The 121,896-nt window shown below is 37.8% G+C and overlaps 1 protein-coding gene across 3 annotated transcripts; it reads left to right on the top strand.

Moving 5' to 3' along the window:
* The first annotated feature begins 9,667 nt into the window (after window positions 1–9,667).
* On the top strand, window positions 9,668–121,658 carry pdzrn3b (PDZ domain containing RING finger 3b). 3 transcript variants are annotated; one of them, XM_065279786.2, is made up of 10 exons: window positions 9,668–10,493; window positions 13,532–13,618; window positions 16,005–16,112; window positions 113,768–114,015; window positions 116,793–116,880; window positions 117,899–117,997; window positions 118,377–118,439; window positions 118,543–118,644; window positions 118,742–118,858; window positions 119,703–121,658. In XM_065279786.2, exons 1-10 carry the CDS (start codon window positions 9,780–9,782, stop codon window positions 121,206–121,208), a joined length of 3,132 nt encoding a protein of 1,043 aa, XP_065135858.2. In that variant the 5' UTR covers window positions 9,668–9,779; the 3' UTR covers window positions 121,209–121,658. The 3 variants fall into 3 exon arrangements, with proteins under 3 accessions (XP_065135858.2, XP_065135860.2, XP_065135859.2); XM_065279788.2 differs by lacking the exons at window positions 9,668–10,493; window positions 13,532–13,618; window positions 16,005–16,112 and adding an exon at window positions 58,292–58,311; XM_065279787.2 differs by lacking the exons at window positions 9,668–10,493; window positions 13,532–13,618; window positions 16,005–16,112 and adding an exon at window positions 94,258–94,503.
* The last annotated feature ends 238 nt before the right edge of the window (window positions 121,659–121,896 follow it).

Raw genomic sequence — 121,896 nt, forward strand, 5'->3', positions numbered from 1 at the left:
TGCTTGACATCTGTGTGGCATGGAGTCAACCAACTTGTGGCACCTCTCAGCTGTTATTCCACTCCATGATTCTTTAACAATTCATTCACATTTCTTGGGTTTGCTTCAGAAACAGCATTTTTGATATCACCCCACAAGTTCTCAATTGGATTAAGGTCTGGAGATTGGGCTGGCCACCCTATAACATTAATTTTGTTGGTTTGGAACTAAGACTTTGCCCGTTTACTAGTGTGTTTTGGGTCTTTGTTTTGTTGAAACAACCATTTCAAGGGCATGTCCTCTTCAGCATAGGGCAACATGACCTCTTCAAGTATTTTAACATATGCAAACTGATCCATGATCCTTGGTATGCGATAAATAGGCCCAACACCATAGTAGGAGAAACATGCCCATATCATGATGCTTGCACCTCCATGCTTCACTGTTTTCACTGTGTACTGTGGCTTGAATTCAGAGTTTGGGGGTCGTCTCACAAACTGCCTGTGGCCCTTGGACCCAAAAAGAACAATTTTACTCTCATCAGTCCACAAAATGTTCCTCCATTTCTCTTTAGGCCAGTTGATGTGTTCTTTGGCAAATTGTAACTTCTTCTGCACATGTCTTTTTTTTAACAGAGGGACTTTGCGGGGGATTCTTGAAAATAGATTAGCTTCACACAGACGTCTTCTAACTGTCACAGTACTTACAGGTAACTCCAGACTGTCTTTGATCATCCTGGAGGTGATCATTGGCTGAGCCTTTGCCATTCTGGTTATTCTTCTATCCATTTTGATGGTTGTCTTCCGTTTTCTTCCACATCTCTCTGGTTTTGCTCTCCATTTTAAGGCATTGGAGATCATTTTAGCTGAACAGCCTATCATTTTTTGCACCTCTTTATAGGTTTTCCCCTCTCCAATCAACTTTTTAATCAAAGTACGCTGTTCTTCTGAACAATGTCTTGAACGACCCATTTTCCTCAGCTTTCAAATGCATGTTCAACAAGTGTTGGCTTCATCCTTAAATAGGGGCCACCTGATTCACACCTGTTTCTTCACAAAATTGAGGACCTCAGTGATTGAATGCCACACTGCTATTTTTTTGAACACACCCCTTTCAACTAATTCAACTAATTGCCCAATTGCACAGCCTTAAGAGCGTGCATATCATGAATGCTGGGTCTCATTTGTTTTCTGAGAATCTACTGAACCTACTGGTAACTTGTTTGCCACGTAGCAATAAAAAATATACTAAAAACCTTGATTATTCTGGTCAGTCACATTGTACTGCTATTATTTTGAACAAGACTGTAGGTATGTATTCATTCGTCTAAGTTGAGGTAAGAACATATTAAATATTGAAAACAGTGGTGTTTTCCTTTAAGTGAATATTTTAAGGTGGAAAAAATAAAAAAATAAAAAAATGAAAAACAGTAAAAGTTTTATCAAAAAATACTTCAATTGGTGACACCTTAAATATTTTAAAAATTTTCAACTTAAATGGTTTACTTAAATTGAAAAAATGTAAGTTGAAAAAACACTTCAGTTACCAACTGAGATATTTTATTTTAAGTTGATACAACTTTTACTATTTATAGTACATTGCCAATGTATCAGCTCTGCTCCAAAACCTACCACAATAGCTACATAGGCAGCTTTCCAATATGGCAGGATGATAACTGCAATGCGATTTTTACTTTGGCATAACATCTACGCTATTGTTTCACCATAGGATGTGCATAACTCTGTGAAGCCTGCCGTGAAAAAAGCAGTCTGTGTCATATGCAAATAGTGCATGGGAGACTTGATTCACAAAAGATCATGCAAGAGAGGAACAATGCAAAAATGTAATCATAAAATGCAATCAGCGTAGCACCAAAAGCATTGCGTTAGCAAAGCAAAGGTCATTGGTTCAATCCGCAGGGTACACACTGATATCTATAGTTGAAAACACGGTAAGTCACTTTAGATAAAAACATCTATGTCTAGATGTAAATAAAATTAGCACACACACATTTTAAATTAATAAAAAACTTTTTGTACATTTAATTTCTATTTTTTATTCAATTTTCAATTTGAATATCTAAATAAAATGTAATTGAAAATTGTTTACTAATGTATGTCTATGTATATTTTAAAAAAAAAAACATTTTTGCACTGAAAGTTTTGCACTTTTTTTACAGTTTTCTAATATTAGAACAGAGAGATATTCACTAAAAAGACCCATTTGTCTATGAAGATTTTAAGATGGTCTTCCAGTGCTGGTTCCTTTAAACTGGATTTTACTCAGCATTCCGTGATGACTCGCATGACTGAAAACCTTCACAGACAATTGCCAGACTTGAAACTGGTATGAGAATATGAGGGAACGTCAAGGAAAGGAGCATATTATAGAAACCATCTGTTTTAACCATAGTTGGAGACTACATGCGCTCACCGCTAACAGTCTTCGATTGGGGTCAACGGCAGAGGGCCACAGACCTAATAAAATTAAACGAATGGATAACTAAGTCCAGTTGCTTTCAAATGAATTTCACGTGATGACTCATTTACATGTGGGCATGTGGAACCCATACATAAATGCACACATGAGCACTTGAGCTGAAATATATGCACATGCACGATTTCAAAGACATTTTAGGGTGTGAACTTTCATGGATTTTAAATGTATGGTGAAAGAGTCACAATAACCTTGGTCAAAGTGGGTTTGTAGGTTAATGGTTCTTAGACCGGCTTTAAATATGGTAGATTTTTATGTAAGCATTTCTCATGTAAAAAAATAAATGTTTTATGATTTTGATTAAATATGATATATGAATTAGATTTTAATTAAAATATTATATATTAAATGAGGGGAAAAATTCTAGGTCGCTAAGCAAATGTAAGCAATTTTTTTTACATTTGTCTCGTTAACATCATTCATTTCATTAATGCTTATATATTCATGAATAATGTGATATAGGTTTTGGACAAACTTGTGAGATCCAATTTGTGTGCCAAACTAGTAGACTAGTGATCCCAAACTTTTAAAGATGATTAGCATCACATGCAACCTCTTTGTTTACAAAAAAATTAAAATATCTTTAAATTATTTCTCATGCGACACAGTGACTTAGTGGGTACTGTTGCCTTACAGCAAAAAGGTTCCCATTTTGAGCCCCAGTTGGGTCAGGAGGTCTTAGTGTGTTTACCATTACATGTTCTTGTTTCACTCATTGCCTCTTACAAAACCACAATACAGGATGAAAGCATATATCCAAAAAAGCAATTAGTCTGTACAAGATCCCACAATCCCACATTGCCCTCATGGACTTGTCATATTGTCAGTATATCAGAGCGGTGTTGACTACAGTATGGCTTTACTCCAAAGCTCTAAATGAAGCCCTCATGTAATGAAAATGTAGATCTTTCTGTGTCCCTCTAGTGTCAGACAAAAGCTTCAGCGATTATAACCGTATAACTTTATACACAAGGAATTCGCTATATGGGACCTTTTTAAGATGCTTTCATTCAACTGATGGCATCTTGAAAGGTTTTTTTGGCCTGGATTTAAATGAAAGTGGGCGCTTTGTGTTTAAAAGACTTCCGCAGGTATTCATCATCTCAACTAAGTGCAAGAAAATGAGTACAAAAATAACATAAACATTTTCCTATAAGCACCAGGCAAGTCTGAACAGTTTTGCACAAGTTGATCTAAAATATGGGGTTTAATTTAAGACTAGAATTAAGAAAATGGGGTTTAAAAGCTTTCAAGAGCTGTTTTAAGGATACCTCACCTGAAATTGATAATGGTGTCAACATTTACTCACCTTTATGTCATGCAAAACCATGATGAAGATGTTAAGGAAAGTGTATATAATGTGTAACTGATGACAGTTTTTATTTTAGGATAATATATCCCATTTATGTCCATATAAAAACTCATAAATGCACTCCAAACTGCAACTTGGTTTTGCAAGTCAATTCAATGTACTATTTTAAGTTTTGGCTTCTGAACAGTTAACATAACTTATAAAATAAAGTTTGAAATGTTTTAAGGTAAAGTGACAAAAATATATGAAAAAATCTTGTTCAAAAACTGCAGTTGGTTCATTTTAAGCCTTCAAAAAAAAAAAATTTTTGGAACCAAAACTCTTGATATGTTCATTTGACAAAAATGCTGAATATTTTTTACAGTGAATATGTTACTTAAAAACAATAAAAAGCATTTTCTGGTTTCGATAAAAGCACTGTAAAAAGTGAAAGTTGGATCTACTTAAACAGATTACATCTGGTAATTGGTCATACTTAAATGTTTCAGTTAAAGTGACAAAAGTTTATTTGAAAAAAACTTTTTAAAATTACATCAATTTGTAAAATCGAAAAAAGCTTTTTCAACTTAAATTTTCACTTAAATAAAAAAATCACATTTGTAGGTGTTACCAATTGAAGTAATATTTTAAGTTAATCCAACTTTCACTTTTTACAGTGAGAAGGGGTCATCCAAAATGTATTTATATTGTATTTCCAGTAGCCTATAAAAAATACAATAAATTGACTGTATTTTGAAAAAAGCATGAAAAAATCCCTAGTCCATTTTTACATTTCTGCGGCGGCTGCCCGAACAGGGTTTAGATTAAACCAGGGCTAGGCCTTATATTGTGACATTTAAGTCGTTTTTACAAAATTTTCAAAAAACAATACTGGTGTGCATCTTTAGACAAACCAATGGCACTGATATATTTTAAGATATATAAGTGCATTTGTTTTCAATTAAGGCAGCTCAAACAAGCATTTTAGTTTTGGACTAAACTTAAGCCCCGTCCGGGAAACCGCCTCATCATGAATTATATTAACTGTGCACACATAAGTTTTGACATAATCACTAATAAGTTTTCAATTAAATGAGAAGTGCATTAAGACCTTAAAGGGTGGGGTGACATCTGAGCTAAGATGGAACAAATGTGGAGCATGTGAAATGGTTCAGTAACGCCTAATTCAGCCTGAAGTCTAAACGCCGGATCAAGTCTTATCACAAATGGCCCACAGTTGATCTTTATTTTTAACATTGCATAGCTTGCCATTTATGTTCTGTACCACAGCCAAGAAATAAACACTTTCCTAATTTACAAGAAGTGTGTGAGGTAAAGGCATGATTGTTTATTTTGTGTGTTTCACATTACCAAGATCTGTTTCTTGTAATGATGGGTATTCAAACTCTGCTTTCGTAATGTAATTATCTGGTTGCATTACGCATTGGTAGACTCTTTCTGCGTCCAAAACCGCATACTTTGACAGTACATGCTGAATTAGATGAAGTACCTAATCATCAACCGTTGAGTATGCATGAATATGGGTAGTTTGAATAACATTCGGACATACTAAATCCCATATACGCCATGTTGATACATCATGTGACATACAGTACGACGGCATAACATCAGGTGAGACGTTAATTTGGATGCTGTTAAACAAGCGGTAATACTGTAATTTCTACAGAATTTTTTTACAGTATGTATTTAAGGAAATAAAGGTGCATTACCAATTTTTGAATATTTTGAATATCCATTGAATGCACACTTCAAAATCTTGGTGAAAGAAGTAGGTTATTCGGGTACTTTTAGTCTACTGTTTTTCAAATACTATGAATTTTGACATATTATTCACTTCACCTACTGCTGTTTGCCTACTATACAGTAGGCAGTTCAGATGCAGCGTCTGACTCCCTGACAGGTGGTTAAATCAAGATCCAGTTTTACTGGCTTACTGTACACTTTTTTATCAAAGGTGCTTTTGTTTCTTTACAACCTGTCAGATACTTGACAGTTTACCGATGCAAATGTGGAGCAGACACAACAATGAAAATGAATGAAAGTGGGGTATACTTTCAGTTCAGCCCAAAAAAATGAAAATTTTGTCATTATTTACTCACCCTTATGTCATTGCAAACACGCAAAACTTTCTTTTTTCTTGGAAATTTGTCAAAGCACTTAAAGGAAAACACCACCATGTTTTTTTTTTATATTTTACCAGGTTCTTACCTCAACTTAGACAAATGAATACGTATCTTTATTCAATGCATGCAATTTTAATCTTTGTACAGCACCTTGTGAATGTGTTAGCATTTAGCCTAGCCCCATGTCTCCGAAAAGGGATGAATTTAGAAGCCACCAAACACTTCCATGTTTCCCCTATTTAAAGACTGTTACATAAGTAGTTACACGAGTAAGTGTGGTGGCACAAAATAAAACTTTTGTTTGGAGCCATAGGAAAGAATGGGGCTAGGCTAAATGCTAACACATTCAAGAAGCACTGTACAAAGATTAAAAGTGCACGCATTAAAAAAAAGATAGGTATTAATTCATCTAAGTTGATGTAAGAACATAGTAAAATATTCAAAAACGGTGTTGTTTTCCTTTAAGCAATTCATTCCTTCATACAATAAAAGTGGATGGGGACCAAAGGTTGTCAAGCTCCAAAACAGACAAAAAGCAACAAAAGTAATCCATAACTTGTGATATTTAAAAACTGAAATATGACAGCTTTGCGTGAGGAAAAGGCAAAGCTGTTATTCAGTAAAGTTATTGCTTGACAGCCGGTCACCATTCACTTTGTAGAAATATGGAAATTCTGCTATAAACATTTATTATGATCCACAGTAGAATATAAGTTGAGCAATTCCAGCATTATGGATGTTATATTTTCAGTCGAAATATAATTTATCAGAGAATGTTAGTATTACCAATATTGAACATCTGTTTTAATAGTTTTGATGATTATGAGTGATAGATTTTAGACATCAGAAAAATACATCTGTTTTAGATGAGGGAAATATACATGTTATTTATGTAATAAAATATGACAGCATAATTTGTGTAGGAATCCTGTAAATAAAAATGCACAAACCAGAAGCAAAAGTACTCAACAAATGCAGAAGGAGTGTCTCTAAAAAACAGCAATTGTGACATTTCTCTGTAATGGATGTGACAATTTTGAAATCTGTGCTTACCTGACTGAAAGATATGTTTTAAATTAAAAAAGAGGCTTTGTGTGGGTATTTAAGCCACCAAATATTGACATCTGAGATATCAGTATGGGGCTTAAACATTTTAAACTTAAAAAATATATATATTTAATAATTTATGGTTGACATTTGCATGGAATTGCTCAGTCATGACTCACAAGACAAATGATTTTTAAATAGAGAAATACTTTGTTATGATTACTACATGATGATTCAATATCTTTGACCTCTACAGGTTTCATTTTCTCTTAAAGATCGGAAGGTGACCCTTATTTACCATATATACCCTCGCATTGGGCCCCCAATTTGCTAAATCCTAAACTGTAGATAATATAATTATGCCGCAATAGTTAGTCTGTCTGGAACGAAGCTGAGTTAAACCACATCACTGTGTGACACTTCAATACATATGAACGGCCGCTACGCTAATACGATTTTGTTTTTCTCTCCCTGTCTCGTCCTCGACCCGAGGACAACGAGACAAACAGACCCAGTCCCGGTAGATGTGAAAGTCGGCACACCTCTGATCTACTGGCCGTCCTTCAACGTGATGCCCAGCTGATGCATGACCAACGATCACCGGCAGAACCGCTTAATCTCCGCTGAATCTCCTTATCCGTTCTCCCAAGGGTTTTTCCCTCCTAGGACTTATTTTTCCTCGGATAAAAGCCCGGGTTTTTTTTTCTCCTAGGGGGTTTTTCACCCCGGGGAGGCAGCCTTTTTGGGCTTTACCTAGCTTCCTCTTCTAGACGTTGCTTTAGTAATACGTGCACTTATAATATTGAGTCATAGCCGCAGCAAATTTAACTGCTCATGCTATCATGTATTTTGTTGTGCTATCTGTCGTTTTTCTGTGCTTTTTACTGCTTCAATTTATGTAAAGCTGCTTTGAAACAATTGACTTTTGTGAAAAGCGCTATATAAATAAAATTGAATTGAATTGAATTGATAATAATTACTTACATTATTTTATCAGTATTAATAAATTACAGGCCAGCTCATCTGTGATATTTATTTCTGCCAGATGACCAGAGAAAAGTCACGACTTACGCCTGATTACAAATTGCATGTTCCTTTTTCCCAGGTTCTTTTGTTTTGCCGTTTACCCTGGAGTCTGTGATGGATTTGGGGTTTTGTTATTTAATATAATTTAATATCCACATGTGGATCATATTACTACATCACAGCCTAACAATGAAGTTCAATCTTCCAGAATATTGATGAGGAAAAGACAATGATTTCCTACTTTGAGATCTGTGAATAAAAGAAGAGATGGACATTGATCACAAAGAAGAGTTAAGCTCCAAAAACAAAGACCTTTGCTTCGTTGCTGCCAGTGACCCTGTCTTTGGATCTCATCATTTACAATTCAAATGCTTTTATGACTGCGTTTCTTCCTACCGTGATGGAAAATGTTTTTATTTAAATAAGCTCCAGGTGTCTTTACACACAAATACACTGAACAAATACACATTTTTGGCAAATCATATGCTCACAAGTTTCTATTTACTTAACAGAAAACTACTCAGACAGATGATTATTTAGCCCCTAAACAGCATCATTTGCCACTCATGCAGACTGAAACTATGCGAGGGATCACCCAAAAGCTTCAGGGCTTTTAAGGTTTGAAATTTAAGCTTGTCTGAGTTTCTCAGCTGTTCTGCATAAGCACACACACACAGATAGGTCTTTATTTACATATAAGCATTTAGCAAATGCCTTTATCAGTGAGGAGAACAATAAAACAATTCATTTCAAAGGCAATTACATGAAAAGTGCAACAGATAAAAAGATGAACGTTTCAATAATTGCTAGAGTAACACACGCTAAAGAGGGAGAAAGCTTAGAACAATTATTTATATACTGTATATTTGTATAATGCATTAAAGGTACAAATTTGTGTCTTGCTTTAGTGATATTTTAAACTGTCTGTAAAGGTCTTGACTTACAGTAATTGATATTACCCAAAAGTATTTGGACAATTTAACAAGTTTTTGAATGTATGAACCCAAGTGGAATTTGCAGACGAATTATGCTATCGACCTTTTCTCAAATCCAGCTTGACTTTTCTTGGCCATTTATCATTAATATTATTTAAACCAGCTGTTCCATATATAATTCATACAAATGAATTTGGATGACCTTAAGTTCACAGCTGTCCTTACAGAGTAATGCAATTATGTAGTTCACTACCCTATGGGCATCTTACAATTTTGACAACCCAGAGGTGTCCAACTTTCACTTTTTTACTTAATTCTAACTGTAACTTGCTATAGGCTATTGCTTTATTATGAAATAAATGAATGTTTAGCTTGTTTTAATGTTTTGTTTTATTTTAAAGAATTTTATTTTAAATACATCTTGGGCCCCCCAGCCCCCAGTTGAGAAAACTCAACCCCAGTTGGCTTTAAACCTAAGCAAACTTTATTGTATTGTTTGCATGCATGCATGCATGCATGTATAAGAAACATTGTCATTTACACGGATGGATTTGACAGATGACTTGCAGTGCATTCAATCTATACATTCTTTTATTGGTACACTTTGTCCTTGCACACCTGACACACTTTTTACACACTTTTGCATTTTTAAGTGCGCGTTACGCGTTCTAGTGCGCAGCTTCTAAAATCGTTACGGTATCCAAATCTACAACATTTCTCTCCCCCATAGGAAGTCTCAAGCCATCCGATCAGTCAGTAGAAGTGCTCGTACTCTACGCAGTTGCTTCGAGCTCTTCTAATGACTTAACCCTCTGTATTACTCCGTGGGCGCCTGGTTCTTTGGATTTTACTTTCACGACAATGGGATTCGAGTTGGATCGTTTCAAGGGTGCCGTGGACCCGGACTTCAAATGCAACTTGTGCAATAAAGTTTTGGAGGATCCGCTCACTACTCCGTGCGGTCACGTCTTCTGCGCCGGCTGCGTGCTGCCCTGGGTCGTGCAGCAGAGCAGCTGCCCCGTCAAATGCCAAAGGATCTCCACCAAAGAGCTCAACCACGTCCTCCCTCTCAAAAACTTAATATTAAAGTTAGACATCAAATGTGACAATCACGCGCGTGGCTGCGAGAAGATCGTGAAACTGCAGCATCTGGCGGAGCATGCGGAGATGTGCGATTATTCCCCTGCCAAATGTAGGAATAAAGGATGCAACGAGGTGCTGAATCTTAAAGATATGGATGCTCACATGCGCGAGTCGTGCGATTACAGGGCGGTCGGTATATGCGAGAATGGATGCGGATTGATGCTCACGCACAAGGAGCAAAAGTTGAACGACCACTGCTGTTTGAAAGCGTTAAAGGTGCACAACGGTGCGTTGCACGGGAAAGTGGTGAGTTTGGATAAGGAGTTGAAAAAACAAGCTCTCAAGTCGGGTAAAAGAGAGAAATCGCTTTTGGCTCAGCTGTCGGCGGTTCATAACGAGCTTCAGATGACCGCGCTAAAGTATCAGAAGAAATTCACTGAATACAGCGCCAGGATTGACTCGCTGTCCAAGAGTCTTGCTCCACCGTGTAAGGTAAGAAGACTTTTAAAGATGGCAACAGTTCATGTCTATTACAAATTTGCAATGGATTTTTTTTTCTAAATAAACAAATATTTTCTTACAAAAATAGAACAAAAAAAGGAAAAAAATATAATAGCCTAATTTAGTATTTACTATAGTAAACTGTAACAAAAATACTTCGAGCCTTGCCTAACTATTAAAGTAAACTATACTTGAAGTAAACTACTATACTTGTTTACTTTTGTAAATTATAGTAAACATTCCTGGGTAGGCTATGTTGTTTTTGATACATGCTACAGGATCTATTTCAGTTTATCATTTCATTAGCTATGGTCTATAATACAAAATACTATGGTATACTTTAACTAAGTGTAGTAATTACAATAACATACTACAGTATACTTACTACAGTTTACTATAGTAAACGTAAACTAGCACACTATTTTTCATGTGGACTGTTAGATTAATGTGTTCTTCAGTATTGCTCACTTTGTCAAGATTAGTCGCAGTCTAATTATTTACTTAGATTTAGTAAGAATTTTAGTTACAATTTAAAAGTTTAAATCTGTGGGAATTGAATGTCATTACTAAACGCGGCACGCTCATCTTGGTCAAGTCGCGTCCATAGGTCGCGTCAAGCGCGAGGCATAAATACTTTTTCTGATTGGTCGACTGCCCATGACGTAGGATTACGCCGACAACCGTGCATGCGAAGCTTTAGCATACTTTATATTTTTATATTCATAGTTTAATTGAGTAAAATATAATACATATGCTAAATCAAAACATGTTAACTTCACTTTTTCTATAATAAAACTGTGGTTAATTTTCCTAAGGGCCGTTTGCCGCTGTTTCTGTGAGGGCTTCGCAAATGTTAATTCAAGGTAAAATGATTAACATCAAGCATAGTAAGTAAAACCTGTCAAAATGCTTAAGCTTCCGTTCTTTTAGTTCAGAGAATAACCATGATACCTTCGGAAAAATATAATAGAAACCATCACACAAATTCTAATGGATGTAATGATTATAATGGGAATTGTATTGGTTTTAATGAAGACTATAATGGCTGCTGTGGGTCCCTGATGTGTAATGTTCTATTGTGGGGATGTTATCTGGCGGATGGAAACCAATATAACACCATTAAATCCTACTGGGATAAGGCCTAATACACTACATAAAGGAATTTTGTAATGGGTTTAACGGTAAACAGCTGAAGGCTTATTATTATAATGGTATTTGTATTGTTTTTCAGCAGGAGCATGTCCTGCCATCATGGTACCGCCGTTGCAATTGTTCAAAAACATAGCATTGTCATAGTACCGCAAAACCAAGGGCTGTCAGATTATTTCCAATGTGTCATGTCCTTCAAATTTACAGTGACTTAAAATTCTCACCTCAGGACCTGAACATGGAAAAATGTCAGGGTGTACAGGATAAGACGGATAACTTTCATGGACCGCTCTGTGAGGGAGTACACAATCTTAAATCTCCCAGTGAACATGTTTATGGGCCCTGAATGATGTCTTAGTACCAGTGACTGCTGTCCTGTTGGGGAATGTAGTCTCTCTTGTTATTCTCATCACATGGTTCATCGGTCAAGTGAGTTGAAGCGGTACAGAGCCAGAGAAAGGAGGGTGATGATGGGGAGCTGACATCTGCAGGATTGGGCCTGTCTGCTGAAGGCTGGGCTGTTGATCCAGCTGCTCTTAAGGAAAAAGTGATACCACTTAGTTTGGTATCATGTCAGCATCAAGCATTTCTTTTTTTTATTTTTATACAGCAGTTTGTTCCGGTCCTTGAATCTGATTGGATGAGAGACCACTGAGATTGTTGACGTGTCGTTTTGTATTATTACGCCAATATGCCACAGTAAAAGGCTGAAATGATACAATAACATAGTTATCGATGGATTTGTCATGGTTGACTCAAAGACGAGATCAGGACATCTGGTTAAGGCAAAACTCATACTTAAGAATACTAGTTTTTATAGAATGGTGCCCCCTATTTGTTTTTCACAATTTAAGTCATCATCACCTAACATATTATTGATTAAATGCAGAGCTATTCTTCAAACCCTGAGGTGTTAGCATGACATGGCAGTACCAAACAACAGTCATATTTATTTTAAGTGTTGTTGCTGCCTTCTATAGACATTGTTTCCCATGGAATTATGGGATTTGTTCCCATGACCTGGTGCATTCCTCAGTAAGAGACATAGGTTGCGTACATGCAGCAAAGATAGTAAAGGGGACACTGTACATGCCATTGATGTTTGTAATATATTTAGACGCTGTATTCTGTGGCTCACAGAAATGACAGCTGTTTTAGTCGCAGTGCCACTCTTTTTCAGCAAGGGATAAAATGCTGACACCATTCGGTTCTTCATGTACCGAGGTTGTTCATCTGTTGAGTGAGCTGTTTGGTGCGAATGTATTATTACACTGCACCAAATAAGCAGGGAACAAGGCCTTAACCCTTAAAGCCCTGTTCAATTAACAGCTCTTGTGTTTAGATCGCAGAACATTTAATGACTGTAACAGGTGCACCTCCCTACTTGTGGTCACACACCACTTTTGGCCACATTAAGATGTAAACTTTGATACTTAATTTAAGAGAAATACAGACACATCCTAAAGGTTTAGATATGAAATGTCTACAGCAGCCTTGGACATTTAAAATGTTCACTTCCCAGATAGTAATCCAGTGTTTAGTTTGGACTTCCAGTGCATATGTTTTAAATTCAAGATAGTTATGTGTGAAATAATGGGTTTAATAAAAGGCTTTATTCCCAAAGGGAATTAAAACGTAATATTTTTCCCTGATCAGTTTCGTTTTTTGTCTAAACGGCAAAACCCACATAAAATCAGATGTTTTGAAACGCAGTCCAAACCACATTCATATGTGGTTTGAAATCTGATTAAAAATCTGATTTTTTGGGATCTCTGTCAGGTTTGATTGCAAGTAGTTTTTATCATTGTATGTGGTTATATTGTGAACTGTATGTGTGCACAGTAGTGTGTCCAAAACTTATATATTGTTTTTTTTTACAGGGTGGAGAGACAAAAAGTTATACTGCAATACTCCATCGGGAGTCTGGATCTTTAGGCTTCAATATTGTTGGAGGAAGACCATGTGTGGTAAGTCTAGAAAGATTTACATCTTTGACCTCACTTTGACTATTTTGGTTGCAACGCAAGGATTTACAAGGCAGCGGAGATTGTTTATTTACATCATGCATGGGAAAGGAAATGCTCCCCTTGTTAAATACATACAGTAACATTTTAAGATAAACAAGAGCTCAAAAAAGTGCATTAAAAGTATATTTTAGTACAATATCCATGTAGCATTTGATCAAATTAATGTTAAATGCTGTGGATATGTCACAATTGAAAATGGGAAATATATACTAGGGATGCACCGATACCACTTTTTTGGAATACGAGTACTTGCCGATACCGAGTACTTAATGAAAAACATGATTTAAATTTACAGGTAACAGCTTTAGTCATATAATTTAACAAAAAAACAAGGGACTAGTTTTCCAGTTTGTTGTAAACTCTGCCTCTTTGGACAACACAAGAGGCATTAACCCCTTAACGCCGTTCAAACAGAGACATTTCTCAGACCGTGGTATCGATCCCTGGTATCTGGGGACTTTTAACGAGTACGAGTACTTTAGAAAATGTGGTATCGAGGCCTATACCCGATACCAGTATCGGTATCGGTGCATCCCTAATATATACACTGTCAGAATTAATGGTCCCTAGCTGTCACTGGGGTGGTACCTTTTCAAAAAGTATGCCTTTTCAACTAAAGATTCACTTTAGATGCACATATAGGTACCAAAGAGTTCATATTAGTACCTCAAAGGTACATATATTGCCACCAAATGTATACATATCTGTACCTAAATGGATTAGACCTTTTTAAAGGGTACTTTAGGGTACCGTTGTATACTGGGCCACTTTGGTACTTTGGTCCACCCATGTAGTTGTGGAGTCCATATCAGTGTGAAAGAGGACCAAACTCTTTAATGTGTACTTGCATGTGGTTTGTTTAAATAGAAACGTGACGCAGTTTAAAACACTAAAACTTCATGAAGAAAACCATTAAAAAGGCCAAGTTTCCACGACGTGTCCTGTCACATTAAAAAAAAACACACAGCACAGTTATGGCATACAGCACAAATTGCTGTGGTTGAGTTTCTGCTAACAGGAGTGGAAGAAGTCAGTCGCTATTATGTGTAACACAAATGGCTCTCCAGGCAACTGTACAACTACTTCAACCTGGCCATGACCCCTATCTAGCAAATGGTTGACATGGCACCTGACCTGTCTGCTCGTGAGACCATAGCTCTGTTTCAAAGCCTATTAAGCTGTCTACCTAGTCACTGTTTCAAAAGTATTAGGGGGCGTGCACACCATAGCTTTTACGCCGGCGGCCGGCGTATTTTTTCAATTGTTTCCAATGGAAGCGCAGCATTTAAAAAAAAAAGCCACAGCTGCCGTTTTTTTCGTGCTTAAAGCCGATTCTTTGTGGTTTTTCAGCACTTAGCGCTGAATAAAATATTTAACTTTGGATGATAAGCTTAGCTCATCAATCTCAGTTCTCACACGGCCGTCCAATCATTGTGGAGGAGGGACAGGACAAATATCACAATAACCAACTGGCGCATCGTTCAACGACTGATAAACAAAGCAGAAGTATCACAGCAATCAAAGCGCTCGGCTCGGTTTAATTAAAGCGTAAAAAAGCTTTGGTGTGCACGCCCAAATAGAGTTCACTTGAACTCATTCGCAACAAAGTTGTTACAGCATTGTTAATCGGCATTGCATGTAAACTGGTTATGGTTCTGCCATGGATGGTCGCTGTACCTACTGTATAGGTTTTAGTACATAGGTTTTATTTCTTTCTATAGCATAACCAAACAATACTTGGGGATGTAATACTGGGGATGTTGTTTTTGTTGTAATTTAAGGGGAAAGAGGAAAAAGCTTTCCAGTAATTAACTGCAGAGTTCACGGTTTGACTTCCTGTGGTTTCTCAAGTATGCCATTAAAAATTACGGCACAGTGTCACAACACGGCGCATGGGTTAATGCGGTTTGATGTGGTTGAGGGGTGTCTTGAACAATATTTTGCTGTGGGCTTCGTTGTAACCCCCCGTCCAGGTTATATTTTCATTATAATGAACTCCCGAATAGTTTTCCCACATGTTACATCTGTTAGCAGCTAGCAACCTTCTTTAAACTCAATGTCTTATTATTTACAGCGTATTTACAGAGAGATACACACATTGCAAACTTTTTACACACCTGCAAACAATTGTTTTTTGGATGCTGTGTTTTAAAGGGAGTGCCTGCTTTAAATTGATAATCTTGCGTAATCAGTTTGTTCCTTTATTATGCAACAGGCATCTGTACATCTGTCTTTACTAAAATATCCCATTTTTTTTCCATTTGGTATGAATTATTTGTTTTTTTACTGGTTTATTTAACTGTTCTGACTTGCTATTGGATTACAGGATAATAAAGATGGCACTTCGAATGAAGGAATCTTTGTGTCGAAGATTGTGGAGAATGGGCCGGCAGACAAGGAAGGGGGATTGCAGATCCATGACAGGATAATGGAGGTAAAACCCTGCGTTTTAAGCCTAATGCCGTGTCCTAAGGCGTGAAGTGCAACGTATTCTTATTTTCTCTGTACAATTATTGTGCAGTGCCTTAAGAGAATGGTATTTTGTACAGTATTTGTAATTGCTTTTACAAGATCCCTCTTAAAAACCAATGAGACTTTCTTCCAGGTTTGTAAGTATAATGGTAAATGGTGTTTACTGACTTGTGAAGAGATCCTTCCTGGCTGGCGTTGGGTCAATATGTTCTCTCTTACTTCTGAACAAAATCTGACTGTTTAAAAAGGCCTGGTGGTCACTGTTGAGGGTGCATAAAAAGTCAGTCCTACAAAGGTTGCTTTTATAGCCGAGGGAGTGTGCGACAACGGATGCATTGAAGCGTGTTATAAGTATGGTCTGGGTCTCTACGATTGATTGGCTAAGTTTATGTAAATATTTTCACTTCACGTAGTCAATGGTCGATTCCACGTCAACGTTTCGTAACTTCTCTGCATTTTTTTAATCCTCAAGATTAATTGGCGGCACTACTTTTCATTATTCATTCTTTTAAATGAATACAGTATGTGCTGTATTTAGTTTACTAAGGTGAAGAAAAAGTATACCTCTGCGTCCCAAACCGCCTACTTCCATACTATATAGTAGGCAAAGAGTAGGAGAAGTAGTGCTTTTGGCCTACTATATAGTATGGAAGTATGTGGTTTGGGACGCAGCGTACCACTTTTTTAGAGCAGACACATGTGGTGCACTATAAACATAAGTGTCTTAAATCCCACTGGTGGCACTGTTAGTTTTAAGCCTTTGAGACAACGGGTAGATTCAACCTCCGAAGTCGACTGTAATGCAGTAGGCGCCTAGCGACTTAAGACCAGTAAACTGGCCCGTTGGAGGACGTATGAGAACCAGATAAGTTAATGCTTGTGCCGGAAACGTGCCAGTATGATTTACTCGGAGGCAGTGAGCGAGTGAAGCTTTTCAGCGTATTTAGCGTGCCAGCTGCAATCTATAGCATGATATTTGAGTGTTCCTTGTGGTTTTTGTAGATGTCACCTACATTTCTGCAACAAATCAGTATAACAATGCCAAGATATTCGAGAAGGGTTATCAATGGCAGGTTTGGCTTTTCGTTTTGTTCAATAAAGGAAGATATGTTGCTCTAGGATGGCACAAGACCTAGAATGTCACTTTTGGTCTTTGTCTTGTTAATATTTAGAGTGAGTCAGCGTGCATGCCAGATGATGCAAATACGTAGAGGTACTAAGCCCAAGGTCACTTTATTGAATAACCATCATAATTTACAGTCAGAAACTCTCTCCCACAATGCTAAGCTGTTCCCACCCAGTGCTATCTGTTTGGATCATGTGTACATGCGAATAACGTTTTCTGTTTCCTTTAGGAGATTTACTGCCACTTTGTAAAATGTTTGAAAAGCCTGGAATAATGCTTTGTTATCAATGGTTGACACCTGAGGTCATATTGTGCTCTTTAAGACAGAAACATGGATTCTAGCTTTACGTTAGGGCCTTAGGTGGTATCGCATATTTAATTGTCAACTTGAGAAATGACTTTCTGTAGAAATATAATCATAGGGGAAGACTTAACGCACAATGGCTCACAGCAGTTTTGTTGCTTTTGTAGTCTCCATTGTGCATAGCTAAACCAACACCCCGTAGTCCCATCCTTTACAGTCGTGATGGACCGGAGAGCCCTTTAAATCCCTGCGCTCTTTTGTCTCTTCTTCATCCATCATTTGGATTATCCACTCATCTCCTCTCTCACTAGACTATATCCATCGAGTTTCATATGCATTCTTTGGCAGTTGTGCTTGGATGTTGGGATGTAAACATCGTGTTGAGGTTTAGCACCTTTCAACATATTAAAGCCTCATAAGGGATGTTATGATCTTCACCCCAACCCAGCATACTTGAGGATTAAAACAAACCCCAAAAACTTAATGATTACCCTTTTTGCATGTAACTTAGTTTGAAAGGTTTATAATATGGACGAAAACGTTGTCTCAAATTGTGTGGCATGTCAAGGTATATTTTAGTTTTTTTACATGTATGCAAATGTCCATGCAAATACGCCACGGTCAAAAACACAGCTATGTTAAGCATAGTTTAATACCTTCGCATATTCGTAAAAACTGCACAATACTTCTAACTCAAGCTATCACACTGTGCGACTGTGAATACAAATGTACACGCAAATACAAGCACAGTCGAAAACACAGCAATGTTAAGCATAGTTTGTTTGACTTGTACGTGTACACAGACGTTCGACGCATGTGCAATGCGACAAAATGGCTACATTTTCATGCTCCACCTTTACATCCAAAGTCTGAAAAAAATTGGCGGTGTGCATACAGTGCACGCATACTATTCTGATGACGAAATTTGTTTCGAGCGCACTGTACGTGGACCTTCGCGTATTCGTAAAAACTGAACTAATTCGAATACTATTTTACATGCAGATATGTGCACGGTCGAACAAACAGCTATGTTAAGCATAGTTTATTTGACTCGTACGTGTACACAAAGTTCGAAGCATGTGCAATGCGATAAAATGAAATGCATCTCCTGGGCTACATACTACATTTTACTGTAAGCCGCATGTTTTACCTTTACGTACAAAGTCTGAAAAAAATCTGGTACTATTCTGATGACGAAATTTGCGTCACGTGCACTGTACGTGGACCTTCCCGTATTCGTAAAAAACAGAACTATACTTTTAGCTTAAGCTATCGGACTGTGCGAATACGAAGGTACACACAAATATGCACAGTCGAACATACAGCTATGTTAAGCATAGTTTATTTGACTCGTACGTGTACACAAAGTTCGAAGCATGAGCAAAACGAAATGCATCTCCCGGGCTACATGCTCGACCTTTGCGTAAAAAGTATGCAAGTGTAAAAAAAACTGCCGGTGCACATACAGTGCATGCGTCACTCATACTGTTCGTGAACCTTCGCGTATTCGTACAAACGGAACTATACTTCTAGCTCAAGCTATTGGACTAACGGTTTTGCCTTGCATTGATGTGTTTCCAAGGATCAAAATATCATAGACCGGCAATTATTCAATTATTTGCAATGCTCAACAGGCTTTCTGCACATGTTTTTGACAGCAGCAAGGCTGAGTGATTCACTGATAGAACACGAAGTTCTGGCCAGGAACACTGCATGGATCATCTGGTCTTTATATGAGAGCGTGAATATACTTTATTGCCTTACTTAACAGGAAGAAAAGGAATATTTAATTGCTCATAAGTGAATCTGGAAAATCAAAAGGGGTTTCATTACCCGTGTTCACTCGGCCGTGTAAGCCTTAAAGAGGTTACATGCGCGTACGTCGAATGTCCATAAAGATCTAGAATCTCCCATAGACGTCTGAGGAGAATTGTAATGGCAGATGTTCCTGTTAAGCTATGGAGAGGCAAGTTTGAATAATTCTTGGAATGAATAGTGGCCTTGTTCAGCAGAGACATTTATTTTCTCATAAAGAAAGATGTAAAAACGGTACTGTGTTTGCTCTGCGGACTCTTCGAACATTTTCACACATAGCTAGCAGTTGTGATTGTCTGCGACGGTTTGATTTATTGCAGATTCAGATTGAACATAGGGATGGTGGTGGAGAAACATCTTTATACCAGACTATAGCCTTAAAAAGTGATTGATTAAAAGCATTAAGTACAAAATTGCTATCATTTATTTGGATTTCACATAGAAAATGGGAAACACTTTACAATAAGGTTCTTGGACTCTGGACCACAACCCAGTCATATGTCAGATGGGTATATTTGTGACAATATCCAAAAATGCACTGTATAGGTCAAAATTATAAATTATTATTTTTATGCCAAAAGATCATGTTTTCTGAAGATATTTTTTTACATTTCCTACCGTAAATATAAAAAATATTTATCATTAGTATTGTGTTGCTAAGGACTTCATTTGGACAACTTTAAATGCAATTTTCTCAATATTTAGATTTTTGCACCCTCCAATTCCAAATTTTCAAATAGTTGGATATCGGCCAAATTATACCAGACGACAGTCTTAAATGTGATTATGTTTAAAAGCATTAAGTACAAAATTGCTATAATTTATTTGGATTTCACATAGAAAATAGGAAACACTTTACAAGGTTCTTGGACCCTGGAGCACAAACCAGTCATAAGTCAGATGGGTCCAAAAAATGCACTGTATGAGTCAAAATTAGGGATGCTAAACAATTAATCGTGATTAATCGTTAGCAGAATAAAAGTTTTTGTTTACATCACATATGTGTGTAAACTGTGTATAATAAATATGTATATATATAAATATGAACACATTCATGTATAATTTTAAGGAAAAAAAATGTATATATTAAGTATTTATATTTATTTATAATATAAATTATACATAAATATACAAATGTATATACACATGTAAACATTTCTAAAACATATACATGCATGTGTGTACATTTATTTATACAAATTTATTATACACAGTTCACACACATATATGATGTAAACAAAAACTTTTATTCTGCTAACAATTAATCGCGATTAATTGTTTAGCATCCCTAGTCAAAATAAATTCAATTTTTTTTAAATAGTTTTTAATGCCAAAATATATTGTTTCATAAAGATATTTTGTACACTTCCTACCGTAAATATAAAAAAAATCATTAGTAATATTCCAAATTTTCCAATTCCAAATTTTCAAATAGTTGGATATCGGCCAAATATTGTCCTATGTCCTAACAAACCATATGTCAATGGAAAGCTTGTTTTTCAGATTTCAGATTATATATACATCTCAATTTCAAACATTTTGTGGTCCAGGGTAATTTTTTTAACATGGGTACATTTACGCATTTGGTAAATGTTAGTTAATTCATTTCTTGATATAAACTAACAATTAGCAAAATATTCTTTTTGTACAGCATTTATTCATCTTCAGTTATCAATCTGAACTACTCTACCTTTACTTACCTCTATTTTAGTGTCTTTGTATTTTTCCTTGATGTCCAAGAGCTGTTTTGAGGAGCACTGAAGGTGTTTGGTAGGAAAAGGTCATGGAGATAGACCGGGGTTGTAAATGTCACCTTGTAAAAGCCTGCAAACAGACAAAGGTCAGAGGTTGAACAACAACCAGGCTTTAAAAACAGCACCGCTGCGTTTGCCATCTGAAAGAAAAGATCTGTGAAGGAAGAGCCTCGACATTAACAAAAGAAACATGTGGGCTGAATAGATCTGGGTGATGTTTTGAAGATGTATGATAATGTAAAAATAAGTAACGTGTTAATATCTTAATGCACTTTTATCTGCTCTTTCAAGTACAGAGTTTTGATTTCCCCACGCTGTTTTAATGTACTGTACTCTTATCTCACCAGAGTTTTAGTATACTTTTGCTTTCTTATCTCCTTCTGCTCTCATATAGCTGTGAGGTTACCCACACAGGGAGCTACACTGCGACCAAAATGGTCGCATATGCGACCTTTTGAACTGCCGTTGCGACTCTAATTTTTAATGGGTCGCAAATGTGCTACCTAATGTTTTAGACAATATGCTATGATTTACTATGAGCATTTATTAAAACAGAAATGTGGATCTTAAGAATACGTTTTATAACGTGCTCTGAGCCATCAACACGTTGGCTTCATTTTGCGTGAAAGCACGTCGTGTCTCTCCCTATCAGTGTGCGTTTGCGTGCTCAGCTGTTTCTCAATGAATTGGGTGGGACGCGACGCAAGCGCAGTGTCTTCCTTGTTTCTGAACTTGAGCAGAGGTCTTTTTTTACTGAGGACGCGGGACTCGTATGGTTCCGGGTTTATATTTTAAATGGTCTGTCGGGTCTGGTTAGGTCCTAGTTTAATTACTTTGGGTACCAAGTCTGATTAATGTTGTGTTTATAACCCGAGTCGATCGGAAAACGTCCATGAGCGCTACCGCGCTAAAGCTCGAGTGCAGTTTCAGCGTGCCTCCGGTTTCTATGGCGATGGTTCTTGTTACGACCACGCGCTGAATTTTCTTTCTCACATTTTTTTAATAATCTTATTATTAATTAACCATATATTTTCTAAAACCATATCCATATTAAGTTTGGACAGAGATTGTAGCAAAAAGCAATGCTAATGTCAAGCCAATTGCACTGAACGAGCAAAGCAATGTAAAGTCTGTCACCGGGACAGCAAGTAGACTTTTAAATCTGAAATAACGAGTGGATTAAGCTTTTTAAATCGGCAAGAGAGAAATAGAAAGATAGAGCAAAAGCAGTAAAAGTAAAAATTATTACCATTATAACATCAGTCATAACATCAGTCACATTTATAATCTATAGACCTGCACTGTCTATTAATATACTATACATAGTATTGTATTATATTGAGTTTGATAAAAGGGTCTAATTGCTTCATATATCAGTGCAAAAACAGTAAGTCTTTTTGTGGTGCTTTGACAAACAGTGTCAGCTTTGTTAATGGCAAAGAAAGTTTGGGGTGGTTAGATTGATGAAATATAATGTGAAATTAATATTAATTTCCAATAAATCAAAGTATTGTGTTGTGTCACACATTATTAGTTCTTCGTCACATGTATAGTAGACCATAATTTGTCAGTGGGTAATAATTGCCCTTTTCACCGGCTACCACCACCAAGTAAATTTCAGATCTGTGGGAAACACTGCAACGTTTAAGAAAACAAGAAGGCATGTGGTTTAAAAGATGGCAAGTAAAATAAAAAGCATATCTGTATGCAATACAGTTTCATTATTGTTCATTATTATCCAGAGCGCCTTAATATAACTTGAAAAAAATATGTGCGACCAAATCATATTTTGCGCCAGTAACTGAAAAAGTTGGTAGCGCAAGTGCCACCAGTGGAAAAGGTTAGTGTAGTTCCCTGCCACAGTGCACCACTTAACACCCAACGGTGCCTTCAGTTATTTTAGTGTGCTCTTGCCGTCAGATTTGGCGTTAAATGGCGTGAGGGGTGAGTGGCAACATCAATAGACTGGCAGCTTGAACAGATACGTGAAGAGTCGTGAGAAGATGAGGCCCATACAGATGAAACCTTAGTCCTTTTGAACTAAGGTTGTTAGCATTCTTGTCTTTTCATTATTAAGACGAGCCTAGTGGATCAGACAGCTGTAATGAAGGACAGAGGTGCAAAAAATGCATAAAATGTGCCATTGGTTTTATAAGCTTATGTCTTAAACTTTGGCTTTAGGGAAATACGTTTTGAGTTAAATGGTGTAGGTTTGATTGTTGTGAAAAGGTTTTTTTTGCATTTGCAAATTGGATCGTGAAAAGTTATTCACATGCCATCTATCTTCATTTGTTTATCCTAGATGGGTAGAGTCTTTTTAATTACTTCAATAAAAGTTTAATGTAGCCATTCTACTGAAAAGACATTAACCTTAATTTGTCCACCTCTGGACTTTATTACCAGCTTGTACATTTTTGTACCAACGTCGGGTCAAAGCAGCATGGGGCTGCAGAGTTTAGTCTCCACCCTCTTTTTTTTACAACTAAGATATCACACCACATGTCATCCTTAGTGAGGAATCTGTGAGTGAAGAATCTGTCACAAGCTTCTTGTGTTATTTCTGACTGAGGGCCTTGAGAGGTGTCACATGTTATTCGGCATCTTATTGCAAGAAGCAGGCCTTTGTCAGCGACTTTATTGGATTTGTGCCTCTGTCTCTCTTCGAGACGCAGCTGAACAGGCCAACAGAGTGGAGGCGTGCGAGACGGCATCACAAGGGACTGTTAGTCCCAGCAGAGAGCCACATTTCAGGGTTAGCTGTTACAGAACATAAAGTCCAATGGAAGTCTTAAAATGGTTGTACTGCACTTCTGGTCTTGGGTTTTCTTGTATCAAAAAACAATGTTGGTGGATATGTGAAGTACGTATATTTGTGTGCATGTGTTGGGGAAAGAAATGCATTGCTGGACAGGATTTCTTGCTTTTTGGATTATTATGACTTCTAACATTTATCCAAAGGCTAATACCAAAACAGGGTCGCCAATGTACATCTATTTTGCAGTATCATGGGTTCTAAGTTGGTGACGTATCCTTGTGAAAACCCACATTGTAAAAAAAAATGCAGCATTTTTGTCGAATAAACATAGATTTTTATGCTACTTTAACTTAAAAATTAAATGTTTGCTGTTGCTGTAGTATAATACTTTATATTTCTAAATTTGCATGATAAGATTATAATAGCATTGCTAAATTTAACTAACTTTTACACAGATCAACTTAGTTTAATTGGGCTAAGGTAACTTAAAACAATTGAGTAAGTTCAACTAAATGCATATATCTAAATTAAGATAATTTATTTGCGTGCAACCGCTTAACTTAAAAAATTGAGCAAATTCAATGAATATTTTTTTCCAGTGAACCTTGATATTTTACAACCTTGATATCTTGACTGAGAAAGGCCATATCAAAGATTTAAATCATGGCGAAATGAATGGTTGAAATTAAACTTTGATGTTCTTAATCTAAGAATTACTCTAAGTCAGATTTTACATTGTAAAAAAAGATTTGTTGGTTCAATCTATAAAAGTAAGTTACCTGCTTGTCTTTAAATTTTAAATTAATACAACTATTTATAAATATTATATATTAAATATTAGTTAAAGGAACAGTATGTAGGATTGTAGCCAAAACTGATATTGCGATCACAAAACTTGTGGCTAAAACTGGTACTGCAATCACACAACTGGTGGCCAGTACACAAAATGACAACATAAACATCATTTGAGGGCTGCAACACCACTTTTTAAATGACAATATCCTGGCCAGACCACTGTTGTCAGTGAAATAAGTATTTGAAATGTAAATGATTTCTTAATGTCTAGTGACATATCAGGGCCATTTTATGATTAATTGATAAAAATTTCCTACATACTGTTCCTTTAACTCAAAACAGTTTTTAAAAAATATATATTTTAAGTTGAACCAACCTTTTTTTTAACAGTGTATCTCAGTGCATTTTATTCCACCTACTTTTTTCATGTCAGTAGTATAATTTATAGCTTTTAAAGGGTTTAGGGAGAGGGAAAGGGCAGGTGTAATTAAAGCTAATTGTCTTTCCAATCAATCACCAGGCTTGTGTAAACACATCAGTAACAATAGTCTCGGGTTGCCCTGCCAGCTGCTTTCACAGTCAGACCCAGTTAACCATGCGAGCCGCCCACCCCAAAGCCTCTCTAATTAACTACCCTCAATTAAACGCTAATAGGCTGATTAACAGACCTACGGTCGTGAAGTAATAACCAGTCGTTTCCTTCTAGTTTCCCTCTGTAATGCAGGCCAGACCCTGGCTCTGTTAATCACGGCCCCATCAGGACCCTGCAAAACGTAGCTTCGTGTTCAGGTCATAAATGTTGAGAAAGAGCATGTCTACATTATGGCTCTGAAATTTTTCCGCCTTCTGTAATGCGAAATGCGATCCAAGTGGGTAGTCTGTTTTTAGTTTAGTTTTTTTTTTTAAAGTTTAACAAAACGTGGACTTACGGGACGTTTAACTTTGTAACCGTAAATCGATAGAAACAGGAGAATCACTACTTAATTTTAATTTATATTTTGCAATTTGTTGCTAGCCTCGGACTGTCTCGGTTTAGACATTAACCGATGCTTGTTTGACTGTGATTTTTGCCAAATACAGTATAACGGAGTCAAGATCGTTTATGAATCCATCTATTTTTATGATTACACATAAACACTGTCTTCCTGTTTTAACTCGATTGTAAATGTCTTAATCCTCTCCAGCGTTTTTATGGATGCACGGCTGCAGTGATCTTGTAAATGCATTTAATGAACGTCTGTACTATAATTTGTACTATAATTTAAGGTTTTAACTGTATGCCAGCTGCTAATTTATGATTCAAGTTCTTTTCGTAAAAACCAAGACGTTCCTCACAGACCAAGACGTGTACTAAAGTCCTTATTTCTGATAAAAATCATTGGTTTACAATTCTATGCTTTTTTCTCATCTCTTCGCCACAACAGGTAAAAAATTGTGCTAAACGTACTCTTCTAGGCCTGAAATATGGCAGCAGTTGACCTAAAAGAGTTTTTACAATTTGTTTATACTATACCGAGGGGCAACCTTCCGATCTCTCTGATGAAGCCAATACGGAAGTGTTTTAAACAGCAATTCATCGACTCCAATAGGGTGTAAATTCCCATAGACCTTCATGTTAAAACGCCCAACTTTACAGCAGAAAAAAATGTGTTTACAACCTGGTACAACAATTGTTTTTGGTCTGTATAGCAAATTTTGCCCTTCATGACAACTATAGGGGGTTGAATTTTTTTGTAACTCATCTGTTTAAATGGTATTAAGCCTTAAAGTTCTGCATAATTAAGGGCGTGGCCACTTGAGTGACAGTTGAACAGCCACTGCTGTCTCTAGAGTCGAGCTAGGGGGGCGTGGTTTCAGCAACCAGCCATCTCGGGTTCACCCATGTCCCGCCTCTTTACCCATTTTCGGATATCCGCGAGTGATGCGCGATGATGAGCGGCCAAGATGGCGATGGCAGGCATCGCCTACTTTAAGCTTCAAAAACGATCTTCAGAAACCTATGGGTGACGTCACAGACACTACGTCCATCTTTTTTACAGTCTATGGTTTATACCAATGTTCTATTGTGCTCTTTACGGCAAAATTGACAATTGAACATTTTTATGCAACACCAGATTATTTCACCATAATTATGTGTATGTCACAAGAGCAAGAGAGGTCAATATTAGGCCAGTGCAGTCTTCATAACACAACTGACACTTAGTTGGTCTAAGTTTGATGGTCCTAGTCTTTGTGTTGGCAAGCCTTGATATGAAACCCTTATTTTCAATCCAGACAGCGTGGGTCAGCATAGAATTCCTTCGCTTCTAGATTGACAAGCTTTCCTTTAAGAGGAGAAAACGGTCTTTCACACGGCAAACAAAGTGTAACCAGCAACCGCTGTGTGCCCTTCTTATGCAAATGAGATTGAGCAAAAAACGCTAATCCTAAGTCACGCTATCGTCCAGGCGGACCCGGTGCTTTCTTGTTTCACTGAAAGAGATGTTTGTCTTGAACATGTACCATCTCAATTCAATTGTAGACTTCTTACATCTTTCAGTTTAATCTGATGCGAAAAGATCAAACCGAAATCCAATATGTCGTACCAAAATATAATGCAAATATCCCGTTCTTCACCATCAATTGCTGAACTAATTTTCACTTGCAGACAAGCTCGCATGTGGTCAAGACTTAATTTATTCGTTTTCCGACAAAACCGCGGTCGGATCGTTTTACTTTTTGTTCGTTTTTTCCCATATGTCATCAACCTCGTCTGTTGCTCCTACTGTGTAAAAACAACTATTACGATGTTTGATTTGGCATCACCGTAGAGGGACGTGGAAGTGAACTTAGGAACTTCTGGACTTGGGGTTTGAGGGTTCGGTCAAAGTCTTGTTCTCTTGGGGCAAAACTGTCTGGATTCACATGGAGACGGCAGACAGGCCCTCGTGGTAAAGTTTGGCCCTGTGCAACTGCAGCATAACAGGGTTATATTTAGGCCCGAACCTTGGAGAGGTTGAGGAAAGGAAGCGTCACACATGGAACAGATGGATAGAGAGCGTGCCTGTCGCTTGCCGTGGTGGGAGGTGGGTTTAGGGCTGAAGGAGGGCGGTTCGGGGTGGAGCAGCACACAAATGGATATAGTGGATTCTGTTAGGCTGGGTAGGTGGTGTTAAATAAACCTGGCCACATCTGCAGTGAGGCATCGGGTTTCTCACACGGCAGGCAGCCTGACAAACACTCTTTGTAGACTCTCTTTCTCCCTCTGTCCCAAGCACCACTGTCTTTTATTACTTTCTCTTGAACTTTCTTTTAAATTAAAGCACATACAGTAACTGTGTTTGTTACCTCAAATCATTTGGCTTAATGAGCAGAGGTTTGTTTTTTTTATTTAGTAAGCCACCAATTTTGATATTTTTATGGTGGACGATATTATGGTTAAAATGGTTCAGCACTAAAGGAGGGACTCAAGACACAACACAACTATTTTACAACCAATTGCAACACCATAGCAAGCACTAAGCAATGCCCTGACAAGCACCTACCTGGGCGGCGCAGTGGCTCAGTGGGTAGCACTGTTGCCTCACAGCAAGAAGGTCTCCGGTTTGAGCTTTGGCTGGGTCAGGGGGCCTTTCTGTGTTGCGTTTCCATGTTACTTTGTGTACTCCGGTTTCTTCCCACAGTCCAAAGACATGCAGGTTTGCTGAATTGGAGATGCCATATTGTCCATCTTGAACTTGTGTAGATTAACTGCTTCTTGCCGTGAATATAGCCATACTGGAATGGCATTAAGAAATAAACAAACAAGCACCAACATACCCTTTTAAATATGTAAATCTCAAGTTAATAATTTTACTTTTTATTTATTGATTTTGGTCTTTTTGGTTATGCTTTAGACTATGGAAGGTATTTTTGGACTTTTTTAATTAATTAATACAGCTCCATGCACAGAGGGTAGACGCACATTTCACCGTGACAGCGCCACCCGGCACTCGTGGGCCAGTACAATCGACACAGTAGCCTATCTGTACAGATGTAAAGAAGCTAAGATTCATCCAAACAGTCGCTAAGTTTGGCTAAATGGGTCTAAAAGTCGCTAGATGTAGCAATAAGGTCGCTAAGTTGGCAAGCAACACAGTCACTGAATTTGGCAACACTGCTTCAGCCAATCCCCCTTTTTTAAGCACGTAAGCCCCACCCACTGATTAACATTGAATTTGCATACAAGTTGAAAAAAAAATGAACATGAAAATTAAAACGAAAATGAAAAACAGAATATAAAATTAAAACTGAACTTTACATTTTAATTTTGTCCCTATTATTGCTTGGGCATGAATAAAAAGCCTTTTAAAAAATGTATTTACAGATTCCTTTTCAAACTTGCCTTTTTATTTTAACATTGTCAGTCTTGACTCAAGATTATATTGAAAATGAAATGTCAAATCATCAATTTAATTACATTTTTCAATTTGGCCGGAATGATGCTTCATCATGTTAAAAATGAAAATGAAATAATTTAATATAATGTTTTAATTTTTATTTTAGCATTTCATTTTCAAATTTGGGACATATTTTGCTATTTTATTTGATATTTTATAATTTAATTAATTATTTTATAATTTAATTCATTAATTTAAAAAAGTCCAAAAATACCTTCCATAATAGACTGCTTCATAGTATATTATTATTATTATCAGAAGAATGATTTTGATGTCAAATGTATAGTTACACAACAACGGAGTGGAACTAAAACACAAAGATGACAAAGGTCATAGACTGAAATGCAAAATCCCTTTTTATGAAACGGTGAGAGGAGAGACGTGCCAACATCTTGGCAAAGTGAAAGTCTGCTGCTGTGGTGTTGATGTGTACTTTTAATACTAATACTAAACAGTGCTGTCAAGAAGTATTGAATGAACTCTGGTTGCTTATTAATCTGTTGTTTCTATGTTAATACTGTGAGGTCATTACTATGGTATTCTTTAAATTACTCTGTATGTAAACAGTATGGTACCATATACGACTCTGATAAATAGGGCTGCATAACAATTATTTACAACTATTCGTTTGAAAGTTTTTGTTTACATCATATATGTTAGGGACGTGCATCTCCATAACTGAATCCGATATGATAATTTAAAGATACGTATGAGCAGCAACCGATGGAATAAGATGCAATTCACCCCTTTACGATGCAGTTTGGTACGATGCAATGAAAAAATATAATGCTATTAAATGCAATTTAATATGGTACAATCTCTGTGTTATTATTGGAACAACACATTTTTTGTTGTTTAAACACATCTCACGTCAAATTATTTATTTTAACTAGAGCTGCAACTATCGACTATTTTTTCAACCGATTAATCTATCGATTATTTTTCCGATTAATCGAATAGTCTAATGATTTTTTTATACATATAATTCCCCAACAAATAATAAATGTAACATCTGCCATTAACGCTAACATTTTATTTAAGCATTTTCTTAATTAAACAAACACACAAACCAAAATTTTCAACATGAAAAATAAAGTGGCAGTGCCACTTTAAAAGAGGCATTATTCACCTTAAACAATAAAATAGGCATATATTAATATTTTAAACATTAGTTTATGATTATTACATGCATTAACTCAGCATTAGTTCAGACTGAAGTAAAAATAAGTTCATTGTGATTCATGAACCCTTATATAAGATGTAATGGTTATATTATTACTGTTAATATTATTACTATTAGTAGCACTGCATTCTCATTTAACTTTAACATTTAACTTTTCTTAAGTTCCGGGTAAAAACAAGTTCAGTTAGTATGATCTTCTAATATTTTATAAACAGCGTTTACGCCGCTGTTACTTTAAATAAACGCATGTCAGGAATACCTTACAAGACGAGCTTCTGTAATATCTGCGCACATATTCGCAAAAAAGACGTTCATTGGGAACTCCGCACTGCCAGCTGGCTTTCAGTGCATGCGGGCACATGCCTATCAGTTCTCAATGTGACAGTAACTTATTATTTCATAACTTCTTAATATAAAAACATGTCCTGCTCTTTATTTACTGTTTCAACATACTGCCCAGAAGCGATGCAATGTCGCGTCTGTCAGGCGTCTCGCAGCTCGTATTAAACGAAGATGTAAACGCAGCTGTATTAAGCACAATATGTATTGATTCTATTGTTTATAGAGTAAGTATAAAAACTTACTGTAATAGTTCAAATTCTTACGCTGACGTCTCGTCATTTTGAGGTCGGAGAGCCCCAGGTTTTCTTCTTTTAAGATGATCATACACAGGTGTTGCGCTGCTGTGGTATGCCATTTCAGTTTTACACAGTATGTGTTTTATTTGGTCTCTGCTTAAAGTATTCCCACACTTTTGATCGCGTTCTGTCTGTTTGGTATAACACTTGTATCACCCGGTCGGAGCTGAAGCCGCCTTCATTTCAAAATGTAAACAGTGCGACGCATCGACGCATTTCCGGCAAATCGACGTAATTACGTAATCGACGTAATCGACTACGTCGACGCGTCATTCCAGCCCTAATTTTAACACAAAATAAACACACAATGACACAATGACAATGTGTTAAATAGTATAACACAAAACAATGTGTAAATATGAACACTTTTTTTTGTGTACAGAGAGTTTCCACACATTGGATTTGTACATGGGTGTCTGAATTATTAAAGACCACTTTTTAAGACCCTTTAAGAAAGGATATTGGACCCACTCACTTTTTCTCTTATTTAGCGCATACGTCTGTTTACTTGTCAGAGCGGCGTCAGTCAAATCCCAGTCCTTCCAGAAACACACTGAGTTTTTTGTGATTGTTGCGGGCAAAAATTTGATGGAATATGCAGGATATTTATGCAATTTTATTCGATAAAATTACGGGAACTTTCAAAAATTGCGGGAACTTGCAAAAACTGTTTGCAGGTTTTGCAGCTTTTCAATAACGTTCCTATGGCAACAGGGGACATGGCTGTGCTTGTGTGAAGTTAATGCAAAATTTTTCAACTTTCTGCTAAGACAAATTTGATTTTTGCTACGAAAATGCGGGGATTATGAAATCATGCAAGCACCGCATATTTTGCGAATAAAATATTGGTCAGTTTCATAATAAAAAGTATAGCTCACCTATTAATAATTATACGTAAATAAATCAGTGTTTTACCAATGCTGCTAGAAACAAAGTTTTTAAACCGATGCATAGCATCGTTAACTTTTTATGCTGATGCACCGAGCGAATCGGGTAATGTTCCTATCCCTTAGTGTGTGTAGGGGAGAGCGGGGTAAGTTGTCACACTTTTCACACTGTCTAATATTTACTGAGCACCATACATCACAATTGTATAAATCTCATAAAGAATGAAGCCTTGTACACATATGTTGTATTTATTACATTTTCATATCTTATCTCTTTACTGAGTTGTAGACTGAATGAATAGAGAATGTTCACTTGTGACAATTTATATATACATAATTATTATACACTGTACACACATATATACATGATGTAAACAAAAACTTTGATTTTGCAAATTATTATTTGTATGCATCCCAATGATAACCATATTATACAACATGACATAATAAATAAAATCCAGTCTGACTTCATGTGGTTTTCTGTGGTTAGTCATTTGATTTGTTAATGGTTGATGTAATTGACATTACTTAAGTTAATGGCTTCCACTGAAAATGTTAAGTTATCATTGGTTAATACCTATACAGCATTTTATGAAATAAATTAGGATCCGTCCTCAGCTTGCCCTCCCATTTAATTTCACTTAAGTTTCCTGTTTTATTTAAATGTGGTCGGAATTCATCACTTTAAACATTTTTTAACATTATCGCTTACGCTGGACTCAATGTGATCCACATGTTTAGCCACATTTTGAAGGTAAAAGGTATTCACGTAAAAAAAAAAAACACGAGAGCAAGACCCTTGTTCCCTGCCTCAGCAGATGTGCCTAACCGCAGTGTCCACATTCTTCTCTGAAGGCCCTTTGCTTGCTTTCTGGTGGGACATTTTTAATGCGGCCATCCAGGGAGCAACTGATAATCTGTTTTTCATCTGCGCTTTGACTTTTACATCCTAACGTGGAAATCAAATAAGTTTAAGCCACAAGCGCTGGCCTCCGATGAACATGAGGGATGTGATTATTTTGGTCTGCGGGGTTCAAATAAACCTTGTGTAGGTTGTGGCCTTTTCAATCAAAGCCAAATGTGTGGTACTTTAGTTTGTGTTGAAGGTTTTACGGCATTGTTGAGGTTACCATTGCGTATCTTCTATATTTATCTCCAGAATATTTATCGGATAAATCTTGCATAGTCAGCCTATATGCAGCTCTGTGTTAGCAGATTGGTAATTGTCCGTGACTTTGTATTTTCACAACATTTTTAAATGCCTTATGATTTTTAGCATGTTTTGCTAAGTAGCTGTAAATCCACTGCAACTTGCTGTATGTTTCAACTCTCAATTTGCTCTTTATACTTAGTTTGTGTAAAGTCATTTCAGAGAATTGTTTCATTATTTACTCACGCTTATGTCATTTGAACCCCCAATGTCAATTCAGTGTTCTTCAGAACCCAAACACACATCCAGGGTGGTCACCTTCCACTCCCATGGTAATCCAGGGTCCAGGTTTTGTGGATGTTGGAGGTTATTTATACAACTAATACAGAATGAACATTTTAGGAGGCTTTATTTTCAGGAGTGTATCGTTTAGGCTTTTTTCAGGATCGATTCCATTCAGACACGTGACATCAGTCCATTAAAGTGTCATTTCTATTTAAAATGTGTCTGTTTCTTGATACATAAAGTCAAAATGTACGTGCCAAGTGGTTTTTGAAAGTGATCACGCCTCCAGCTATTCCCATTTTTAAACCAGACAGGGTGATACGGGTGCTTAAAAATCGCCAAAATGATAAGGCCTATAAAAACTTAAGGGATTAGTCAATTTTCTTTAAAAAAAAAATCCAGGTAATTTACTCACCACCATGTCATCCAAAAATGTTGATGTCTTTCTTTGTTCAGTCGAAAAGAAATTATGTTTTTTGACAAAAACATTCCAGGATTTTTCTCATTTTAATGGACTTTAATGGACCCCAACACTTAAAAGTTTTAATGCAGTTTAAAATTGCAGTTTCAACGGAGTTTCAAAGGACTCTAAACGATCTCAAACGAGGCATAAGGGTCTTATCTAGCGAAATGATTGTCATTTTTGACAAGAAAAATAAAAAATATTCACTTTTAAACCACAACTTCTCGTCTTTCTCCGGTCCAGTGCGACCTCACGCAATACGTCATCACGTCAAGAGGTCACAGAGGACGAACGCGAAACTACGCCCCAGTGTTTACAAGTGTGGAGAAAGAGGACCGTTCCGACGTTGTTTTCTTTGTGTCAGTTTATTGTTTAAAATGGCCGCAAATGTGCGTTTCATATATGTAACATATGACCTCTCTACGTCACTACGCATTTACGTGAGGTCGCGCTGGCGCTTTTCTGGACAGGAGATAGACGAGAAGTTGACCCTAATGCCTCGTTTGGGATCGTTTGAAACTCTGTTGAAAAAAACTGTTAAGTGTTGAATTAAGTATTAAGTGTTGGGTTCTATTAAAGTCCATTAAAATGAGAAAAATCCTGTAATGTTTTCCTCAAAAAACATAATTTCTTCTGGACTGAACAAAGAAAGACATCAACATTTTTGATGACCTGGTGGTGAGTAAATCATCTGGATTTTTTTTTTAAGAAAATTGACTAATCCTTTAATGTCTTCGTGTCAGTTTATTGTTTAAAATGGTCCGCAAATGTGCGTTTCATATTTGTAACACCTGACCTTTCCACGGCATTACCAATTACGTGAGGTCACACAGCCAAAGCAAGACAAGAAGTTGTGGTTTAAAAGTGCATATTTTTATTTTTCTTGCCAAAAATGACAATCATTTCACTAGATAAGACCCTTATGCCTCGTTTGGGATCGTTTAGAGTCCTTTGAAACTCAGTTAAAACTGCAATTTTAAACTGTTACGTGTTGGGGTCCATTAAAGTCCATTAAAATTAGAAAAATCCTGGAATGTTTTCCTTAAAAAACATAATTTCTTCTCGACTGAACAAAGAAAGACATCAACATTCTGGATGACATGGTGGTGAGTAAATTATCTGGATTTTTTGTTTGAGAAAATGGACTAATCCTTTAAGAAACGTTTCTTTAATGAATAGTGTTGACAATAATGATATCACTTTTTGAGAGAGTCCTCAGTAAACTGCAGTTTTGTAATAGACGAATACTTCTTGGAAGAATCCATGATGATTTTTTGGAAGCGTTCCAGATAATTGTCAACGCTTTCATAGAGCATGAATAACATCTAACGTGTTCTGACTATCAACCTCGATTTTGTTTTTGGAACAATTTGTATGCTCCTTGGAACGTCGTGCGATATTTTGGTAAGTGTTTGTAGTAGGAACGTGCAGCAGATGGTTTGCGTGATCAAACATTTCTTTCATGTGCGACCTTTGGGCGACTGAGGAACCCAAATGAAGATGAGGGTAATCAGTTGACAAGATGGGCGGCTGTCATCTCAATCACCAGCTTTTAAATGAAACTCTGGTTGAATGACACAATTTTCCCTACATTCAAACATATCCTAGTTATTATCTGATTTATAATGTATGGTGAAGTTTGAGAAAGACTGTGTAAACAGCTTTTTGATTTATGTCAACCAATGACGTGCTATAAATGTGCAGTTTTCCAAATTTAAACTTGACAGGCCCACTATATCTTCAGTCAGCACAGGGATTTGCATCCCACGGCTATATCAGATTTGGATCGATGTATCTTCAAAGCCACAAGTTGGATAGTGAATCATGTGGCATCTCTGCAAGTTTTGCTTATTCCATCGTGGCAAAATCTCTCTTCGAACGTCTAATCCACCAAGCGTATATTTTCACTGAGTGGCTTAGGAGGACCACTGAAGCCTTTTAGAAATGTTTGGCAACCGTACGGTTGGTGAAACATGCTCTTGCAACTCCTGGAAATGTTTTGCTTGTGGTTCAATGGTCTCGTTTATCATGAAGTCAATTAGATAGGAGGCCACAGACCGGCTTGGTAAGTAGAAGAGACCGTTATTTAGGAATATGAGAAGTGCTTCTTTGTCAGATGGTTGGGTTTAGGTAATGCTAGGCTAACTCTCTGGCCGCACAGTAGTATGTGGGTGCTAGCTGTGACGTGCGGTCGATGAATGAGATGACGTGATTCGCGAGCCTTGGGGATCCAGACTCCCGACTCGAGTTCGGACCCGGCTCAGTCTGTTGGTGCGACGGTGAGGGGGCCTGGGCAGACTTGAGCATTTTTAGCAGTGCTGCAAAATCATTTTGTTTTGTGTCACTGGGTTTCAACCTGTGTAATGGCCAAAAAATTCACTGACTAACACTGACTTCTTTTCTCACATTTTCCTTCTTTTTCTCAACGGAAAGTGTTTTTCTGATTAATGAGCTTTGAGATGCGTCATGCAAACTTTGGAATCGAGAATGACATAAAATCTGCAGATACTGACACCAGGAATTGTAAAATGGTTTGGATTAGATATTCTGTGTTGAAATGTTTCCTATTGAAATATTTCTGGGGTTAGACAAATTGATGGGTTTATACTTCTCTTTTTTTTTTAAATAGCCCAATACTCTTTAGTGGAACTGATAAAAGATTTGTGAAGTCATTTTTTTTCATGATTTATTGTTTTCTACATAAATCACCCTACATTATGTAAAGTACATTCTGTGAAATATAAACTTCATATATTTTAAATTGACTAATGTCATGTCAAAGATTGACATCATTTAAGCAAATCAAACTTGGTTGCTCCTAATCTCATAATTAGATTGAGACTTTAGTCAGAATTTCACATAAATGGACACATTTTTTACTATTTAACTGATGTTCTTTGAGGCTTTGGGGCTCATATTAGAAAGCCTTATATGTGTGTTCTCCATGCTAGATGACTCCTTAATATCTAGGGCCTGAGTACCGAGATGCAAGGACCCTATTGTTCTTCAAGGAGTTATTATTTAGACTTTTTTTCTGAAAGACAATGGCCTGGTTTCACAGACAAGGACTAGGCACTTTTCAAGCAAAAAAATTGTTACTTGTTGTGTATCTTGAGAGAAATCAATGGCACTGGCATATTTAAAAATTTGTTTAAAAAAAGTTTTTTTTAATTTAGACAGCTCAAGCCTTAGGACTAACCTTAAGCCTTGTCTGTGAGGCCGGGGGAAAGACTTTCAAAATGTATAAAGACTGCATTTATATTTGCATTTTTAAAGTGACTCAATTCCGTTCATTTTTTCCCCTCATGTAGCGTAGACTGAATATGACCCACAAACCTGTAACCTTTATAACTTAAAAATTTAAGTTGACTTTTCTCCACTATATTTTATAAGTTGTGACAACTAATTTCTGTTGAGATGACTTGTAAATCTGAGTTGATTTAACAAAAAATTTTAAGGCAGCAAAGTTTTTTTTACAGTGTATGTGGAAATAAATCGGATATGAATCAGATGCATACATTTGCGTCCATTAAAAATGCGATGATGGCAAATGACGTCAACTCACCCGTGATCACATGACTCTTCTTAACAGTGCAATATAGAATGACGGCTCCACTTTTTGTAGTAATGTTGAAGTCTTATGTCTTTTTACAGTTCTGTAATCTTGTACATCACGACATTTTACTTCCTCTGTGGTTTAAGCTGTTCCAGGTCTATATGTCTACCATGAATTGTTTTGCCAAGTGTTTAGTGTAAATGCTGATATCGGATACGAGTCGTAGATTTGTAATAAATACTGTGCCCTTACACCCCGATACTATTTTGTATTGGGGGGAGAGCTCACAGGCTGGCGATAGGACAATCTCACTATGGGGCATATCGCCCAACACTAAAGAATCTTTTTAAAATATTTATGGAAAAGATGATGTAAGCAGGTCGTCAAAAAAATCAACTTAGATTATCATTATCAAAAATTATCATTACTGCAACATATTATTACATTAAATATATGCATTTAAAAACTCATGTTTCGGTAATGAGAACTAAAAAGTTGTCTAGGTACTATGACAAACCAAATTTCAACTTTTATCTGGAGAGAAAAAAATAAGAACTGTTTACAATTTTTTTTATGTTAGTTTATTTAGGGCTTAAACAATGATTGACATTTGTTGTGGAGGATGAGAAAATTGGTCTTGGACACATTTATATTCCTTTCTATTGTCTCTACTTTTACCAGTGATCATCAAATACCACATGTTTCTTTACTGTAAATGTTTATAGTATAACATGCACTGAAGCTTTTATTTTTTAGATTTTGTAGTTATAAATATTTCCATGTCAAAGAACCCAAATCCAGTCATGGACACGTTGCGGTAATGAAAATGTCCCCCTTAAATGTGGAAAAAACAACAAAATTGGTTTGTATTTCGTCATTTGAAATCGGGTGCAAAATAGTAACTGAGTGACAATCACACAGTGTGAATTATCAAAGACGTGATCTGAGTGAATCACTGGGGAGTCGATTCAGGTACATAACATTCAGAAAATAACATCGGCGATGACCTACAGCCAATGAGAGAGCAACATACAGGACAGCTGGAAGTTCGGGGATGAGTCTTCCCAACCATTTCCTCTTTCATAATCTTTTTTTTTTTCACTGCAAATGAGCGCACATGCAATTTGTATGGCAAGCTTCTTGCGGGCTATCATTTTTAATAATAATCCCAGTCTCACGTGAGAACTCCGTTCTTGCACGTGTGACCTCGCGTGGTTTCCTTGTCACTTCTCGCATGTATTTGGTTGTAAGACGTAATTTGCGAACCGGGACAAAGTTGTCAGCGATTCTTCCTATGGTAAAGTTATGCAGTGTGAAACCCCCTGTCACTGATCCATCGTGCAGCGTGAAAGCAGCAGCGACTGAACAGATAGTCATGCAATGTGAAAAGATCTGTGAACCGACTACTTTGAAAATCGTGCAGTCTGAGCTCGGCATAAAAGCCACAAAACATATTTTTATTTTATTTTATGGGTTCTTTAAAGAACATATATTGGACATTTCCATCATAACTGTATTTTTGTTTGAGCTGTGCATGTATGTTGGTGTTTTTGTAGAGTGTGTAAAGTCCATAAAGGTTTGTTGGTGTTGGCACATGCTGTTGTGTAACTTTAGAAGTCTGCATGATTATCTGCATCTGACTGCAATGACTTTGACTCTGTACCTCTCTTTCCGTTATACTCTCTCGCACACACACAGACCGACCCATTTATGCATAGTCGCATATTCGTACCTTAATTTTTTTTCTTTTTTTCTCTATTTCTCTCTTTTGTAGCAATTTGTTTCATTTTCCATTTTAGAAATAATCCAGCTAGGGTTTCTGTTGCATTCCATTTCGAATCATAAAGTCTGAATTTCCAACTATCTTCTTAAAGAAGTGCAGTATTATACTACCAGAATGTTCGATTTCTGGATTGGAGATTTATTTGGAAAACTGTGGATCATATCTAAAAAAAAAGAAGCATATAATGTCACACAAATATGGCGGCATCCAGGGTGAGATGTACTTCAAGCAAATTAAATGCACCAATAAGGCAAAGTTTTCTATAATAGATGTTTAAAAACCTATTTAGGTGTGTAATCGTCCTGAGAGGGGTGTGTAATCCTCTGTGCGGTGTGCAGTTAAATAGCTTTATTCTCAAAGGTTGGAGGTCAAAGGCGTCAGTTGAAACATCCCATATCCGACTTCCTGGGAATGCGGCATTAGCAAGCAGCAGCAGCCGGTCCTAAACACATGACACGTTTACTTGATTAAATCTTCGCCTGTGCTGCTTTTTATATCCCTTCTAACAATGCTATCCCTTTACTCATTCCACAGAGATGCTAATAGGTGGATCTCTGATTAACACACAGCTCCCAAAGCTACTGGTCTCTGTTAGCATGCAATAGCGGTTGAGTAACTCCATTGAGCTAAGATTGAGCAAGCAAACTTATTGAGTAGAAGCCCAATGAACCAGCTACAGTATTGCAAATGTGCGATCATTGCAAAGGAGTTTATTAATTAAACACATTTGTGTGGTTGATTGCATTAGCGTTAGCTTCATTGCACATTCTACTCTTTTCGAAAATGTTGTCTTTGCCTTTTAACTGGTTCGTATTAAAATAATTGCTAGTCTAATTGCTGACAGATGTCTGTCTCTGAAGGCAGCATCACACGCAAAAACACACATCAAAATATAGGAGCTTCAAGTGGAACACTATGGGTGTGCTTGAGTCACATTGGGGGTTAAAGTTGCTCAGAGCTGGATAAATCATCAGAATCACACCAGATGTCCTGATCCAGCCTTCCCTGAACTCCATCCCAGCATTCTCCTCGGCTGTTCCAGTCGGCCCTGCCAAACGCCCCATGCTTTGCTTATCTTCTCATATCGGATTGAGCTTTGAATCACCGCTCACTTAAAGCCAAGCTCAGCTGCTATTTATTCGGCTGTGTGGCCCACTGTTACCACATTGACACGCAGCACAATGGTGGCTAGGAAAGATGCCCAACTAGTTGTTCCAACAAACAGCAGATGTAGTGTCTGTAGGATTATTAGCTAATGGTAGGATTAACTGTGTTTTCATTTGATAGGATAAAGAGCTGTAGTAAACATAGACATGTTTTGAAGGTAGACATGTTTTAAAGCACTCTTTCCCCGCCAGCCAGCACCAGCATTTTTTATGATTTTCACAAAAGTTGAATAAATATATAAACATAGAATATATCAAATGAAAGAACTCTCTGCTTTTAAGCAAAAGCAAACTTTTATCATATTCTTATTTGTTCTCTTTTATCACCTCTCAAATATGGGTAGGTTTCTTCAAAAATACCACATTTTGAAAAAAAGCTAAAAATGAAGATATACTGAGATAAATGCATTTCTCTAAAATACTTTTGTTACTGTGGGTTCACACCAGACGCGGTAGAGGCGGCAAAAACGCGCTATTTGTTGGTAATTGGACGCTTGAACATTGAACATGAGTTTATTGCTTCATTTGCGCGTGAATTCTAGTCATTCGAGACATTCATGTGAAAATTTGCATCATGGGAGGGGCTTCTGCGACTCCGCTCGCTTCCTGTATTCACGTCACTACTAGAGCAAGCTCCTGATTGGTTAATGCGCCGCGTTTTTCCGCCAAAGTTCAGATTTTTCAACTCACAAGTTTCCCGCGGCAACTAGAGGTGCGAATGAGGCAGAATTGCGTCTACCGTGCCATGCTAAATGCCTCATTTATGCCGCGAGCTGGTGTGAACGCAGCATAGATCAGATTCAGAGCAATGATTTGAGGTTTTATTGTCATTGGATCAGTGGATGCTTCAGTGTTTCATAAGTTGGGTAAGAGCGCCACCTAGTGGATAATATTGAACAGAAATATTGATTGCCGTAAAAACTCGTCATTGGCAGGAAAGCCTTTTTTTTATTGACAGTATAACTCTTCAATGGTGGGGAAAGAGTTAAAATGACATTCAGACATGAATTCAGATCAAAAGACTTTTGAGATCATAAAATAAAGGTGACTCTAAATTTTAAACAGTAGGTGTACATCTTAACTACTGCAATATGCTGGACTGGTTTGGCATAAAAACAGCTGGCACAGTGCTAACATTTCCACACACAGCTGTACTTCTCATATAACTTGGATTTGTTTTTGAGTTATTATTGTAAGGTAAAATCCATCGGAGAGCTCAGTTACTGTGTCATCCGAGCGTTGTTTGGTGATGTCTTGTATTTAGTTGGATCATGGGACGCATTTGGAAGCGATTGCCCTGCTCTCATTTGTCTTTTTCACTAAATATGTTTTTCTTATGGCTGTCTTGAGCACTGTAACTTATATCTGCTGGATTATTATTAATATGTGTTTTGACATGACTGCAGTATAAATCTAAGTGAAACATTTGCCAATTCCTCTCTTGTCGGATTGCAAGACATACAGTACAGTTAAATTAGTTTAGTCTAACTAAATTGCATGTGTGGTTCTTTTACATGGGGCAAAATCTGTAATTCGCTTTCTTAAACCTTTACGAAGAGCTGCAAAAGTCAATCAGCAGCATAGAGATCCATAGAGGACAATGCTTTTCTAAACCTCCAACCCTATGTATTAGTATAGTTGAACTCATTCACCTTTCGTAGACATGAATGTTTTCTAAATTATGTGTTTTAAAAAAAAAAAGCTGTACAGTTTTTTTTCTTCACTTTTTTACCTTTTTAAGCCCTATTCGTACCAGATTCGTTTTATAGGGGTAGATGAAGTAATGCACAAGACGTCTGTAATATTGATGGCCAATTTGCATAGAATTAGAAATCTCTTTAAACATGCAAAAGTAGGAGGGGCAACTCGATTACGCAGCGCGTCACCTTCCTCATCGTCACGTGTACATAATGTTGCTTTCCTGATAGCACATGTGCAAACACACGACATGATGCAAAGGAAATAAACTCGAAATTGGACCAGGGAGGAAACACTGTGTTTAATTTTGGTTTGGGGAAAATGTCAGTTTGAGAAGTGCTTTTGACCTTTTTCTTAAAGGACTGTCGTTGTATGCAGGAACTGACCTGCCACTGACTTGTTCCACCGCTAGAATGCAAGTGAATGCTTCTTCACGTGCTTCCATATTGGAAAAATTGAAAATTGACAGGAAATATTTTTTGTATATTATATATGTATATTATATTGTATATGTATATTATTTACAGCTAGTCTATTCGCACAGGATTAGTATAACCTGAGGTAATTTCTCTGGACTTCTTTTTTTACAGAAGGTAAAAGTCGCCGTAATCTTTACTGACATTGTCCATAACGATTACTGACATGGAGCATTTGTGCGGGACTAAAATCACTGAGAAGCTCTGATAAGAATTGCTTTACCTCACCCCTATTTAAAACTAATCCCGTCCGAATAGTAATTAAGGGGGTGGTTTCCCGGACAGGGATAAGCTTAAACCAGGACTAGGCCTTAGTTTAATAAGGAAATATAACTTGTTTTAACAAACATAAACTTTTAACTCACTATAAACATTACTGGTGTGCATTTTGAGGCAAAACAAAGGGCACTGATGTATTTTAAGATATGTCAGGGCAAGTTGTTGTCAGTTTGGACAGCTCTTATATTTATTTTAGACTAGTCTAATCCCTGTCCGGGAAACCGCCCCAAGAAGTAGCCACCACTTTAGCAACACCCCGACAACCACCCATCTAGCATTGTACCGTGAGTTTTGTATTTGGTCATAATAGTTGTTTGGTCGTAACCTTTGTAGAACAGTACACAAATCACCCCGTGAAAGTCTCGGTTCTTTGTACAAACTTTCTGTATGGTTTTATTATAATTCCAGTTATAATTCAAAACCAGTGAGTCGATTTTGTTTGCTCTTTCTTTGATGTCTTAGTATTGTTGTTTGTTGCCTTTGTTAGGATTAAATGTTGCAAAACCTTGCTTACATAAATGGCTCAGATGAAATTGTGGAAAATAAGGCACACGTCCTTCAATGCAACAAATTAATTCATACAGTATGTTATTGTTTGTTTACTTTGAATGGCTTTCCATTATAAATATTTGAAGCAAGATACATTTTCTTAAGAAGCAGCAAAGAAAATACTTGTATTTACTGTAAAGTTGTTTTTAGGCAATTAGGTTAATTTAGGTTAGGATAAAGAGCACCAATTATTCCATTCACGTTTTAAAATTTCCTTTGTTGTGTAAGTGTGTCTTAGTACATGTTAACGATATGGGTTGCAAACCCCAAAGTAAACGCGAGTTATCGTCTCCAACGTAAATCTTTTTTCTTGGACTACAACAAACACACGGATTGGTGGCAGTTTACTTCCTGGGATTGGTGATGTGGTAAAGTCCGACGTTATCATAATTCCTCCCACTTCAGACTCACAACCTGTAACTTAACTCCTGTTAGCATTGCATTGTGTCCGAATCTTTCAAACATGGTAATGAGCGTCACATTTCTGGCTGACATCAGAGATATTCAGGTCAATCACAACATACAAATTAGCTGGCCAATCAGGGACACAGAGCTTTTCAAATCAATGAGTTTTGTACATGAATCCGTGCATTTCAGGAAGAGAGGGATATCTGGAGCTACACAAATGTTCGGTATTTGGAAAATAATGTGTTTTTTGAATCATAAACCACACGGACACATTGTATTATACCAAATACACAAAATAATGTTGTTTTTAACAATGAAATATGTGCGCTTTAAAAAGCTTTTTATGAGTTTGCCACCTTTTTAACTATAGACTGTTTATTTTACTCTCCATTTTATGAAAACAAGTCTTTATATTAACAGTGGTTGGTTATTTAATCTTCTTTTAAGATATTTACTGAAAAAGATGAAATTTTGTGGAAGATTGCATTAGACAATGAACAATTATGGAAAAGTAGGACACAGGTCAGACAGTTGGATCTTTACCCCATACCCCAGTTGTATGCTGATTCACAGATAGCCTTTCTGTCTGACAGCTTAGACGGGGTCATGCTTTGCATTCTTGTCTGGAGACTCTGTTCTCTGAGGATGACCTTCATGCTATCTGTCTATCAGAAGAAGCTTGAGTGTCAGTGATGGAAGAGGAGCTTGAGGCCTGTGATTCTTCCAGATATCCAGAAACAACAAAGAATAAAGATACCGTTGTGTTATTGGACAACTTCCGTGATATGCATTCAGACCTTAAGTGTGTGTTATACATTGTATGTTGTGTACATTAGGAAAATAGTTGGGGGTAGACATGGAGATGTCATTCAGTCTAGTCCCTATGGACTGGGCAGAGGTTCTCCAAGCACAGTCCAAAGAGGAAGTGGTTTGGGGGGAAAGGGGAAGCCTAGTGGGGCTGGGTCCACTTCAGAGCCAAGCCTGGCCCCAGTGGGACGCTGCAAGCCCGTTTGATGTTCTTCCACCGAAACAGGTTCTCATGATCCCGCGTGCACACGCGAACAGCTGGATGAAAAATAAAGCACACGGAAACGTTTCGAGCCATCAAGCGTAAAGCTTCCACATTAGCACTCCGAATGTCAAGTCCTGTTTATTAAATCATCGCAAGCTGTTATTGTCCAAATAGAGCAAGAAACTGGATGCGTCACCTCGCAGAGCCAGAGGGGCTCAGTTCCTCGCAGTTCCTAATGACTTCAAGTGACGTTATCTCATCTAAACAGTGCTGATGGGGACTGCGCTTTCATGTGACCGTGTATCTCTGCTAGGAATCAAACTTCATTCGCTTTCAAGGGGGGTTTAAACCAGGAGGAATGAGAAAAACATGAGGTTCACATGGGAGGAAGACATTAGTTGCAATTTCAGCTTTATGATTATTGTGGATATTTTTGAAAATCTGCAGTGGGTTGTTGTTTTTTTCAATTATGAATCAACACCTCTTTTCAAATATTTGTATTATATTTAATTATAATATTTAATTTATTACATTTTTCTTATTGGTCTCCAACATGCAAGTTTATTGAAGCCCCCCTATCCCCACCTCTCTTGACATAGCTTTAGGTGTTACTGGTGGTCTTGTAAAGCTTGATTTGCTAACACGCTGTAGCTAATTGAAAGGGGCTTCTCTCCTTGTACACAATAACAGCTGAGGTCCAGAGATGTCATGCCTGCACTAATCAACATCAACTGCCTGCAAATTACCAACACATGCTGCCCACTTAGTGCTGGTGTTGGGACAGAGGAAGTGACTGTAAGTCCCATGAATGGCAAGTAAGGCACAATAAGGTCTCTGAACTGGAAAAGAGTGATTTCCATGGTGGCTTAGGCTTGAATTTGGCCTAGAATCTCCTATGGTTCATTATTTTGGGTTTACTTCTTAAAGCAATGTTGTATGCCTGTTATGTAAACATAAATGCTACTGTTTAAAATTGCCTTTTATTTATCCTAATTTTATTAACATTATTTTATTTCACTGGTTACAAATGCTTTAAAACATGCTGTTTGATGGGAGTTGTTGAATGCAGACTTTATTTTGTCTGGATGTACCTTAAAGGGGACATTTCACAAGACTTTTTTAAAATGTAAAATAAATCTTTGGTGTCCCCAGAGTACATATTTGAAGTTTGAGTTTTACCTCATAGATAATTTATTATAGCATGTTAAAATTGCCACTTTTTAGGTGTGAGCAAAAATTTGCCATTTTGGGTGTGTCCTTTTAAATGCAAATGAGTTGATCTCTGCACGAAATGGCAGTGCAGTGGTTGGATAGTGCAGATTAAGGGGCTGTATTATTATCCCCTTATGACATCACAAGGGGAGCCAAATTTCAATGACCTATTTTTTCACATGCTTGCAGAGAACGGTTTACCAAAACTGGTTTGATCTTTTTCACATTTTATAGGTTGATGGAAGCACTGTGGAACCAATTATAGCACTTAAACATGGAAAAAGTCAAATTTGTATGAAATCTCCCCTTTAAAGTAAAATAAATTCCATGGTAAATAAATATGCCAATCATCTGGGCAAAAGTCACCAACTTCGTTGTATTAATGGCCATTCATCTTTATTAAGATGCAAACTGGAAGTATGTACACAAAATTTAATAAAAACAACATTTTCAGAAAAAAAGGGCAAATTTTTGTCACTAAGCACATCTTGAAATTTTTGATGGGAGACCGAAGTCCTGAAGTCATTTGATTAGAATGAGAAATTAGGTTTCATTTGCAGGTTCCTGCTGTTGTTGAAGTGTAAAGGAGGTCACATACTTGACACTTGAGCTAATAAAATTGCATATACATTTTGTTTTTTGTTTTCTGGTTGTATTCTTATAAAGAGACTGAGCAGTTATTATATACGGTGACTATACCATTGCATAAAACAACAAATCTAATGGTGACATGGTGGCCTAGGACATGTGCACAAAAATTCACTTTGGATAAAAAATGTCTGGGAAATGCATAAAGGTAATATATTTCAAATGTAAATAATCAAAAGTCTTTATTCTTGGTGCTGTTTTTTGTCTCTGATATAGGCCCAGATATATGGAGGATATTATCAGATTGTCCAGTTATTCTTTAACATGTGCATGCATGTTCAGTATGTTTTTGCAAGGCAGAGCATAGATGCCAAAAAATACAAAACAAAAACATCAATTCCTGTTCTCCCAATAAGCAACTTGCTTCTACAGCCCTGATTTAAAATCACGCAAAAATTCACCCGTTCCCCCTTAGGAACCCGTAAATCTCACCAAGCCGCACTGTGAAGAACAGATCACGCAGCGCGGCTCCTTCACACGCGCAGACGACCGATTTTAATTTTATTAGCAGACCAGCCTCCGCTCCTTCTGTTAAGAAGGAATGGAAACAGCATGCAAATGAAATATATTTCATCCCGTTTTTTACCATTTAATGATTTTCACTCTTCAGATTTACGTATTTGCTGAGTTGACGTCTCATGTGGGCCCACTTTGCTGGGCTCAGCGGAAGGCCTGAGTTATGATCACAGTCTTTACGTCCAGCTGGACCCCAGACAGCGTTTTGCTGAGGCTGAGTCATTTTTAATCGGAGACGCAGATGATCTTATTTTTGGCTGCCCTGTGGGTACATTAACATCATTTATTCCAGACTGGTTTTAAACCGTTTTATAGTGGGTGGCCTTTGCATTTGAAGCTGAGACCAGAAGTCGTCTCGGACTCGGAAACTATTCGACCACTCTGCCCAGCATCGTCTTTTATATACAACGCATGCAAGCTTATTCCAGCCGGGGTCAAAGGGTGCATTATGTATTATCTTTGGAATCATTAGCTTACATTTGCATTCCTTGCTGTGGTATTGCTGCTGTGTTTCTGTATTCATGGATATTTGGCTAATGCTTATGGTTGAGTCGTCCAACTTTGTCTATCATGACATGTTCTGGAGTTGTTTGAGTAGTTGGAGTAACAAGGTGTCAGACCTTGTGTTGTGTCTTTCTTTGCATTCTCTCTTGTCGCTGTTGAATTTCCCCCATCTACCTATAGGGTCCATACAGTACACTGTCATAAGGTACCAATGTGCACCTTTTTAGAGTTACCAATGTGCACCTTTTTTTTGAGTGTTACCAATGTGCACATCTTTTTGAGAGGTACCAACGTGCACTTTTATTTGAGATGTACCAACGTGCACCTTTTTTTTGAGTGGTACCAATGTGCACATCTTTTTGAGAGGTACCAACGTGCACTTTTATTTGAGAGGTACCAACGTGCACTTTTTTGAGAGGTACCAAAGTGCACCCTTTGAGGGTAACAACGTGCACCCTTTGAGGGGTAACAACGTGCACCCTTTGAGGAGTAACAACGTGCACCCTTTGAGGGGTAACAACGTGCACCCTTTGAGGGGTACCAACGTGCACCCTTTGAGGGGTACCAACGTGCACCCTTTGAGGGGTACCAACGTGCACCCTTTGAGGGGTACCAACGTGCACCCTTTGCGGGGTACCAACGTGCACCCTTTGAGGGGTACCAACGTGCACCCTTTGAGGGGTACCAACGTGCACCCTTTGAGGGGTACCAACGTGCACCCTTTGAGGGGTACCAACGTGCACCCTTTGAGGGGTACCAACGTGCACTTTTTTGAGAGGTACCAACGTGCACTTTTTTGAGAGGTACCAACGTGCACTTTTTTGAGAGGTACCAACGTGCACTTTTTTGAGAGGTACCAACGTAAACCTTTTAAGTGTTACCAGCGTGCACCCTTTGAGAGGTACCAACGTAAACCCTTTGAGAGGTACCAACGTAAACCCTTTGAGGAGTACCGACGTGCACTTTTTTTGAGAGGTACCAACTTGCACCTTTTGAGGGGTACCGACGTAAAGCCTTTGAGAGGTACCAACTTGCACCTTTTTGAAAAGCAACCACACCCCAGTGACAATTGTTGTTCCTTCTTGTGTCTTTTTCTGAGACTATAGGAAACAGAAGACAGAAAATTAATGTTATTTCAAAACAAATAGTACATTTGGAAAGTTTTGCATATTTTGTACATTTTATAATACTTACATTGCATTGTAAGGTATACTTATTTTTTGTTCCCTGGGTTCAAACCCCCAACCTTTTGTCCTGCTAATGCAATGCTGTGCCACGGAGCTATACAGAAACAAAATATTTGTGTCCTTTCTACCCATAATCCTTTGCTCTGAAGTGCTTTGATGCTACAATTGGCACGCATGCCATTTCATCCACATTATTGTATCAAGGCTCTGAGATGTGTAATTTATCAGCTCTAAGTCTTGTCAACCAGCAGGCTTACCTTCAGTTCTCTGAGAAGCGGCAGTCATCGACGCTAGAAAGCTAATATCTTTGAAGAGGACACACTGGCACGCCATGTAATTTTATCTACATGCATGCCTTTGTAGATTTACGCTGATAACCACCAATGATACGGTTCAGTCTTTTGGCATGGCCGATGCTCGAGAAAATCTGAGAAGCCTGCTGACTGCTAATTAACGTATTTTATTATTAGCAGACCACGGTTACTGGCATGTCTGCTGCGGGCCTGCGCTTCTGACATGTATAACAAATTCGCCACACCGTTCACAACAGAGACTCGTGATATGCTTTTCTACATTTGTTTTGGAAAATGCTCACGGTATAATGCGCAGGAAAGAAAGACTAAACTTGAACATGTGTTGCATCTGTCACTGTGGGCATCATTTTATAAGTTGGCCAACCCTTGCTCATAAAGGCTTTGTGATTCGGGTCCCTGTGTTTGTTTACAACATGTGTTCTTCACCAGCGATGGGCTGCCGCTCATGACATGGGGATTTAATTATGGCCGAGTCTGTGAATAGTTTTTTTTAAAGGTCCACATTCATGCTAGCCTGGAGCCTAGCAGACCTTAGCTCCTCACTGAGTCCCGGAACAGAGAGGTTCTTGTGCAGCCGCTGTGCGAGCGCATTAGCTCTCACGGGAAAAATTCGAGAAATGTAGTGGAGTCTGTTTTCTCTAAAGGACATTACGGTGGAGGAGAGAAAGCCGTAGTCTTTGGTGCTGTAAAAATCGTCAGGTGGTATTAGGTTATGGAGTGATTCAAATGATCTTTCTTCCTGTTGTAGCACTGTTAAACTGTGTAACACCTTTAACTAGCTGCCCAGCAGTTGGGTCCACATGCTTTTTTGGTCTTTGGAGATTATCCACAGTTCCTTGAGTAAATACAGTCGCATGCTGTTCTGACAGGTCTGCTAGATGCCTACACATGTCAACAGGAAGTCTTTCTGGAGGCATCGGATCTTCTGTTGGACAGATGTTTTCTTCACCTCACCAATGTCACGCTCGGGCTCCAGGTGGACGTCGAACTTTAGAGTGGTGTGCTAATCAGAAACCGGCCTACTGTCACTAAGTTTTATAGCTGGATTTCCCCTGTGTTCTGTGAAAGTGATCAGCGCTGTCCCTCCCCACCAAATCCACTGGTGCACAGTCTGCGTAAGTCATTGTAATGCCCAAATCTACTGTCAGAATGGGATATTTTGTGAACTGATTGGCGAGGCGGACCAGACGAGGTCTGAACGGAAGAGCTGGAGGAAGGAGTGTGGATGGAAATGGAGAAAAAGAAATGGGAGATGGATCGGCACAGCTGTATTTGCAGCTGGATGTTGCACCGGAGCTGTTTGGCCTCTTTACGGCTTTGATTGGCCACATCTGGCATCATTACTTCCACATTTAGACCACTAAGCGGACATCCTTTTGAGATTGCTTCTTTTGCTAGATCACCCCTGCTGGCCTATGCTTTTAGAGTATGAGAATGTACCTCTCTTATGGCCATCGGAGCGCCTTGATAATGTCTAACCTTCGGTACTGTCGTCACCCGTGCCGGCTATTCGATCCAGATGGAGATAGCAGCCTTAGCAACGCCTAAGCCAGCGTGACCTTCTTTTGACATGTGGGACCTGTTTTTCGTTGCTCTTCGCCCAATGGCAGGGGTGATACAAGTGCAAGTGTGAAATGCAATACCTTCCAAGCAAAGGGTTTTTTTATTTTCAGACTTGAATAAGATACAGAGGTATCTTCCTGGGTAGAATGGGAATCAAAGGAAAAGATATTGCAACCAAAAGGCTTTTCGGTAGAAGAAGAGGTGTTTTGAGGAGAGGAGATTTTGGGAGCACTCCATGACTGTGGATCTGTACCCCCTCCCCCAAGAGAAAGCAGTGTTTCCTGCTATTCCTCTCAGCTGAAATCAGATTCCAAACCTCGCTCTGGCCTTGTTTTTCTTGGCACGGGCCACTCACAGACGCTCGTGTACAACTCCTGTCTGAACCGTACTATATTTTTCTCTTTTTCATCACCGTCTCCTCGCACACCTCGGTTTTTCTCATTCGTTCGAGAAAATGGCATCTCCAGTACTCTCTCGCCAGTACGTTTTTTGGACGTAACCTGATCTGTCCTCGTCCTGCACACATTTTAATAACATTTAAACATCTCCAGATGCAATTTGAAAATAAAACTGCACGAACGTTAGCTAGAGGCTTTGCGGTTTCACGCTCTCGTTTTTGAACATCGGCTGTTGGGCCATGTGAGATCTTTCCTCGGTCTCCGTTGGCGGTTATCTTGATGGCCATTATTTATATACAGGACCCAAAGGAAAACACAGTGTGTTAACAAAGATTTACCGTTATCTAAACACAGTTTGCTAGCAAAGATTCTCCGTAACCAAAGACGTTGTTTGTAGGCAATGTGGTGTTTTTGTTGACCTTGTTTACAAAATAAAGTGTTGATTTATATACTGTGTGACTATGCTACACTGTGTGTTTGTGTGTGTTTATATTTATTTATATACATACGCACTACGCAGTATAGTAAAGTATATATATTTTTTGCATGATTATATATGACTGTATGTGAGCGTTGTCATCTTAAGTAAATGGTACTAAATATGGCATCTGTCTTTACATTTTTTAACTGCCGTTTGCATACCAACAGCCCCTTTTTAGCCCCCGGCTTAGGAAAATGACCACCTTTGTGTTTGAAGGACCATAAAAAGAGTCTCTGTCTCCAGTTGCCTGTCAATGGTTCAGACACCGAGGGTGTCTTATTTACACTAAAGACTAATGCACAGTCTAGTCATATAAGTGTAAGTTTTTGTGAGGGGTAGATGTGGTTCTTTCTGAAGGGGAGGGGACAGTAAAACAGCCTGAGCTCAAGAGGAAAGTTAAACAGTCCCACATTTGAGGGAACGTAGAGAGTGAAACTTCTGGGCTATATTTAGTCATTACATTCGTACGCAGCTATGGTACACATCTCGCTAGCTCACTCGAAACAACTCCACTTTGGCAGGAGATGGCACGTACTGACTGTTTAAGCAGAAATACGCTCTTCTGTTGGAGGTTTGTCGCGCTGTTGAGGAGGGGTGAAGAATTAAAACAACTGCCTCTGACGTTTTTGTTGGATCCCCCAAGGCTTGCCGTAATAAGAACAGGACCACGTGAACATGAAACGATAGTTATAGACTGAATTACTGTAGAATGCAACATTTTATTTCTGTTGTTTTATTGTTCAGGGCTTGCTGGACGCAACATTCATACACAGCTTTAGTGCGAATGTTTCTATTTAGTAAACACTGATTATGCTGACTCAACAATCTTGTGTACCTGAAGCTCAACTGGTAAAAATGCACTAACAATGCCAAGGTCCCAGGTTTGATTTCCAGGGAATGCACGTAAAAATTCAGTTGTCATGTATAATAGCGACTCTATTTGATGAGGAAGCGAATAACATAATGGCTTTTGACTTTTTCAGTGCAAATCGGTGCAGTGGTCTATATATATATATATATATATATATAATTTTATTTATTTATTTTACATTTATGTATTTATTTTTATTATTTACTTATTTATTTATTTATTTTAAATTTATTTATTTTACATTTATTTATTTTACATTTATTTATTTTACATTTATTTATTTTACATTTATTTATTTATTTATTATTTTTTAATTTATTTTAGCTTGGCTTATTTTATGTATGTTAACATTGTAAGCAATGATAAAACATAAAGTAAAATAAAATAAAATCAACGAGTAAAACAAAAAAGTTTTCAGTAGCCCTTCAGATTTTGGTAGCCATTTGGGTAGCCCTTGCTCACAAAAAGGTTGGAGACCCTGGTCTAGTGGAATGCCGACATAATACACGACTGACATACCAAACACCCATGAAATCAGATCTTTGAAGTCATGTTTTGGACTTTCAAGACTCTTTGGGCTTCCTTTTCTTCTTTCCTTACCTACAACAGTGCTTCAAATGAACTCCATATGATGTTTAGCGAGTCCCAAGTCACCAAATCGTAAAAATGACTAAATTTTCATTGTTTTCAAAGAGTTGGGTTTTGACAGAGGGGTGTGTCGTAAGATCGGAGGGAGGGATCGGGAGTTGTCGAGGGAGGTGTAACATTGTATCACATCATCTGCTCAACACTTTATTGGCAGAGCCCATTCCCATAACCAAAGTACAGTCACATGACCTGTATAATACGACAATACGAAGAAGTAAGTCATTTCAGTTTGACTTTAAATGCCTCAATCTCTAACGTATGCAGCACAATCATTAACCCATTGTTTTGCACATGACTGCGCTATAACTAGTTGTATGTGCTGGTGGGGTTCTTAGGTAAAGCTTCATGGGGGGTTGCAATGAGTTATACGAGAATTCAGGACAAGCATAACAAAACGCGCACACACAGCAAAAGGAGTGTGTGTGACACTACAACCCTGGCCAAATTGAAAGCCTCTGTCCCTGCATTCAGTACCAATTAAATGCTCCCCTTTGTGGCCGGGCCGAAACAGCTGCAATGACTCCACCGAGTCTGTTAAGACCAGGCTAAGCCGAGCCCCCTCTGTGCTTCAAAACACACACGCACGCTGTATGAGAAAGAGAGAGAGTAAGATGGAACGAAAAGAAAGAGCGAACAGCAAAGCTTTGATAAAAAGCAAAAATCACATCCAAATGTTTACGCAAGAGGCGGCCGAGCTACTTTACTCAGCCTTATCGCATCTATATAATAACGCACAATTATAGAAGCGATAGCGGCTTGTGGACAACAGGCCGGTGCTGGAGGAAATGAGAAATGGCTGGTAAACAAACACTTCAAGGAGTGTACTTTGATGTAAAACACAAATCTCATAAAGACAGCGTGGAGTCTCGTTTGTTTACGAGAAATTTTTCTTCGAACACAAAGTCATGAACTTGAGTTTCGAAAAACTCATTGACTCATATACACAATGTTTAAACCCAATCAAAGATGTCTTTAAACAGTTTGCAATGTTCGCTTTGACTGACTGAATAAAAAAATGATAACAAATTTTATGCTAGAAGGCCCACGGTCTGGGCACAATAATGGGAGTCGTTCCCTTTTGCGGGCCCATGTTTAAAGTGTAATTTGTCAAGTAGCGAGATGATAATACTCCTTTCACTGGACGATGGCAATGCAAGGCTGAGATAAACTGATCCAGGCTAAATTTAAACCTGTGGACAGACATGGCGCGCCAGCGGTGCACGTCTCCATTTTGCTCTCGGCTCGCTATGCATGACTCCATACGTTTCTATAGTGTTCTGTATATCAAGGTAAAGGATCTGTTGGGTTACGTAATACGCTTAGATTTGGGAGAAAAAGGGAAAGGGGTTTTTTATGTTCACAGACCTGGGCAGAGACGGCGTAAGTGAAGTGAAAAATTTGATCGTAATCTTTAAAGAACCCATGAAATCACTTCAGTGTATTTCCTTTTTTAATAGCCAGTTTGCTTGTTGCTAATTGGGTACTTAATAGGCTTCACTACAAATTTCTTGCATCTTACATTTTTTCTTCAAAAAATAAAAATAGTAGGGGAGAGCGGGGCACAACCTAACGTTGTTTGGTTTTGGCTTAATCATTAAAAAATATTTGAGTTTGATTAATTATATTTTTATACAAGCAACACACACATCTCTGCTACAAATGAACATTTAAAGTTTGTTTCTAGCACTTACCATTCTTGGACAATTACACCAAACGTGACATAAGTGCAAACGTTACAACTTACCCCATAGGTGGGGGTTAACTGTAACAGGCAGGGGGTTAGTTGTAACACTTGCTAAAAATTAAGTTTGCAGGCAAAATTTCAATACCATTTTGTCTTTATACTTGAAGTGGATATTGTTTATATATCTGTCTATAATAGACAGGTATCCACACTGTTTTCATTCATCCAGCCCTTTTCTAACAATAGTTCAATTATAAATGGATACAAATGTCTAAATATGTGAGAAAAAGCAGCACAATTATGACAAAACATTTTTTTATATGTGACCCAGTCTGTAATAACCATACTACAGTTTCAAAATCATATTCTGAGACAAAGAGCATAAACAAGTATGATTTTAGCCATTCATTTCATTATGATTTCAATCTTTGACTTGACCTTATTCAATTAATATTAAAGATATGAACAAAAATAAATTTGACACGATTTTTTATCAGGCACATTTATTTTGTTGGCAGCCAGCAATCATTCGTGTTAAGCCTATTTAAAACAACGTCAAGAATTACACTAACGTTAGCGGTTTTCATAACGTAAGTGCTGAGGGGTTAGTTGTAACACAGGGTTACAATTAACCCCGCTGGGTCAAAATATTTTCAAGCCCACCAAAAAAGTTGCTAAGAGCGGCAGACATATTTCAAAACGATGCTATGTTTTAGTCAACAAGACACTGATTAATATGACACAGCATTGGATTTGGTATCTTACACTCCCAACTTAGAAACCGAAAAAAAAACAAATGATGAAAAAATGTACTTGCATGCCACCAAAACACTCGTTCATCAATAAAAACATTATACATTTCCAATAATTTGCAGGAGATCGTCTTTTGGCACGTATTTTGCCCCGCGCACCCCTACATTCAGCCTTCTGAACTTGCCTAATCTCATCTAAAAGGTTCAATGTATGTATGATTGTACAGTATAAATGTATCTTGCCTAATACATATGCAATACTCCTACATATTCAAGTGAGTATTATTGTATGACTTGCATTGTATTGCATTATTATCCTTTAATGGAGTGGATATCTTTATTGTCTGGTTAGTGTTTTGGGCTATAAAGAATTCAGCCATTATGGCATAGTGAAGCCAAAAGAACGCTCAACATTCTCGCCTTTTATCTGTCTTTGTCTGTCTCTATCTCTGTCTCTACCTCTTCATTACGAGACCCCTAATCTGTCTTTTGAAGAAGACGGCGAGGATTAAAACAGAACCCTGTTGTTACAACATCAGTCACTGGCATATGTGTGTGTATAGAGAGGGGTGGGTCTGATAACTACACAGTCAGACAGTGGCTTTTTTTACAAGTGATCCGTTCCTTTATTTGGATTTCATGCCTTATTTACAGGACAATATTTTTTCAGTATTTTCTGGTTTATGTTTGCTATCCATTTGATATTTTACAGATATTTATTTAGATATTGATTTTCCTAAAAAAGTTTGATTTGCTCGGAAGAGCCAACATATGGCTCTGGTGTTTGAGTGGTCCGACATGACCTCTCTTTTAAGTAGTCAGTGGCTTAACTCATTTGCCGCCAGCCATTTTTTTATAAGTTGCCCACCAGCAAGTTTCACAAAATACCTTCCAGGAAAAATTTCTTCTAAAAAATATAAACATACATATATTTCAAATGAAAGAACAGACCCTCTGCTTTCAAACAAACAAACAAACAAAACGGAAAACAATTCATCCTATCAATATTTTTTTCTCTGCTTATAAACAATTTTCTTTAAAAATACGATTTGTGAAAGCTACAATAATTGCATTTTTTGTGAAGGAATTTTGATACAGATCAGATTCAGAACGATTATCAAAATTAGTAAATAACATTTTGGCAACAGATTTTTTTCAGAAATTGGGTAAGCCATCTAGTGGATAATCACGGTATTGCAGATTAACATAAACATTTATCAGGAACACGTTTTTATGCAAATGTTTTCTCTTAATTGATTAGACAACATGTAAATGGTGGGGAAAGAGTTAAAGGGATAGTTAACCGAAAATTCTGTCATCATTACTCATGTTGTTTCTAACCTGTATACATTTCTTTGTTCTGCTGAACACAAATGAAGATATTTTGTAAAATATTTGTAACTGTACAGATCTGGGGCACCATTGACTTCCATTGCATTCTATTTTGTTACCATGGAAGTCAATGGTGCCCCAGATCTGCTTGGTTACAAACATTTTCAAAATATCTTCATATGTTTTGCATAACAAAGTAATTTAGACAGGTTTGTAACAACTTGAGGATGAGTAAATTATAGTAGTCTACAACTATCCCTTTAATAGGTGATAGTTTAAGAAATCTGGAAGTAATGCTTATTTTTGCGATAAGCACTACTAGTTGTAAAAAAAACACTAAAAAAATATTCTAAATTGTACTTCATAGCCTTTCTTTCGCATTCTCACTGTTTATAAATTGAAACAGCATTTTCAGTAACGCATGATTGCATGTTAAAAACCTGAATACCTGTCAACAGTCACAGTATTAACCCAAACCCACAGTGTTATTTGTCTTTTATCCGCCTCCTAAAGTTAACTGCTAATGCGATGTTCACAGACACGCTCCATTACACGTGTAGACACTTGCCTTTAGTGTGTGTGTGTATTGTGGATCTGGGAATTGTGCGTTATTGTAAAGTGTTTGTTTACAGAAGTACCCCTTTTTTCCGAAACTATATATTATATATCCAAGGATTTAGATTGTGTATATATCAGGAAGAGTGTAAGTGTTATTGTATTATTTAATTGTGTGTATATATATAAGGTTTGATCTCAATTTAATTATTTATTTTCCTTCCTTCTCTCTACTACACAGCATACAGTATAAATTGTATATTTACATTGTACTGTGAGTGCAAGTGGCTTAAAAAAAAAACGATACAAGATTAACTATTGCCAAATAAAAAAAGTGGAAACCTGTATGTGTGCGCACACTTTTTTAGTTAAATCTGTCAGCTCTGTAAAGGCCAGCGTCCTTCATTAAACACAGCCAGTCATCCCCAAATAAGGCGAACACTGTACCCTTCATACGCTTCCAGACCCCCGCTGCACTGCCAACAAGCATGCATTTAACACCAGCATAAAACCAGACCCTCCATACCTCAGCACACTAACTCTTAACAGTCAAGTTTCATTGAGTGCTATTGTTAGTGGTTATTATTGCTTATACTTTGGGTAGAGATTTGTACCAACGTCTAACCGCAAAGAGTATGTTTTGGCGTGTACGTTGTCTTTTTGCTAAGGAAACCTTGTTCAGTTAATTTAGCGATTTAGGTATTTATTTATAGATTTTAAGGGAGGGATTTGTGCCCTACTGTATATAGGGGGCATTATATCAGAAACGTATGCTCAGCAACCTAGCAACTGACTTACTGTGCAGCAAACCACATACAGTAGCAGGCCCTAAGGCAAATTTGGCAACCACTTCTCCCGTTTCAAGTGTTCAAATGTGTTTACAGTGCTGTAATGCGTTACTGTGGCATCAATTGTTTGTTAACCTCTTTCCTGTTTTCTCTCTCCAGGTAAGAAAATCTGAATCTTCTCACCTGTAAAAAGCACTCGATTTTCCATGTAAGTAGCATTGTAGTTTCTGTTGCACCTTATTCATGTACAGTAATGTACCCTGGATAATGTTGTTTTGACAAACCCTCGGGCAGTCGTGTCGTTCAGTATGTCAGGAGGTAAGCTTACCCCCCACCTCTTCACTATCTTGTAATCCCGCTGTCAGGCAAACAAAGGCCCATTGCGGACGTGAGATGATACCATCTTCACTCTCTGTTCATCTGCTCTCGCATAAAGGAGACATTTAACCACCTGTAATCTTCCCGGAGAGCCATCGGCACATCCATAATACATCCTTAACCTTCAATGATGGCCTCATTTGCATAATAAGCAGTTAAATAGCGACTTCCCAGGGTTTTTGTAATTGCGGGTGAAGGCGATACGCTGGAGGTAGACCATCAAGGGAATACTCGAGCTTAGAGAAACCAGCGTGTCAGGATTTAAGGGATAAAAGAACGACCTTTGAGAGCGTAAGTGCGCCTCACGCTTGTGCGGGTCTAAAGGGCCGGCGAGCACCGGGTCACGAGGAGCATTGTTTTTAGCACTTAACCTTAGATCAAGAGACCTTCGGCTTTGCACGCAACTGCGCATGCAGTCTGGTTAACGTTATCTCCAGCAGACGCTACCTGGGTAGACGTGCTTGGCTGGAAAGCAGGAGAGATAAGAGGCCTTCAGGAGAGAGAGAGGACAAAAACACACAACCTCTGGTGTCTGGAGATGGACAGGAGACAGACAGGAGGGAAATGAGTGTGGAGTCAGGCTTGAGCATTAGAAGCGACAGGGTTATGGGAGTTTAAGGGTGCAATCACATTAGGGCTAACCCAACCAAACCGTGCCCCAGTGCAGATGTCCCCCCTCCCTACTCCCCCAGAAGCACGCACTCACACTGATCCGAGCCCAGGCACGCTTTCGTCATTAGGATGCGATTGTTTTGAAGAAAACAAAAAGTAAGTGCATGTAATGTTAAGTCTGTGTTTTTAGTCGTTGTTTGGTGCACGAAGACACACAGCCCTCTCACATGCCTATCATATTGCTTAGTTGATCTGTCGCACAACTGAAGGTTTTTACGAAAACAGATCGCGCAATTGAAGTCTCTCCTTTTGAACTGCGCTCTGGCAAAATTCCCAATCACGCTGCGCATTTCACGCCTGAGCCCATGTGAACCACGATCGAGCCCACCACTGCAAGCCTGCCAGGGGGTGAGTAACCAAACCGCGCGCGGGTTACGTTACAGAGCAATCAGACTTGTCAAATGAACCAGGCTTTGGGAGTCAAACACACCTGGGCACTGTTTGGTCTGGATAGTATGACTGCGCCCTAACTATTTCACGGTTGCTTGTTTCTACATAATCAATTTCAAGTCAACTGTAGTATAAATTTGACTCTAAATACTTTAAAATCCCTGTGAACTGGAAGTCGCGATCGACTTCCATGTTGTAACGTTTTTTGAGTATCTCGCAAGGAAAATAATGGGGGTAGCACTGAGCTTTTATTGGATATAGAAAAGTAGGCGTTTCATTCAGAAGTTAACCTGGCATCAGACTGACAGTTGGAGGGGGCGGGGTTAACGGATCCTCCCACCCAAGCCGTCTAGATGTCATCAGAGAATGATCGTCACAAGTAGGGCTGTGTGGTGATAGAAAATATATATATATATATATATATATATATATATATATATATATATATATATATATATATATATATATATATATATATATATATATATATATATATATATATATATATATATATTTCAAAAAATATTTATGCATATGTAAATGAGGATCACATATGTGTTTCTTAACAAATGTGCTCGTAGGCGGCGTTTTCTTTTTCCGCCAGTGGGTGCTCGTCACAACGTCAAGCAATGCTTAGGTCAGAGGCAAACGCTTTGAAGAGGTGGAACGCGGCGTGGTCATGTTTTTTGGGTGGTTTTAGATGCAAAATTTGAAGTAAACGTATAGCAATTGAGCATATGTGCTTGGTCATTTCATTGGGTGCTCGAGCGAAGAACCGGAGCACCCACGGGATTGGTGCCTATGTGCCTGTTTATTGTAGCACTTTCATCCGTGAAAGTGAGGAACATTTTTGGGGTTGTTATGTTTCAAGCTACGCTGAAAACTTATTCTGATGGTGTACTGGTAGCACAGATTGATAATTTTTCGCAACCTTGAGAGTGACCAAGAGAAGATATCTTGCCTTATTGTTCCGCCCCAAGCCAGCGGGTCATAACTGATATCAGTTGCCTTCCCTTGCAAATATCGCACTAACTATGAGTCTGCTGGCTGTTTATGTTCACACAAACTTGAAGACATCTCGCCGGGCGAGATTGTACTTTATATTTTTTATAGTTTGTGACGTGCACACCACCGCAGGCTGCACTTCACCACCGCTGGTCGCACTCCACCAAAGTTAGGACAACCGTCACAGCTCTAGTCACAAGAGGGCAGAATTACATTTTCAGATTTTGATTAAAGTTTATGAGTGCACATTAATTTTTTTTAAAAAGTGACTTGCACGGATAAATTGTTTATAATAAACACTGCAATATTCCATAAAAAGAAATCATTGTGTTCATTGGGAATTTTATATGCGATCCTGATCTTATTTACGCCAGAAGCATGAATTAAAACATGCCACAATACTTACTCCGTCTCTGAAATTAAATTTCTCCATCGAATGTTCTGTTTATTTAATTTTTGACTCTAAACAACAATTTAATACGATTTTTCTACACAGGCTACTATATCTGACGGGATTAAACAGTGTATTAAATTGTTTTGCCAGAAGTGATGTGCTTCTGACTCGACATCTTTTGTTGGTTCTGGATCAACATTCCTACCATGCAAACAGTTCTACCACTAACTATTAAATGTCCATAATGTCAAAATGATGGTAGAAGATTGATAATGTTGTTGAGTCCAAACCTCAATCCCCTTAAATCTAATTGGTTGATATAAATGTTATTCCACAAGGATGCTGGTGTCATACTTGGCAAAGTCATCGCAAGCTTAGGGGAAGTTCTAGCTATTTGTCTATTGCTCATTAAACGGCCGTGTCCTAATTAGCTAACTAACAAGTAACAGTTTGGTAACGGCGGTTTGGTAAACAGCAAAGAGTTCTCTGCTAATGCTTTAGTCAAATAAGACCCATATGGCACTAAATACTGCCACTCTGAGTTCATCCTTTTTTTTTATCAGCTGCGACTCTTTAAGAGAATACTTATGCTGATAAAACCAGCCACATCAATGAGCAGCCATGGGACTTGATATTTGAGTTTTGGATTTTAAAAGGTATAATGCCAGTAATGCCACAAAACTCTAGAGTACATTGACGTTTTGTAAGGTCCAGAATGCATCTACATTTATTGTTGTTCACGCCGAAGTAAATAGAGACTCCACTGCAAGTTCTCTCAAGCAGAGCATTGTTAGGCTGAGCCATAGCATTGGGAATTCTGGGTAATGGATGAAGTAAGGTAGCCGGTGGTAGCTGTTCTTGTTTGCAGAGAGAGCGGGGATTGATGGGTGAGGTCATCAGTGACATGCACATGCGTGTTTTCTTCCTATAGCGCTGCAGAAGCTCTAGATCTCTGGGTCAGGACAAACACAGGATGTCTAAAGCTCTGTGTGGAATTATGATGGATTGGGTTTATTAAGAGAAGAGCTCAGCATCTGGGGAGAATCAAGGGTGAGGATAACAAACCGTAGGGCAAACGAGCGACCCTGCAAACTTTAGAGGAGTTTTAAAGCTCCAGGCAAGCAGGCGGAAAATCAGCAGGGCGGAAGATGTGAGATTGCATTTGTATGTAGTGAGACGTCATTGAATAAGAGGCCAAGTAGAGATAATGAACTCCATCCATTCAGAGCCATCTGCTGTCATGCTGGACTTTATCTCTTCTTCTATCATTTCTTCTATTCCTCTAACTTTCATTTCTTGCTTCCTTCTTTTCTTCCTTCCTTATTTTCTTCCTTTCCTTCCTAACTAACTATCTGTCTTTCAGTCTTTTTTTTCTTTCTTTCTTTCTTTCTTTCTTTCTTTCTTTCTTTCTTTCTTTCTTTCTTTCTTTCTTTCTTTCTTTCTTTCTTTTAAATTCTGCCTCCTATCCTTTCTTATTGTCTTTCATTCTATCGGTCTTCTATTCTTTCTGCCTTCTTTCTTTCTTTCTGCATTCATTCCTCCATTTCTTCATTCATTCCTCCATTCATTCGTTCTTCCTCATTGTTTCTTATTCTCTCTGTCTTTTCTTTCTTTTTTTTGTTCATTTTTTCTTTCCTCCTTCCTTTCTTTCTGCCTTCATTCCTTCTTTCTTTTTTATTCTTCCATTTCTTTGTTCATTCCTTCATTCATTCTTACTTTCTGTCTTTCTTTTTCGTTCCCCTTCCGTTCTTTCTTCTGATCCCTTGTTCTCCCTGTCCTTTCTTTCTTTGCTTCCTTCAATCCTTCATTTTTTCATTTTCTTTCTTTCCTCCTTCCTTCCTTCCTTTCTTCATTCCTGTCTTTCATTCTCTTTGGCTGTCTTCTTTCTTTTTTTCATTCCTCCAAATTTCATTGTTTTTTCTTTCCTCAATTCCTTCATTATTTCTTTCTGTTGCACTTTTTCTTTTTCTCTCCTTCCGTCCTTTCTTTTTTGTCTATCTGTCTTTTGTTCTTTCTGCCTTCATTCTTTCTTTTTTATTTCTCCATTTCTTAACTAATTCCTCCATCTTTTTTCTTACTTCCGGTCTTTCTTTTTCTTTCCCCCTTCCTTCCTTCTTTTCTTCCTTTCCGGTCTCTCATTCTCTCTGTCCTTTCTTTCTTTCTTTCTTTCTTTCTTTCTTTCTTTAACTTCAATCCTTCACTCTTTCTTTCTTTCTGTTTTTCATTTTATTTATTTCCTCCTTCCTTCCTTTCTTTCTTTCTTTCTTTCTTTCTTTTAAATTCTGCCTCCTATCCTTTCTTATTGTCTTTCATTCTATCGGTCTTCTATTCTTTCTGCCTTCTTTCTTTCTTTCTGCATTCATTCCTCCATTTCTTCATTAATTCCTCCATTCATTCGTTCTTCCTCACTGTTTCTTATTCTCTCTGTCTTTTCTTTCTTTTTCTTTGTTCATTTTTTCTTTCCTCCTTCCTTTCTTTCTGCCTTCATTCCTTCTTTCTTTTTTATTCTTTCATTTCTTTGTTCATTCCTTCATTCATTCATTCATTCATTCTTACTTTCTGTCTTTCTTTTTCTTTCCCCTTCCATTCTTTCTTCTGATCCCTCGTTCTCCCTGTCCTTTCTTTCTTTGCTTCCTTCAATCCTTCATTTTTTCATTTTCTTTCTTTCCTCCTTCCTTCCTTCCTTTCTTCATTCCTGTCTTTCATTCTCTTTGGCTGTCTTTCTTTCTTTCTTTTTTCATTCCTCCAAACTTCATTGTTTTTTTCTTTCCTCCATTCCTTTATTATTTCTTTCTGTTGCACTTTTTCTTTTTCTCTCCTTCCGTCCTTTCTTTTTTGTCTATCTGTCTTTTGTTCTTTCTGCCTTCATTCTTTCTTTTTTATTTCTCCATTTCTTAACTAATTCCTCCATCTTTTTTCTTACTTCCGGTCTTTCTTTTTCTTTCCCCCTTCCTTCCTTCTTTTCTTCCTTTCCGGTCTCTCATTCTCTCTGTCCTTTCTTTCTTTCTTTCTTTCTTTCTTTCTTTCTTTAACTTCAATCCTTCACTCTTTCTTTCATTCCTTTCTTCATTTTATTTATTTCCTCCTTCCTTCCTTTCTTTCTTTCTTTCTTTCTTTCAAATTCTGCCTCCTATCCTTTCTTATTGTCTTTCATTCTATCGGTCTTCTATTCTTTCTGCCTTCTTTCTTTCTTTCTGCATTCATTCCTCCATTTCTTCATTCATTCCACCATTCATTCGTTCTTCCTCACTGTTTCTCATTCTCTCTGTCCTTTCTTTCTTTCTTTCTTTCTTTCTTTCTTTCTTTCTTTAACTTCAATCCTTCACTCTTTCTTTCTTTCTGTTTTTCATTTTATTTATTTCCTCCTTCCTTTCTTTCTTTCTTTCTTTCTTTCTTTCTTTCTTTTAAATTCTGCCTCCTATCCTTTCTTATTGTCTTTCATTCTATCGGTCTTCTATTCTTTCTGCCTTCTTTCTTTCTTTCTGCATTCATTCCTCCATTTCTTCATTCATTCCTCCATTCATTCGTTCTTCCTCACTGTTTCTTATTCTCTCTGTCTTTTCTTTCTTTTTTTTGTTCATTTTTTCTTTCCTCCTTCCTTTCTTTCTGCCTTCATTCCTTCTTTCTTTTTTATTCTTTCATTTCTTTGTTCATTCCTTCATTCATTCATTCATTCATTCTTACTTTCTGTCTTTCTTTTTCTTTCCCCTTCCGTTCTTTCTTCTGATCCCTCGTTCTCCCTGTCCTTTCTTTCTTTGCTTCCTTCAATCCTTCATTTTTTCATTTTCTTTCTTTCCTCCTTCCTTCCTTCCTTTCTTCATTCCTGTCTTTCATTCTCTTTGGCTGTCTTCTTTCTTTTTTTCATTCCTCCAAACTTCATTGTTTTTTCTTTCCTCAATTCCTTCATTCTTTCTTTCTGTTGCACTTTTTCTTTTTCTCTCCTTCCGTCCTTTCTTTTTTGTCTATCTGTCTTTTGTTCTTTCTGCCTTCATTCTTTCTTATTTATTTCTCCATTTCTTAACTAATTCCTCCATTTTTTTCTTACTTCCGGTCTTTCTTTTTCTTTCCCCCTTCCTTCCTTCTTTTCTTCCTTTCCGGTCTCTCATTCTCTCTGTCCTTTCTTTCTTTCTTTCTTTCTTTCTTTCTTTCTTTATTTATTTTTTCTTTCTTTCTTCAACTTCAATCCTTCACTCTTTCTTTCTTTCTGTCTTTCATTTTATTTCTTTCCTCCTTCCTTCCTTTCTTCCTTTCTTTCTTTCTTCATTCCTTTCTTCATTCCTGTCCCTCGTTCTCTTTGTTTTTCTTTCTTTCTTTCTTTTTTCCGGTCTCTTATTCTCTCAGTCTTTTCTTTCTGTCTTTCATTTTATTTATTTCTCCATCCTTCCTTTCTTCATTCCTGTCTCTCATTTTCTTTGTCTTCTTTTTTCTTTCTTTCTTTGTTTTTTTCCTGCTTCCTTCAACTTCAATACTTCACTCTTTCTTTCTGTCTTTCATTTTATTTCTTTCCTCCTTCCTTCCTTTCTTTCTTCATTCCTGTCTCTCATTTTATTCCTTCCTTCTTTCCTTCCTTCCTTTCTTCCTTTCTGTCTCTCGTTTTCTTTCTTTCCTCCTTCCTTCTTTTCTTCCTTTCCGGTCTCTCATTCTCTTTGTCTTTCTTTGTTTCTTTGTTTCTTTCTTCCTGTCTCTCATTCTCTCTGTCTTTTCTTTCTCTCTTTCATTTTATTTCTTTTCTCCATCCTTCTTTCATTCCTGTCTCTCATTCTCTGTGTCTGTCTGTCTGTCTGTCTGTCTTTCTTTCTTTTTCTTTCTTTCTTTCTTTCTTTCTTTCTTTCTTTCTTTTTCTTTCTTTCTTTCTTTCTCTTTCTTTCTTTCTTTCTTTCTTTCTTTCTTTCTTTCTTTCTTCCTTCCCTCCTTCCTTCCTTCCTTCCTTCCTTCCTTCCTTCCTTCCTTCCTTTCTTTCTTTCTTTCTTTCTTTCTTTCTTTCTCCAATCCTTCATTGTTTCTTTCCTCCATTCCTTCATTGTTTCTTTCCAGTCTCATGCTCTGTCTTTTTTCTTTCCATCCTTCCTTCCTTCCTTCCTTTTTCTCTTTCTTTCTCTCTGTCTTTCTTTCTTTATTTCTTTCTTTCTTTAGCTTCTATAGTTATTGCTGTGTCAACCGTTGTGGGTTCGGGAGTGTCTGCTGTATTCCGTTCACACATGAAATAAGAAATCAAGGGATTCACTTTGACAAATAAATGTGGTGTGTAACTGACCCCCTTGAACTTAAACTGAGTCCTCAAATCCCTTTCAGCTAAGTATATGGCTGGGCTCAGGTAATATTTTTACCATTCTGCTGTAGCTGGATAGTGCGGCCTTTACGGACAGTTACTTTACGACTGCTGGTTTCCTTTGTTTTTCCACCAAGCCCTCAATCTAGCTCTGCTTAGACAAGCACTTCTGATTTCCAAGAAATGGACATCCATAGTATCCATCCTGCTCTATTTCGGTACAAAGATTGTAATTTAGTGTGTACACCGTCATGTGAATTGAGGATTGTAAAGGCTAAGGGAAACACAGAAACCGAGGAAGGCGTTGGTGGAGTGGAACAACTTTAAAGTGTCTCTTGATGTCTTTGGCTGGACTTGAATAGCTCTCTGTCTCTTCTTGATCTGTTCGTCTCTGTTGTCTGAGGTTTAAGCCCTCCAGCAGAGCAGTGATAGCCCTCAAGTTAAGAGGTGTGGGTTAGGTTAGGCCAGCTTTGAGAACGGTTGTTTAAAGGAATAGTGCACAGCTAAGGGCAAATCGATTTTAGACATGCATGAAGGTGAACGGGTTTATGGTTTTAGGTGGCAGATGGGATACTTGACCTCTGCCACCACAGCCTGATTTCTTATGTGCAATGCATTCAGAGTATGCTGTATACGTATGTGGCCAATACGAGAATGGTTGTAGACAACTTGTATGCTGAATAGAAAAGTTTTTCTTGGAATCCCTGGTGGATTGCGTTGGGATATTTAAGATGGTGTAGTAGTGTTACAATTTACATTTCAAGTGAAATACTTCTGGTTTTGGGTTCTGTTCTACTCTGGAGGTCTCGGTAGGGGCTTCGGTTTCCTGCTGTCTTTTGCTATTTTGACCTTCGTTCTGTGCCAACTCCATGAAGGGGATTCTCTGTGCAGAAGAGCCCACGGCTTTCCATCTCTCCTCCACCCTTTAGCTTTCTGATATTTTCTTCCCCTCCGATATTCTTTACTCAACCCTTTATTTCTCTCGCTGACCTTATAAAAAAGTTGGATGTCCTCCAAACAATAAGCTCCCATTAGATTCCAAATTCTCTGCATGCACTTTTAAAAATATCGTAAGGAAACATCAAAGGTCTTGAGATGTTCTGAAACTCATCCTTTCGGATGTTAATTCATTTAAAAGTAAGGAGGGAAACAGAGACAGGGAAATTAAGAGTTGCAGGGGGTGCAAAAAGATCTGCTAATCTCAGACTTGCCTTATCGGCCGTGAGTCAGATCTAGCTGGTAAGAATGCCTTTAGTCAGCCCTGCTGATCCGACTTCAAAGGCGGCGTGGGGCCCGAACTACACCCCTGCTGTATACCCCTGCATTCATTAGAAAACAGATTAGCGCTAATCTGCTGGTGCGCACCTGACGTTCCCTGTCGGAAGGAAAGCGGCTGTAATGTGGGTGTAAAGGGGGATTACTGTGATTTTAAAGGTCACAGCGCTAACTAACTCAAAAGCTGATCAGGGATCAAGGTGACTGGTGGTTAATTTGTTAATTGGCCACAGGGGACTTAGAGAAGAGGGGTAGGTGCAGTATGGTATTGAAGTATCATAATCATTACATGGATAAATAGGTGGTTTAATGGACAGATACAAGCTTATTTACGCAAATACACTACCATTCAGAGGTTTAGTATATTTTTCATGACCTTAAAAACTTTTTGATGTGAAGGCATATTAATTTGCCACAACATGATTCCCATAGATTTCCATCAACATGAGGAAAAAATAATAATAATGAAGCTCAGAAGTACCTTAGGGTATTTATTGGTGCTGTTTTTCTCCCTTACTGTGGGTTCAAACCAGACACGTTTGAGGTGTCAAATTTGCGTCTACCGCGCGTAGTTGTCCGCTGGAACATTTTGAGTGTACTCGCTTCATTCGCGTGTGAAATTCTAGACATCGAGACATTCACGTGGAAATTCACGTCATGGGAGGGGCTTCTACGACTCTGCTTGCTTCCTGTAATCACATACTTACTAGAGCAAGCTCCTGATTGGTTAACACGGCGCGTTTTTCCGCCAAAGTCAGATTTTTCAACTTGTGTGTTTCTAGCGGCAACGTTAATTCGCGCCGCGCTAAACGCCTCATTCGCGCGTCTTTGCATTGACTTAACATTGAAATCACTCGCGCTTGACGCCTCTACCGCGCCTGGTGTGAACGCAGCATTAAAGGGATAGTTCACCCAAAAATGAAAATTCTGTCATCATTTTCTCATCTTCATGTTGTTCTAGATCTGTATGAATTTCTTTTTTTGATGAACACGAAAGAAGATATTTTGATAAATGATTGTAAGCACACAGCTTTGTGATTGTAACCATTGACTTCCACAGTAGGAAAAACAAGTACGATGGAATTCAATGGGTACCGTCAACTGTGTGCTTGGCATCATTTATCAAAATATCTTCTTTATCATTTATCACAATACTTCCATAATATTTATTTTCCTACTATGGAGTCAATGATGTCAATGAAAATTATGACAGAATTTTCTTTTTTGGGGGGTAACTGTCCCATTAACTATATAGATTTTTGCAGATCCCTAAGTGTTTAACATAGGTGTGTTACTTATTTTACAGTGTCTTTGTCATTAAAACATGAATGATAACCTTTTTGAGCTAACGCCCAGCAACAACCCATAAGATGTAGCCATACGCCATTCATTCTATAGTTTCTAGTGCAATGTTTAGTGGCTGAGCTACAGGAACACTAAGGAGTTAAGCAGTGATTTATTGTTAGATCAACAAAGTTTTTAGTTTTCCTATTCAGTTTAAACATGTATGTACAGTGTGTCGCCTGCATGACTAGACTCATTAGCGTCCGCACATTTTCTGCCTCTTGTCTCTGGCGTGATTTGGATCCGCACTCTCCTTCACCCCAGCAGGCGTACTGGGTGTAATCTTGTGTTAAGTCTTAACAGGCTGATCTGGATCAGACATTGATCTTTGCCTCCTGCTGGTTACACTTGTCTGTACTCGCACATGTAACCTTTGACCAATGACATCAAAGGGAAGGGGTGTCTGTGAATGTGAGGTGACCGTTCTTAGAACTTACAGAAAAGTTAATCCATACATACTGTACATACATTCTGTCATTTACTACATGTTGAACCAATGGCCATATGATTTTGGGAATCGGATAGGACAGATTGTAAGTGATGGACAGGATCGCTCTTCATTCACGTTCAACGTTTTATGGCTCTCTTCAAGTTTAAAGGGAGGTCTGTTGTCGGGTTACCGCATGAGCTGCCTGTATTAACCTCCATCACCATGAGAAATGACTAACATCAGAGCCTGTCTAGTTAAAGAAGTTATTATTACAAGTTAAAAAGTAACCAAGTTTAAAGCAAAGAAAAACATATGGGTAAACTGCTGAGAATGTAGTGTTTTACTCTTAAAAAATGTGTTGCACTACTACTAAGTCATCTAGTTAAAAATTATAATAAAGAACTATATGTGCACTTTAACAGATGAAAATTTGAGCACTACTTGTTCGAGCAACAGTCATGGGACAAGGGTGCTGTGGGACATTGCCAGGGTGTTGTTATGCGGTTCCTTAAGTGTTCTGAGATGTTTTGGCTCGCCCACCCCAAATCTCTGTGCTTCTCCAGGGCTGTTTCCCAAATAGCTTTTTACACCTTTAAATCCGCCTTTTGATTGGTTGCTGCCGAACCGTGTCATAGCTCATTTCCATAAAGTTGAGATGATTTTAACTCTCCTCGACGCTCACGCCCTCCGTGACGAGCTTCTGCTCGCCAGAGCTCGTCGCCAGCTCTTAATGAAAATGAATGACTTCCAGCCCCTTTTGGCGCTTTTCCATTGAATAGTACCCCACGTTTTGGGTCGGGTTAGCTTACTTTTGGGCGCTTTTCCACTGGGTTCAGTACATAGTACCCGATACCTTTTTTTAGAACCACCTTGATCGGGGTTCCAAGCAATGATACCAAAACGTGAAAACGCTGTAGATCACTGATTGGTCTGAGAGAATCATCACTACCAGTGTCATCGCTATAATGTAAAAGATTAGCTTTACCTTCATGCTAGCTTGCGCTGTCTCGAGTAAACATATTGTCATCTGTGCTTTGCTGTAAGTTCCCAAACTCCCTTTAAGCAATGAAAAACATCCACAGGTTGAGAATCAGGAACACCATAACAGTTTTTCAACATGATCTCACAAAAATCCGTGAAATAGTCACGCATTATTTTGCTCAGTTTTGCGTGACATTGTCACGTATTTCCACCATATTACGTGCCCCTGACACGACTTGCTTTTCCGTGACAGTTTCACGTATTGGTTACTCAACTGTTTTTCCTATTTTTAAACAATTTTCGCTTCGGTTTGGGGTTAGATTTGCTGTTTGCATTAGGATGTCACTTAATGTATTGGTTTATAAAAAAAAAATCGTATGCTTTTTAAACCATCGTCGCCTGACGTTGGGGTTAGAGTTGGGTTTGGGTAAGGATGTCATTTTATGTAACAGAAGGTTGTTCTAACCCCAAACCGAAGCGACAATTGTAAGAAAATAGGAAAAACAGTTGAGTAACCAATACGTGAAACTGTCACGGAAAAGAAGTCGTGTCAGGGGCACGTAATATGGTGGAAATACGTGACAATGTCACGCAAAACTGAGCAAAATAATGCGTGACTATTTCACGTATTTTGTGAGATCAGGTTGCAGTTTTTTCCAGACTTGCAGTTTGTGGCGGCACATTCAGGACGCGCACATCCGCATATATGCATAAATACAACTTAAATGAGGCTCAGCGGAGCGCGTCAACTGACGCCACGGGTGTTTGTACAGAAACTGTCATGTGAGACAGAGGTAGTGATAAACGCGATGTGCAAACATCTATTTGTGGTGGTCAATTTTAATTTTGTGGCGGACTGAGAAATAAATGTATTTATGGGAATGTACAACAACGCTCTCACTTGTATGATGTCACAGCAGTAGACAGCGCAAATATAACGACACGCCTATAATCCCTCCCACTCCAAAGTGTTACTTAATTAGATGGAAAAACTAACCAAGCCAAAGTGAGGTAGGCTGACCCGACCTGACCCAAACCGTGGGGTACTATGCAATGGAAAAGCGCCATTTGACTCTCTCGCCAGTGGCAGTGTGAACGCACAGTTAGGAGCGTGCCAAATGAACTCCTACGTCTCCACACAAGATGGCCCCCTCTGCTTCCGACACTTAGTCTTACTTGTTTTCATTCACTCATTCAAGTGGACTATATTAGCAAACTAATGTAGGGAATACACTGCAAAAAAATTATTTTCAAGAAAAAAAAATCTTAGTATTTTTTTCTTGTTTTCAGTAAAAATATCTAAAAATTCTTAAATTAAGATGCTTTTTCTTCATGAGCAAAACGACCCAAGAAAATAAGTCTAGTTTTTAGACCAAAAATATCAAATTTAATGATTTTGTGCATAAGACAAACAAGCAAACAAATCGTCCAATGGGGTAAGCAAAAAAAATCTTGAATTTTTTTCTGGAAGGATTGGTTTTTATCCGTGTGAATGGTGATTATCGTTGTCTGTACATGAAACTTTCAAAAACACAAAGGAAAGACTTTACATTAGTGGTACGTCATTGTTGCGTACACATACCTTTACAATCAGGACTTTGTATTTTTTTTTAGCATAGTGATTTTGGGGATGATCTCTGTTTGTTGCCCAAATGGATGGCAGTGATGTCATTTTAGTTAAGTCCAAGAAAACATACTTCTTTAAACCACTTTTCTTTATCTGAGTGCCTCATGGATGAGAGCTGTTTTCAGCAGTTGTGGTACCAAACGCTCTTCCAAGAAAAAAGGGTTTAGCTAAGCTAAGTCATGTATACTTAGCCTCCCTCCTCACATAAACACGCAGTAACACACACAGGCGCAGTTGTCGTCGCAGAGGGTGTTTTTAATGCCACAGATGGCCTGCGTTGGAGATGGTGGTGATTACTGGCTGGTTTAGAGGAGGCTGTTTACTCGCGACTGCTGGACTCTGGCTGCAGTGGTCACATTCAGATCCTTTTTCTGGCTCCATGAAGCCAAGCCACACACCATACAGCAAGCAGGACCCACTTATGCAGCGGCACCGTTTTGATGCCACACAAACACAGGGGAACAAAAACCAGCATGCAATTTAAGCTGTTAACAGAATAAAAGTGTCATTTCAGATCTATTTGACTTTATTTCTCATGCAGTCTAGCTCTCAAATCTAATTTGTGCACATTTAAACATGTCGGATGCATTTGAAAATGTGCATTTTTTACTTTGTTGTGTATCCCACTTTTGCCATGTTTTTACTATTCAAAAACTTATGATCAGTCGGACCAACTTTCTTAATAATGAATATGCATCATTGACGCGCAATTGCGAGCTGTCATGTGTAAATATATTCATCTGACGTCTGCAAGTTGAGAAGTTTGGAACAAGCTGTTTCTGCAGTTTTATTTTTTTCCACTCGAAGTGAAATTTTGAGTTATGAAAGTAACCGGTATCCAATCCTTTTACTTCAAAAGATTTCATGTTATAACTGATTTAAATTTTTTTGACACTCTCTCACATTCGTGCACACACAAACTACTCTCCTTATGGCAAGCTCCAGTGGAGACAGAAGCGTCTCTGTTTTGCATGATGGGATAGCGGTGTTTGTGTGCATTGGAACGGCTAGGCAACTGTACACATGCATACATAAAAACATTCACGCTGGACTGCTGTTATGTGGAGCAGAAGCCTCATGGCCCTTGTGCTTCATGCCTTTAGTTTACCAACTTGAATGTAACAAACCTTATTTATATTTAGGCATATTTAAGGTTTATACTCTTAGTGTAGGTTCACAGCAGCCGCGGAAGAGGCGGCAAAAACGCGTGAACCGCGTCCAGTTTGCCGCTTGAACATTTTGAGTTTACTCGCTTAATCCGCGCGTGAACTTCTAGTCATTCGAGAAATTCACGCGGAAATCCGGGTCATGGGAGGGGCTTCTGCGACTCCGCGGAGACTACACCACTCCGCTCGCTTCCTGTAATCACGTCACTACTACAGCAAGCTCCTGAGTGGTTAACGCGGCGCGGAATTCCGCCAAAGTTCAGATTTTTGAACTCGCGCGTTTCCCGCGGCAACGCTCAATTCGCGCGGAACGCCCCGCGCCTTCCGCGCGTTCCGCGACATCCACGCCGCGGCTACCGCGTGTACCGCGCCGCAGGATGCCTAATCGCGTGTTTGCATTGACTTAACATGTAAATCATCCGCGCTTGCCGCCTCTTCCGCGGCTGGTGTGAATCCACAGTTAGGCTGCCACAGTTCTCATCTGTCTTGGCTGTATTGAAATTGTCTTAGCATCATTCGCTTTTTGTTTCCCTGTTTCTTAAGGTACTAGCTCTCCAAAGGTGAAAACAAAATGTCACCAATTATTTTACATATTTTATGTAACAGATATGTATACATTTAGGACCATTATGTACCTCTGAGGTGCTAATATGAACTCTTAGGTCCAAATGTGTACTAAATTGAAAGGATTACCCAGTGACAGCTAGACCATTTCTGACCCTGTGTATTATATGCAAAAAAGTGACTCTTTTTATCTGTGGAGCGTAAAAATAATTTAGTTTTGTAAAGAAGTTGTATATCTTGAAAAGATATCATCTGTATCAAGTGTCATCACTGTCATATGTTTATACCGCATGTATTCACCAACAAAATAGAAGCAACATTACATTACTCAACTCTTTTTCAGAGAAAAAGGATTTACAGGCTGTTAGTTTGCCAGGTGTGCCTCTACTGTAAAATATTTACGTGCTCACTGAAAAATGTGCTGTGGCGTTTACGTTGTACTGTTGTCTGTTAAAGCAGGTCTCTGTTGACCCGTTATAGAATACCTTGTTTTTAAGAGAAAGAATGGGATGTTTTTTGCCCAAACTGCCAAGAGACCAGCTAGATTTTCAGTGTATATAAAGTAGACATTGAAGTGAGGAGATCCCTCTAGTGGTCACCAGTTATCTTCCAGTAAGCTTGTAAGATTTGAGTAATAGTTGGTTAACAGGATTAATTGGCACTGTTCGGTTGTCCTCCTCATATTGCTGCAGAATATGTGAATGTGTTTGAAATGTTTTGTGTAGGAATCATAACATATTGGGAAATGAAGAAGTGTATATAGAAAGTTTCTTTATAAGATATTATCATGTATTTCTTAGAAAACCATACACTGTAAAAAAGGTATCACTTTACTGGAAGGGGTGTTCATAGGACTGTCATGAAACATGAAAGAGATTTTATGACAACTGTCATTAAGTGTCATTTTTTTTTCAATTATGTCTTTTTTAATGCAAAGATGACATTGTTTGAAATGTCTTTGTTAGGACAACTTGAAATAAACCAATACTTCATAACTTGTCATAAATCTGTCATAAACATGACATACATAGCAGAATAATACCTGGCTTTATAGGTTAACATTAGGGATGCAGCGATTATAGATTTTGATGGTACGGTTATAGTCTGATAAATAATCACGGTTGTACGGTTATTACGGTTATTAAGGATTCATTTATTTTACAACATTTATGTATAAAATCACATGAATAAATTTTTGAACAATTGCTAAATTTTTCTGTATTTTCAGTTTGTGTATTTTCTCTACAATTCTTGGACAAATGATAATAATAATAACTTGGCTGGCTTTGACTTAAACCATATAGGTGCCTTTGAAACCTGTAGGCTATTCATTTTAATGATCTTTTGAATAAATGTAACTTTACATTTGGAATGAATAAAGTTATATTATTTTGGTTTGTTTGAAGTATTGAAGTAAAATATATGAAGTAAAAATGATAAGAGCCTCTCAAAATGAATAATTACACAGGGTCATCCTGAACCAGGTACTGCAAGTCATTCTGACAGGTGAAGCTTAATATTACACAAAATTTAAATATAAATATTAGGGGTGGCAAGATTAACGTGTTAACTAATGCTATTCATTAATTAATCATTAACGCGTTAAAATAATTCAACGTAATGAAATGCAGTCAGACCACCAGGAGCCCCGCCCGGGTTTGATCCGCGAGCAGGAGGTTTTTAATGCTGTACAGAGTAGACCGATTGGAGTGTGGCTCTTTCACGTACAGATGCAGGTGCGCGCGCACACATCCACGCACACGCACACACAAACCAGATGCACGAACAACCAAGAGACGCGTCACGCGCACATATTCTTTTGAACGCGGAGCTTTGTCATACAATTCACAATCCAGATGCACGAACAACCAAGAGACGCGTCACGCGCACATATTCTTTTGAACGCGGAGCTTTGTCATACAATGCATCATGACGCATGCGCCTCTTGGTGGTTCGTGGATCTGGTTTGTGCGTGCGTGAAACAAAAACACGCGGTGTAGCGAAGGCTTTACGGTTACTTAACCGTGACATTTTAAAGCGCGGTTAATAGTGAAACCGGTTAATCGCTGCATCCCTAGTTAACATTACATTAAACTGTCATTTAAATGTCATTAAGTGTTAATACTATGTCAAATAATTTAACAAAATGCAGCAGACATGCAAAATATTATACTTAACTTATGTATGTGCACAATACATAAAACACTGACAACTAACAGAACTTGTTTGTCTTCACACAGAGTTTTTTGAAATTTTCTGAAATAGAAGAAAAAACTATAAAACTAAACTGTTTTCCAGTGATATGGACCCAACGCTGCATGGGTTAACCCATTATTGTACTGTTTTCATTTAATTTTAGGTGAATCAGTCTCCTAATGCAGTAAAATATATTTGTATCTATTATTATTATTATTATTATTATTATTATCATTATTATTATTATTGAATGATTGATTTTATTTGTCAAACACATGGAGGAAACTAAAAAAAACATTATGAACTGGAGAATATTCATGATGTAGTTATAAAATAATAAATATTTGACAGTGTATTAACACTTAATGACATTTTAATGATATTTCAAATTCTGTTTTTGGTTTGTACCACTGTAGTTGAGGTCATGAAAGACATTCATGACACTGTTATAAAACTTTATGACAGAATTTTAATACTTATGACATTTTAATGACACATTTTATTTGTATCACTGGAAAAAGTGGTCAGTTATGTTGTCTTGGTAATGTCAAGTTGTCATGACAAGTTATGATGTATTGGTTTACACTGTAAAAAATACTTTGCTGCCTTAAAATTTTTTGTTGAATCAACTCAGACTTAAAAGTCATTTCAACTTACTATTATTTATCTTGACTAGAGATGAGTTTTTATAATTACAGGTGAGTTGTTATAACTTATAAAATTAAGTTGACTTTTCTCAACTATATTTTATAAGTTGTGACAACTCATCTCTTGTGACATGACTTGTAAATCAAAAAAAATTTGAAGGCAGCAAAGTACTTTTTACAGTGTGTCAAGTTGTCATAACAAAGACATCTCAAACAATGTCATCTTTGCATTAAAAATGACACAATTGAACAAATGACACTTAATGACAGTTGTCATAAACATGCATAAAATCTCCTTCATGTTCATGACACATATTCATGACACCCCTTCAAGTAAAGTGTTAGCAAAAAATAATGCAGCATTTTTGTCAAATCAACACATATTTTTATGCTACTTTAACTTAAAACATTAGGTTAAACCATTTAAACTTGTTTTTCGGCCTAGAAAATTGCAACTTTTAATTTTCTGTTGGTACACGATGTAACTACAGAAGAGTAGATTCCAAAATAGTATGGATTCCAAAACAGTAAAAATCAAATGTTTAACTCTAAGGGGGCTGGAAAATGAGCATATTTTCAAAAACAAGTGGTGTGTCTCTTTAACTTAAAGTGGGAAAAATTAGGTTGAAAAAAATATTTTAGACGTTACCAATTGAAATTATTTCTTAAGTTGATCCAGCTTTTACTTTTTACAGCGTACATGAATTTTTTGACCAACATACAAGATAGTAAAGTATTAATCAGACTCAACCAGCATATTAACCACATGAGCACCATAGCTAAGCCTTTAACAGTGTAACAATATTTTTAATTGGTTCAATTCCGCTGTTTTTGTACAGTATGTTCAACCTCACAGGCCATTTCTTTCTGTTGTCCCAGACTTACACTTCTGCAAGTAATTGTGTTTAATAGAGAGCCCATCTGCATGTGGTTGAAGAGCTTGTATTGTAAAGGAGGACCGTGGTGGTCTGTCAGACAGCGTTTGTTCAGTTTAAATGTACTGTTTGTGGAATCTGGGGTTCAGACTCTGGCATTTGTTCTGTATTTGACCCCAAACAACTCGTAACCCTCACAAAATCCTCTTTTGGCTGTCTCAAGGGCTCTGTTTAACTAAACAAACCGTTAATAGAAAGTTCAGTAATGCTTTTGTGAAGTAGACCCCATCTGTCTTCGCGTAAAGATTTGTTTGAGGCGAACGCTTAGTCAGAAGAGACAGAACTGCAAGGCTTGCCAAAAATGTGAAATTTAAAACAAAAGAGCCATGCCTCTGACCAAAAATGTAATCTTGTTTGAAGCGAAACAGTTCAATTTACTTTACAAAATTTCTGTTTATCCATAGAGAGCAGAGCAAATGTAACAGCTGAAAGTTTATTAAGGGTAAATACGAGCCTGTCAATAACATGCACAGGTCATATTTTACACCAAAATCCATCAAAAATATTCAACAGTATTATTTGAGAGAATTTTTTTTGACAGTAAGGCATTTGATTCTTATTTTCCGTTTTTACCCCAATAAAAATCTAGCTTATTTAACTTATAATAAATTCTATATTACTTTTATGCATAATATTATTGTCAACAGGTGCTGTATAACAAATTTCTTACAAAAAGACTCTCTAGCGCCTCCTTGTGGCTCCTAGTTCAAAAATCCTTCTTCCTTATCATGATTTTAAGGTGGGATTACTTTTCAAGGGGTTGAAGTAGTCTCATGTAACATGTCCTTTTTAAGTATCCTTACATGTGAAAGTTCGTGATGGGTATGTCTGGGGAAAGATGTTTTGTGTTTGCGCTCACACAAACACACTCACATGTTCCCATTGTTCTTACGGGTAGCTTTTGGAAACTTGGCTTCACATGGTGGAGGATTGAGACATGTTTGGATATTTGGCAACCGGGCATCTCCTGAGGGTAGATTACACACTGGATGATTCACTCTCAGACTTTGTGTCCAGATGAACTTAAGTCCAAAGTGTTTTAAGGTGGAGTGACCAGAGATGAGTCAAAAGTTCCCAGTAAGGAGAAAAGAGCAAAACGGAAACAACATATTTTTAAAAATATAGCAAAACATGGAGGCATTTTAGATGGTCCTCCATAAAATGCATTAAAACTTATTGACTTCAAATGTTGTAATGTCATTAGGTTTGTGTGAGATATATCTTTTCAATACAGCGGAAGTTCTTTTTAATATAATTAAACAATTTAATTTCGATTTAAGTGTGCTTTGGCAAAAACTGTACATTTGTATTGCCAAAGCATTTACAGCTGGCCTGCGTACAAATAAAAGTAGAAACAAAATGAAAAGCTAAACACAAGCTTACATAACAGAACAAAGAATAATATACAGTACTGTGCAAAAGTCTTAGGCCACCATGCCAGAATCAGATTTGTTGTTTTTGCAATGTTATAGTGATCATATATAATTTTTTCTCAGTGTCTTTAATAGAATACATCCAGAAAATGCATGAAATGTGTATATAGTATTAAAATCTGTATAAAAATGTAAACTGATTGTGTCAAGTATTTAGGCTAAACTCCCCTTCCACTTGAGCAATAGCAGGAAACTGCAGGATCTCTTAAACCTAAATAAAATTAAATCTTAATTTTAAAGAAATTAGTCTTTTTACTTTATTCTGCTCAAAAACACTCAATATGTGTTTAGTGCCAAGAGATGTCACAATATGCCTAAAGAAGACATTTAGTCCTGAATTTTTTTTTGTACATATTTCCTGTATTTTCTGTTGGTATCTTAATAAAATAGATTGAAAAATAAATATGGATGGACATTAAAACTTCTAAAACAACAAGACTGGTGGTGATGACCTTAGACTTTTGCAAGGTACTGTATATTACTACTTGCATGCATCTACATGTAATAGAGACATTAAGTCAGGTCAGATTGTTACCTATAGGGGGAGCTAAAGCTTTAAAAAATGAGTTCTTCACTACTATCAATGAATTTTTGACTCTTTTCTGTTTGCACTATATTCATATTTTAGTTTATTACCTCATTTATGTTTCCATGTTTTCACAAGTATTATATCACATGTGTTTTTGTACGTTATGTATGTACTCTACAATGCCCTCCATAAGTATTGGGACAGTAAACACAAAATTGCCCTGTTGGCTGTCTTGAGACCACATGACTCTTAGATGCAGAAGATAAGTTCATGTTTCCTTGGAAACTGGTTGCTACTATGTTTTTAAACCTCAGTTTTTCTTGGCTTAAGTAAAAAAAGCACTTTTGTTAAATAACAAGACCTTCTGGGGAAATCTGCCAAGACGTTTCTATGCAGCCTTAAGGTGTCGTAAATTGATTTTAATGCATTGTTAGGTAGTCAGTAGTATCTTGTGGCTGAATTTCTGTCTGTTTACTCCAATCTCTCCCATTTTAGTTTTTTTTTTGTGTGTGTGTGTGTGTGACAGAGAGAGAATCGCCGCTCACCTGTTCGTCTCATTACGTGGCTTGTGTGAGGTGAGCTGTGAAGAAACCTTAAAGCAAAGTTCAGCGTAATGAAAGCCACATCACACCCAAGACACTAATACTATCTAACATAACAGCACTCATCACTCCCCGCTGAGAGAGAGAATTAAATCCCATGAAGCAGATGAGTGCCGTTGACTCAGGAGATTATAAACACGCTATACGCTTTTCTAGTCAATACAGGGATGAACTCCATTTAAAATTAACCACTTGTTCGAATAACCCAATCTCATTTTAGGGCGAGAACACTCAGGTTAGAGGTTGGTATGGATAGTCATGTTGTATTTGTTTGCTTATTGATCTTTAATTGAAGATTTCATGAATAATTTATAGATGGCATGCTTGGAAAAAAATCTGACAAATCTGAGAGTTTTGATAAACTATTCACCCTAAACAAGTCAACCGAGATGGTCTCCCAGGTCGACGCTACAGTCTAAAAATGCTGGATCGGTTCAACCCACAGTTGTTGTGGAAAACTTAAAAAAGTAAATTACTTGGTAACCTAAAAAAAAATTGTGTAAAATGGTGTTAACTAATATTTTTAAGTTAAATTAACAAGAACTAGTGATTAAAATGTTGGGATGAAACAACCCTGCATAGGATAATTTAAACACTGCGGTTGGGTTTGTCCTATTTTGCTTCACTATAGGATAAAACAACCTAGTATTTTTTTTTTTAACTATGTCCACCAGTTAGTCAGAATCATTCATGACCAGCTAAGACTAGCTGTGTGAACCATATAACAACAGACAACCACCTGAAGCTGGTTCTGGTGGGCTTTTGACCCTTATGTGTTGTTGGGGACATTTTGGCAATTTTTGATGATGCCTTTATCTGTCTTTCAGCAAATGGAATGATTTTTGGTGACAAATCTTAAATGTACACACATTTTTAGAAAATGCTTTGATTTTTTTTTTAAACTCAACAACATACCGTGGACAAATTTACTATACTTTCATGTTGTTAGGGACAAAAACGGTGACTAAATTAAACTGCTGTAAAAATGTATCAAAAATATATATTTTTCTCAAATTGTTTGTTTTGCATAAATCTGTTAATCAACCTCAGTACTGATCAAAACTATCAAATGTTTACAAAAATTCCATGATTTTAACTCTTTAATTGCCAAGTTCATAAGTGGTGTCACTGATTTGGGGACAAAAACACACAAAATGACCGGTTTTGGACTGGATTCTTTTATCTTTTTCACAGTCTTGGGCATGTTAAAGATTAGTAAAACATTGGCTTTTGTGCATTTTTAGTTTTTGTGAAGCATCAGATTAAATTTTTTGCTGACATGTTTCAAAATGGCAATATGTTTTAGGTAACAAGACAGTGATTAAATTAATATAAGTTTGGATTTGGTGATTTACACACCCAGCTCAGAAACCGAAAAAGCTTAAGACGAAGAAATTTACTTTTATGCCTCTAAAACACTCAATATCTTCACCAAAACACATCCAAACTTTTCACAAATTCACAGGAGTTCATCTTCTGACAGTAAGAGAAAATGACCAAAAGCACAGATTGCTCGGCCCTGTAGAAATATGTAAAGTAGCTGCGTTACAATGAACCCTGCGTTAGTTTGTGCCCCGCTCACCCCTACATCTTAAACACCATTGAGGCATGTAGAAATTCATGTTATTTATAATATACACCAGTTATTTAATTTGCCTCATAAAATTTTCAAGAACCCATTATCTTATTTTGGTAATACGCACTGCTCCACTCCAGAGATTTGCCCACGTGAGAGCCACAGACCAGCTGCAAAGTGTCTTTATTTTTCGTATGGTTGCTCTTTTGAAGACACACCCTTACGTATAACGCAACCCCTGAGGGCCCCGAGGGGTCCCGGTGTCAACGTTTGAATGGCGGATACAAAGCTAGGATTCATTGTTATGGGGTCCGGAAGAAAGATGCAGAACGGCCACTGTCACTCACCCATTGCGGTGACAATCACCGGGGCTCCTTTTTTCCTCTTCTCTTTGTGTTCTTATTGAATTATGGCACTGCTTCTCTTTGTGTGTTCTGGCAATAGTAATTGAAAACATGTGACAGAAAAAGCAGCGAGCAGAGCGAGGATTTGCTCCGCTGAACATGACTCCATTAGAGTCTGACGGAGACGTTGTGATTAATATTGCAGGAAGACGGGGCTATGTGAGAAGCTATGTGTAGGAGTTTCAGTCGTAAACCTGTCTTAAACTGTCTTTGAGGCTTTATGGGTGAAAACTGAGAGCGGTTTGCCATGTATTCATCAAATTTCTCTCTCTCTCTCTCTCTCTCTCTCTCAATACACTTTTAGGATTTATTGGCTATAAATTAAAATGATCATTTAAACTGCAGACAAAAAACTGGACCAGAAACCAGTTATAAGGGTTGAGATTTATCATCATCTTGTTAGGATTCAACAATATTTGTCCAAGATATAGAACTGCAACAACTAATCGATAAAAATCGATTATGACATTCGTTGTCAACGAACTTTATTATCGATTAGTTGGTCTGTGACGTCACATGCTCCCACACCACCGTCAGCAAAACAAGCACACGCGTCGGGTGTCGTTTTATTCATACAATGCAAGCTGTGCACTTAAAGTCAGGTGCTGTTTCTTCATACATCGCAAGCTCATTTTTACTTCATACAACGCGAGTTGAACGTTTATTCAGGCAATCTTCTGACCAGCTTGGTTAAAAGTACGGAAGCAAAAACGCTCAATTCATTTCGTTAATTGATATTTTGACATTTCAAGATGTTTTACTATTTAAAAGCTGCACAGACTTTTTTATTTAAGGCTTAAAATATCTAAATCAAAAATATTATGTTAGTAAAACTCTGTAGTAGTGTGTGGCTTTCGCACTTTTAAAAGTACACTTCTACACGTGAATACCCCAATTTAGTGAAAAAATCTCAATTAAGTAAATGTTTATATTTTATTACGATTAGTCGATTAATCGCAAAAATAATCGTCCGATTAATCAATAATGAAAATAATCCTTAGTTGCAGCCCTACCGAGATACAACTATTCGAAAATCTGGAATCTAAGGGTGCAAAAAATCTAAATATTATTATTATTATTATTATAATTGCCTTTAAAGTTACCATATTGCCATAAAAAATATATAATTTTAACCCATTCAGTGTATTATTGTATTAATATACATGTGCTAATTTGTGGTCACAAATATTATATAGAATTAAAAAATTAAATGTAACTTTTTTTGTTTGCATTTTAATTAATTAATTAATAATAATAATAATTTTAAAATGATGACATTAACAAGTTAGAGCATGCACACCGCATGCGTGAGCAGCATGTGCTCTCGTTGCATTTTCTCTTAAATGTCAAGTTAACTCGTCAATGGCGGCAAAATAGTTAAAGTTAAAGGTGCTGTATGTAATTTACAGCGGCCTCTAGCGGTGATGTTTTAGATTGCAACCAATACGTTTACAAGCGCGTGCTCGAACTCATGAGCGACGGCCAGACTGAGATGTAACACACCGGAGAAAGCATCACACAACATGCTGGAAACTCAGGTAAACTCCCACTGCAATGCTTAATTGACTGCATTTAGCCTATGTAATGTGGTGTTACGTAGGTAAACTTACGTTAAGATGACGAAACGATTAGTGAACTACACTGAACAATTTCAGTATAACAGTAAAGCCCGGTATATACTGTGCTATTTTAAATAGTCCGTTAGGGTTGTTGCTTGCCACACTGTGCGATCAATATCGTAGTTAAGTCCATATCACACTGTATAATCTCAGTTTCCATGAATGTCAGACTGTACGAGTTTAAAGACTTTTAAAAACGCGTCCGCAGTTTTACATCATCGATCGACAACGGCTGGGCAAACACGCTAAAGCAAAGGCTAGCAAACCGAAATAACATCTGAAAAACTAAAGCACATAATCGAAATATATTTGACATGCTTTGTAGTAATGTTAGCTTACCTGTCCAAAAGGATGAAAGCCAACTCCGGATCCATTTTTATAACCAAAACAAAGCGGAGGTTTCTCCATAATTCAAATGCCCTGCCAATGTTAATCCGTGTTTTTGTCCGAAGTTGATCCGATTCACGTTTGGCCTTACGAGCTTCAGCAGATAACTTTTTTTCTTCACAATATGTGGAGTCTGTGTTGTGCTGGGAGCAGGTCGTTTCAGTCTGTTATCAGTGTCGTCGCTGTTGAGCGCAAAGTCAGTAGACGAGGCGAGAGGCTCGGGAGCGCGCATGCAGGTGACGTCACTGGATTTTGCGCCAAATCTGGCCCGGTACTTACACATAAAAAAAAAAAAAATTTCAGAGGTAATAGCAAAACCCGCAAAGTGGATCATTTTAATGTGAGATTACAACCCCTTCACACAAAGGCAATTGAAAAGGGATTAGTTTAAGTAGAAACACTGCGGACAGCTCCTTTAATGTGCACTTTTGTTTAAGGTTTAAATGCTTGTGGATTAACGCGAAAAAATGTCATTTTACCACAAAATCATGAATATGATAAACACACTGTTGCCAGAAGACTGCGCTGTCATTTACTCTCTGCGCAGCAATAAATGAATGCTCATCTATCTCAATAACCTTCAGAGAATCAGATAAATCTATACATCTCAATCTTATGCACATACTGTTGGAAGGGACTGCATCATGCTGTCAATCACTAAGTGAACCCTTTTCTTTTATCGTAAACTACAGATTTAATAATGTAGCATGAGCTTTTATTTCTATATATTGTGTATTGTGTAAATATATCTATATCTGTCTTACACACGGACCAGAAAAGCATGAAAACAATGTGGAATCAACGAATCACAGTTATAAAAATAACACTGACAGTCAAAACGCGTATTGAAGAGGTTTTGTTCAAATAGTGTATGTAAAATAAAGTAATGTGAACTTGAGAGTGTAACACAGCTGGTGTGAAAACACAACGGCCAATGCTCTCCTCACGCACCGCTTACGCTACGCCTACGCGCTTCTCACATGTGCGGTGTGAAACCGGCGTTAGGTGCAAAGGTGTACTTTTAGAAATGGTACTGTACCACCCCCGTGACAGCATTCGTACCTTTATTTCTGATGATCAAGATAATAAAATATATAGAGCAAATACAGTACAAAGAACTTGCTGGGTCTACTTTTTATTTTGTCTTATAAATACTTTATTTGTGTATAAGAAGTTTGCCTGGCGGTTAAACACATACCCACATTTAGGCTATCTCTGACATTAACTGTCCCCTGTGATTCCTCTATACTTAAAAAAAACTGTATAATACCCCGCACACAGAGATGCACATCAGTCGTTATCAGTCTGGTAGTTTGCAAACAGACGTTGCCCTTGGGCAACTATTTGTAAATGTGTTAGCAGCTGTGCGGCAGGTATCCGTTGGCCGAGACGCTTTATTTTTTGTGTTTGCAAAACATTCTCTCTCCTTTTCTCGCTCACTTGCTTTTTCTTTGTCGGGCAGCAAAAAATGGTTAAGAAAGTCCTCCCTTTTTCTGCTTAATGGATTATAATGTCCCTCTTGCTGAGCCGTAGTATTGTATTCCATAATGACAGCATTTGCCGAGTACTTCACCGCAAATTAAGTTTGAATTGGATGAAAATTATAGGACCCAAGGTCTTTTTAAAAGCCCTAGACATGCATTTCCCTTCTCAGCCCAGAAAGAGAAGTTGTATGAAGACTAGGGTGAAATTATCTTCAGACAAACAGCCAGCTCGCTGTGGATGTGTGGGGAAAACGGCTCTTAGGGAATTATAGGCACACTAATAACCTGGAGTAAGGGAACACTGCGGCGTTCACTAATGGGGAAACTGCTTCTTTGTGGCTGGTTCTTCTCTCTTAAAGAAAACAAATACACTCAAAAGCTCCCAAACGACAGCATTGATTAGCATTTGCATTCGCTGTCCAGGCTTTTGAAAACCATCTTTAAAGCAGAGACTTGGTAATTTTTTTTTTAATAAAGTATATTAATAGGAAGCGTTTAATATCAATGCATTCTTTGACGTTACATAAATCAGACAGAAATTTTTCTATGCATGCTGATAAAAAGTCAATAAAAGATTGGCTAAACTGAAGACTGGAAGTAAAATTGAGATGTTAAGTAATGGCAATTGTTACAAATGAATTTTTCATGCATGTTAACGTGATTAGAGACCAAGGCCTGAATCTCCAGACGTTTGGGCTTTGATATGTAGTCTCAGACTGGAGGTGGAGATTTGATAAATTGCACTTTGATTGTTATCTGATTACATTTCGACTTGTTATCCGATTTGAATCGACTTGCTAACAAGGTTTGTATTGTCTGGTGCGAATGTGTGTGGAGAAAGGAGGTTCAGAAATGGAAATGTGCACCGTGAGCTTATACATCATACGCATTGCGTTCGCAGTGCGAAAGGTCATGTGTTCGAACACAGAGAATGCACATTCTGATAAAAATTTACTGTACTTGCAATGCATTGTAATAACGCTTTTGTGGTACGACTAGGCATGGCTTGGTTGGCTCGGTTTGCATTTCCACTGCAGTTTAGTAGCACTTTAAAGTGGGTGGGATTATAAACTATTGTTAAAGTTGCGCCGCCTTTAATACCATGACGTAATCGTAAACTCGAAACAAACAAATGAACAACACAGGAGCAATGCAGCATATTGATGTGTGTTCTTGATTTACGACATGTGGATGTTTTTCATAACTTAAAGGGGAGTTTGCGAACTCGTACAACAATGTGCAGACATCGCTCAACAGCAAGTTAGTAACAGTATGCTAGTCTTGGATTTAGCAGTGATGTTGGTAGTGACGATTCTTTCTGACCAATCGGTGATCTGCAGTGTTTACATGTCACGTTTTAGTATCGGTACGACTCACTTGAAAACCTCAACCGAGGTGGTACTAAGAAAAGTGCCTGGTACTAACTACTGTAAGCAGTGGAAAATACTTCATTCTTAATTCACGAACCAAATGGACTCTACTTTGGCCTTAAAGGAAAACACCACCGTTTTTCAATATTTTACTATGTTCTTACATCAACTTAGACGAATGAATACATACCTATCTTTTTTCAATGCGTGCACTTAATCTTTGTACAGCGCGTCGTGAATGTGTTAGCATTTAGCCTAGCCCCATTCATTCCTTAAGGGCGATTTATAGTCGTGCGTACGTTCTACGCCGTAGCTACGGCTATCCATAGCCTGTGCGTAGCTCTGCGTAGCCTGACGCGCACCTCACAAAAAATTAAACAAGCGCTGTGATTGGTCCACCAGAACCCCTCCCGTCAGGTAAAAAAACTGCGTCATAGGTATTTCCGTTTGTGACGGTGAAAACAAAGATGAGCCAAGTTGAGGAGTGATTTAACCCAAACTGCAACAAAAGTCGCTGTTTATTTACTTCCATCATTGCTGGTCTTCTCAAATTATACACAAAAAGTTACTATTTCTTCTTCGTTTGTGGGTTAACTTGCCAAGCTTCTTCTTCTCTGACGGTCGCGCCGCCACTGTGGTTACACACGTGGATACTGCCTACCAGCGGTTTGCGGGTGTGTTTGCACGTCGTCGCGGAGGACGATGCAAAAGTATAAATGAAAACCGACGCGGAACCTAGGCCGTCGCGGACCTAAGCACGACTATAACGAGCCCTTCAGGATCCAAACAGGGATGAATTTAGACGCCACCAAATACTTTCATGTTTTCACTGTTTAAAGACATGAGTTACATGAGTAGTTACACGAGTAAGTATGGTGGCACAAAATAAAACGTTATTTTTTTAAGCGCATAAAAAATGAGAACTATATTGTATGGCGGAAGAGCACTTAGTTTGCAGAGCTTCGACCTCGGGCGCAGTAATATTGACGGAAGTTTGAGCGAGAGTGGGAGTAGTCAGGAGTGATGATGTTACTGCGCGCCAAGGTCGAAGTGCTGCTAACTCTTCCACCATACAATATAGTTATCATTTTTATCTGCTTAAAAAATCGCCACATTTTATTTTGTGCCACCATACTTACTCGTGTAACTACTCATGTAACAGTCTTTAAATAGGGAAAACATGGAAGTGTTTGGTGGCTTCTAAATTCATCCCTGTTTGGATCCTAAGAAATAAATGGGGATAGGCTAAATGCTAACACATTCACAATGCGCTGTACAAAGATTAAGTGCACGCATTGATAAAAGATAAGTATGTATTCATTCATCAAAGTTGAGGTAAAAACATTATAAAATATTGTAAAACAGTGGTGTTTTCCTTTAATTACAGTGACACTAAAAAAAGACAGCAAAAACTGATCCAGAAACAGCTGCGCTTTTGTAAAAATGCAAAACCTCTTTCCCACCATATCAAGAGGCACAGACTGAATATGAAATCTTTTAATATCCAGTCTAATAGCGGTGGTGACAAGCATCAGGACTTGGCTCAATAAAGGAATGTCATGGCATTTAGATAATGAACCGTAAATATTATTTTATTAGGCTTAGGTTTGCAGTGAGAGGTTTTATTGTGGCAAAGGTTAGGCATTGATTTTAATGCCCTCATTATGGTCGTTAATTCCACTTCGTACGGAGAAGGCAGATGACTGCTAGCTGGAGTCCAGCCAGGGCTTAAGACATATTAGATGTGCCAGTCATAGATAGAGAATGAACTCACCTGGGTTAAGCCCCACCTCTGTCATCACCCATACCAATTTATTTACATCTAAATCCATTTTTATCCGCTCAACCTGGAGCCTGACAGCTTTTCACTATCAGTTGTTCATTTTCTGCGAGTCCTCCAACCCTTTTTAGGACTTCTGTGGCTTTGTCCCTCTAGAATCCTTTCGAAATATTGGCTGCGTTTAATGCTCTCAGGTTTGCTGTTGTGAGATATCGTGACAGATCGGATTTGCTCTCTTTCGCTGGATAGATTTGGAGTTTTTTCATTGGCCCAAACCAGAATCCTCGATCCACCTACAGTACATCAGGTCCCCTTTAACCCAATTTTGTTTTCCCTTCAAGAATGTGGCCCGCAGTGGACCTCAGTAAGAATACTGCCATATTTAATTTAATGTGAATGAAAACGTGGCTTAAAACTAGATTATTAAATATGTCATACTGTCTTCATGACTTTGTTGTGTTTTTGTAATCCTTTCCCAAGTGTTTTGTCTTCTGGAAATGATTTGGAAAGATGTATTTCCAGCGTTTCAGTATACAGCACCGTTGGACCTCACTCGTGAAACCTGAGCAGAACGAATTTCTTTGTTAATAATTCATATAACAATTGTTTACAAAAACTGTCATTTTGCATTAAACTCGCCAAATAGATTTGCACGGTGCTCATGTTTCCCGAGTTAGGCATACTGAATGAATTCCAGTCCGTAATACACAACCATACTACAAAAATGTTTTGATGACATCCCATCAAGCCTCGCTAGGAAATTTGTACATGATATTATTGCTGGGATGTTGCACACAAATGTCATAACATTGTGAGGTTTACTGTCAGCTCTTCTTTCATTCTTGATCCCCAAAACTTCCAAATAGTCAAGGCTATCACATGACAATTTGTACGTATTTTACGAGGTGGCTAATTCATATTAATTCGTACAACCACATTCGTACATTTTTGTAAGACTTGCATTGCCCCTATGACGTTGGGGTTAGGGGCAAGGTTAGTAGTGGGATTTTACTAGGGTTTTTTTATGATAATTGTTCATTTTTATATGATTAACTTCATACGAAATAATACAAATTAGCCAACTCATAAAATACCTACGAATTCTCGTGAGATAAGGCTGAAATAGCCCTACCAATTTAACCACTATCTCTCTCTTTCTTTCTCTCTCTCTCTTGGATCAAGGGTCTCCTGGTCTTTAAACTCTCCTGCTCTATAAAAGTCTGCTGAGCACCTCCAAATCTCTCTCTTGCTATTCCTTAAGCTGTCGGATGGGCAGACTGATAGCGTGACATTTAGTCCAGTGGTGTGTCAGAAATGTCGGGGCACGACTCTATTAACTCCCAACTAAACCTTAACAGAACTTTGATCCCGGGGTTTTAAGTGCAGGTGGTATATAGTATTTTGTAATGTACTATTGGCGGCCCGGTGCTCTATTGTTGCTTTAATAGGAAGTGAATATTTAGTTTAAAGGGATAGTAGTTCACCCAAGAATGAATTAAGTGTCATTAGTCACTGACCCTTATGTCGCTCCAAACTCGTAAGACCTCCGTTCATCTTCGGAAACACAGTTTAAGATGTTTTAGATTAAGTCCGAGAGCTTTCTGACCCTCCATTGAAAATCTATGTACGCTATACTGTCCATGTCAAGAAAGGTAATAAAAACATCATCAATGTAGTCCATGTGACATCAGTGGGTCAGTTAGAATTTGTTGAAGCATTGAAAATACATTTTGGTCCAAAAAGAACAAAAAATTACGACTTTATTCAGCATGGTCTGTTGTGAAGCACATGCGCGAGACTAAAGTGTTATCCTCAGACATCTTTGCGAAAAAAATTTTTGTTTTCAAACTTACAGCATGCATTTGCTCAGACTGTAAACAAAGCTCGTTCACAAAAACTGATGGGGCGCACCAGATAACACGTCAGCGTCGTACGTCAGCAGCATCACTGCAGTCCTGTGCACGCGGTTCACAACAGACACGGAAGAGAAGACAATGATGAATAAAGTCTGAATTTTTTTATTTTTGGATCAAAATGTTTTTTCAATGCCTCAACAAATTCTAACTGACCCACTGATGTCACATGGACTACTTTGATGATGTTTTTATTACCTTTCTAGACATGGACAGTATACCGTACATAGATTTTCAATAGAGGGTCAGAGAGCTCTCGGACTTAATATAAAACATCATAAACTGTGTTTCCAAAGATGAACGGAGGTCTTACGAGTTTGGAACGACATGAGGGTGAGTATTTAATGACATTATTTTCATTTTTGGGTGAACTATCCCTTTAATAAAACAAAAAATTATAGGTAAAATGAATTGCTTATATTGCCCTTACCTAGCCTTTATGCATCCTTTTAGATCTAAAATCAAAGAGTATGGTTGTGAACAAAGACTGCGTGCAACCGAGATCTCTTCAGCCCCCCGTTGTGGCAGCACAACACAGACAACTGTTAAACTGGGTCCAGTGGGGCCACACTGGGACATCTGGAGGAACGGGCGATGAATATGAATGTTTGCATCAGAGCTTAGACCAGGCGGACATTGCTTTCTCACCGTCTCATCTTAATTAAAGTGGGGATGATGTAGCCCCTTCTGTCAAGTCACCTCCTTACCGGCCCTTCCTCCACCTCCCATGTGGCCGCAGTGACACCCCACCAAACATCATTATCTGAGTCTCGGGCTTCTTCTTTTGTTGGGATTAGGATACAGAAGTCCCTCTACCACTAATGACCAATTTTTATCCATTTTTGTGGTTTCTCCAGTATTTACAAATCTTAAAGCCCGTACGCCTCATGCGAGGACTAAATAAATTCTCCAGGGAAGGAGATAAGGTACAAAAACCTTAAGTTACAACACATCATTTGTAGATAATGAACTAAATTGTGATTAATTTTACAAAGTAGGCAACATGCATAAGATTTAGGTCACAAAAGACAAGACAAAGGAAGATATGTTAAAGAGCACATATTTCATTGCTTAAAAAAACAACGTTATTTTGCGTACTTGGTGTGTTCACGTTTTTATGTTAAAAAAAATTATTTTCCACATACCGTACGTTTTTGTAGCTCCAGATTTCACTCTCTTCCTGAAACGCACGGATTTAAAAAACTGTGTCACTGATTGCCCAGCTAATCTGTACTTCGTGATTGTCCTGAATACCTCTGACGTCAGCTGGAAAAGTGCCGCTCCTTACCATGTTTGAAAGATTCTCTCACAATGCAATGCTAACAGGAGTTAACTTACAGGCTATGGGTCAAAGCGGGAGGAATTATGATAATGTCGGTCTTTACTACATAACCAATCCCAGGAAGTAAACTGTTGCCTACAGTCCCTGTGTTTGTTTTAGTCCAAAAAAAGAGATTTACGTTGGGGACGATAACTCGCGTCATTGTTTACTTTGGGCTATCTACCTTTTGCATATCGTTAACATGTACTAATACACACTTACACACCAAAGAAAATGTAAAAACGTGAATCTGACAATAGGTGCTCTTTAAGAAATGTTTGTAACCAAACCGATCAGAAGCGGTTTCCTTCCATAGTAGGAATAAATAATATTGTAAATGGTTTGGTTACAAACAGTCCTCAAAATATCTTCCTTTGTATTCATCAGAACAAAGAAATGTATACATTTTTGTAACAACATGAGTGTGAGTAAATGATTTTTAGGTGAACTATCCCTTTAAATGCATGAGATTTTGTTGATCGTGCCTGTATAGTAATCCGCTTGCTTTAGGTGAGATAAGTCGAAGGTCTGAAATCTCTACGATCATCTCAGGCTTAGGCAGGTTATAGGCTATTCCATACATGCACACAAATAAAGTCCTATCAGCTCTAAACAATTCCTCTTGGGATTAAATTTGGAAACATCAAGATGATAAAAGAAAGACATCAAAATTATGCACTGTGCCTTAATAAAGCAGACCCTCATCTTCTGCTCCACACAGTGCCTTTGTTTTTCAAGAGCTTATTTGATCTTAGCAATTCAGGACCTTTAAGCATTCAGAAATCAGATGATGTAGTAGATTCTGCTTAGACCGACAATGCAGTCTATATTAGACCCTTTGGGAGCCTCACCCTGCGGGGCTGGGAAAACGTCAGGAATCTGGGATCCGATAGGTATCTTCTGGAAACATCTGCTGTGAGGAAATCCCACCTCTGCCACCAGATTGAACATAAACGTGTTTGCAAATACGCTCCAGTTCTCATGCTAGCCAGAGGCAGGTAGAGAAAGATGGCCCATGCCAACTGATTTCCTGTGTTTCACCCTGGCGAGACATTCCCAGTGGCTCATGTTGGGCAGAGGTGGCTTAAACCAGTGTCTGAAATAATATTTTCTCATCTGATATGTCACAAAGGAAGCCATTCTAGCTTTTCTGATATCTCAGGACCGCAAAACATGGGTTTGTTGAAACAGAAAGACATGGAATGTGGATGGACATTTAAAGGAATGTCATGTTATTTTCTCCTACTAGTGTTTTAAAGTGTATTCTGGACTGAACAATCCTAACAATATATTCAACCAACAATATTTTTTGCCATGTAAGGTTAAATACTTGGACAAAAGCCATCAGTGGCATGGGTTGCAAGGCATAACGCCATGAATTACAGTTTTTATTGTGATTTCACGAATAGATAAAGTACCCACTTTTTATTTTGCACTTGCATTCATGCATTTGGAAGATGATTTTGTCCAAAGTTAATTGCATTCCCTTGGAATCAAACCCATGACTCTGCATTGCTAATGCAATTCTATACCAGTTGAGTTAAGGGGTTTTGTTTTGTTTTCTGTTTTGTTTGTAACATTGCTTTTCGTCTGCAACCAGACTACTTACTTAGATAGACGTATTGTCGATTTATGGCTTTATATTATTTGAAAGATCGCCAGTCTTTTGTCATGCAACTCAAATATCATTACTTTGTTTAGTGTTGACACTAGCGGGCCAAGAAACATTTCCATTAGTTAATGTCATATCACACAAATTGGGATGCTTTGTATGCGTAGTATCAGCGTGTGAAATGATATCATAATTCTCATGCTGGCTCGAACACTGGTCAGTGTTTGTCTAATTGGCACTTATGTTTGGTTGGCTGAGTGGCACCACTGTAATGTGCATATTTGATGCCAGGCCTGGCTGTCCTTTTGTCAGCTATGGTGCAATAAAGGCTGACTCGTGAATGAGAAGGAGACCAAGAGCGCCATGTCATTTTGCATCAATAGTGAGCTTAAAAAAGAGATAAGAATGTAAATATTTATTATGTAAATATACTGTATTTTGACCACTTGGTGTAGTGCTATGGACGTGGAAAGTTTTTCATCCTTGCTTCTGTAAAAATATATTTTTTTTAATAATTAAATTATAAATTATTTACATAAACAAAGAAAAAAGCCCTTTGGTTCATTTGTTGAATGAGTCCTGTCTTTTTTTAATATGATTTGCATAATTATTTTAACACAAAGACTGTCGTTTATTGTTTGCATAATGTCTTTGTTTTTACATATCTTAACAAGCTGTAAATGCATCCGAGCCATTTACTCTCTGTGGTGCTATAGGACAGCCCCCTTATGAATATTTAATGTAGCCATGCTTAATATGCATGATGGGGTGTGCATAATCAGCAGCATGTTCCCAGTGTGAGCAGCTGAGGCAGACGGGGAGATTCAGATAGATGAATGCTGTTGGACTGAGAAAGACCTCCAGGCGGACGCTCACACTTGCCGCTGCATGCCGCGTGAATCTGACATAATAAAGAGGGAAAAGCCAGACGAAGAAAAAGGAGAGTGCACATGTGAGAGAGAAAGAGAGAGCTTGCTGAGTTTCTGCTCTCCATCTGGAGTAAGACTAGATGTTGTGATCTGTCCATCATGGGATGCAGAGTTTGTACTCTACAGAAACCTCCGGAGCAGTACAAACTACTGTATGAAGTGTGCCAGGTAACCGCTGTCTTTGTTGCTTGGAGTAAATTGTGGATTGGTCTTTATAATTGGTTAAAGAGGAACGTAAATAGATAATGTGTGATTCTTTGTACGACCTTATGCACTTTTTGAAGTTTCTAAGATGGCTCTTATATCCAGCATTTATGATGCATTTTGTTTTGATGCATTCATCTCTCTGGTCGGATGTATTTTCTAATATAATGTTGTATTTGGAGATGAATGGTGTTGAGGTGGACCTGATGTTGCTTTGTAATGATTGCATTTGTCCAGAGTTGTGAAATGCCTTAGATTAAGTGTGTGTTTTAAATGTATAAGACATCATGTCATTGGGGATAATGTGTCTCTGTGAGTTGTTTTACGCAGGTTTCAGAAGTTATATTTACAGTCTGATCTTTGCATCTTTAGAAGTTTATAGCCGACAAGCTACGCTGTCAGAAAAATGGTCCCTAGCTGTCATTGGGGCAGTACTCAAAAAGTTCACATTTGCACCTAAAGAGTTCATATTAGTACCTCATATTGGTATCAAATATATACATATCTGTAGCTAAATGGTACACATTATGACTTTTTTGAAGTGTACCACCCTAGTGACATCTTGGCATCACTGAAACACTTTTTCCTATATGTTTTTAATTAGAAATGTGACCACAAAACCAGTCATAAGGGTAATTGTTTTGAATCTTGGGATTTATATCTGAAAGCGGAATAAATAAGCTTTCCGTTGATGTATTGTTAGGATTGGCTGAAAATCTGGAATCTGAGGGGGCAAAATGAAGTTGTCCAAATGAAGTCCTTAGCAACTTACAAAATTAAGTTTTGAGATATTAATGGTAGGAAATTTACAAAAATCTTAATTGACCATGATCTATACTTGATATCCTAAAGATTTTTGGCATAAAAGAAAAATCAATCATTGTGACTCATTCAATGTATTTTTGTCATTTGCTACAAATATACCCGTGCTACTTGAAATTGGTTTTGTGATACAGGATCACGAATTTAATTGATAATAAGGAAGACAGTGAAGGTTTAAGGTTTCATTGCTGGTTTGTATTTTGTTAAAGGATTAGTCCATTTTCTTAAAAAAATCCAGATAATTTACTCACCACCATGTCATCCAAAATGTTGATGACTTTCTTTGCTCAGTCGAGAAGAAATTATGTTTTTTTTTTCAATAAAACATTCCGTGATTTTTCTCATTTTAATGGACTTTAATGGACCCCAACACTTAACAGTTTTAATGCAGTTTAAAATTGCAGTTTCAAAGGACTCTTAACGATCTCAAACAAGGCATAAGGGTCTTATCTAGTGAAACGATAAAAAATATGCACTTTTAAACCACAACTTCTCGTCTTCCTCCGGCTGTGTGATGCGTCAGCGCGACTTCACGTAATTGCGTAATGACGTGGAAAGGTCACATGTTACATATATGAAACGCACATTTGGGGACCATTTTAAACAATAAACTGACACAAAGACATTAATTAGTATCATTCGACATACAACAATGTCAGAACGGTCCTCTTTCTCCACACTTGAAAACACTTGAGCGTAGGTTCGATACCTCATCTGCGTGACAGGACCGGAGATAGACGAGAAGTTGTGGTTTAAAAGTGCATATTTTTTATTTTTCTTGCCAAAAATGACAATCGTTTCGCTAGATAAGACTCTTATGCCTTGTTTGAGATTGTTTAGAGTCCTTTAAAACTGCAATTTTAAACTGCATTAAAACTGTTAAGTGTTGGGGTCCATTAAAGTCCATTAAAATTAGAAAAATCCAGGAATGTTTTTCTCAAAAAACATAATTTCTTCTCAACTGAACAAAGAAAGACATCAACATTTTGGATGACATGGTGGTGAGTAAATTATCTGGATTTTTTTTTTTTTTTTTAAGAAAATCGACTAATCCTTTAAGTCTACTAAAGAATCAAATATATTATAAATATAATTTTAACCCCATCAGACCCTGCATCCACTGGAATGGGCATCACATGTTTTGTGATTTAAACCAATAAAAATGCTGATCAACCAATCAAAATAAGGCGCACTGATTAAATTAGGTCTGAATGGGTTAATATTGAAAAGTATTGAACCCTTTTTATTTTCACCCATTTAGCTTGAATAGGCATACGTTTGGTTGTATTCTTTATTTTCTACGTGACTTAATTGAGTTATCCAGATATTTTTATGCATCTTGTCATGCATACATGTATTATACTCTGTTCTTGTAAATCGTATTACTTTTTGAAATTTATGTCAGCATTGATTTGTCTTTTGTGGGTTGTGTGATCACCTTTAACTTGTCTATAACCAAATCACTGGTGGTTTGCAGATTTAAACCAGTAGGGGGCTTCAACACAGCGTTCTTCCCAACAAACATGCTTGCACAATGGAACACACATACTTGCAGGTAGGGATGCACCGATACCGATACTGGTATCGGGTATCGGCCTCGATACCACATTTTCTAAAGTACTCGTACTCGTTAAAAGTCCCCCGATACCTGGAATCGATACCACGGTCTATGTTTGAGCGGCGTGTAAGGGGTTAATGGCTCTTGTGTTGTCCAAAGAGGCAGAGTTTACATCAAACTGGAAAACTAGTCCTTTGATTTTTTTGTTAAATTATATGGCTAAAGCTGTTACCTGTAAATTTAAATCATGTTTTTTTATTAAGTACTCGGTATCGGTATCGGCAAGTAGTGAAATGCAAGTACTCGTACTCGTACTCGTATTCCAAAAAAGTGGTATCGGTGCATCCCTACTTGCAGGTATTGATTGAGTTATCAAGAGATAACAACATCTAAAATTATTTAACTAAAAAAAGACCTTGAAGATATTATAATCTTTAATTAAGTCCGTATTACAAAATAATAATTTTTTGGGAATAAAAGCAACCCTTCAGATTGTATGACTGACCACATTGTTAGAACTTCTTTACCCAGTAAGGATGCATAGTTTGTTTGTATGCTGTGCATGGAGAATGCTTTCAGTAGACCCTAATGAGTGCCCACTTCGTCCCCCCTTTCACGATTTCCCGTAGTGGCTGTTTCTCTGCATTAGCTGTTGATGACGGCACGGGCGCTTTTCTGAAAGGCTCCTCTTTGATCGCACAGGCTGTGTGAAAGCGGGACTAAAAGCTTTTTTTCCCGTTTAGGGCCGAGTGTATATATCCTCGTGTTTGTGTGTCCCAAAACAGCAAAGGGTCTCTGTTTGTTAACAACCCAACAGCCGACGGTGGGCTTCAAAGGAACCTTCAGTCTTTTTAAAACCCTGCTGAAAATTGAATAAAAGAAGATACAATGGCCCATATCGGGGCCATCACGCTAGGTCTTCATAGATGTCAGGTCACTGTCAGTTATGTTTGATTGACAGGAGACCATGCTGGTTTTTGTATTGGCTCAATTTTAGTTATCTCCCAGCTGGGCAGCCACAAGCAAAGATTTGAAAACGTTCAAATCTTTGCTTGTGGCTGCCCAGCTGGGAGATAACTAAAATAGTAGTATTTGATGTAAGGGGGGTTTATTGGTGGGGTAATGGTTCACTTTTGAAAACGTTCAAATCTTGTTCGTCACACTTTGGGTGACATTGATGTGTCACTTGAGAAGCTTTGATATTTTTGTGTCTTTTGTAATGTTTGTGGATGTTTTTGGCTGTATTTCCCATCATTCTCTGGGGTAGCATGAAAAGAATCAAATGGATTGTGTAACGATTATGCGCATCCTTTGCTTCTCATTTTGTAGCTTTAAAACTTTTCCAGAGTAAATAAATCGGCGGCCTATGTATTCATTTACTTTTGAGCAATATCACATCGTAATTACGACTCTCAAACTTGTAAGTAGTAACTTGATTGGCAACTGTGATTAATATGTAAATTATCGTCAGTATAGATACCACAGACAGATAATGGCGTTTTTGTGAGATCAGATCGTCCTGGAGGAGTATTTGATGTAAGGGTGGTTTGTTGGTGGGGTAATGGTTCACTTTTGGCTGGTGCTGGGGTCGTTCACAATTAAGGTCTGAGTGGCGGCAGGAAGTCGCAGGGCTTTAATGAATAGAGTGAAAGATTCGTTTGAAGTGTGAAAGCGATCTGTTGACTCATCTTGTCCCAGACGCCCGTTTACCCGTGTGTCCGGCTGACCTCTCAAAAACATGTGCACGAGGCACACGTTTGTCTTTGTCGTATCGTTTCCGATGGCAATGTGGGATTGTATTTTGGAAACAGATTGACGCTGACCTTGTAAACTGCTTTTCTGAAATTATGCTTATTTGAATTGGTTGGATATGTGTAAGAGAGAGTGTACATGCATTTACCACGGTGAAATGGATGGCATACACGCTGGCACCATCTCCAGATAATACACACCGATCCTCATCATTAGGGTGTCTGGCACTACGCCTGTTTTCTTTCAATCTCTCCCTCTCTGGTTCTCTTATGTCTCTCTTAGAGCTCCCCAGAGACAAACTGATCCAGAAGGATGCCTTCTCTTCACACACACACCAGAGAGATTTCATGGCTAAGAAATGTTATCATAGGCAGATGCTTCAAGACATAATACACATATCTTGAGTGATGGGAATCATGGAGAATTTATACCCGCTAAAACATCTACTGTAAACAGCCGTCCCTGTTCGTTGGCTTAAATAATTGAATCAAAATGATTTCTATAGCTCTTTTCAGTTTTGCTTTGTTGCAATGCAGCTTTCCAGAAAATACATTTTAGAACAAGGGGTAGAGAAATAAGAAAATGAAATAATACATGAAATTTATGAAATATATAAGTGCTATTTTATTTAAGATGCTTAAAGGTTTCTACACAGTGATGCCATAAAACTCAAACTTTTCGGCAGGCAGCCTCACTTGTGTAGTGCAACAGAAAGGTGCTATTAGGAACCTTAAAGGGACACACCACTTTTTTAGAAAATATGCTCATTTTCCAGCTACCCTAGAGATAAATATTTGATTTTTTTTACCGTTTTGGAAATCCATTTAGCTGATCTTGGGGTCTGGCGGTACCACTTTTAGCATAGCTTAGCATAATCCATTGAATCTGATTAGACCATTAGCATCGCACCCAAAACTGAGTTTATTTTATTTTTCCTATTTAAAACTTGACTCTTCGGTAGTTACATCGTGTACTAAGACCGACAGAAAATTAAAAGTTGTGATTTTCTAGGCAGATATGGCTAGGAACTATACTCTCATTCTGGCGTAATAATCAAGGACTTTGCTGCCATACCATGGCTGCAGGAGGCGCATTGATATTACGCACTGCCTGAAAATAGTCCCCTGCTATTGAAAGTTACAAAGGGGACTACTTTCGGGGCACTCCGTAATATCATTGCGCCTCTTGCAGCCATGTTTGGTTATTTGGTTATGTTTTAGCGCGATGCTAATGGTCTAATCAGATTCAATGGATTCTGCTAAGCTATGCTAAAAGTGCTAGCGCCAGACGCGGAAATCGGCAGAATGGATTCCAAAACGGTAAAAGTCAAATATTTAACTCTTTGAGAGCTGGAAAATGAGCATATTTTCAAAAAAAAGTGGAGTGTCCCTTTAAGGAAGAATTTTCTGCTTCCTCTTTTTCTTAACAGTTTTGGTCCCACTAGGCAACATTTATCAAACGTCTTCATTCAGCCTACTGATTTCAATGTTAGATACCCATTTAAAAACAAAAAAGGAAAAGCAAATTAGTCCCTTTAAACCTGCGGGTCAAGAGAAGGTCATTTTCCCCTTCAGTTAAAATAATTAGAGGCCAGATAGGATTCAGTGCAAGCACGTCCCAAAGTAAACTTGATCTGTCTCTCACTGTGCTGAACTCGATGCTCTCAGCTTTAAAGCAGGAGAGACATGCACCGTGTGGAGATTAAGACTTCTTTGTCCCTGATGGGTTCGTGTTGATCAGCCGGGGAAGACTTTGTTTGACAGTCTTGCGGCTCCTAATCTTCCTAGAAGTGGCTGGTAATGGTCGGGGCGCCTGTTTGCACCATGTATGAGACCTTCTGTTTAATTTCAGCAAGGGCGTAGGTTTGATTCTGGCATTGGTGGGGACATAAATAAAATGGTCGCATTGCAAAAACTTTTTATCACCGTTTACTTGACATAAACAACAGACAACTCAGTATGCACTTTACTCAGTGACATCTGACTCGCCACCCCCGGTGCCATCCCAAATTTAATGTACTATAATAAACAATTTGTTATGTCCTAGAGCCTTATAAACAGTAGCTGTTTAAGTCTTTGTCAAAAAAAAGAAAATCACATTGTAACATATATGAATCCATATTAACTTTATAACATTGAAGAATATGCAAATAATATTTAATTCTTAATTTAATTTTGCCAAAAAATCCCAGTGTTGAAGTAGGTATAATATCATGCTGTTTCCTGAACACAGTTTATTAACGATTCTGTAGTTCACATTAAATCTTCTTTTCATTAACAGAGAGTTAATCAGTGTGAAAGAAATAGTTTGTTTAAAATGCAACATTATGTCTACATCTGTGCAAGTAATGACCACAGTGCAGTAATGAAAGTATTCAGCAATCATGACATGAATTCATGTTTTTACTTTATGTTTTATTTTCTTTCATGGATTAGGGACCCTCTAAATAACCTTGCCACCCCATTTATAAAAGGTTGACACAAGTTTGCAACTCCTCAGGGTTAACATGGGATTGTCGTGTATTGGTGAAAACACTGTCCTTGAATCATTATGTGGCACAACTTTTTTTGTGCATGAAACAGTTACAGTGGGTATAATAATACTTTCTTCCTCACTTACCTGTAGCCCGAATAATCACGCGCGTCTTGTTGAGTGAACTTTGGCGCATTGTACAAAGTGAAACCATCCTATCACACGTAGCGAGTAAAGACAAGCCCATCAAAAAGTGATGTGCGTAAGAGAGGCGGGACTCAAGAATGCTAATCCAATCATATTAGCAATGTGCGTTAGAGAGGCGGGACTAAAGAAATGCAAAGCCAATCATATTAGCGATGTGACTTACGGAGGCGGGCATTGCAGAGAACGAAAGCTGTTAACCGTTTGTGTACCACATAGAGTGTTATTTTTACAGAACGGGATTGCAAAAGATTTCTAATCTAATTTAAATTATTTCTGACAAAAATATAATAAGTAAAAAATAGAAAACACAAGAACAAGACGGACATTAGTGGTTATATATGAATACAGATTAATTGTTTGGTCGAAATTATTGCTAGGGACAATTCAGTCTTCTCTGAATATTGGTAGGGACATGTCCCTAGCGTCCCACCCTAAATCTACGCCCATGAATTTCAGTATCGATGGTGAAACTTGCACTAGGATTAGGTAGTAGTATAAATTGATGCATTTATATACCTCTGTATTGTTTAGCTATGTCAGACTAGAAATTGATGTAAACTACGTTAGCAACTTGCATGATCAGAAAATCACTCTTCCTTATTTACTACAGAAGAAGTGAAACAAAACAGTTCCATTGTGCTTAGGGAAAGCTCAGTCTAGTTAGTTAAATCAGGTCCTCTCTTCTTTACAGCTGTTTATAGCAGGTGGCCAGCAGCCAATGTGTAGAAATCACTACCCTTCAGTCTACGGACTGTCCTATAGACAAAGCATGGGCAAAACATGATACCAGATATGACATGACACAGATGGAACCCTGTTGATATTGACAACAATGCTATAGACATAAAATCGATTTGCTGTAGGGAAGTAATGGACACGATAAAGACATAACATGGGCTGTTTATAGACATGATTCGACAATCAAGACGTAACGGGTAACAAAACAAATTGACCGATTTGAAAATGTCCTCTTGAGTAATTTAGCATGTTGACAAGTTAAACATGCACTTTTAAATTGCTGGGTTCTTTTAACCCACAGATGAGAAAATATAGACAAACCCAAGCATTGGTTTAAATTAACCTAGAAAATGTCTATATTTTACTAGGGGTGTATATAAGGAAATGTCAATACACGTGTGTCGATTCTCAAAAACACAAAATACATTATTTTTCTAAATCATTCAAGATTCATAGCAGTTGTTTAGTTTTGATAGCAGTCATCTCTAAACTTCCAGTGTGTGACAGGACGTACTTGCTTAGGCATATGGTGGTGTTGTTAATGACAGCTTTCCTAAAATTATATCCTGTTATATTCCCAAAATAAGAAATATCCCAATATATCACCTTGTGTACAGTATCGCATTGTATTGTATCGCAACCCCTGTGTTGTGATGCGTACCGTAACGCCAGATTCTTGCCGATACACAACCCTATATTTTACCCACCTATGTAAACAACCCATCAAATGTAGCGAGTTGACTTGTGCTTTATGAACTACATTGCATGCTTACTGAAATGATAATTGAAGTATTAACTTAAAGGAATATTCAATTTTCTTAAAAGAAAAATCCAGATAATTTACTCACCACCATGTCATCCAAAATGTTGATGTCTTTCTTTGTTCAGTCGAGAAGAAATTATGTTTTTTGAGGAAAACATTGCAGGATTTTTCTCATTTTAATGGACTTTAATAGAGCCCAACATTTAATACTTAACACTTAACAGTTTTTTTGAGAGTTTCAAAGGACTCTAAATGATCCCAAACGAGGCATAAGGGTCTTATCTAGCAAAACGATTGTCATTTTTGACAATAAAAATAACAAATATACACTTTTAAAGCACAACTTCTCGTTTAAATCCGGTCGTGATGCGTCAGCGTGACCCGACGCAATACGTCATGACGTCAAGAGGTCACAGAGGACGAACGCGAAACTCCGCCCCAGTGTTTACAAGTGTTGAGAACGAGGACCTTTCCTAAGTTGTTGTATGTCAACTGATACTAATTAATGTGTTTATGTCAGTTTATTGTTTACAATGGTCCGCAAATGTGCGTTTTATATATGTAACACGTGACCTCCCTACATCACTACGCATTTACGTTAGGTCGCGCTGGACCGGATTTAGACGAGAAGTTGTGCTTTAAAAGTGTATATTTGTTATTTTTATTGTCAAAAATGACAATCGTTTTGCTAGATAAGACCCTTATGCCTCGTTTGGGACCGTTTAGAGTCCTTTGAAATTCCGTTGAAAAAAAACTGTTAAGTGTTGAGTTAAGTATTAAATGTTGGGCTCTATTAAAGTCCATTAAAATGAGAAAAATCCTGCAATGTTTTCCTCAAAAAACATAATTTCTTCTCGACTGAACAAAGAAAGACATCAACATTTTGGATGACATGGTGGTGAGTAAATAATCTGGATTTTTCTTTTAAGAAAATGGAATATTCCTTTAAATCACAGACATCTATAGGACAATTCACACGGATCTGTGAAATGCCAACAAACAGCGACAGTCTAGGGTAAGGTGGTTGTTGGATTTGTTTTTATAATCTGCAGTTTCCGCATTTATTCATGTTGATACTTTACTTATTGTAATAATTAGATTGAACTTTGTCCGTAGGTTAAAAATGCTGTGTTTGTCAGATAAGCTTTACAGCAGCTGCGTTTAAATTGTGCAAATTGAAAATGTGCCCAATGGAAACACGCCAGTTTCACAACGATTCCCATATATCACAAAAAAGTTTTTAAGCTCGGGTTAGGTGGCAGTGGCGGCTGGTGACTTTTTTTTTTCGAGGGCGCTCTATGCGAAGTTCATCACAACATGTATGTAGCCCGTCATGTGTGTGGTTCCTTATTTCAAAATATGTGTTCTGCGCATTGAGAGATCCTGTGTGCATCACGTGTCTTGTCAAAATAAGTTCCTGCTGCAGATGCGCCTAAAGGGTTTATGATAAAGGAGACGCTCGCGTTTGCCAGATACTCGCATAATCTCATCCGTAATCAGAGTTTATTGTTAAGGGAGTGTCTTGCGTGTATTTTGTGAACGAGAGCATCTCTTTTATCGTAAACAGTTTTGACGCATGTGCCGCAGGCCCTTATTTTGACAAAACACATGATGCACATGGTTTACATGACGCAACAAACACATATTTTGAAAACGCAAGCACTTATTTTGAATTTGTGCCGCTCGGATGAGCAGTCACGAGCCGCCACTGTTAGGTGGTCTTATTTAGGCACTTCGAACAAGGAAAATATCGCAAAAACACTTTTTTCGCATTTACAGGTCACCTGGTGTGCGTAAAAGTCACATGATCATTCTTTAAATATGCTGCGGTTTGTTTGATTGGAGGACGAGACAAAGGAGGTGTGGTGGTCGAATTCATGCGACATCACAAGAACCGACAAGCACATGACATCAAAACACCGCAAGAGCATTTCGGGAGTCAACAGCTCGGAATGCTTTGGAGTTTCTCTTGCGGTATTTTGTTTGGTTTGCATGGTGCTGTATGAAGTCAAACACACTCAACGTCATGGTTTTTGGAATGACTTATCGCAAGAGAACAAAATTACTTTTTAGTCGCAATACATCGGTTAATAGAAACATTGTCATTTAGGTTTTGCGCAAATCTTTAATGGAAACGCAGCTAGTATGTGTCTATTTAAACAGTGTTGTTTTGCCATATTGAAAAAAATATATAGGCACTTTTGCCGCCTTCTGCCAAGCTGCCTATTGAAACAGACTTTGCATGGGAAGTCTATTTATTGTGTTATCCCTTAAATCTTTGTTTAGAGTTTTAGAAATGTTTTAAATAAAAAAGATTAAATGCAATGTTTGTTCATATTATATGATAAATTAAGTTAGCTCAGCGATATTGTTACTGCATTTTGTTTATAGCAGCATGATACATACTACATTGTGGTTCACGACCGACTATGAATAGATGAGCATTGTTAGATCATAAGTCAGGCACAGATGCGATTTTGTATGGGGACAGACAGACACAGGTGCGCCTGCATCTTTTTACAGACAGCTTTGTTTGCACAGATGCATCAGATTCTCAGCAATTAAAGTGAAATAAGAGTAGATGAGAAGTCCCAACTGGTTTCATTTTTACCGTGATTATGTCTGCTTTCGCTCGGAGCCCTTTTGTTTTGTCTGCTGACAGGGATCAAGTCTTTTTACTGTCTGTTTTATAATTATATATGAAGGGATCAGTGAAACAAAAGGCCAACCGTTATCTGTTCCTGATGACTTCATTCAGAGTCATTTACATTAATAGACCTCATTTTAAAAGGCTAAATCGCAATTAGCATTTTCACCCGAGAACAGGGTTCCACTCAAGAGATTTGCTGTTCTGTAGGATGTGATGGGACACGATTAATGGCATAAATGGAGTATGTGTGCATGCTGGCGGTTGAATAGCTTGAACATGCTTCCCTGGTGTCCATTCTGAATCATGAATTAAACATGATAACAGTTTGAACTTGGTGAAGTAGTTGGATAATGCAAGTGTAATGCTATTAAATCACATTTATTTGCAGACAACGTAGTTTTCTTTGTGGTTAACTACTAGGTGTGCTACGTGTATAGTACTGTATAGAGAGACCAGTGGCGGCCGGTGACTTCTTTTTTCGAGGGTGCATGAGCGAAGTTTGTTACAACATGTATGTAGCCCGTCATGTGTGTGGTTCATAATTTCAAAATATGTGTTCGGCGCGTCGAGTCAACCTACGTGCATCACGTGTCTTGTCAAAATAAGTGTCTGCTGCAGACGCGTCTAAAGGGTTTATGATAAAAGAGACGCGCGTTTGCCAGATATTCTCATGCGTAATCAGAGTTTACTGTTAAGGAAGTGTCTTGTGTGTATTTTGTGAACGTGAGCGTCTCTTTTATCATAAACGGTTTTGACGCGTGTGCAGGAGGCACTTATTCATACGAAATCGCAGCCTTTAGTTACTTTTTCTGTTAGATTTGGTTGTTATATCCTGATACACAGCAGTCAAACAATACTAGATATTGTTGTTTAGATGCAGAACAAACATTTTAGGGAAATTGTGGGAGAAAAGTGTATTTTTTTAAAGGGGACAGAGAATGAAAAACCATTTTTACCTTGTCTTTGTTGAATAATGGTAGTCTACCCGCATTCATGAACATACAAAAAGTGCTAGACATTTTAAACATCTCAGTCTCATAGAAATTCCTCTTTTAGAAATGTCAGCCAGAAAACGGCCCAATCTGAAAAACTGATGCTTATGACATCACAGGCATCTCACTGCCCCTCCACTTTAAAATAATTGGCTACATTTTTTGAGTGGCAGCAAAGTCAGCCAATCAGTAATGAGATTGCAAGTTAAGCCAGTAGGGGGAGCCAAATAGGTGCAAAACCACTTGTTTAAAATCCCCCACCCTAAAAGAGCTATCTGAGAGAGGTTTAGGAAACTTCTAAGGCATTACAGACCCAAACAAATAAATTTTTGTCTACATGTCACATCACAGAACAAGGATAAATACCCCGTTCAATCATTCTATGTCACCTTTAAAGGCACACTCCACTTTTTTTGAAAATAGGCTCATTTTCCAGCCCCCTAGAGTTAAACATTTGATTTTTACCGTTTTGGAATCCATTCAGCTGGTCTCCTGGTTTGGCGCTACCACTTTTAGCATAGCTTAGCACAATCCATTGAATCTGATTAGACCATTAGCATCACTCTCAAAAATGAAGAAAGAATTTAAATTTTTTCTATTTAAAACTTGACTCTTCTATAGTTACATCGTGTACTAAGACTGACATAAAATTGAAAGGTGCGATTTTCTAGGCCGACATGGCTAAGAACTCTACTCTCATTCTGGCCTAATAATCAAGGACTTTGCTGCCGTAACATGGGTGCAGCAGGCGCAATGATATTACACAGTGGCCGAAAATAGTCCAAAGCTATTGAAAGTTACCAAGGAGACTATTTTCGGGCACTGTGTAATATTATTGTGCCTGCTAAGCTATGCTAAAAGTGGTACTGCCAGACCCGGAGATCGGCTGAATGGATTCCAAAATGGTAAAAATGGTTGTTTCACTGTACGGGAGAAAAAAAATGGAAAGTGTATTTAAGTGTATTTTCCTTGTGCAGAAAGTGATGGATAACTCATTATGGGAGGAAAGCCAAAACTCTGGAAGCATGAAGGAAGTGATTTAGCTATTGATCCTCGCTGGATAACAAAAGGTCTCATGCTTAAACAGGATTAGGAGCAAGTAAACAGCAGCATCTCTTAGCAGGCATCCATGCTCATCACAGGCATTAGTTTGCTTTCATTTGTGGCTAAATCTAAGCTGAGACGGCATGCCACAGAGTATAAATGTTGCTGTGTTTCAGTTAGCCAAAGAAACCTGGGTTGTAATGAGGTTTTTCTCTCTTATTTTGAATGAATAGACACACGCTCATACACATTCAAAACCTGCTGCAAGCTCTTCCAAAATGTTGCTGTTTTTTCGTGGTTGTTTGGTTTGGAAGTAAAAATGAATTAAAATTATGGATGCAACTTAGGGCGCGCTCACATAATCCAAAGCAAACCACACCCCAACGCGAGTGTCCCTCCTCCCTACTCCTCCACAAGCACGCACATACACTGTACATTTATCGATCCAAGCCGTCATTAGGATGTGATTGTTTTGAAAAAAAGCAGGAAATAAAGCGCAATCACACTAGTCAATTGTAAAAAGTTGAGTAATCTATTACAAGACATGTATTTGACTGCAGAATGCTATGTTTGGCCATGTTTGCGACGCTTCCGGCCAGTTATTTCAGTCATGCAAGACTAAAGTCATATCTACTTGATTGGGGAAAGACGAATATCTCCCAAATCATTTGCGGTTATCACTATTAAACAACATATTTCTGGTCAACAATAAACTGTAGCATAACATTTCTTTCTTGAAATCAAATTGCGCCAAAACATGAGTTGTGCATGAGACAGCCCCTCCCCCAGAGAATTTTCTATATAGATAAAAGTGTTTTAAATTAGACATATTATTAACACATCAGACTTGACTTTTCATACTTCGTTCTGTGTCAATATTGTTTCTGTTCACCGAGTCGGTCTATACAGCGGTGCATGTGTCAGACGCAAGCGGCTGTCCCAGTGGGTCTCTGTTGAAAAGAGGGTAAAGGGGCCCAGTTTGCACCGTTCTGGTGTGTGGCTCCTCAGTGAGGCGGTTACAGGCCGTGTCAAAGGTGAGATGAGTGAATGGAGGCCCTGGTGCCCCTCCTTCATGCTGAAAAAATTTAAAGACCCAGTGGAGGGCCAGTCAAGCAGAACTTTATCAGGGTCGAGGCTTTGTTTAGGGGTCACGGGCTACAAGAAGAGGGATTCCTGCACACTTGGGTCTTACTGAGAATAGAACTGGTTTCGTTATTGTTTTGAGTGAAAAAGAAATGTAGAAATACAAGTTGGAAATACAATAAACAATTAGAACAAAGATATATGTCTGAAAACGTACCATAGTAAACTTTGGAGTACAATGATAATGACATGATTTGGGATACGTCCGTACTGTCCGTGGAAACGTTACTGTGGTTTTGTTTGAAGTCATTTTGAGTACCATAGCAATTGGGTGTGTGACCTGCCATAAGGTCTTCCTAAAGCGCATATATTGTACTTCCTGACTTAATGTTTTTTCCATTCGGCGGAATAAAATAGTGGTTTCTCACGGGTTCTTGAATTCCTTGAAAGTTGGAATTGAATCTGGAGGAAAAATTCAAGGCCCTGGGAAGTTTTCGAAATTATACATGCATAGATACAGATCATTAACTCTTTCACCGCCAGCGTTTTAAAAAAAAGTTGCTAGCCAGCGCCAGCGTTTTTCATGATTTTCACCAAAGTTGAATGCCTTCCAGAAAATGTTCTTCTTTAAATAAATAAACATACAATATACCAAATGAAAGAACAGACCCTCTGCTTAACCACAAAAAAACGTTTCATCCTACCTTTAGTGGTTCTTTTGCAATCAGCTTTTGAATATGGGTAGGTTTTTGCAAAAACACCATATTTTGAGCAAAAAGCAGAGATATCTCGTCAATGGCGGGGAAAGAGTTAAAAGTGCTAGAATCTATTTTATGCAAGAAGTTTTCTGGAAAAAATCCATATAATTCCATATGTAATGTAGGATAATCTCATAAAAATTCTAGACTTTTTAAGCACACATGCAAAACTGTTCGCTTTAAATGCTTATCTTCTTTATGCGAATGTTGATTCATACCAAAATGCTTTTTTGCATAGTTGTGTTTCACACATGAACACGTCTCGGGTTATGTATGTAACTGTTGTTCCCTGAGAAGGGAACGAGACGCTGCGTCCCCTTTTCCATATTTCCTGCGTCCCTGTAACGCCGTCTTTGGCAATATTTTAGATAGCGATATACTTCCTGGCTCCTGCGTCACCCCGTCTTTGTCGTTAAGCTTCTCCATTGGTTGAATTTGATATACACATTCAGACACATTTACCCCTGGATGCGTCCCCAAAGTGTCACCACAGTGACGCAGCGCGAGTTCCCTCAAAAGGGAACTGTAACAATGTATCTTAAAAGGTAACACAATGTGACCTGGCTCTCACTTAAAATGTGTCCCCACATTTAGTACTCGAATTTGAGGGTATTGGACCTGGAAAGACCTTGAAAGGTCCTTGATTTTGAAGTTAACTAAGGTGTGGAACCCTGATTAAGTCCAGACGAGTCAAATCTTGTTCATTGTTAAGATAATGTTAATTAATGAAGATAATAATTTTTTATTAATCATGATTTCTTCATTTCTTTATTCTTAATACAAGCAGTCAGTTATATAAAACACGTAAACTATATTAGTAGGATTTGTACAAGTTATTTTGATGTGCTAAAATTAATGATGTCAGAAGGGGATAGTATCGCCCCCTTAATCTGCACCATCCAACCACTGCACTGCCATTTGGTGCAGATATCAGCTCATTTGCATTTAAAAGGACACACCCAATTACGCCATATTTTTGCTCAAACACATCATCGTCTGAGACAACATAGTGACAAGGGAAGTTTGTCCATTTAAGGCTACTGTAGAAACATGATGGCACGAAATGCCCACTTCCATGTAAGGGCACCTGCTGCACCTGTGGATAAAAACATCTAATTTTAAGGTAATAAAAACAATATATGTAAGGTCTTTATACACCACTGATAATATAGTTATGTATATTATATTGCATTTTTTTTTCTTCAAAAGATCCTTATAAAAGTCCCACATTGCCCCTTAAACTATGTGGTCCAAGTTTGAAAAATTTAATTAAAACAGTAAATTCGACGAATCTGCATTTACCAGAAGATGTGCATTGCATCACCCCATTTCTTGTTATTTTCTGAATTTCATCACCTTCTTGTGTTAAACTTATGTGTGTGCACGAGTCGGTTTGCTTATGTGGGTGTTAACGCCTCGAGCGCTGATCCTATCAAAGCTGTCTGTCGTCTAGGAATCAAAAATGAACAAATGGGAAATACTGTGTGCCAAGATGAGTATTGAGGCAAAGCCCTGTAAGCTCTGAGATAAGAGCGAGAGTTCACCCAAGGTCAAACACCCTGTTAGCAGTCACGCTAACATTCACTATCATGCTTTGTAAATCTTAATAAAGGAGGTTTAGCTTTCTCATTCAGGGATTTTTGTATTGGATGTTTTGTTTGATCTGTGCACGAAACAAAGACTTATTGTGAGCACCTTTATGCATTTATACGTACCAACAAACCATTATTGGTTTTATTTTTGACATTAGTTAGTTATTCTTTGCAATACCTTGGAGCAAAAACTATTAAAAAATTATGAACAATATTGGCCTTTGTTGTAATCAAGTTTAAAGTCTCATAATCTAAGGATGAGATTAGGGACATCAAAGTTTGATTTCACATTGTTTTCAATCTTTGACATGACCTTACTCAGTCAATATTAATGATATGAAGGTTATATTTTCACAGAATATTCTTTACATTATGTAGGATGATGATAAATCACAAAAAAATCTATATAGCATTAGTGTTTCAGGGTACCATCGCTAATTTCCAGGAGCAATCAATTGTAATTTTGTAAATGCATCTTAAGTACTGTACAATTTCAATTGAAGTATTTGTTTTGAGGACTACGCGTCTTTATTTCTTTGCACTTAAAGATTGCTTTGAACCTCTTGTTTCTCATTTCCCTCATCTGTCATTAGCCGGAGCTCTGCTCTTAATTGTTGTGTCAATGCTTCAGCCCTGAAGCTCATATTCATTTCCTAATGTTAACATGCACCCGTGTCTTCTACGGTGGCCCTCGCCGCTAAACTACTTAACTAAATAAGCTTGCCCCGGTTGAGTTTGTTCAATGATATTTGATTAGTACCAATAGAGCGCTTTTTAATTTAAGTTCTTGTTTTGACGAGTGTTGCTTTGACCTCCAAAAGCATTAAAGCGGCTTTGTTCCGTTCGAATGGTTGTTTTAAATGCTTTCATGCTCTTGGTTTTTAATTTTAAGGAATTTGTGATCACAATGCTTTTTTTTACTGGTTACGGTAGTTTTTAGTTAAAAAGTGAAATGTGGGGGTTTTAGCAGCATTTAGCGATGAGATTGCGAATTGCAACCAACCTCAATTTTGTAACACAATGAATACACTGCAAAAAATTATTTTTAAGAAAAAAGTTTCTTAGTATTTTTGTCTTGTTTTCAGTAAAAATTATCTAAAAATTCTCAAATTAAGATGCTTTTTCTTGATGAATTTACTGTTTAAGAAAAATGTTCAAGATATGTTTGCTTACCCCATTGGCAGATTTGTTTGCTTGTTTTATGCACAAAATCACTTAAATTTGATATTTTTGGTCTAAAAACTAGACTTATTTTCTTGGGTTGTTTTGCTCATCAAGAAAAAGCATCTTAATTTAAACAAGACAAAAATACTAAGAATTTTTTTCTTGAAAATAATTTTTTTTGCAGTGTACGGCTGCATACACTGCAAAAAATTATTTTCAAGAAAAATATATGTCTTGAATTAAGATGCTTTTTCTTGATGAGCAAAACAACCCAAGAAAAAAAGTCCTTAAGTAAATTTAAGTGATTTTGTGCATAAAACGAAAAAAATTCTTGAATTTTTTTCTTGAATTTAGTGTTTAAGAAAAATGTTCAAGATATGTTTGCTTACCCCATTGGCAGATTTTTTTTGCTTGTTTTATGCACAAAATCACTTAAATTTGATATTTTTTGTCTAAAAACTAGACTTATTTTCTTGGGTCGTTTTGCTCATCAAGAAAAAGCATCTTAATTTAAACAAGACAAAAATACTAAGAATTTTTTTCTTGAAAATAATTTTTTTTGCAGTGTACGGCTGCATACACTGCAAAAAATTATTTTCAAGAAAAATATATGTCTTGAGTTAAGATGCTTTTTCTTGATGAGCAAAACAACCCAAGAAAAAAAGTCCTTAAGTAAATTTAAGTGATTTTGTGCATAAAACAAAAAAAATTCTTGAATTTTTTTCTTGAATTTAGTGTTTAAGAAAAACGTTCAAGATATGTTTGCTTACCCCATTGGCAGATTTTTTTTGCTTGTTTTATGCACAAAATCACTTAAAGTCGCCATGAAACGGAAGTGGCATTGCCTTATTTCTCCCGTGGTGACGTGCATCAGAGTTAAACGGCTTCTGAAGTGAAATAAAGGCAGGGCTGGATTTGAATTTGTCCATCGAGATCTGATTAGTTCGTTTGAAGTTAGGTCGTGTTGCTAATTGCTAATCGCTGCGATCTTCTCCCGGACTCCGCCCACCTGCCATACCATATGACCAAAAGAGAGAGAGGTCGTTTTGAGTAGGGGACGAGATATGAGTTTTTGATTAAAGATTATGAGGGCACATGAATTAAAAAAAATAATGAAGCACATATACAAGTCATTTGTAAAGAATACCGTAATATTCCAAAACAAATGATAGTTTTTCATTTCAATTTCATTGCGACTTTAAATTTGATATTTTTGGTCTAAAAACTAGACTTATTTTCTTGGGTCGTTTTGCTCATAAAGAAAAAGCTTCCTAATTTAAGAATTTTTAGTGTTTTTACTGAAAACAAGACAAAAATACTAAGAACATTTTTTCTTAAATAATTTTTTGCAGTGTAGGACAAACATGTCGTCGTCTGAGACGACATACGGATGAAATGCATTTTGTAGAACAGCTTGTCCATTAAGGGCTACTGTAGATACAAAGTGTATTGCGACTTCCGGTTCACAAGGAGTTAATTTGTCTTTAGCAAGCACCATTACAAATAAAAACATTTTTAAGCAATAGGCCTACTGGAAACATAAATATAATGGTCATTGATTGACAATGTCCGAGCTAATATTGAATAGCTAATACAAATTTAACGTCCACATTATGTTTGTTTGTTTCAACAGGTCAATGGCAAGGATCTATCCAAGTCGACACATGACCAGGCGGTGGAGGCCTTCCGTACAGCTAAAGAACCCATCATGGTACAGGTGCTACGCAGGGCACCCAGGCCCAAACCTGCATGCCCAAATGGGGAAGTGGTGGACATCAGCACCCAGACAGATATCACCTTCCAACATATCATGGCCCTCAGCAAGATTCCCACCTCCTCCACCCCTGTGAATGTCCTCGAGCAATACCTGATTCCTGAGGGGTGAGTGACAGCTCAGCTTGTCAGCGATTTGTTATTTCAGATACTGAAGGCTAGTGAAGAGATGTTATTGTGCCAAATAAACAGAACACCGGAGACAATACCGTTTTAGGCTTTATCTATGCAGTTTGCCGTGTTGGTCTACCAGCGCAACCAGACTTTAATATACTTGTTACACTGGCAAGGTTTTGGCCCAAGGCACAACACAGAATTACATCCCTCTCATTTATTTGAAGTTGGATTTTCACACTATCTGAGTTTTCTCATCTCCGTCGTGTGTCCTCGGGGGTCGACTCTCACACATTTTAGACTGGAACTTTTTAAAGTGCCAGAAGAGGAATTTAACAGCTTTTTTTACTTAGCTGATTATAAAAGAGGTTTGTTGATGTCTTATTGCTACAGATTTTAGTAGGTACCTGGTGAAATTTCTTAATGTTTTTAATCATCTTTAGACGTACTCTTTAGAGATTTTAGATGCTGTTTTTTTTCACATTAGCCGAATGTGATAGGATAAACCACTTTCCTACATATAACCATAGTTTTTAGTAATTGAATCTTTAAAAAGCATTATGAACCGCTTTTCATCAAGTTGCTTAGTTGGAGACTTAGTTTTTGTATCATCTGCACTGCAAAAAATGACTTTCATACTTAGTATTTTTGTCTTGTGTTCAGTTTTAATATCTCTAAATTTCTAAAATCAAGATATATTTTCTTGATAAGCAAAATGACCTAAGAATTTAAATGTGATATTTTTTGTCTAAAAACTAGATCTAAGTGAATTTTTGATTAAAAAAAAAAGAAATCTGCCAATGAGGTAAGAAAAAACCTACACTTTTTTTAAACACTTAATTCAAGAAAAAAATCAAGAAAAAAAACTTACCCCATTGGGTGATTTTTTTTGCTTTTTAACTCTTTCACCGCCAGCGTTTTTTTAAAAAGTTGGCAGCCAGCGCCAGCGTTTTTCATGATTTTCACAAAAGTTTAATGTCTTCCAGAAAATGTTCTTCTTCAAATATATAAACATACAATAAACCAAATGAAAGAACAGACCCTCTGCTTTCAAACAAAAAAAACGTTTCATCCTACCTTCAGTAGTTCTTTTGTAATCAGCTTTTGAATATGGGTAGGTTTCTGCAAAAACACCACATTTTGAGCAAAAAGCTGAGATAATTCCATTTTTGTGACAGACTTTTCATAGAGATCCCATTCAGAGCGATCTTTAAAACAAACACGGACATGCAGCCGCTTGACATAGGGCAATACTTCTGGGTTTAAAAAGTTGCGGACTTAGTGGATAATAGCGGTATTGCGGAAAGACGGAAAAACTCGTCATTGGCGGGGAAGCGTTTTCTCTTGATTGACGAGATATCTCGTCAATGGCGGGAAAAGAGTTAAGAAAAATTGCACTTAAATTTGATATTTTTTGTCTAAAAACTAGACTTAAGGGAAAAATATCTGCCAATGGGGAAAGATAAAAAATCTTTACTTTTTTCTTAAACACTTAATTCAAGAAAAAAAATCAAGAAAAATTCTTACACTATTGGCAGATTTTTTTGCTTTATAAGCAAAAATTCACTTTTATTTGATATTTTTTGTTTAAAAACTAGACTTAAGTTAAGTTTTACTTAAAACAAACAAAAAATGTACCTATGGGGAAAGAAAATTTCTTAAACACTTAATTCAAGAAAAAATTTCTTACCCCATTGGCAGATTTTTTAGGCTTTTTAAGCAAAAATTCACTTAAATTTGATATTTTTGTCTAAAAACTAAAAACTAGACTCAATTTAAATTTGATTAATTTATTTTTTGCTTAAAACAAATTAAAAAAAATCTGCCATTGGGGAAAGAAAAAAATCGTAACTTTTTTGTAAACACTTAATTCAAGAAAAAAATATCTTTCCCCATTGGCAGATTTTTTTTTTTTTGTTTTAAAGCAAAAATTCAGTTAAATTTGATCTTTTTGGTCTAAAACTAGACGCAGGTTAATTTTAATTTATAAATTTTTTGCTTAAAACAAATAAAAAAAATCTGCCAATGGGGAAAGAAAAAAATCGTAACTTTTTTCGTAAACACTTAATTCATGAAGAAATATCTTTCCCCATTGGCAGATTTTTTTTTTTTTTTTGCTTTTTTGGTTTTAAAGCAAAAATTCACTTAAGTTTGATCTTTTTGGTCTAAAACTAGACGCAAGTTAGTTTTAAATTATTTGTTTTTTGCTTAAAACAAATAAAAAAAATCTGCCAATGGAAAAGAAAAAAATCTTAACTTTTTCGTAAACAATTAATTCAAGAAAAAAAATCTTAACCCATTGGCAGATTTTTTAATGCACAAATTAACTTAAATTTGATATTTTTTTGGTCTAAAAACTACACTTATTTTCTTAGGTCATTTTGCTTATCAAGAAAATGCATCTTGATTTAAGAATTTCTAGATATTTGTACTTAAAACAAAACAAAAATACTAATTAAGAATGTCATTTTTTGCAGTGATGCAATGTTGTTTTCCCGACTTTTGCTTTACCCATAATGGGATGTTTATAAAACCCTGACGACTTGTTATTTTCTTTCATTATCTAATCTTTGTCATTAAAAGTCTATTGTGTTGAGTCTTATAATAATATTTTTTTTGCACACATACAGTCACTATCAATTCACCAAAACATAGCTTTGCTGTATTATAAAATTTAGTCCATTAAAATGTTAAAATGCTGGTTACTCTGTGGCTCTACTTCAGTTTTTCAACAATATATATTTTATATGGTGTGGTTTTATGTTTTACAGGCACTCTGCTGGTCATGAGTACTTCGACCCCAATGATTTCCTAGAGGGCATGCAGCATGAGATAGAGAGAGAAGAACTGGAATATGAGGTAATCCACACGCTTCCCTGCCATTTCCCCATCCATCTGCCCTAAAAGGGGCATTGGGACATAGCCTGGTGATGCCAGGTATCTCCTGACTAACCATCTCCAATCTAGGAATTGACCCTCTTTACCCTTACACAGAGGCACTGTAGTGGTCAGCATGGATATCGAGTAGTCTGGTTCCCTCGAACAGATGCAAGACGGTGATATCATTATTTACCCCTGCCATTGACTTACACATCGATGAGAGATGATAATTGAATGGGTTCGAATTAGAAGACTGACTGACGTGATGGATCTGATAGTGTATGTTTAGGAGTAGACAGATTAGGTTATAATTCCAATGGCGGACAGAGAGTTATGATGGTGAGTCCATAAAGAGATGAAGTTCGGTGACTTATAGCGGCAGATGCTCGGCACGCAGCACTCTCTGCGACCTCTCATTATGCCCCAAGGGTCTCTGGGGTCTCACCAGACAGAGATCAATGATTAAAATGGGGCCAATTTGAATGCAAGCCCCCTGATTAATGTTCTTCTTTGCAGTTCAAAGACAAAAGAAGAAAAAGTAGAAATAATCTTCAATAGTCTTTTCGTACCATAGTGCTGTGCTGGCAGACATTTGTAATTGCGTAATGCAATAAACTAACCGGCTTACCGCACACCACAGCTTCCCCAACCTGGCCATAAAGTTCATGATGTGATTGAGATGTTGTTTATTCACACAAGCTCATGTGGTGGAGCTTTAATTGCTGGCATTTCTGTTTGATTGGTCAACTGTAATATTCAGCCACTTCCTCCCCGAAGCTGTGATACGAGACCACGAGTGTTGTGATTTCCGCCTGTGTCTTGTAGATTACAAGCGCTGATACATGATGAACAAGACTTGGCGCGTAACTCGAGAGATGGCGACAGTTTTATCTAGGCAAATTGTGTAAGGGTTTAGATTAAGACAGCACATATATGCATTCACATGTCCATGGTGTTGTAGTTATCTTTGAAATTTAAAATGTCGTTTTTTATTTAGGAAGTGGATTTATACAGAACTAATGTCCAGGATAAGTTGGGGTTAACCGTTTGCTACAGGACAGATGATGAGGATGAAACGGGAATCTATGTCAGCGAGGTAAGTTGTGAAATTGTATCATAAATAGTAGAGATGCACCAATGTATCGGCCAATACTTTAAATTCTCACTATCGGATATCGTCCGATACCTTAAAAACAGCCGATTGTCATAGACGATATTTCCTCTTAATCTGAAAATGTAAAGAAACATCACTAATCTTCAATATTAATGGTCATTATGTGAATAAACAACATTCAGAAAATTTGAATTTAGTTTTAGAATTGAGTTAATATAACCACCAAACTATCGGTATCAGCAGATATCAGTCTGAATAATCGGTTATGGTATCGGTTATGTTTTGAAAACTACATTGGTAATTAGATTAGCATTTAATTTGCTATCTTTACACTTTGTAACCATTAATTTTCATTGTATAGATTGATCCGAACAGCATTGCTGCGAAAGATGGACGAATCCAAAAGGGCGATCGAATCATCCAGGTTAGCTTTATATCAGCCGGACACTAACCAATATCATTTCTCTTATATGATGTCATAATCAAGGCATTTGTCTGAGCAAATCTCCAATCTGTCCCCAATGTAGATAAATGGCATTGAGATCCAGAATCGCGAGGAGGCTGTAGCTCTTTTAACCAGTGAAGAACATCCAAATGTCTGTCTGCTGTTGGCTCGGCCGGAGATACAGGTGAGCTACACAAACTAAACAACACAAATACCACACTTTGCTTTTGAGCAACACTGAAGGACAGGTGATAGTATTTGTCCTATTGTTTTTGTTTTAGCTGGATGAGGGATGGATGGATGATGACAGGAATGATTATCTGGATGACCTGCACATGGATATGTTGGAGCAACAGCACCATCAGGCTATGCAGTTTACTGCAAGCATGCTTCAGAAGGTACAGTAAATCATCCATCACATTGTCAGTCATAGCTTGGCCTGTCGTGAAGGAAAAGCCAAAATATCAATCACAATTACATCCATCACTGAGATCTTCAACAGGTACCACGCTAAAGCCAGGACTTAAAGGGATAATTTCAAAATTACCCCATGATTTACTCACCATCAAGCAATTCGAGATACATATGTCCATCATCTTTCAGATGAACACATTTGGAGTCATTTTAATAAATCTCCTTGCTTAATAATGGTAGAAAACAGGGATCAGGGAACAACTTCAGAGTTTATCGATGGCGTCGTTGTTACCAGAAGCTAGTTATTATAGTTTATAAAGTTTAAAAAATTTATATTTTTCTTACAATATCACATTGATTACCTGCAAAAGACCTTTAGTACCCTTTGGAGCCATGTGGATTACTTTTGCGAAGGATGAATGTACATTTTGTGCTTTAAAGTACGAAGTTGTTCCCTGATCCTTGTTTTCTCCCACTATAATCTTAAAAGAGCAAGGACATTTACTAAAATAACTCCAAATGTGTTTGTCTAAAACAGGGGTGCCCAACCCTGCTCCTGGAGGGCTACCGTCCTGCAGACTTCAGTTCCAACCCAGCTCCAACACACCTATCTGTAATTTTCAAGCAACCCTGAACACCTTGATTAGCTGCTTCAGCTATGTTTGATTGGGGATGGAGCTAAAATCTGCAGGACAGTAGCCCTCCAGGAACAGGGTTGGGCACCCCTGGTCTAAAAGATGATGGACATTAACTTAAATTGGCCTTAAACTGAAAACATAATTTCAGTAATCTGGCAATAACATAATTTCACATTTGCTTTCATTACAGAAGAAGCTTGAAGAGGATGGAGGTACAACGGACACCGCCACACTTCTGTCCCACCAGCATGAGAAAGACAGCGGACTTGGCCGCACGGATGACAGCACCCGTAATGATGAAAGCTCTGAGCAGGAGAACCTAGCAGATGACCAGACCAGCGCATCCACGACATTAGGCAGTCGACGTAGACTCAACTACAGTCAAGACACGCTGGGCAGCGGCGACTTGCCTTTCAGCAGCGAGTCCTTCATCTCCGCCGACTACGCGGATGCTGATTTTCTGGGTGACTTTCATGCGGATGAATGCGAGCGATTTCGTGAGTTGCTGGAGCTTAAGTGCCAGGTGCAGAGCGCGGCCAGCGGCGGAAGCCCACAGCAGAGCCTTTTGTGGACTGGTGGGAGTGTGGCCGGTGGGCAGGGTGGCGAGGAAGGCGTAGACAAAGAGCTGGAGCTTTTAAACGAGGAGCTTCGTAGCATCGAGCTAGAGTGCCTGAGCATAGTCAGAGCGCATCGTATGCAACAGCTGCGCGAGCAGTGCCGCGAACAGTCCTGGATGCTGCACAACAGCGGCTTCCGCAACTACAACACCAGTGTGGATGCGAGACGCCACGAGCTGGCCGACATCAGCGAACTCCCGGAGAAGTCAGACAAGGACAGCTCCAGCGCCTACAACACCGGCGAAAGTTGCCGCAGCACTCCGCTTACTCTAGAGCTCTCGCCCGACAACTCCCTGCGGCGTGGAAATGAAAATCAGGAAGCTGGAGCAAGTAGCGTTACTTCCAACAGAATTTCGAAGCCTCTACTGTCACCGGTCCAAGAGGCGCACAGCCCCAGCAGGAGTAGTCGGCAAACTCCTTCGAAAGAGTTGGATGTTTCCACCCAGCCTGAAACCAGGGAACGCAAACGCAATTCACCCTACAAGCACGCCCACATCCCAGCGCACGCCCAGCACTACCAGAGCTACATGCAGCTAATCCAGCAAAAGTCAGTTGAGTACGCACAAAGTCAGATGAGTTTAGTCAGCATGTGCCGGGATCCTGTCGCTTCTGCCGACTTGGAACCCAAGATGGAATGGAAAGTGAAGATCCGCAGCGACGGGACTCGCTACATAACCAAGCGCCCCGTCCGGGACAAGCTCCTGAAAGAACGTGCACTGCGTATCAGGGAGGAACGCAGCGGAATGACCACGGACGACGATGCCGCCAGCGAGCTGAAGATGGGTCGCTACTGGAGCAAGGAGGAACGCAAGCAGCACGCCGTCCGTGCCAAAGAGCAGCGCCAGCGGAGGGAATTTATGAAGCAGAGCCGAATGGACTGTCTTAAGGAGCAAGGAGGAATGACAGAAGATAAGAAGGAAGTCAACATCATTGATTTGAGTCACAAAAAGATGATGAAGAAGCGCAACAAAAAAATCTTCGACAACTGGATGACCATCCAGGAACTGTTGACCCATGGTACAAAGTCCCCCGAAGGGACACAGGTGTACAACTCCCTACTGTCAGTGACCACAGTGTAGGCATGTCGGTTACGTAACGTGCTGTATATAAGACACTACCGATTGGGGTAGACGATTCTGCCTCGTTAAATGCGGCAACATTTGTAAATAGGAAATACGAATGCTTTGGAAGGAACTTTGTTGTTTGCCAAGAGAAGGAAGGTACAGCTGACGTCTCAAAGAATGAATGATGCCGGATTTGTAAAAGTGGCTGGAGCGACTCGCCTTTTTGCTCTTTTCAAGCTTTTTTGTATACAGGAAGTGATTCGTAACTATTCGGGCTCTTTTGAAGGTTTTGGAAAACAGTGCGAGGACAGTGTGCCATAAGCAACCATCAGCATTTTTTTTTAATGAGTAAAGTTCAACAGTATTTACTTTTTAATGCATACATATTGCTTATTGAAGTATTCAAATATTTAGCTTCATGGTCATCACAGAAGGTGCTTTTGTATACTTCGCAGGTTTTTTTTTTTACAAAAGTATTCATCTTACAGATTTTAAAGAAAAGGTGCTTTTGGTGTTTTTCTAAAATTCATACTTCAAACAGCTACTGTTTGGTCCATCTGTTACATTAGACATGCATAAAAGCGAAACCATTTAATGAAATCTAAATCTGTTTGTGTTAATGTTGGTGTTATTGTCTGTCGTAGACAAAAAGCCTTTTGTATAGCTTTCGGTTGTACTGCAGCAAGATAATACAATTTAACAA

Source organism: Paramisgurnus dabryanus, chromosome 7 (assembly GCF_030506205.2).
Source record: "Paramisgurnus dabryanus chromosome 7, PD_genome_1.1, whole genome shotgun sequence".
NCBI classification, from domain to species: Eukaryota; Metazoa; Chordata; class Actinopteri; order Cypriniformes; family Cobitidae; genus Paramisgurnus; species Paramisgurnus dabryanus.

Excerpts from the sequence above, each read along its gene's own strand:
- pdzrn3b (XM_065279786.2), top strand. The coding sequence starts at position 9,780 with ATGGGATTCGAGTTGGATCGTTTCAAGGGTGCCGTGGACCCGGACTTC. Across the intron at positions 10,494-13,531 it reads GTCTTGCTCCACCGTGTAAG|GGTGGAGAGACAAAAAGTTA; the intron begins GTAAGAAGACTT and ends TTTTTTTTACAG. Across the intron at positions 118,645-118,741 it reads TGGCTCGGCCGGAGATACAG|CTGGATGAGGGATGGATGGA; the intron begins GTGAGCTACACA and ends TTTTTGTTTTAG.